Source organism: Amblyomma maculatum, chromosome 4, assembly GCF_055883805.1.
Source record: "Amblyomma maculatum isolate TAMU_Amacu chromosome 4, ASM5588380v1, whole genome shotgun sequence".
In the NCBI taxonomy this organism is placed as follows: Eukaryota; Metazoa; Arthropoda; class Arachnida; order Ixodida; family Ixodidae; genus Amblyomma; species Amblyomma maculatum.
In genome coordinates this window covers 20,365,218-20,509,396 of record NC_139347.1, presented here as the reverse complement: position 1 = coordinate 20,509,396, position 144,179 = coordinate 20,365,218, and the positions used below count along the sequence as shown (strand labels likewise).

General features: G+C 44.8%; 4 protein-coding genes and 1 pseudogene across 9 annotated transcripts in view; 2 read left to right on the top strand and 3 right to left on the bottom strand.

Moving 5' to 3' along the window:
* LOC146190464 (paired box protein Pax-6-like) overlaps nucleotides 1–27,130 on the bottom strand; it is a 36,395-nt gene extending 9,265 nt beyond the window's left edge. Inside the window, exons 1-6 of one of the 2 annotated variants that reach the window (XM_084600893.1) lie at nucleotides 26,952–27,130; nucleotides 26,712–26,892; nucleotides 22,806–23,166; nucleotides 13,322–13,327; nucleotides 2,985–3,128; nucleotides 157–239 (exon numbers count right to left, since the gene is read on the bottom strand). In XM_084600893.1, coding sequence (XP_084457019.1) covers nucleotides 157–239; nucleotides 2,985–3,128; nucleotides 13,322–13,327; nucleotides 22,806–23,166; nucleotides 26,712–26,892; nucleotides 26,952–27,130 — 954 coding nt within the window. Of the gene's footprint in view, nucleotides 1–156; nucleotides 240–2,984; nucleotides 3,132–13,321; nucleotides 13,328–22,805; nucleotides 23,167–26,711; nucleotides 26,893–26,951 lie in introns of both variants that reach the window. The other variant, XM_084600892.1, reaches the window with a different exon arrangement.
* On the bottom strand, nucleotides 17,179–17,997 carry LOC146190465 (phospholysine phosphohistidine inorganic pyrophosphate phosphatase pseudogene; annotated as a pseudogene).
* A 45,134-nt stretch (nucleotides 27,131–72,264) lies between the features above and the next one.
* LOC146190463 (peroxisomal trans-2-enoyl-CoA reductase-like) lies at nucleotides 72,265–90,818 on the top strand. 4 transcript variants are annotated; one of them, XR_014706544.1, is made up of 10 exons: nucleotides 72,265–72,479; nucleotides 72,647–72,783; nucleotides 73,249–73,414; nucleotides 78,894–78,975; nucleotides 79,065–79,161; nucleotides 80,847–80,948; nucleotides 81,835–81,949; nucleotides 82,812–82,964; nucleotides 83,052–83,234; nucleotides 89,932–90,818. XR_014706544.1 is itself a non-coding variant. In XM_084600889.1 (8 exons), exons 1-8 carry the CDS (start codon nucleotides 72,356–72,358, stop codon nucleotides 89,997–89,999), a joined length of 891 nt encoding a protein of 296 aa, XP_084457015.1. In that variant the 5' UTR covers nucleotides 72,266–72,355; the 3' UTR covers nucleotides 90,000–90,818. The 4 variants fall into 4 exon arrangements, 1 of the variants encoding a protein (XP_084457015.1); XR_014706543.1 differs by lacking the exon at nucleotides 89,932–90,818 and adding an exon at nucleotides 85,279–85,752; XR_014706542.1 differs by lacking the exon at nucleotides 89,932–90,818 and adding an exon at nucleotides 85,470–85,751.
* Nucleotides 89,839–125,635, bottom strand: Irbp (Inverted repeat-binding protein). 2 transcript variants are annotated; one of them, XM_084600887.1, is made up of 16 exons: nucleotides 125,360–125,635; nucleotides 124,418–124,490; nucleotides 124,240–124,341; nucleotides 118,932–119,006; nucleotides 116,615–116,717; nucleotides 115,545–115,635; nucleotides 114,489–114,672; nucleotides 113,343–113,419; nucleotides 109,584–109,764; nucleotides 105,215–105,329; nucleotides 104,014–104,231; nucleotides 98,718–98,919; nucleotides 97,201–97,278; nucleotides 92,768–92,886; nucleotides 91,094–91,183; nucleotides 89,839–90,215 (listed from the first exon to the last, which is right to left on the bottom strand). In XM_084600887.1, exons 2-16 carry the CDS (start codon nucleotides 124,475–124,477, stop codon nucleotides 90,102–90,104), a joined length of 1,809 nt encoding a protein of 602 aa, XP_084457013.1. In that variant the 5' UTR covers nucleotides 124,478–124,490; nucleotides 125,360–125,635; the 3' UTR covers nucleotides 89,839–90,101. The 2 variants fall into 2 exon arrangements, with proteins under 2 accessions (XP_084457013.1, XP_084457014.1); XM_084600888.1 differs by having other exon boundaries at nucleotides 125,369–125,635.
* A 175-nt stretch (nucleotides 125,636–125,810) lies between these two features.
* Nucleotides 125,811–136,654, top strand: LOC146190461 (uncharacterized). Its single transcript, XM_084600886.1, has 7 exons — nucleotides 125,811–126,159; nucleotides 126,250–126,343; nucleotides 126,475–126,683; nucleotides 126,893–127,027; nucleotides 129,412–129,552; nucleotides 130,707–130,978; nucleotides 135,558–136,654. The coding sequence occupies exons 1-7, from the start codon at nucleotides 126,078–126,080 to the stop codon at nucleotides 136,326–136,328; spliced, it is 1,704 nt and encodes a 567-aa protein (XP_084457012.1). The 5' UTR covers nucleotides 125,811–126,077; the 3' UTR covers nucleotides 136,329–136,654.
* The last annotated feature ends 7,525 nt before the right edge of the window (nucleotides 136,655–144,179 follow it).

Genomic DNA, 144,179 nt, shown 5'->3' with positions numbered 1-144,179 from the left:
AGCATACGCACGCTGAGGAAATCAAAGTATGAGCTGTTTTAAGCCGTTAGGGAAGCGAAGGGGCGCCTAAAGCGTGTACGCATCAAGTGTGCGAAAAACTGCATGCGCATGCACTCACAGACACATAGCTTGGTGCCTCCAAACGTAGACACGTACCTGGATTCGGGCCTCCGGCAGCGCGATCTTCTCGGCGAGCCTCTCGCGAGCGAACACGTCTGGGTAGTGAGTGCGCTCGAACTCTGCATGGCCCACAAAGCCTCCGTTAGGGGGCGCGGGTGTTCAAAAAGTGAGCCCCGCGGTCGCTATTTTACACGAAGCATTTTGAAACTCGAAGCAAATGTAGCCCAAACTTCATGGTTATTTGAAAAAATTTACTTGCTTGTACAAGTCATGGAGCAGATAATGATTTATCCTCTCGCTGTGTCCTCTGAATTATGCGCAGCGTGTCAATGTGCGACTTTTTTTTTTTTCTTTTTATTAAGAAATTCATTTAATCAGTTTTCAACCCCCACTATATATACGGTGCTTTTCTTTAGTTTGGTTTATATGGTTTAACGTCCCAAAGCGACTCAGGCTATGAGGGACGCCGTAGCGGAGTGCTTCGAATATTTCGACCACCTATAGGGTTCTTCAACGTGCACTGACATCGCACAGCAGACGGGCGCCTTGCTTTTCGTTTCCATCGAAAAGCGGCCGCCGCAGCCGCAGGAAGTGAAGGCAAAGGCATCGAAGCACCTTGCCACAGCGTACATAGCAAATGGAAACTGACAGAAACATGCCACCTCATGTGTGCGCAGTAGTGAAGTGTAGCATGTTGAATCAAACAGCCCAGCAGTTTGTCTTGAGGAAATCTACTATATACCATGTGAAACGAAAATTAACCAAGCTCTTAAAAAAACGGACTGTGCATCCCACTGAACCCAAGTGAAGGCTGTTGGAAATCGCGAAACCTTGTCCAAGTTTATTTCTTTCGTTCTCCAAAATGGAATAATTTTGATTTGAATAATTGAATAATAATTGAACCTTTAAATTATTCGCTGCAGGAATAAGGTGTTCTTTGAGAATTGATCACCTTCAGAAACAGTTGGCTGAAATGTTTGCAAAATGGAGCCATTTACGGAGCTCCATCTACCGGCATCAAAAGAATGCTACATGACTGCTGCCGGGGCATATCGCTCAGTGCGCACGCAAAGCACCTCCGAGCATGAAGCTCCAGAGAGAAGTGAATATAGTCCTCTGTGACGCGCCTTGATAAGCTCAAGCAGCACCGATGTCATGCGGATGCTTTGGTAATACGAAAGTTATTCTTTAAGGCCGCCACTTCTTAAGAAATTTGTTTTGACAGAAATTTGCTGTCCTGCTGTTTTTTTTTTTTTCAACTTTTCTATGGTTTCATTGTTTTCTGTTTATACTTGGCATAAAATTTCTGCCAATTGGCAGAAATTATTCGTTATACTACGTTTTCTGTCTCTTTTTTTTTACTTTTGGCCAGTTCACACGTATTTCTGCTTCAGTTAAAAGAAAATGTGTATTATGTATATTTCTCTCTTTTCATTCTGTTATTTCGCGTGTTTTTGTGCCTATAAAACATAGAAGTGATAAATATCCACTTTCTGTCATTAAACAGCATGTTTAAGGCGAAAGTCTTACGCCCATTGCGCGAAATTCTTTCTGTCGGCGTTGGCAACACGACCAATGGAATGGCGGCATGCATAACAGATCCACTGTATCAGGGATCGAGCCACTATATTTCATTATGTTATCAATGTTAATCAATGTTGTCTTGAATCACTCTCATTTCTCTTATCGACCGCTATATGCTCATAGGCACCACTAACAGGCCTCACGGCGCTATTTATCATTTTGGCATCAAAATTGTTATGCGAAATTCCGATGGGAAACTACACAGACGACATAAGTACCTCCAATTGTTTACCTTCTAACCATTGACTTTTCGGCTCAAAAACAGGAAATTACTTTTTTTTTTTTTCGTGAACGTGTTTTGGCAGAAGACGCAGATATTCTCTGTGAAGAACAGAAATTTTATTCAAAAATGCCTGTAATTTCACACACATTTCTCACAGTGTGGTAAAAAGCTACCTGACGTAAATTGTTCCTGCACAAACGTTTCAGCCACTTGTTTTTCGAGACGATTAAAGCTACCGAACAGCCATTTTATTCCTGAGGACAGTAACTAAATGTAAGCTAATTATTTTTGATTATTTACTTCGAAAAACGAAATATATTGCTGGATACGCCACGTGACTCCCTGCATCGTCACTTAGGTCAGTGTTAGGGCATAGCCTTGTTTTCTTTTTTAAGCTTGGTTATCCTTAGCTGCGGACTACTTTCGAATTAACAATATACGAAAGTATTAATTGGCACTGATTAAGAAGTCAGCCAGTTCGATGAGTCCTTTTATGCGTCCAATGGGCGCGAACCGCTCGCAGTCGGGCACAACTCGAGAAAAATGGGGTTTTTCCCGTCAAAGGACGCCCCTGCAGCCAATGGCTTCGACCGATTCTCATTGAGCCGTAAACAATACTCGTGGGCCTGCTAGCGGGGCAATGCAGGATGTGGAAGACGAAGCGTGGTTCACCACGGTTTACTCGATTTAATCGCGGCGAAAATCGGCGTACGTCACTGGCTGAATTGTGCCTCTTTTCAGGGCAATATATGCCGCTTTTTGCTCGAATTTCGCCCGAATGTAGGGCAGTGAACCATCTGCCAAATACAAGTTTTCGCAATGATAGACAACATATAGTCTGCAGTGCTCCCCGTTAAACTGCGGAGATCGTTCGAAAGTCATCACTGCCACTTTCTCTGCAGGATTATAGCGACGAGGTCTGCAGTTGTTGATCCACATATACGCTTATTTATATGCACCTCGCACTTAAGTACATCTTACGGTGGCTATATATGCAGGCAGCGACAGTGAACATGCGGGTACCATGCATGTGTCTATATGAGCAGCGCTGACATACCTTTCTCGAGCGCCTCGATCTGCTCGTTGGTGAAGGAGGTCCGGTTCCGCTGTAGCTTTCGCTTGAGCCGCAGCCGCATCTGAGAGTCCTCGTCGCACGACGAGCTGTTCTCCGAATTGCCGTCCGAGGTGCCGCCGTCGCCGCCTTCTGCGAGACATGTACGGAACGTCCCCACTCGTGCTCATCACTGCTGAACGTGATATTAGAGGGATTTAGAGTAGCGTTGCCGTGTATGTATCATTACGGCCCGTCGCCACCGGTTATATATATGCGCGAATTACTCCAAGAAGCCAAGTGCGCTCGCACTATCCACCGCAATGCGGGGGCGTCTTAATCGCATGCGATTTTGACGACTGAAGGCAGCGGTATACGAGAACGCTGAAAGCGAACCGGCTGTCACATATATCTGCACACGGCTCCAGTTTTTCGCTCATGACCAAAGCGGGTACCGAGGCCGCAACAAGTGCCATGCTTGGATCTGATTCGAATTTTTGGCACTATACAAGCCGCGGACTCGCCTCCGTGGCGGAACAGCTAACGAAGCCGGCAGGTCGAATTCGTCGGCTATACGGCACCTCTGTGCTGAGACCAGTCCCCAGAACGGCGTCCGTGCGTTCTCAATGAGCTTGTGAGTCACGTACGTGTTGGGTATCCTTCGCTGCACGAACATGTGTCATTTCCATTTGAAGAAACACACTTCTAGGAAAACTGAAGTTCACTTGGTTGTCTCGTACCATCGCGTAATTAACGACGGGCTTCTCTCCCTATCTCTCTCTTTCTCTCTATTTTTGCAGAGAAAATCGAGTTGAATAGGTGTCAACAAGAACGATAAGTGTGATGTATAGCTCTAGCAAACGGGCACTCTCGCCTAGCAATCAAGGAGTCTACGGGCACTGCATATGCTGACCACGAACGAGCCAAGTGTACCAAACCAGTGTGAAGCCCTGTCAGTAGGCGTGAGCACATGAACTTTAACTGCCCTTAGACGCTTGGTTCCTGCCACGAGCTTTTACCCGATATGACCGCGCTTTAAGGCGAATGCTTTTCAGTCTCATGGTGCGTCGGCAGAAGTGACCGCCTGACGCGTCATCAGGGAGTGTCCGCCGTATGAAGGCAGATTAAAGAAGGAAAAATGATTGATAGTGATAGTGATTAATAAAGGTTGTTTATAATGACTAACAATGACTCGTAATGAACCATATGCCTGACAACGAATTGTAATGACAATTGATTAGAATGACTAAAATGGCTACTAATGACTTGTAATGACCAATATGTCTAACGAGAACTTGTAGCGACTACATTTAATTATAAATGACTAGAATTCTTAGTAATGAGTAGCAATTACTAAAATGACTATACTAAGGACTTGTAATGACTACTAATAACTGCAAATGACCGCTATGCCTAACGATGGCTGGTAACGATTACAATCCATTAGAAATGACTAAAAATGCTTAGGAACGAGTAGTAATTACTAAATGACTACTGATGACTTGTAATGACTACTAATAACTACAAATAACCAATATTTTTAACGACAACTTGTAACGACTACAATTCATTAGAAATGACTAAATATGCTTAGTAAGGAATAGTAATGACTAAAATGAGAGGCCAAGAGAAAGAAGGAAAGAGAAATAGGTAAAGAAGAGGCAAGAGAAAAAGGCGAATGATAAGAGGGGGAAGAGTATAGGCTTTCGCCGTTCACCTCTTAAAAGATATGTTAAGAGAAAAAATATTGGGTATAGCAAAATACCTTTCGGCTGTATTTACTGGTTGCGTAATATGAAAACGTTCTTCATCGTTTTCTGGAAACGGAAGTAAAGAAAATGAAAACGTTCTTCATCGTTTTCTGGAAACGGAAGTAAAGTAAAAAAAGAATAATTCTTTATTCTTTCTTTACTTTACTTCCGTTTCCAGAAAACGATGAAGAACGTTTTCATATTACGCAACCAGTAAATACAGCCGAAATCTATTTTGTTATACCCAATATTTTCTGCGCTTAACGTTGTCACGTGAGAAACGTGTATTTAAGGCACACATGGAATGTCCTTGACATGTACGTCGGTAGCGTGTCCAAGGTCAACGCCACGGCACGCGCGTTTGTCTTACTATCGACCAAATCTGAAAAGGCGTGCGCGAATATCACTCGGCCGCTCGTACATACGCACGTATAGTTCGATGCACGATCATCATGCTCGAAACAAAAGCGACCGACTCTAGCGAGCGGCCGGAGGACTCTCGCGTGGCCCGGTCGACACGGCGTTCGTTACGCGTATTATACTTTCTCGGCTGCCGTGTTCAACGATGCGTGGCCCAGGAGCCGACCCCTCAGGCAACGTACCCACCGACATCGTCATCACCCGCGCCACACCTAGCCCTGGAAGGACCCTTTGCGCACGTGGACAGCAGCGGGAGGAGGAAAAGCAAAAAATAAATAAGTAAAACTAAGATGAGAACGAACACGGGCAGAGTAGCAGAGACGGCGCGAAACAGGTCGGCGGATCATCGGCGGGGCCGCGTAATCAAGTTTGGTCTGTGCCCCCCTCTAACGAATCCCATTAAGCGCCGGGGTGGACCCGCCAATGAGCTGTAATTGAATCATGCGTCGCCACATTCGCGCCTCCGCCTTCTCTGCTCCCCGCTGCGAGAAGGCCGGCGCTAAGGGAATGGGACAGGGGGATCAGGCTGTGGTAAAAGAGCGCGAACACGTGAAAACGCGCTTCCACATGTTTTCGCGTGCGGTTTCCGGACTATGGCTTCATAGAGACCACAACTCGTCATCGTCGCTGCTGCTGCTGCCTTAACCGTTCTGTACTATGGTACGTCGTTCAATGAAAGACAGCTGATAATTCACGGAACCACTGGGACACCGCTGACGGTCGGGAAGAACGTGGTGTAATACGCTGGACAATCCAGGCGTGTTTTTGTTTTGTTTTTGCAGTCAGATTTTCGAAAGGGAAAGGCAACCAGCGCATATGGCCATATACAGAGGCTTCTTCTTCTTCTTTTCTCACAGCATCGATCTGCAGCAGCAGGCACACTATAAATTCCAGGGGGGTGTACACACTTACAACGCTGTGGCATACCTAGGCAAACGAAATCAAGTAGCGGACTTCTCAGGCTTTGGTATCATAATAAACAGCTTGCAGGGGCTGATTGACCGGTATTAGGCTAGCAAGTGGGATTGCTGCGTTGTCTTCTGTGTCAGAAATCAAACATTACTAAGCGCATTCGAGCGCAACTTCAGCAGTCGCCCTTGCTGAAAGACGTCCTTTCAGCCAGCTTCATTCACACACCGTGTGTGATACGGAAAGCTGATCTGGTGTCTTAAGAAGAAACAAATACTGAGATCTCCTAAGATGGCGTTAGAGCCAGTTATTTTAATTTCTAAGGTCAATGACAGCTTTTCTAATTATGAGACTGCTATTGCTGGCCAACCCAACACCCTCTTTTCAAATCCATCCAAATATTGCTCCACCACAATACTTCTGCGAACTAAGGTTAAGTAGCACCATTACCGCGCATTCTCGATACCATATAGTTTCCTTGTGACGTTGACTTTTACCTTTTCTTTTACGAGATCATGCCCGACGCCTCCGCGATAAGTTTGCATTTCTTTAGTTCATCTTAATCGCACGCAGGGAGCTTCTAACAACGGCATATGAAAGCTCTATCACGCACGACAAGAGCCATTTTGCCCCTTTGAAGGTCACAATAGAAGTGGTTCCCATCATATCAATTTATAACGAAGCAGGTCGAACGCATCATGGGGCCTCGTATTATAACAGTGCCAACTTCATTGTAAACGGTAACTTTCAAGAAGTTACATGAAGTTAGCGCTTAGCGTACAAATAACTTTATCCAAGCTTCTGCAAGCAGGTTTTTCCGCATGCCTCAAATGACCCAAGCAAGGCGGCTGGCCGCGCGTTTAGTGTCACCACAACACAGGAACCACTAGCTTTAGGGCTTGATCCTCCGATATGCGTTTCACAGTTTCCATTCACACCCCCATCGCTTGTCCTGTAGTCTTCAAAGCTCGCGCACCGCCGTCCTGAACAGGTCAACATTGTTATGCGGTGAAGCATACCTGAGCGTTGTGAACCGTTCAAATACACTACCGAGTACTTTTACTCTAAGAAAAAAAAAAAAGAACATCAGGACAATGAAGTGACATATCCCATGCTCAGAGGACCGCTTCCATAGTAAGCGTGGAGTGCAACAGATGGCGTATCGAAGCAGTCCTAAATTAGTCCTAAGTTAGGGTGCCTCGACCACGATACAGTGGCTGGTACGACCTACTCTCAAGATTAAAGCAACTCAAGCTTATTCAACGGCGCCATGACCTGATAGTACAGATAGATGCACACATATCTTACACAGAGGAATGTGAGAACAGACTTCCTGACAAAACTATACGATACACCTGGAACAAGTATATGGCAAAACGCCGCATAAAACAAAAAAATTGAGAACACGGCACCGCAGCGAGAAGAGCAGATGTTGGACAAGTGGCGCCATCTCATTTCTGCGCCTAGAAGCGACCCTCACTTTAGCCAGAGTCCTTTCGGCGATTCCCTTGTTTCTGCGCTCTCTCTCCTCTCACTGGAGAGGAAGGAAGTAGTGAAGAGGTTCCCTGCGGCTTTTCACGCCTTGCGCGGCAATTAGCCGTGCTGATCGAGCAGCCGTCGTAGAAGCGCAAGGCGGAAGAACAGCGGTCGATTTCGCCAAAAGTCGATTCCAAGAAAGCGGCACTCTGCGGGCGGCTCCGATGAGCCGCGAATATAACGCACTCCGCTAAGCCACGAGCATCGACTCCTTTCATTTCATTTTTTTTTTCTCCATGCCGGCAACACATCGATTTCTCGGAAGGCTCAACGGGCCTCATACGGTAAGCATTTCGAAAGGCAGGCTAGTAAGCTGCAACAATTCTTCCGATATAGCTATCTTATGTGTTTCTTTAAGAATGCCACGCGACTTTCTGGTACACAATTTATCGCTGTTGATTCCAGTTGCACGAAGTTATAGGAAATGAACACCTATCGCAGGTGGTAATCCAGCCGAGCGACTTTTTAACTACCGTATTATTATAGTATTATGAAATAATGAAGAGAAAATTATACACCTAAGCGTCCATTACACTGGGTGTTATATACTAACGCATAAATGCACTTCCCTCGATTGTACTTGGGATTGTCGAAGCACTACCGCGCCCCTGCTCTGCTCTTATCCTCATTGTAGGAGCTCCCTTAGTAGCAATATATATAACGTACAGCTATAGTATCATCTTAACAATACCATACAAAAAGACTAGCACCACAGTTCGCCTTTATCGATTTCGTATGCGGTACATTATTCAATATATCAAGCAGCACGCTGCGCCCCTGCCATTGGTGCTTCTCCTCATTGCACTGAAAACTTTGGGCACGGGCTTTGGGGCCCGGCTGATAGTACTAGCGCTGTAAGTCCGCGCCATGTTTTAAACGTGAAGTATATGTTTGAGCAAAGCTGCTTCGAGTGGCCGTGGCTTGAGGGTGGCATCATTCGGTTTCTTGTAGTCGTTTTTCCAGGACCACCTTGCTGTGATGCGGTGAAGTCTAACCGAAGCCCGACAGCTGCTCTGCAGGGCGTGCTTCACTCGCTTAGCAGCCTAAGCGTTACAGAACAAAATTATCCCGCGAAAATGTTTAATGATACTGTTTCGCTTGTAGTGTGCTAGTAACAGTATTTGGTGTCTTAATAGACAGCGGCTGGTTACAAAGCATAATCCCCCGCGACTTCGATGAGAAACAGGTCAAGCGTAGCCACGCGTAAAGAAGAGCGATCTATTGCCGCGGAGCACACCGGCAAGCGGCACGTCGCGGCAAAAATGATGCCACGAACATGGACGCAATTTATTCTTGCTTTCTAGGTTACACAGCAGTTAATGTATTTCCATTTTTATATATATGAAATTACCGATACATGAAACTAAGAAGAGTGTAGAGTTGGGCTTAATGGTTTACAATAATTTTGGGAACAATGCTAACACAGGACGGAGCGGAACACAACACAGGCGCTGACTAGCAACATAGCGTTTATGTTAGCCTATTCCCAATGTGGTGTACCTGAGCGGAAATATATAAAGCCTACGTATTATGCGGCCATACTTTCATTCACCGCACATTTATGATGAAATCATCATCAGTGGCCAGCTACGTGCCTATTGCCTTGTCCATGTAATTTTTTTGTTCTTGATTTCGACTATGGTATCATTATCTCGCGGCTGTTTCCTGACAGGTGCTCTATTATATCGTTAAGTCACGTGACCTTAAACCCAGGTCAGTTGTGCGGGCACGAGAGTGGATCTAGAAAAATCTGACGTGGATGCTAAAAAATGTATTTGGTCATCAACAGAAAGAAAATAATTAAGTATAAAGACGAGCTCAATTAAGACACCCGTGATCTTCCGGCTGTTCGGCTTCACTTAGCAGCTCGATCTCAGTGTATACGCAGGGGGATACGGTATAGACGTCCTAGACTATGTATCCTCAAAGATTTTTGTCCCGTTTCCGCTGGCAGATCGTGACACAAAAATTAAACAGAAAAAGCCAAGCCTCTCAAATGGACGACCGCACAAGAGCCAGCAAGCACGGATCAAAACCTTCTTGCTCAAACAGCGCCTTTCCCGTAGCCAGCCTCTAGAGACCCGGGAAAAATAGCCTCAAGTACACACGCGCGCACAATACCACAACGCGAACGGTGGTGGCGTGTCCGCAACCTCGGCGTCGGCGCCCGTGGCTCGTTGCCTACAGACGCGAACAGCGCGCTCTGGGGAAAAGGCAGACGCGGGTTCTGCGTGTTCTTTGTGTGTGTATGTGTGCACTGTAAACGAAACGCGCCCGGTGGCAAACGACTCCGCCGCTCAGCCTCCCCGGCTGGTGGTCTGGGCGTGGAACGTCCCGAAGGACTTCGTCGCAATCCCTTTTCCACCCCCCTCGCAACACCACTGTGCATCACGCAGCGCAGTGCACCCGCGGCGGCGGGGGCTCTCTCGCGGCCCTTTCCCGGGCTCCTGGGCGCAAACAGGATTATCCTAATTTGGTCGTTACAAGGGCTAAAGGGTTTGGGAACCTGGTCGTTAAATCGATACAAGTTGGAGCGCCAGGGTTCCCCGCTCTTTCGTTCCCGCTGGCTTCGCTTTCTCTTCCTCAACCCCTCTCCTTTTTCCACGCCACCTCTCCCTCGTTGCCGCGGTCCGCGCCGACGCGAAGCAACGCGGCGAAAGGCAGCGCGCATCCCCTCCACACCATCCACTCGCCCGTGCCTCCGATTCCCTACTTTCCCCAGGCGCTTATAGTGTTACGACGAGAGTTTGAAATACAAGAACGGGAAATAAGCACCGGAAGCTAAAGGAGGCGTGCAAGCGAACAGAGCTCGTATAGACTGACTGTGTGATGAGGAAACCCTCGCGCGACTTGTCTCTCGAGCCCCGCTGTAGCTGATATATGCTACACTCAACTGCCCCCTTCCCTCCCTCACCCCTCCTTCTTTTTCCTAAGAGAGTAGTGGATGATGACAACTTTGCTGCAGATGCCCCCACCCCTCCACGTCTTTAGCGTGGGCCCAGATTCGGTCACCTTTGCACATGCATTCATGGCGCCAGCTATACAATATGAACCCTCTTCCCTGCTTGCCCTATACGCCTAGCTCTCCCCATCTCTCCCACTTCCGAATCCCTGAGCTCATGCATACCTTCCGCCGCGCAAATTTCTGTGTCCCACGTTTCCTGGGTCATTTGATAGGAAAGAAGCGCCGCATACTGCTCGCGCGGTCAGTGCACATGCAGCAAGTATAAAATGCGTGCACAGATGTCGTGCCGTGGGACTGATAACAATACAGCGGACAAATAAAGCACACATGGAATTACAATTAGCAAAAAGCAGACAAACATTAAGGAGATGGAAAGCGAAAGCAATACAGGGAGTCCTTCTTTCTGTTTCTTTTTTTAAGCGCTATTTCTTTCTTTCTTTCTTTCTTTCTTTCTTTCTTTCTTTCTTTCTTTCTTTCTTTCTTTCTTTCTTTCTTTCTTTCTTTCTTTCTTTCTTTCTTTCTTTCTTTCTTTCTTTCTTTCTTTCTTTCTTTCTTTCTTTCTTTGTGCGGTCTTGTCGGATGCTTGGCAAGGCACGCACGTGGAACAGTGCGAGCTGCTTGCAAGACATCTTAATCAGCACTATACCCTCTCGCGCGGATTTCGTAACGATGCGGACACACGCTCACTATGTAGGGTGTGTGCGTACGATGCCAGCACTCAGGGCATCTGTACGACACCCCGAAAACAAGAGGGAACGAAAAACAGCATGCCCTCCTACACGGTCCCTCGGCGATCGGTACGGCACAGTAACAACGAATGAGGAGACTTTGCCCTCCTGATGCGTCTATGGCAGAAATGCGTACGCATCAGAGCCGAATCTCTGTAGACAGCTCTCTAAAGAGAGCGAACCTCGTCGGAGTGTCGTCGCGAGTGGGGAATATTTGCGGCACTTTCCAGACGCCCAGTATTCGCGGCACGGCCTCGTATTCCACAGCTGACCGGCGGCTGAAATTCATCTATGGAGTCAGAGTCCTTCCATTTGAATTTCTGGAACTTCACGAAGATAGGGGCTCTGAGCGCAAAGTTCGTTGTCGGCAGAGGAAAGGTGGATGAAGTGAAGCACGAGTGGACGTTCTCTGCCATGCATCACGGACGTGCACAACCGGTGCTTAACTCGCTGGTAAACTGTCTGCGTGAAAAATGTCGCTCTGTTACTTGCTGCAGAACAGTAAAAATGCGTTGCAGTTGGGTATTCACTAAAGCAAATATATATGGCATAGCGCAAACTATATAGACATACTTTGGAAATTATAAACACCAAGCGCCACCCGCTTTCCCGATTCGCAGTTATAAAACTCATTCGCCGTCTGAAACAGCTGTTAGCATGCAGCATGCACGAGCGAAACTGTAGTGAATAACTTAAATCTCAAAATCATATCGCATACATACTCTGCTTCCCTGGATATTAGCAACTGGCGCCATCTGTTGACCGTCTATAGCGAACACTAGCCAACCACAGACAGCCATCTAAAAACGTATCCAAGCTCAATCGGCTAAAATGTGATCACATGATCTCGAAGTGACGACGTCACTGAGTCCTCTGTACTTGCCATTATATGCAGCCTTATTGACATGGAGAATCTACCTGGTAGAGTTAGGCAGTAAAAAATAATAATAAATAAGGAAGGAAATGAAGACTTCGCTGCTCACTATAATTAAGATGTCCGACAATAAATTCTCCAAGTGCATCAACAAACTGACACATGCGCGCGCAGCACTGCCGGAGGTGCACGTGAACTGGGCAGCTGTTACCAATACTTGACTTTGCAAAACGGGGATGTTTTTCTGTATAGTGGCCTTATATTGTTGGTACGTGATGCTCACAATGTGGCGCATTTGTCTTTATTTCTTATATTTGCCTCTTCTTTGTCTCGAATCCATGTTAAATCCGTCGTGCAGGCAGACATAGAATGCGCCCTGCATGCAATGCAGTTGCGAGGCACCACTTGTATCTCTGTTGTCCGTGTGAGCTGTATAAATCTAGATTCTGCTCTGCACCATGGAATTCATGAACAAAGACCGAATGTGGAATAGCATTTGACCTATGCGTCCATGTTACAGAATTCTTTAAAAAAAAAAAAAAAAAAGCTTTAAAAGCAACTCTACGCGGGTGCACGCATGACAAGGAATATAGCTCGCGCTCCTCCTCCAGAGGGACGAATATACGATCGCGTCTTCAACGCGCTCCTTCCGCCTGGCTGCGGACTCGAGCGGCATTTGCGCGCGCGCCCGCGGTGGGTTCTTTTTTTCCTCCGTGTTCGATCACTGCTGCTGCGCTCCTCTTCGCGGAATTCAGGAAGAACAAGCCACGGCGAAAGGGAACGACGGAAGGGACACGCAGCTTTGAGAAAGATGTCTATACATACCACTCCTACAGTGTTCTATGGACCACGCGCGGTCTTTCGCCGTTTCGTCTATACTTGCAGCCATCGCAGCCCTCGCAAGCGTGTGTTGCTTTATAGCAGCTAGTCTCAATCACCCACGGCTGTTTCCTTACATGCCGCGATTTCCATACGTACAAACTAATTTACATGACCCGGAACTGTACCTTAAAACGTAGAGGACACCTGAGCTCCGCCTAAAGGGTGCGACGCGATAGCGTTGATGGCTCTCTTCAGCGGTTTACAATTATCCGAAATCATTATTCAGGTTGTCCACATTATCACATTAACCTTCAATTAAGACATCACACACACATCACCCCCTTCTATATCTCTCAGCCAAGTCAACGTGCCTATACGTGGCTTATATATAGTATGGTTGTGACCCAAAGATAGTGGGTTTGAATCCCGGCTGAAACATCAAATATATCTTCATGCAAAATCGTTTACTTCATAGCGCATGGCGTAGGTTTGCTAACATAAAGCCGCCTCCGGACGAAGCCGGGTTTCTCTCTAAATCGAAGCCTTAACTAACACTGACGCATTAATAATTAAGCGGATGAGTATACATGCGAATTTTAAGCACCTTTCGTCATTACACATGAAGTTTTGACGTGCATCAAAAATGCGTTTCTTGCACCTTATATATAGAGGGCATGCGCGTGATGAACGGAAGCGTGTTGCAAACGTATTCGGCAGAAGCCAAAATGAAAATGAGCCCTTGAGGTCTTCAACAACTATCCAGTCTCAAAATCACATTCGTTTGAACTGCTTCATCATATATTGTTTACATTCACGGGCCGCGACAGCTGCATACAGCTCAGTAACTACGGCACTCCCGGCTCTTCCAACTACACCATAGCGCAGATGGAATGAAAGAGGAGAAGAAAAGACGAGGGAGGTGAAGGAGGCGGCCGATGCGAGCAGGGAGGCTTGTATATAAATGTGCTCCTCGAGAATCGATCGTATCGAAGTAAATGCCTCGCAGCGATTCGTTTAGAACACGCGGACAGCGAAGGTTGAAGCGGAGGCAGGAGAGGAGGAATGGAGGTAGTGAGGAGAGGGACGGAGATCCGACAACGACGACGACGACGCCTCCATCTATGCATGACGTCGCGCGCTATGCCCGCACCGCCCCCAAACAAAGCAGCGAGCTGCTCCAGCGTGTCTGTTTGTGCGTGCATATAGGCCTCGATAAGTATGCTAAACGCTCGCATTCACGTATATATACGCGCTCTCATGCATGCATTTGGGACTCTTTGCATATATATACCCGTATATATACAAACAAGCGAGCGCAGGCGCATTTTCCGCGCCGTGGATTTGAGCAGCGGCGAAAGGAGATCGCTGCATGCATGCGCGCGCCGCCCGCGCGTGCAACGCGCCGCCATTCTATTAAGCCTTTGAACACGAACAGCGCTGAATACGTATTACATGCAGGACGCGTGTAGGGGGGCCTGTGCGTGTGAAAGGGTGCACGGATGGAGGCATATGCCTTGCGCGAGTGCAGGCATGCGCAATGCCGGCAGCTGCAGCTTCGCAGAGAGTCTCCAGCTCGGTGGATGTGTATGCAGAAGAGGTATACAGAGAGTATGCTGTGCGCACTGGTGGAAGATGATCGAAAAGCGGTGCTCAATATGATGTGTCTTCTTTTAACAGCGCCCTCTTGAGCGGGCGGGCCTTGACGCGGTTGTTTCGCGCGTCTTCAGTAGTTATTCCTTAATCTCTTGTAAGCTGCTGCAACTTTCCGGATTGGAGTTCTAACACAAAGATGTGAAGACCACGATTATACAGCACTGTATAAGTATCGGCATTGAAGGATATAGGAGATCAAGCGTGCAAAGTGGCTCCACATTATTAAAAAGAGAGAAAAAAATACCGATATTACGCGTTGCAGGAAGCAATTTCTTTCGAAAACGTCTTATCTGAACTTACAACAAAAACAGTATGTACATCTATCTTCAGGAAATTTGCATGCGGGCTGAAATCTACATGCGGACAGATATGACAGCATTCGCAAGTCATGACTCGTGAGCGCATTGCCTCTTCCCACGAGTAAGACGTGGATAGAGACAGATGACAGAGCTAAATGAGTGGCCCTTGAAATACTTGTCATCGGTCCTGAAAACACATGCATGGCTAACAAGTCATTACACGAGTCTGCGCACAGTCCGTTTTCTTCACAAGTTACGACTGTCTTCGCCTTCATGGGGCCATAGATGGTGGCGTCAATCGACCAAAATACAGAATGGTGTAGAAATACAAAGCGCGGCGTATAAGAAGAAAATAGGCCGCGACATATGTATACTCTAGTGCATCATTTTCGTGCAGGGTTCGCGGCAAGGCAACGAGCTGAGAAAAGGATACAGTGTCAACAACACAACAGGAAAAAAAAAAAAAAATGAAGTTAACGTGCTGCGCCGCCGACCGGCTGCGCTCACCGTTCATGCAGGCGTTCGAGCGTTCAGCTAATTGGCGCACGCTTGGACTGCGCCCAATTAGGCTTGGCTGCGCGCCATCCAAATATATATACACATATACACCAGGCGCGCTCAAGCGCACGCGCTCGCCGGCATTCTCGACAAGCCGCCGCACTCTATATCGCATGCGCGATATACCAAAATGCGAGCACGCGACGAAGCTACAGTGTATGAGCGACCGTGGTGTCCGCGTCTTCGATCGCGGCTGCTCCGGTCACCTGGACGGTGGTGCACCGCTTTTGATCATTGATTGCCCAGATCGGCCGAGGTTCGATCGGCGCCATCACCTGTTCGTTGTCCCCGCGCCCGCATGCCGCGAAACACTGTGATCCGAAAGCGCGGCGTTTTAGACGCTCTGTTGCTCCTTATGAGCTTCAGGTATAGTGTTCAATAAAGGGTATTTCTGCTATATGCTTCCATGCTTTTAAGCGTTTCCGGAAGTGTGATCTCGTTACAGTGACGCGTGAATTTGTCACGGGTATTAACGTAGACATATATGACCGCAATATCAGCTTCCAGGGGTGCAAAAAACTCGAGTGCACGGAGGCTGGCGCAGAAAAAAAGTAATAATAACACGTGTTTTTTGTGCACATCTGAAACCTATATGTAACTATGTAACGACGCATGTGTGGCGGGACAAACTTCAAAGATTTCAACGCACGGAAAGAAAAAAAAAAAAAAACAAAATATTAAACGCCATGCATTCCAGCTCCGCCGAAAGATGCTCACGTTGCGCTGTTATTAGAACGCGGTGATTGCGTGAATAGCTAGCGCCTATTTTTTAATGTTAGGAATAAAAGCAGAAAGAGAACTGACGCATGCTGGGCGCATTTTGAAAAGCACATTAAAATTATCCTTGTGTACCGTGATGATAGTAGCGATGACAGTGACGCTGCAATTAGGGATGATGACAATTAGCAATGATAATTACGGTGCAATTAGTTGATAATGATATTGAGAGCAAACATACACCGTGTGCACCAGCAAAGCTTAGCCTTTAGAATTTCTACAGTGCAAATTCCACAGTGCTCTCGGAATTTTTTTCCCCTTGCACCTAATTGTTGCTACTAATTCTTTAACTATTTCATCATTCGACACCATGTACTACCACAGCGTCATGCATTGCTGATAATTTTTGCTTTATGGCACCATTTTCCAGACATGTACTTTTAAGCTAACTATACGCCATATATTTTATTGCAAGTGCACCGAACAGATAATCTATTTCACGTGCACTCTTGTTTTAAATGCTCGAGCTGTGTGTCTCGTTTCACATCCTGTCTTCACACTATCTTCAACATGATACCACACCAAGTAGCCAATACCAAGCTGTTTAATTTGTAACAAAGAAAAAAAAAAAGAAGCAAAAGAACGTTTTGTAAGAGCAAACATTGACCGCACTCGTATAAGAAATGCATTGGGGTCCCAGATTCATGGTGACTTCAGTGTATTACTGGCACTGTGCGACAGATATCCGTGCCCTGGAAAGGGCGAGTGGTGACTTTACGCAGACGATGAAAATCCCCAGGCGAACAAATTTAAAGCCATACAGACGGGCTGAATATCTGGCCTGGGCATGCTCTTGACTTTGTCAATACATGAAAGACAAGCCATGAAGCTTCCACCTGAAGCTCCATTTATATAAATCAGTGGAGAGTTGCAATATACCTAACGCAGTCGACTACATATATTTCCAGTCACTGAGGCTGAGCTGGTCTGTAAGGTCGCTCCATTGCGATAATCCGTTCGACGGCTTCTTTCAAGTTGCCCACAATGCCATCCGGCTTGATAGTGGGGTGGCTTTCGTCGGAACGTCGATATCTGCCGGTGCGCACGAGCACGCCACGCATTCCGACGCTCTGTGCCCCACCGACGTCGCCGACTATGTCGTCACCCACCATGACGACTTCGTCTGCCCGCAACTTGAGATCCTCCAGGGCCAGCCGGAAGAACTGCTCTCCCGGCTTGCCAATCACGATGGCTTGCCTCTCGGCCGCAAACTCGAGAGCAGCTGCAAAAGGCCCCACATCCATGACCATTTCGCCGCGTTCCCGATAAAACTTCCCCTTGCCGAGGCAGATGAGGACCGAATCGTTATTCTCGACGAGAACGTGGAACGCCTGGTTGAGGTTCTCGTACGTGAAGTTGCTCGCCGCATCTCCCATGACGACGCAGTTTGGCTGGCTCTGGTCGCACTCGTAGAACTCAGACTCGACGTTAGGATGGACCAGCAAGAATGGCCGATAATTGAGGTCATGGATGAACTTCTTCGCAGCTGGAACGCACATGATGATCTCCTTCTCGTAGATGTCGTATCCAAGCCGTCGGAGGAATGTGTCCAGCTGCTCCCTCGTCTTTTGCGTCTCGTTCGTGATGAAACGGAATGGAATGTCCGCAGCACGGAGTATTTTGATCGCTTCGATAGATCCCTCAATTGCCTTGCGTTCTCCGTTCTCGTAGAGGACGCCGGTGATGTCCATCAGGATACCACGTATGCGCTTCTTCAGCCAAGCCATTGTCTTCGCTTTTTAGATCATGTCAACCTCTGATGTTGTTGTTGTTGTTGTCCAAATAACTTATGGCACATACCCACAGAGGGGGATCGGCCAAGAATTGGGTAGCAAAGAATTTTTTTTTTTTTTTTTTTAATATACTTGCATAAAAAGAAATATATATATATATATTAATAATAATTTGAGGGGTAGAGGAAACGAAACAAAATGGGAAATAAGTGAAATATAATATGAAAAGTGGTAACACTCACGGGAGATTGACACTATATTTGTAGGACAAGTGATGTTTAAATATTTAGCAAGGAAAACGATTTGAGTGCAGTAAAAAATTTTGCATGGCGGTAAAAATAGACCTGTGACTGTGCCCAAGGATGGTGGCGCCAAATGATAACAATGTCGGGCTGCTTAAACTAAGGCCCAGCTGTTGCAATGGCCTTTCCATCAACTCTTTTCTCAGCGTAGTAAAGCGGCGGCAAAGCAATAAAAAGTGATCTAATGTTTCTTGTTCACCGCAAAATGCGCAGACGGGAGACAGTGCCAAACCAGACCTGTGAAGATAGAAATTTAAAGGTGGGATGCGGCATCGCAGCCTTGTTAGTGAAATCTCAAGTTGCCGTGAATGACATAATTTTCTATTCCAAGAATAATTTAGATGCAGGTAGTCCTCAGATCTTAAAAGATGTCCGTTTTTCATATTTAATAGAACGTTTCTTCGAAACCTCGCTGCGGTGATGTACGCGGTCGCCGGAAGGATAGATAATACGGGGCCATTAAGGGACTCTTTTGCTAAATTGTCAGCATATTCATTTAAATCCACATTGCTGTGGCCTGGTACCCATACCATATGTACAATTTTCAAATGTTTTGGGATCAGGGAGACAAAGGTTTTTACTATTGCAGAATCCACCGACGAAGAGAGAGATGAACACAAGGATAGAGAGTCGGAAATTACTGCCACTTTAGAAAAAGAGGAGTCTAATTTACGTAGAGCGAGTACCACCGCCAGAAACTCCGCCTCAAAAATTGGGGTGAAGTCCGGAAGCCGGACAGAAAAAGACCAGTCTAAATGTGGACAATATATACCCACTCCCGCCTTTTCATTACTTTGAGATGCGTCAGTAGCTACAACTAAACTAGCAGAAAGACTTCTTAAATGATCTTCTAATAATCCGTTTAGAATAACGGATGATAAGTTTTTAGCATTATTCGGGAATATGTCGTCAAAGACAATTTTAATAGATGAACCGATGGTTTGTATGGGTAGAATACTAGGAAGGGAAACATTTAAGGGGTCCAGCAAATTTTTGACCATAACAACCTGCGGGGTGTGAAATTTAGACCAATGGACACCGAAAAAGGAGGTCGGTTGACAGCAAAAAATAGACATAGATCGGTGAAACTCTGATTCATATATCCTTAAGTACGTCTGAACGGTTAGAATTTGTAATCTATATATCAAGGGTGGAATCCGGGCTTCAAGGTAGAGCACATTGTTGGCAACAAATTTTGGAAGTCCCATACACAAACGAAGCGCTTCTCGCTCCAAAAGAACAAGCGGTCGAATTTTATAAGCTGCTGATCCAGAAAACAAGACTGAACCGAACTCTAAAATTGGACGCACATACATAACATAAATCATTAAAAGGACATCTCTCCGCATTCCAGACCTGGGACGACTAATATGGCGCAGACCTCTGATGGGCTATTATAGACCTTCTTCTTCTTCTTCTTCTCTTCTCTGTGCATATGGCACATACCCACAGTGGGGGATTGGCCAGAGTTCAGTGGATGTTTAAGAATTTGAGTACATGATCCAACTTTAACTGATATAACTTATTAATTAGGAATTTGTGTTGCTGAAATAAATTGAAAAACAACTGAAGTGGTACGATTAGTATTCAATAAAAGAAGAATATTTAATATAAATAAATGGCTACAGGTGCGACAACGTTTTCCTTGCCCTTTACGAACTTTTATACTAAAAACTATGCATGAGAGATACGTCTCGTCTATGCAGGTGGACTTTACTGCGCAAGGGAGGAGATTAATTTACTATAATTAACTAATCAATATTTTATTATATAATTGCGAATTTGAAGGCCACCAAGATGAAAGGTGAGTTTCGTTTTAATTTCTTTTTATTCGACAGCGCGGTTTGAACGTTGAAGACCTGCGTCTGAAAGCTCTCATAGTTGGCTTTCCTGCTATGCATTAATATATATCAACGTTCTTGCACTAGGTATTGCCGGAAAAATATTTTCAATAATAATAATAATAATAACAATAATAATAATTCGGTGGCAGACTGGACCCCGCCGCAAGCTGCGTTGACCTACCAGTCCCAGCCCGGCCAGGAGCAGCCACCCTTCACAATCTCCCCTCCCTTATCTGTTGTAGGTAGGCCGTCATTGCACCCGCCACCGCTTCGGTGGTGGACGACGGCCGTTGTTGCGGCGCGCATCTTTCTCCCCCTTTTCTTTTCTTTCCTCAGTATTTTCTCTTCTGTCTGCACGAGGCAGCGGAGGTGGCTCAGCTACAGAGCCAGTAGCAGGCCCGTGCATTTTCTTTTCCTTCTTCCTACAGCCACAACAACCATTTCGCCTCCATCGAAACGCAGCAGCAGCCGGCGGTCGGGATCGAACCCGATATTATCAAATACACAAACGGCGTCTTTCTTTGATGCATAAAGAATGCGACAGACGCCGTTTTATGAATGTGAATTGTCTATTAGTCGACGCAACGAGCTTGTATACAAATGCATATAGATTTGGCTTTTGAAGTTTCTAACCACACTGGCGATTATAGATCACTTAAAAACTGGGCTCATTATAATAGTGACGGCCTTCAGCTTCTAAATGTACCCTGGCGCCTTGGACACAGGGAAAAGTGACGTGCTTTTGAACTGAATTCCAGCTCAAAAATATGTCACTCTTCCACTTTCCCTCTTTCCGCTTTCACTCCCACGTTCCTCCCTTCCCTTACGGCGCGGTTCAGGTGTCCGCAGAACAAGTGTGCCGATACTTACGAAACAAAGAAAAAATGCGCCGCCTGCCGGTAGCATGACTCAACATAGGTTTTAAAAAGCCCCCTCCTCCCCTCCCCTTTCCATACCTACTCCCTCTCCTCTCCCCCTCCTACATTCGCCACCTCCTTGCCTCACCTTTCATGGATTTATTAGCTGCATACAACAAGCTCTGCGTGTCACCACTGAAGGAGACGAGCTGGCTCGGAAATGTCAGATTTTTCTAAAATAAATAAGGGCGTCGAGCCAAAACCTATAGAGCCAATATGCTGCAGGCACTGAAACAGGATCATCCGGGAACCGAACGAAATGACGATTTCTCCGGCGCTCCAGGGTAAAGAGGTGCGGTGCACGGAACAATAGCTTCCACACCGTCCCCTATAGGGATGGCGCCACGGTTCCATACACTCAGCCTGTCACTGTGCCGCGGCGTCAATTCATGGCCTTTCCTCCTTTCGCATTCTCTCCTGCATCGCTCTACATTTCAATGCCAAGCGACCGCTTTGCGAGATACTATGCGCCACAGCAGAAGACTGCTCACCCTGCATGCCAACGACACGCTACAACCATTTCATCCTTGCAATAAGTCTATTACTCTCGATTACGGAAAGGTGGTAATTTTTTCATTGGAATGTTCATGAAGCCGAATTATTTGCTTGCTTAAGCCCGTAACTAACTCTCTATGTATTTTTTTTACTACATCTGTTCCACTGGTCGTGCACCTCGGAGTTAGTATAGCTCGAACCAGCTGATGTGATTGAACACGGGTGGTGAGGCGATCTGCTAACATCCGAATTTTTGGCCTATCAGACCGCCAAATTTGAATAGGGCCACGGGAAGTTTCGCAAATGGTGTATGCAAGATCAAGTGGCTCCAGTTTTCAGCAGGTCTGAGCTGACCCTTTGAACGCTGCAAGAAGCAAGCGATGTGGCAGCCGACTGACCTCGGAGTTCGGGAGAGATCGTTCCGGACTTGACTCGTTGCCGCATAAAGTTCTGAACTGGTATACAGATGTATGCAAAGGGTGAAACCATTGATTGACATGCTATAGAGCGGAGTGACGATAGGACGGGTTGTACGCTTGAAAACCGAAAAAAAAAAATGTTTTCTTAGAATCATTCTTTTGTATTCTGCAAATCAAGGGCAGATTAAATTTACGGGTCGTACTTGGAGGGGACGGTTGGGGACGATCCCATTTGAACCATTTATTTTTTATTTTACTTTTTTTGTTGCAAAAATGGGCTTCAGCAAAATTTTTCTATGTGCCATTTCTCGTTTCGGGGGAGGGGCGCTAAAGCGCCTCTCACCCCCCCCCCCCCCCCCCCCCCACCCTTCCAGCCGCTAAATCTGCCCTCTCCAAAGGACAGCTAGTTGTCACTGCGAAATTTAATTACAATGAAAACTTAAAGCTGGCTATATAGTAATGATGCGGTCTCGTATGTGTGTGGCGTTGATTCAGCTTAACGCAAGTCTTCGAGGCGCGTCTACGTATGCCAGCTATGGCCGCCGTATTTAGACGGAATTTCCGATCTGTAGGCCGGCGCGAATGACTGAGCGGGAGGGTGGTTAAAATCTGAGTGAAAGTCTTCGAGGCGGCTCTGCGCATGCGTTCTTGTGTCCAGACCGCAATGGTTGTGGTACGCTTACCTTGTAGTCTCGGTCTGCATGCAAGTTGTGACCGCCCGCAGAAGGATGATTCAAAAGTCATAGAATGTCACGGAGATAAAGGGTTGACATTTGCACTATTCATTTACAGCAGAAAGCTTGAACGAGAATAGGGCGGACTCACCTTTCTTGGCATCGTGCGCAGTGGGGCTTGCGGCCGCGGCCAGCGCGGAGGGCGTGAGCGCCCCTGCCAGAGGGCTCGGAGGGGCCAGGGCGGGTCCTCCGGCGGCTGCCGCGGACAGCGGGGGTGGCGGCGCTGCGCTGGCCGGGTACCAGGGCCACGGCTGCCCGTTGAGCATTCGCAGCTTGTCGTACACGGATTCCGGGCACCCACCGCCGTGCACAGCGGCTGCGGCTGCTGCGGCAGCCGCCGCCGCTGCCGCTGCCTGGTGGTGGTGGTGTTGCGTCTGCTGCTGGTGCTGGTGGTGTTGCTGCTGCTCTTTCTGGGCAGCCAGGTTGCGCAGCACCCGGTTGATGGACGACACCTGCGCACAGGTCCAGGAAGTGCACGGAGAGAGAAAGCATTCTTTCATTGCCTGCTTTTGGACGCACAACCAGTCTCTCAGAAAACAATTATTTAATGCACTGTTGCTGAGGTGTCCCGCATGATTTACTTGCTTAATTATTTAGCAGCTGGCATTATAGAACGTCGTAAGTTATGGGACAATAGGCACGGACATGCGCTGGTCCTGAATTCAATACCTCCCCGAACCACTTTAAGTCTCCATGAAATGAGGAATCCAGCAATTTTACATAACCAAATTGGAATAATGGGAGCTTTTCAAGTGTGTAGAAAATCCTGACCGTATTGAGTACCGCTTCACGTAAAACGGCCAAGCCGTCTATTGTAATAATAATAATAATAATAATAATAATAATAATAATAATAATAATAATAATAATAATAATAATAATAATAATAATAATAATAATAATAATAATAATAATCCCACAACTGTTCTTCATAGTTCTCGAACCAGAATGCAATAAACGAAGTAAATTAAAAGGCAAGAAAGCCATGTCTTTTTGTGGCAATTATAGTTGGTTTAGCTGACGTGTTGCGTGCGTCGTTTCCGCGTGCGTTTTCTTTTTCACATCTCTAGCACTATAGGGCTTCCACTCCGCCGAAAGGTCGATGCCCGATTCTGTCCGTGCGGTGAGAGGTTGACCATTATACCATGGCATACAGTTCTGGATAACAGCCCACCACTACCACGCAGTCCTTAATGACGGCCCCTGCATTTTGTTTTTTTGTTTTTTTACGATAGTTTCGGTATAGAAGCATGTGGAATTTCCAGCACAAGTCAGAAGAGAGCCACATATCAGATGGATTCGTATTTGACCTAAGCGTTCGTAAAGCGTTTTTAGATGGCTCAGCATCAAAGCGCGTTCTATTTGCCTTCCAGGTGTCCACTCATGCGGAACGTTTTCACGAGCACAGCCTCCCGAGCGCGGCTGCAGCGTTGAGTGATACTCTCCGCAATGCTGCAACGTTTTTGGGTGAAGTGATAATGCAGGCAGTCTCAGCAGGAACATGCGAACGGAACGAACCTCAAGGAGAAGAAGGAGCTCTGTGACCGCGTGGCGCTCTCTCTGTCGCAGCCGTGCACGTATACAGGATGATGCAACCATGCAATTCCGCACCATGTACGATTCGTGAACGACAAATGGGCGCGGCGTTCTTCCCGGGAGAAGGGGCCATTTCGTAACGCCATAAACGCGCTGCTGACACGGTTCCGCGGCGGCGATATACGTGCAGCTTACTACTCCGGCCTCCCCGACTCTTGCATCTTTCGCTCCTTCTCTCTCTCTCTCTGCGTAGGCATTCTTCCTGCTTTCATTGATCTGGCGCTAAGCGAGAAAGGCATGGATGAGGGGTCTCATGCATGCGTCGAGCGCTGAGAGCGTAACTGTTTCGAGCGATTCTGCGCATGTTTGCGTAATATATTCACATCGGCACTCGTTGTAATAGAATGAAACTAACACTTCATTGTTGGCACTTCTCCGCACTCTTATGAGCTTACCGAATAACCTTTCTTTTTTCTTTCTTGTGTCCAGTGGATTTAAAATTAGCTAACCAAGCTCAGTTCATGCTGTTGCGGTGGCCCCGATGTCACAAGCAAGCGTTCACTGTAACTATATGCAGTGCATACACTATACGCAGAACAATAGCGCGCTACTTGCTTTTCGCGTCCATATTTACTATTCTTGCCGAGCGACCCACAATGAGCTGCAAAACTTGTCTTTATAAATCTCGTAACTTATATGTTGCGTTTTCCAATGTGTGCAACTTAGCTTATTGTTACAGTCTTGAAGGAGCTTACATAACCCCACGCATGGAAAGGCACGGGGATATAATGAGTGAGTCACCTGACTTTTGCTTTCTCTTTAGAAGGTCGAAGGCTTTGTTCTCGGCTATGCTCTAGCTTTATCATTTTTTTTTTTCGTTCTCCTCTTTTATTCATGAGCACGCATCAGTTATACAGGCTACAGGGACTCGAAGGACGCCTCGGCGAACAACCCCGCGGCGCCGTCTCGCAGAGATGGCGAGCAGTCCTCTCAATCGGATTTGCAACGAAAAGAGTCGTCGGCCCATTGTTTTCGACAACCTCTTCCCCCTCCGTCCCCGAACCCCACCCCTCTCGAGCCGCCGTCGCCGCCCGGGAAGACACACGACCTATAAGCCGTGAACGATCGTAGAGTGCGTGCGCGTGGCTTTGGAATTTCCACGAGGGTGCGCTGAGCGCGCCAACTGCAACGCGGCGCGACATGTCCCGGAGACGACGGGGAAATCAGAGAGCAAGCACACAGGGAGCCACCGAACTCCAGAAGCGAGCAGCGGCGATGGCTGTGCGGTGGCTGTGTCCGTTGTTTCGATCGGTGTTCGCCGCAAGCAAATCTTCGCGGCGAGAGGCACGCGAGCGGTCGCTGCGAACTGGAAAGAACCCGTTCGTGCTTCTGCGTAGGCTTGCGCGCCGTCGTTCGGGGTTATGCTTGTTTGTGACCGAATAGGCATGTTTCTGTATCTATATCTGTGTGATAACGACATTGTTTGATAACGACTTGGACCAAGATTTAAAAAAAAACATATTGTTAGCCCATAGCACAGTGAAACCAATTCAGAGCTGTTCAGAGTCGCCTATATGCTAACCTCCAGTATTTTTCGTTCACGAATGCTGAATTGGGCGAGTTGGTGCATTCGCATTTTCGGAAACGTAGCCAGGACCTCTGCTAACCTCCAGTGTTTTTTCGTTCACTGAAGTTAATTAATTAGTGAGGACTAATTAGATATTTTTGTAATTATTGGCTTGAGAGAAAAAGTGTCAATGCAAAAATTGTAGATCTCGAAAAACAGGTAGCTACGTTGTTTCCATGGCGCTACGACTTACGCCGCCCTATTTATAGGGCTTAAAAAAAATGTCACGTGACCAGCTGTTATTTTAAGTGCGTACAACCATGCTTCATCGTATAGAGAGCACAACCCAGAAAAAAAGATTTTGTTCTCGGGTGCGACTAGAGGCTTCGAAGTGACGCCGCAGTCACTAGGAAGCTTTTTTTCTCTTGTTTATTTTTTATTTTTTTGGCACCAGGCGTCGTTTTCGGCTGGTAAAAATATAATTTTGTATAAACGCTAGTTTGATGTAAACAACGTAGCTACCTGTTTTTCGAGAAGATCTACAACATTTGCACTGACACTTTTTCCCTCAAGCCAATAATTACAAAAATAGCTAATTAGTCTTCACTAATTAATTACCTTTAGTGAACGAAAAAACACTGGAGGTTAGCATAGGCGACCCTGAATAGCTCTGAATTGGTTTCACTGTGCTAAACGCATTTTTTAAAATCTTGAAAATCTTGGTCCAAGTTAGCTGGGACACCATATACTATATACATTTATAGCTACTTCTTACCCTTATAAAGTCTGAAATTATTTTTGACACTACCCTACAGAGATTCGGTGAACATTTTGAACACACACGCACACAAACACGGGGGGGGGGGGGGGATATGTGCAAAAGGGTATACATACACTGGGGATGTTGTCATTGTTGCAGACCCCTTCGGAGAGGAGCCGGTCCCGTATCTCCCAGGCGAAGATGGAGGGGCACTCGCGCTTGTACTCGGCGATCTTGCCCACCACGGGGGGCGTGGCCACCCGAGGCTTGCTGCCGCCGATGGCCCTGGGCCGGATCGAGCCGGTCTCGTAATACCTGCACGCAGAGCGCGTCTCAGTAACCGGCACGCGTGCATGGAGATAAGCGGCACTCACCTTCCGAGTATCTTGGATACGCATCCGTTGGAGACCTGCAGGATGCGCGAGATGTCGCACGGCCTGGCTCCGGAGTGGGCCAGCTCGACGATCTTCTGGCGCGTCGAGTCCGGCAGCGGCCGGCCGTTGACGTACACGCCTCCCAGCTGGTTGACGCCGCTGTGCCCCTTGTGGGGCATGTGGTCCCCAGCGGAGGACAGCGCTCCCCGCACCAGCGGCTGCAGCTCCACGGTGGTCGGCCGCGCCGGCGGGCTCCTGGCCCGCGTCACCCTACAGTTGTAAAACAAAATACTATCAAGGTGACAAACTGCCTTATTATTACGCGCTATAAGCTAAACGAGGCACACTGAGCAGTGGCCCTCTAAAACACACCGCGTACAGTGCAGCTCTCGCATTTCGCAACAGTTGAACTGCCCGTGAAGACTCCGCGTCCACTGATACTGCGGAGTCAGTGAGCACATTGTATCATATGTGACTTCATTCAAGTGGGCTCGGTAAAGGCTAAACTGACCTGATATTACACAGAAACGAATAAACGAAACTTTCGCGGCCCGCAACTCCTTCCGTCAGCAAAGGCATTCTGCAAAGCATAGAATTAACAAATGGCTGAATGTGGCTATATAAAGCAGCATATATCCAAATGAAACAAGTGTCGCTCCCCATGCCGAAGAAAAGAAAGAGGAGCAAAATGCATGCAATAAAGCCATGTGCTATCTTTAGGCGCACAGCGCAAGGATATCGCCTGCGGCGTCTTTCCCGCCATCTCACTATACCCCTCAAAAAACGCGATATCTCGAGGGGCCTTGCTCTCAATTTTTTTAACAATGAGCCCGCATCATCAAGGCGCGAAGCTAATGGGGCAGAAAACTGTCCTCGCGTCATGCAGTTCATGCATCCCGACGCTTTCTGCTCTCCCTTTCTGTCGACCAGCTTTAAGCTGTCCCTTTCTTTCATTCTTTTCTTTCTTCGCTTTTTCATTTTCCTTTTACGTTCTAATTAATTGTTCCTGTCTTTTTATTTCCTTTATTCTTCATCCAGCTGGCGAGCAAAGATGAGCGTTTATGGAAGGGAACTGACGCACACCGGTGGTTCCTGCGCGACGCCGGTAGAAAGGGTAAAAATCGAAACGTCCACGCATGCGCGCCAGTTGCAGCCGGTACGTGCGTCAACCAATCAGGACGCTGTAGCCCTGCGAGCCTAAATGTGAAATTTGTTGCAACTGGTGCGATGGGAGCGGATCCATTTGTATACATGCAGTGATAATGCACGGTATGCATAGTCCTTAAACTAAAAATGAGCCAAGAAGGACTCAGCATTCCGCGAAAAATAAAGATTTGTTGCAGAACTGCACCTCACGTAAAAGTAAACAGTGCCTGGACCTGTTTGGAAGATGTAGCCACAGATGTGGACGCGCTAATCACGTGGAAGACAATGTATTGCATTCTAACCGAAATAAGGGTGTAAATGGAGCTCAAGTAATTGATCTCTTGCATTTATGAATTAAGGTAAAGGAACTAAGCTCGTCAGCCGTTTTGTGAATGAAAATACGCGGCCGTTTATAGCGATCAAGTCAGATATGACGGCGTAAAGGAAAATGCGCCGGTTTCAGAGTAGGATTAGCTCTTAAGTGGTCGAATGTTTAAAGCTTGTAGTTTAGGCACGCGAAATATTTTAGCTCAAGTATTTGAAACAGCGGCGAAATCGACAATTAAGACCGCGACAGGTTTCAGGCTTCTCCGCAGGGCACAGGCAGAGTGGACGGCGCATGATCACGCGTCGTGGACGGTACTGGTACATTTTACTCATAAAGGCTCTTGCTTTGAATGAACAAAAACAAAACTGCCAAAAAAAGAAAGCCCTCGAAGCGTTGTTTGGCGGAATCAGATGACGCACCGCATGGTGTGGGCGTAGAGTTAATGGTGAGGGTGAAGAGTGTAACTTAAAAATGTTACCATCCATGATGTCATCAAAAAGCTTTTCCGCACTTCTTGGATGCTGTGGGGCGAAGCTTAAGTTTTAATCTTGGAATATCTCACCAAATTTAATGTCAGCGCAAAATAATAATAATAATAATAATAATACGTTACATGCTTAACGTGCAGCCTATTATGCACATGTCTATAGATTTGAATCCTCAAATACTGGGAAATTTCCCAAAAAATGATGCACCTTTCCCTGTTAAACATCACCATTGCAAAGAAACCGTGCGTCGATCGCTAAGTGGGAATAGTACACCGTTAATTAGTACAAATTCCACATCAGTGAAAGGCAAAGAAGGCTTTGGGATGAAATGGAGGTAGTCATCCCGATGGTAATTCGAAGAATAAAACTTAATTTGACGCCATCCGCTAGTCATCACGTGATGTCCGCACCTTAACCTGGTTACCAGTCGAGCCTTCCTCCGCTCAGAGGACGACCTTGTATTGCGACTAGCGTGAGCTAACAATGATCGCCTTGAACCACATAGTCTCTTGGTTTGCCTAAAAAAAAACCGACAATAATGGAATCAGTTGCTCAACACAATGTATAAAGCATCGTTCTGAATCCGCCAGGAGGGCATAATCCACCGATACATGTTGAGAAATCCAAATCGGCAATTAGATTCTTCGACCATTTTTTTTTCTTCTTTTTATTCTTCAAAATATGAGCTCCAGACTGCGTGGTACAAGGCAGGACGATCTGTTTAGGAAGGAGTCGATCATGATCCACGATTAAAACCAATGTTCTGAGTCCAAATCGCCCACTGAAATCCGAAATTTTTTCCATATGACACAAGAACACGTGCTGAGCACATCGGAGCACTGATTAAAATGCGAAAATCTCCGTGCCCATTTATCGAGGAGGGCCAATGGACGTGCACACCTCTGTATATTCAGCATTAGCTATTTAGTTATGTCTTGTAAGCGCGTTGATATATATATATATATATATATATATATATATATATATATATATATATATATTTAAATCTGCCATGGCGTGCGTTTAACATGCTTTCATTTATGAAGTCATTAAGATGGATCGGGTGTTTGGATTATTGAAACTGCCGTGAAACGTGAAATTGATGTGTTCTGTAGTGAGAGCAAGTGGCCATGCATGCGCGGCTGGGATAACGAAGTGCAGGGCGCTAAAGACACTGACAAACAATGTCGAACGAAGCGGCGGCGCTGCAGTCTCCAACTCTTGAACGCGTTGTGCAGTATATACGTCTCCAAACAGAAATGGCTATTTGCGTTGCGCCGCGTTCTCGGGGAAAAAAAGACCAAATACGTTTTTCTTGCGCAGCTGGCCAGTGGGTCGAAAGTAATTTTGCTGAGAACTTTGACTGCTATAGAGAACTCTCGGAAGCCCGAAAGCCGTTGATACATGCCAGTTCCCGGGGGCTCTCCTATCGAAGACTCTTGAAAGCAGGTATCTGCATGGTGACGCCTGGGCTCATGCGGAAACCGCGCCCGCTGCACTGTATACATATTTTAGGGTGCCCCGGCTACGTAGCCACGCTACATTGGAAAGAGAAAAGCAAAGATTAAAAGAAAAGAAATAGAGAGATTGGGGGAACGACAAGGGAACGTGCAAAGAAGGGAACTCTCCGAAGCATGCCGCCGCACAAGTAGCGTCCTCTGGAATCGAAAGAGGGCTCTATATACAAGCCTTGAGGGCCACCGGTCACCGTGGTCTCAGTCCGACAATCCGCGGTGATCGAAACCGTCCAGAGCACAACGCCCGCTGTTCGCCGCCAGACACAGCAGATTTATGCACCATATGCATATGAAGCAAAGCTTCTTCTCGTCTCGGTAGGTAATCTGAATGAAAATCTGAAACATCCCTGACCGCTTTTTGGAATGAGGCTCAGGGGACTAGCGATGGTAACTGCTATTGAGTAACTGCGTAGACTGAATTGTGCAGGTCTATAGTAATAATGCATTGCGTTTTGAGCTGCTAGCGTGCACAGGTCAGAGAGCAGCTACACGCTTGGTGTTCATAAAAGTCCTCAACATCGCAACAACTTGCAGATCTCGGACAGAGACCGAATCAGGCCTTACATGAGGAATAGGCTCAGGACATTTGAAGCGCCGTATACCTTCTGCATCAAGGTTGTGCACAATTTCGGCAGCGATGGCCAAACCACTCGCAGGTCTCGTGGCCTTGGACTGGATCTTGACGTTGTGCTACAGATCAACAATTGGCTCGGGGGATGGGAAGCGCGGAGCATACGTGGCTTCGGTATAGGTATACGGTGAAGTCACGGCTGCAGTTACAGTTCCGGCACCATCAGTAATCGCATTCCAGTCCTTTACAGCGGCATGTGGAAGGGGGAGGGAGGGGAGGGGGGAAGTTCCACAAACATCTGGAGTATCCTGCAACTGCGTACCAATACATGACCTCGGTGACGATGACGACGCGTCGCACCTGTACTGACGGCCTTCGTGTGTCTCTCGTCATTAGTTTAAGCATCCCTTTTCAGCCAAACCTTTGAGGTAGCGTCATTATAGGACCACTATACACATGAAGGTATTTGGAACATTTGCCCGGGAAGTGTGAGCGTTGTGTAGCTAAGAACGCCGTGAGCACAGGAAAGGCAGACCCGTGTATACCCGCGACTACCGAGAAAGCGCACTAATTTATGCCTGCAGACAATTAACACAGGGAAATTCAGCTGCAACTTCTACATCACTGTACTTTTCATTAATAACAACTAAACACGCCTGTGTGCGGTAGTTTGCCCATCTGCCTAAACGTATACATGGTTGCAACCTGGGTCAAACTACAGTCCCCATAAGTCTAAACGAATTAGCCGCTTTCTTTTTATAACAACTAGAATTTGCATCATCAATCTGGCACCCATCTCAAGCCTACCTCACCGCCGAACTCGAAGCCATCCAAAATCGTGCAACCCGCTTCATCACTTCTAAATACTCCAAAGAAATCAGCATTGCTGCACTTAAACGCTCTATTTCCTTGCCCACTCTAAAGTCGCGCCGCATCATCTCCCGTCTTTGCCTACTGCACAGCTTCTTTTACGCACCCTGCTTCCAGACACCCCTTGCTGCAACCACCACTCAGAACATCCAATCGCCTAAGCCACAGCCTCCCCATAGCAGGTATCAGGAGCGGAACTTCAGCTATGAACAGTTCTTTTTCCCCCAACGCGATTACTCTCTGGAATGCCCTACCTAACGACATAGTTACATGCGACGATCGCAAATCATTTCGCACAAAACTCGCTAGTCATTTCCAAGATGTGTAAGGATTTCATCTGTGTTACCATCAATCATTCATTGCCTTTCAACTTTACTTGCCGCCGCACGTGCATCTGTTGCTTTTCTGCATGATCCCACGGATACCGTGATGCTCTTTATTTATTTTAGTTTTCCTGCCTTTTACAATTTGTAGTGTTTGTGTTAACTGTGCCTGCCTTCATCAAGATTGTATTTACCCCAAATGTAGCCCCTCCTTATGTAATGCCCTCGGGTCCTTAAGGATGAAATAAATGAAATGAAATGAAATATATTTGTCTTATTAATCATTACGGGGTTGTCCGCCATGTTGTACAGAAACCGATACCTTATGTTTTGTTATTTGGCGATGCACATCGTTTCTTCTAGCATGTTAACAGTGAGCGACACGGGTACCATGGAACTGAGCGACCACATGGATTGTGCAGAACGCGAGAAGGGTGTCAGATGCTCTTGTGAGCGCAGCTGTCACCCAGTCTGTTTGGAATAATCCCGAAGGTTCATGTTCTCCCCGTCGGACTTTGTGGACGGTTGCGTGCGTGATAAGCAATGTTATGCACTCCGTGGGTAACAAAGTAGGGTGAGAAACTCTCACATTCTGTTTGACGAGTTGGAAAGCACGGAACGGATGTCAGAAGGAACTCTAGTTTATCTACTTTATGTGTGGAGAGGTTGGGGATATTTTCCTATTTAAACTGCACCGCATTGCTTTGCAAGCATCGAATTTTCTTCAACTATGTGGGCAGACCTCACGTTTGTCGCAGAGCGGGTCCGCGGGGTGGCCAGAGATTCAACAAGGTTGATGACTGGGCACGTTGGTATGGGTTCATACTTAACCAGCCAAAAGACGAGACACAGAATCAAAGAGGGGACAGGAGAAGGCTGTCCTGTCCCCTCTTTGATTCTGTGTCTCGTCTTTTGGCTGGTTAAGTATGAGGCCAGAGATTTGTACACTCCAAGTCCTTGTCAATACTATGTACATATTTCATGCTTATAAATAATTTATCTCCTTGGATATCTCTCGAGTTTCCGTAAGAGCCAATATAAAGAATATAACGGGAAATAAAAATCTATCTTCCCTTCCTGATTTTATCATTTTTTTTTTTTATCCGTGGCGCACCGCACTGCTCAAGTGACGCACCAGCCTCCTTGGTCAATTTGTATGTTGCTGTTGGAGATTATGCGGCAACGATGAATAGAAAGCGTAAAGTAGGCGTATGCTCATGTAAGCACCTCAACTGCACTCCCCCCCCCCCCCCCCAAAAAAAAAAAAAAAAAAAAAAAAAAAACAGGCTCCAGCCATAAAAATGGAGAGCGTGGCTACACCCCATGCCACCGATGTACTACAACGAAGAAGACGTAGCTGGAAGAGGAGGAGAAGGCAGTAAACAGAGCATTGAGGGAAAGTATTTGGATAAGCCAAGAGCAGCGAAGAGAGAAAGAGAGAGACCTAGGTAACAAGGAGCCTACAAAATGAACTCGCGGTCAGCAGCAGTGACTCGGCTTCGGAAAGCGGCACACTTCAAAACGGCCCGTGCGCCACCGCCACAGCGAAGGCAAACAATCCTGCGAGTCGACAAGGCAGCTAGGATATGGGCCCATGCCGAGACAAACAACGAGGACAGACGTTTAAGCCACAGCGGGTGGTTCTCATACAGCTCTCAAAAGCGGATGGGGGCGTCGGGCATGAAACAACTGAGAAAGGAAGAGGGAAGGAAAGGGCGAGATCTGTGTAGGAACACGGTCGCGCGCGCGGCGCCGGCTAAGCGCATGCAGGTCGACCGCCTCCGCTCACGCCAGGATCCCTGTGACGGATTAGGCCAGAGTTCGAGCGGGCGCGCGCATTACGGTGTGTACAAGCGGGAGTTTAGCCCGAGGAGAGAGCCGAGCTATGTCAAGTGGGCACACGGGTGTGTGACGGCCACTCCCTAGAAGAGCGGAACTCTGTACCGATATATGTACAGCTCGCGTGCTCTGTCTTTGTTTCATTCTTAGCACGACCCTGAGTATATATGTGAGGCATGCCCGGAAATGGAGCTTGTTAGCCTCGCCCAGTAAATGAGTGACAAAACCAATAAGCTTGTGCATTTTGTGAGCACCACGCGGTGCAAAAAGTTAGGCGAGTTGGTGATTCATGGTTAAATGATGGTACACGGGATCAGCGATTGTCTCGTGTACCTCTTCTGTGTGTTCGTCTTCTACTTACTCTAGTGTCATGCTTGTAATCACCCGCGGCGAGTGCGGTCCAGAGAACTTGCAGCGTCACATCCGCGAACAGCCGTCGCAGATCGTCTGCCTTGCTGTACGCAATTTCGTGCACTATTACCTCTTTCCTCTGTGTTCTTGTATAAGTTTAGGTATTCCCGCGAATGGAGCTGCGAATGTAAATTACATAGCATGGGTGGTGGGCACCACCTCTCGCCTTCATGCTTGGCGTCATCTCGCAGTACATCACCATAACTAAAAAGGAACAAAAAGAGCTCGAGTACACCCATGTGACCCGTGCGCGCCTTTCGTCGCGTGCTCGGCGCGCGTATACGTCACTCTCTGCAGCGGTGCGACGTCAGACGCATATATAGAGACGCATGCATGACAGCGGCGGGGCACCCGCTCCTTCCGGTGCTGCATGCGGTTGCAAGGAGCGGCCACGGGCTGCTCTCCACGGGGTGCCAGGAGACGCTTGGCGATACACGTGTAGTAAACGTCAGACTTCGAATTGTCCGTGTGCCCACTGACAAGCTGACAGCTGCTGGAAGAGCGCCAACAACCTCTGAGTAAACGTGCGCATACAGAGTTAGCTTCCGCCCAAGCGATATACAATTAGAATTAACGCATACGCGTTAATTCTAGTTTCTGTTTCTTGTGAAGTGATGCTTCGGTCTTCGATCAACGTGCACATGCGTTAAAACCGTTAAAAAAAATGTGGGGGTATAAGCATGGCTTGAACCAAGTGATAGAGCGAAAGCTGTGAGTGTTGCAGCGAATTTTTCTGCTCACACCTGGATTTAATGTGCCGCCGTCACAACGTTCGAACGAACTTTCTGCCCTAGCAACTCGCTGTTGTCGTTCGCCTATACCAACTGTCTTCTTCTCCTTCTTCGTCTTTTTCTTTCTTCTTCTTTTCCTTTTCCTTTTTCTATTCCTTCTTCTCTTCCTTCTTCATCTTTTTTCTTCTTTCCTCCTCCAACTCTCGGCCCAGCTCTCGGTTGCTAGTCAAACGGTCACGTGGCTCGGTGTCACGGTGTAAAGCCGACGGCTTGAAAACATATAGCACAGTGTAGCTTTCGCTGGTACCATTTAACTCAAAAACCCACTTAATTCGAAGCAATTGCACTCTATTTAGGGTTCGTACTATCAGTAACCTAATGTGTGTCCTCTGACTTCAGCTAAGGCAAATCCGATCGGCGGAGAAAACGCTATGCTCATCGGTGTTGTCACATGCTCTAAATGTGACCTTAAATCGGAATAGTTCAGGACCTCATGGGCGGTTCGCGTCGTGCGTGATGCGGCCCTCCCAACATCAACCTCATCATGAGGAAAGCTTCTTGTTCTATAGGAAACGATTCGATGGGAGACAAGTCACAGAACGCCTGAAGGGCACTTCATGGGTTTCTGCATTACTAAAGAATGTGATGACTATGTTCTGTCAGCAACAGCTTGCGACGTACAAGATCGACCGGTAACTGCATGCCCCTCGATATACTGAGGAGAAGCAGTGCAGGTGGTTTTCGCTTTCTTCAGCTCTTCGCCTTGGCCGACGCCGCGTGACAGGAAAAATTCCAGTCCTGCATTGTGCATGTTTCGCATTTTTCCACGGGTCCGGGTTTGCGAACGCTATGGACACTGCACTCGTCCGTGCTGCCGCGTAACTTTGTTTCTGTTGCCGTGGGCTAATATTGCCCTTCTATTTCGCGCGCACCCCTTACAAAAGTTAGTTTTGAAACTCTATTGTTGGACTATTGACCGCCTTTTGAATTTATTGAATTTCGATAGACATTCAACCCCAGCTGAATGCAATCTTTACAGGGCCAACAGAATTTTCATTGTGTTCTACCCAATAGTCTTTTTGTGCATTTTTTTCTATGTGCTTTTTGTTGTCAGTTTGCAACGTTCACGAACAATTAGCGTGTACTGTTCATGCTGACCCATGTTTTTAAGTAGTTTTAGGCACAAATGATAAGAGCATGATGTAACAATTTCGTTATGAATTTTTGGTCTCACTTGTAATCAACTATTGGCCACATTCTGCAGTGGGAAATATAAGAGCAGCATGCAGTTGCGCGCTCGTTCATGTTATATAAAAGTACATATTAACGGTGCACACTTAGCTCAAGCTTCGCAACACAGTGAAAATATGCCCTAAAAACTTCATGATGGCAAAGCCTCCACTAATAATGCAAATACATCGTTGAATGTCAATCAGAATCCGTAATGGATCAGCTTCTGTATGTCGCAGAAGGTAACTTTAGTGGTAGGACATATTTTATATTTATCATAAAACAAGTTCAGTGAGTCATCATACTAACAAACAGGATCCTAGATTGAACCTACCATGTAGGGCAGGACAGAGCTTTTTTAAACCAGTTCCAAAGTTCACTATATATATGCTTCAGGGTCTGACATTCTGCCCAAGCATAGGTATTTTTGCCCGTAGCTTTTTGCCGCAAAATGAGGTGCAGTCTGTATTGGAATCCTCCACCGCTGTATGTCTTTGGAGAATTTTACTGTTATTTTTTTCTTTTCCTTCCTTTCTTAGTGGACACCATGCTAAAATGAAGTCACTTTAAACATTGAGGGGTTCTAATAATCACGGATTGATCCCACGCATACTATAGAGTTAACACGCATAGCAAAAACATTCGCGTATGAAAAAAAAAAGAAAAAAAAAAAACAAGATTGCATGCGTCTTCTAACGGCGACTCTTCTTTTCAAAGAAGCATTCGGCCGCCGCCTTGCCCCTGTCCGCATCCCACTTCCCCCGTGCCCCGCGAAAGGCGCCAGCATGTCCGGAGAGGTCGAGGGTCGCTTCCTGTCGGCTGGAGGGAAAAAAGGGGGAGGGAGGAGGGGTTGCTCCCGCTTGGTCTCCGCTCTCTGCCTTCACCGTGGTTTGTTTTCACGGAGATGACCTTGGCTTCAGCAGTCGCGCAGCGGGGGTGGCGGCTTTTCACCGAAGCTGTTCTTCTGCGCCCCGTTTTCTTTGCACGCAGACGCGGGTACGCTGAGTGCGGCGATGTGCCAGTTCAGTTGGCGTTTTCCCGCCACCGTGGTCGCATCTTGCACTGTGAACGAAGCACCGTATGTAGGTTTTTCGCTGGTGATTATCACGAAGATCGTTTTGTTCAAAGTGGAGCGCGAACGTACGAATTTAAGTATTCGGAGGACTACGCTCTTGGGCGGCAGCTTCTGCGCAAGGAGGACGTGTTTAAGAAGTTCAACAGTCCCAGGCGTTTTGGATTCTAGGCGAAAAGCCGGCGCGGGCGGAGGGAGCGTCTGCACTTTGGTGAGTGTTTTACTTTTTCCTATTCGTGTTTGTGCCAATCTTGTACTGTGTGTGCTACAAGGTGAAGCCCGCATGTAAATATTTCTAGCAGACAAACCAGCCTCGTCGGAAAAAAAAGGAGGGGGAGAGAGAGAGAGAGAACGAGGCTTGTCTCTACGCGGACGCTGGGGCCGATGGAACGCCAGCTGGAATGGCGACATTTTCTTTCTTTTTTTTAACCGGTGACCGTTTTTGACGGATTGTTCGGCACAGTGCTGTACTCTTTCGATACGCTACTCGCGCTGAGACGGACACATTATCGAGATCATAATATGCCTCTGTCACACATTGTGGATTATTGAATCTGTGCAGCTCCGCCATTTTTGCAGTGTTTGTTTTTGTTTCCACTCATTTTAGTGCCTATAGTTGGTAATTTTGCTTCAAGTTTTCTGGGTAGTAATGCTTGTGACCTGCGCTTTGCTATTTATATTCACAATGGGATCTTTGACGGCAGCATATATTGTTTATTAGGGAGAAATGAACGATGTGGTAGTGCTGCCGAGCTGTGGAGGCGGCGGTCGATGCCGTCTAAGCAGTGAAAGACAGTGACAACTCATTTTAGACAAGAAATTTCTTGAGCTATGACGTGGAGCAGCGCACAAATGCCTTTGCTCTATTTTTAGGTTAGTATATACCGCAACTTAATTATGATTTATATTGTTTATTTCAGCATCACATGCGAGGAGTTCCCGGACGTATCAGCGTTTTACGCAAAGAACAGCCTGGCGTCATACCTTGCACATGAATTGAAATAAAGCAAATAAACAACCCAGCTCATGTTATGGGTTCACCAAAGATGCATATTTTTTCTTTCTCATTAACGCGCATTTTTTATTCTGTGTTCCCTTTCCGCTGCGGATTAACAGAAAATGCTGCGTGATCAACGGTTAGCCAGGAGCAGGCACGAGGTGGTTTACATTAATGCAAAAGTAGCACAGCACACATCCTTGCTGCGGTCAGTCAACACATTCTATGTTCTGCTCGACCAATCAACAATTTAGTCAGTTTAGTGTAGGTTAATGAGTGAGTAAGTATAATGGGGCTTAAAAGATCAAGATCTGTTTTGTTCTTTTATGCCTCACTATGCTTATCATTAACCAGCACTGATCAGACAGGATTGTTGATTGGTCGGGCAGAACATAGAATGTGGTGACTTATCGCAGCTAGGAGATGTACTGTACTACTTTTGCATTAATGAAAATCACCCCGTGTCTGCTCCTGGCAAACCGATGGTCGTGTACTATTTTCTGTTGTTCAGGAGTGGAAAGGTAGCAGAAAATCAAAAAGCGTCACTTGCAGAGTTTCTGAAGCATTTGAGCCTGAAATCAACAGAATTTCAGTTGCGCGAATTCCAAAAGCGCTCTTAAGAAACACATGGGCCACTATTTCATAAGCGCTCAACAAGAGGTCAACACTGCATCATCCAAAATGTTGTTGATTATCGACAGACTTTCAACAGCGTGTATTGACACAACGCTTTCGAATTTCTATAGAAACCCTACATGCATTTTTGTAAGGGACACAAAACAGCATGCAGAAAAATTTAAAAAAAAAAACGAAAAAAAAATCATCGTCAAATTATACGCGCGCAGGTTCGCTTCGTTCACTATCGCGCACTGTCAGAAACGGAGGCCCAATTTTTCAAGGGACTGTAATTGCTTAATTACGACAACTGTGAATTCATTTAATACAGTTTTCCCTCGGAATGAATTGTGTTCTCTTTGTGAAGGCACATATCACGGACAAGGGTGCATACCTCCGCCGAAACGAATTGCGTGCTATATTATAGTACAGGGCCCAGAATTTGTATAGTATATATAATATAGCCATTCCAGTGTATCCTGCAGCGGCTCGCTTTATAACTCCCCTCACGCGATGACCGATGGGCAGGCCCCGTTGACATCTCCGCCGAACCGGAATGCATCCCGGCGGGAGGTGTATAATTGATCCGCGGAGTGCATGCGCGGTTCTCTTCGCCTTGCGCTGCAGGCCCTGCTTCATGCGCGTGTGCAATATTCGAAGCAGCACTCGTGCCTCGCATTTACTTGGAACAACATGAACCGTACAGGTATATGCACCTATACACAGCTGGACACTCCTATATGTCCGTATATATACGAGGCACACTCGAAACACACACACACACACACACACACACACACACACACACACACACACACACACACACACACACACACACACACACACACACACACACACACACACACACACACACACACACACACACACAAACACACACACACACACACACACACACACACACACACACACACACACACACACACACATATATATATATATGTGTGTGTGTGTGTGTGTGTGAAGGAATAGGATGGTCATAAAAAGAAGTTAAAAATTGTTTCTCATTTTACACAGACAGTTTAATGGGTCTGATGTCTTGCTGTTAGCTCTGAGCCTCTGATGGCTTGTAGCAACGTACTGTTTTTTTACAGGGCTGCAGCGGCTGTGCATGGGGCAGCACTCTCGCTGAGAGCGTTTTAAAACTTGGCCCAGTCTTGTATAGCCGCGGAAATGTTACGCTGCCTGTACGACATTGAAGCAGTATACACTATACCCATGACCACGACGGGGGATCAAGAATGTCGTTTGCGAAAAATGAGAAGCAGTTGCTATAGGGCCCAAGGAGATTTTTTCATTATAACATGTGCACGTCACTGTATACACGAGCGGAAACAGCTAGGGGATACTTTTGTGTTTGTGCCATTTCTACACTTGAACTATGTATTCACTCATAAGCGCGGGCAGTGGCGCAAGCGCTCTTGTGTCATGAACCGCAACAGGCGCAAAGCGAAGAACGCGTCGCATGTGTCCGTGTCCACCCATCTCGACAGAAGCTGTGGCGCCGTGTGACAACTGCTGCGGACGAGGGGGACCACCCCGGCTGTCAGAGCACGGGCCGTCACACAGCGAGAGGGGGACACAAAGGAAGGCCGCCGCGTCGACTTAAAAGCGCGCGGCGGACCGCGCACAACGGGACAACGAGCGGACCCCGCGGCGCGAGTTATCGCCCATCTGTCAGCGATGATCGGCGACGCATTCCGCCGCAGCGCTTCGCGGAGCTACCTGCCACCGCTGCCTCACGCCAAACACCGGAGAAAAGAAAGAAAGAAAGAAAGGAAGAAAGAAGTGAGCCATACTGGTAAGTTTGAAGTGAGATTGCGCTAGTGGATAGAACGTATAAATTGTGTGCACGCACACGGTGCGTTTGTGTGTGTACAAAAAAAAAATAAAAAAGAAAGCTTTCTTGTCAGGCTTGATGCTATGCTGCTCCAAACGACATAGCGACTTCGGAAATGGAAGTCCAAAATGGAACCGACAAAAAAATTTGGCTGCATCGTGTCTCTGGAGCAGCTGCATTGTGAAAGGCCAAGAAATACGCACTGTAACTAGCATAACCTGTCTAGGACCACCGAGAAGAGTCAGTGATGGCTCAGTACATAGTCTACATATATGCGTTCGAGGCTTATTTCAACGTACATTATACGGTGCTGCGCTCGCGAGCATATATGAAGCTTGTTCAGTATGGCGCAAGGGATATTTTGTACACAACAACGTTGAATGTACTAAGATAGCAGAACTGGCATACATGGATGACTGCCGGGTATTGGTGGAGAAGTGAAACACATTTTATAAGGATTGAACAACAACATTCAGCAACAACAAAAAGAGAGCATACATTCGTGCTTTGTACCTGTTCGAAGCGTAGGTCATGCCAGATATGCGAGAAAGCATGCATGCGGAATTTTAGGTATGGGTGTATACGATGGCAATAAATCAATAAGGTGAGCTGTATATAACTTCGTGAATAGATGGCATAGCGGAAAGAAGAGTCATAAAACGCACGGCTCCTTTTGAATTAAAAAAAAACAAAAGTTGTTTAAGTGTTTTAGGAAAAATGCTTAGGAAAAATGCTTAGGAAGAAGAAAGTGTGGAAAAGGTGCCAAGGGGGAGGGCTCCGGAATAATTTCGACCGCATGGGGATCTTTAAAGTGCACTGATATCGCACAATACACGGACGCCCTGCGTTTCGCCTCCATCGAAACACGGTCGCCGCTGTTCGAAAAAAAAATTAAAAATCTGAGTCGAAGGAGGTATTATCTTCGGTGGTTTTAACAATGAGGAATTGTTATTTATTAGTGCGAACTTAAGTAAACAATTACCACAATTAACAATTTTTAAGCCACTTCTAACACGAGAAAGGCCGGTTTCATGAGACTTTACTGCTCCGCTATGAGCAACTGACGTTACAATAAAAAAAAAAAAAGAAAAAAAAAAAAGAGCTCATATGCAGATTACCATCCAGTGCGCAACATTATATTCAGCTGCAGCAGCGGGGTATAATTTTACAATATATATAGATAAAATTTTGAGAGCGCCATGCCCACTTTATAGGCGTAAATGTATAGAGTACTCTTTTTATTTCTTGCGCTACAGGACAGCCACTACTACTTATAGTACGAAAATAGAACGACGTGAAATCCAGGGAATGCCCCCTTTAAAAACACTATCGCCGTAAACAAAAAAGTATGACACTTCTCTCTCGTTCATTGAAGGATAACCGCTAAATAAATGCTAATAAATAGTACATTTCATAATACTATAGCCTTTCTCATTTATCCAAAAAAGCGTTCAAAAGGAGGGCTGTGAGCAGAAGCGTGCACTATAGCAGACGACCACCGCTGTGACGCTGCATACATCAAATGGCTGCTGGCGATGGGGAACAAATATTTATAAAAAACTCGCCGTATAATTATTTGTAAACGCAGAAACTCTTTCACAGTGCGATGCGTGCACATTGCCAGGAGACAGGCCCAGTACGCCAGGCGTTTCCACATGGGGGAAAGAGGGGGGGCCAACGGCTGTGCTGCTCCCCAAGCACCCTCCCTGTGGCGGCGACCACGCGGGGATAAGAGCGCGATAAGCGAGAGCCGACAAACACGCTACACACGCCCACGGTGCCCGTCCGCAGCAAGGCGCAATTAGCGCATGTCATCTCCGGTGACAGGTGGACTCCCCCACCGCACCTCATCGCCCTCTCTCTCCGGCAGCGGGGACCTCTTCTTGTCGCGCTATTCGGCAGCTACTGCCTCTCTGCGACACAGAGTCTCGTGCCAAGGAGTTCCGTGCAGTGACACAGTGCAGAACAACACTCAGGTCTGGTTTCCAGCATGACTTCTATCATGTACTATTCGATCAGTGGAGAACAGTTGGCACTCGACACCGTAGCCGAAGCCCGTAGTTCAACTGGTTGCGCTGGATAACAGCACTATTTGGTGGAATACCCAGAAAAGCTCGGAGAACAGGCAAAGCCTCTTTGTCCAGCAACTACTCATTCGTTGATGATACTTGTCCTTGCATGAATGCAGAATCAGTCGTCCCGAATGATCGCCACACTGCCAGTTGAAGTAGAGCGGCTCTGGATTGCTAGTGCTCTAATACTCGTGATTCAACGTTTCTGGATAGAGCAGAACCAGGTCCGATCTTTTTGTCTGTCGTTCACATGACTACGTAGGCAATTAAAAGAACATTTGTTGAGCTGTTCGTGAATATTCACCAGCTACACCGAAATAATGCTCTGCAGGAGTATATATATATACACGACAATGAAGTTTCGGCGGCATACGAGTGATATAGCGCGCATTCGCCGCTATAGTGTATGTTAAGAATAATGATGCGGCGACGCCATGCAGTAGTCGCATTGAAGGTGACTGTCGACGCCTGGCTTGTCTATTCCCTCCATCTCTCGTCTCTGCGCAGCTGCGCGGTTCACACTTATAAGCGACTCTTCTCTGCAGCCTTAAGCGAGAAACATGAAAACATAAAGCCAGCCCTGCTGCTCTGCACTTCTGCATATCCGCCTCATAACAAGGATCCTTTGACATTAAGAGACGCGCCGCATAGGGAGTCGATATGTCTCGCTGATCGACTCGCTGCTTAGTCTGCTCCAACCTGCGAAGGCACTGCTGCACCCAACTAGAGTGCGGCGCGAGACAAAGCTCGCACACTGCCCCGAAGCATCACCCCTCTCCGCCTCCTCGTTCACTGGAGCGCTGCGATGCGGCCGTCGATAAGGGAGCGATTTCGCGGTGTCCGACCAACTGTCGCCTCCGCCGTCGGACTCCTCGGCCCGGTCGCGGAGGAAGACAAAAAGAAAAAAGAAAGAAAAATTTGGGCCGAGTCTGTATACACACGACAACTTCTCGCGTAGGGAGTGCCCTGAGAAAATAAAAGATAAAGCTTTCCGAGAAAAAGGCACGGGTGGACTCCGGAATGCCACTGAACAGGAGACCGCCGGCGAACCTCGTGGTCAGCTTCTGTATGTGTGTGACCGCGTCAGTCCAAGTTCTCATGTGCGGATTATCATCCAGAAGGTCCTTGCTTTCCTCGTGTTTTCAATAAAGTCGCGATATCCGTAGCTTCTAATGCGTAAGCATTGAATGACTGTGTAGGCGGGTTGGGTTTCACGTGGGCATGACCTTGTCGCCGCTGTAAAAGAGGAACTAGTGGGTATATCGTAAAAAGAATGGTACTATCGGATAGAGCGTCAAGGAAAGGCGTACGCAAGTGACAAAATGATTAATGTGGGTTATTTAGTTAAATAACTGCAGCCAATTAAGTCAATCAGGCGTCGAAATAGCCGGGAAGGATAATGTCGACGTCCAAATGTAGTCACGTGGTAATCGACATCCGACGACGTATGTCTAACTTCCGGTGGCGGGAAGTTTGAAATGTTTGAACGTGAACGAGCGGGAAAGACCGTCATTTTTGTGCACAAATGGGTGGGAATGGTTAGAACGTGCTTAAAGAAGGAAATCGACCAACTGCAGTCTGAAAAATTGCAAGAGCACTGCAGAATCTGCATTTGAGAAATGCGGAAGCCTGAGCGTTGCTGCTGCACGTGGTACATTGCGCGCCCCTTGTCGAACACAGCGTTCCGCACCACTGTATACATAGGCATACCTGGCGCGTTCTCGAGAATGCACCTTACCTTGACATGTCAGCCGGTTTAATCTGAGAGAGAGAGAGAGAGAGAGGGGCAACCCACGTACATATAGGTGTGACTTAAGTGCTGAATAGCAATCGCTACCTCACCTGCTTCACCGAATGGCAAAGGGGCAAGATAAAGAATGATGGTTATCAATTTGCAGTCGCTCAAGGACAACCTCAGACAGATAAGAGAGTGACGACACATGGAACTTCTGAACACTGCTGCACATGTGAAACTGATAAAAAACTGATCCAACCTCGCACCCCATTCAAACGCTCGAACCAACTCTGGTGATCTGCATGATACGGGCCGTCATTTCATATACATGTCGATGTCTAGAGCAACGTTGAATCGGTTATTTTTTGTCTCTTTTCCTGAACTGAGGTATTTCTCTTTGAGCATCTCAAATAGAACCAATCGCAATGTGTCAACATGAAACCATGCGTATATATATATGGACTTCATGGTAACAACTTCTGGGATGAGGCAACTGTTTGTAAGTGCGGTGTACACGTGTACATCCGTGGTATAAGCACAAGCACATACGTATAGTCACACTGCATAGAGTAAATACTTCACCTTGCAAGTGCGAATGGGGATAATCCCTGATCGAAGTTTACTTTAACTATGGGCCCGACGTTCCAAAGAAACTCTGGTCTCTCCCAAACACGCAGTATACGTTTGAAAACAGGTCTCGTGATATGCTGCTTTAAACGGTTTTAAAATAGAGCTGAGAGTACAAATATATGGGGAGAAAAATTGACGGGCTTCTGAGTAACAAAACAAGTCAAACATGAGGGAACAGCGAAAACTTGGGAGAATCCGCTCTCCGCATCCTTCCAACGTGTGGGCGCATGTACGAGCCTTACCCCTGTGCTCCCCTCCAAACACGCGGGAACGCATACAATCGCCCCGCGTCGCAACCAACCCCTCAGCAACCTTTCGTCCCGCATATATCCCCTCCCCTCTCCCTGCACACATCGCTTGTCGCATTCAAGCTGCACGTGAACCGAGTGAGTGCGTTCGTGCGCTGATATTCGCGCCGCGCGACCCAGCCGTGTACATGCGGATCGCACGCAGATATATATGTATGGTTTGTGAGGTTGCGGGAACGGATCCCCCGCCGCCCCATCATCACCCCTGGGATCTTTCTTTCTCACTCCTTTCCTTTGAACGCATGCATCGCGCGAAGGTCGACTGTCGTGGTTCCCAAGCCTCCCCTTTACGTCGCCATCAATCTTCGCTTTTCAGCGGTGTTCGCCGCGTGTATGGCGCATATCGCCCACGCGCCGCAAATCTATATATTCAGCATGGAGTGGTTTCGGTCGCGGTATCAATTGCAACCGCGCGGCGCGATTGTGAAAAACGGGATGTGCGGGAGGTTCGATGTTTCGCGGTTTCCTCATTGTTCCCTCCCCCCCCCCCCCCTTTCTTGATTTTAGGTGCAAGACGGTTTCGTATTATGCGCTAACGATATTCAGAATATATGCTCACGAAAATATGTGAACATAGTCGTCAATGTATGTGGTATATGATCCTTTGTCTTAATGTGTATATCTAACTTATGTATGCAGACTGTGATTCTATAACTTATCATTATCACGTACTTTTCTTTCTCATTCATGAAAGAAAAAACTGAATGCATAACTGGGTACCATATGTCGTCATACGTGACATATATATGAAAGGCAGTTACACAAAGATTTTCATTGAGTTGTAAAGCTCTCCGATGATCTCATAGCCGTAACAAACAAATGTAGTCTGATTTTACTGTAGCAGTTCTTAGAAAATTCGAGCTCATTTTCACTTGTTGGCGTACAGCGCCTGAAAGCTTCGCATGCACCAGATATGCAGCTGATGCTCTCCACTTTGCCGCCACATAGTACACTTCAGCACATTGCCCTCGGTATATATGTAGGCTCACGCAAGCACTTGACGTGAAGCGAATACCTCACCCAGCATACCATTCCCGAATCTTACTGTGAATTACATCAAATAATATAAAACATGTAGAATGCGTTTGCCTCCTGTGTTCATGCGTAAACACTGACCTTTTTTTTGCGAAGTTCTCAACACACTCAGCTCATTTAGCATATGCCAATATACGACCATTATATTTGACAATGACTGTGACAGCATACATCTGCAGCTTCACATCCTGGCACATTTATATATGTATACATGCTGTATAGTCACGAAAGTCAGTGTATACAGGAAAATAAACACAAACCCAGAATTGCGAAGCTATCGCATGCAGTGCTGCATGTGTGTACACTTCTGCACGCTGAGTCGACAGCGGTGACTTGATTACAATCATTTTAGCAGCAACAAGCTCTTGAAACTCCGATTGGATGGTCCGCGTCGGATCCGTCATGTATAACTTCTGCCAGACAGCACGAGCCTGTCCACTTAATTGGCTTACTCGTCATATATTCGACACTTCGAATAACACTCCCCAAAACGTCACCCACACACAACCGCATAATATATAACTACCACAGTTTCAGGCCGTCGCATGCAGTGAAACATAACAATAGAATGGGAATTGTGTTTTCATTTTATCAAAATTTTTTCGATATTTTCTCACAATGACATTGATATGGCGCCTATATAGCGGCTGATACCAGGCCTGTGAAGGAAAGATGTGCTGTTAAGATGACTAGACAGCCCTGCATCAGTGCTGTCTTAAGAACCATGGACTTTATAGAGCAGTATATACGGCGAAGAACCTAATGCGCCAGTCTTTTGAACCCATGCACCATGCTGTGTATAAATAAATATACATGAACGTGTTTGCATGTGGCAGTATAGGAAGGAGGAGGTATTTATTAGCAACAAAGGAAAATACAAGAACAAAACAGAAACGAACACATTTCTAAGTTGCATTGATGCAGGGAAAAGAAAAATACAAAAACAGTTGTGGGGATGGTGAGAATTTGGAGATTAATTATAATGCTGTACGTATGGTTCGGCGGGCATGAACGAGAATTTACTCATATTCACCTGACACAAACAAGGTCAAAACCTGTAAAGAAAAGAAAAACAAAAAGTAGCGGTACATATTTATATAATATATGAAAAGGAGGACTGCCTTATCGAAGAACCATCTTGCTATGCAGTTTGCGTATGTTTTGCTCGCAAGATATATGTATATGCAAGCCACATATGTGAAGACAACAGTGCCGCTTATTGCATATATAAATAAAGCAAAGCAGCAATGTGACACTGCAGAAGATGCACTATATATAGTGCACAGGTAAAAGAATATGCAAGCGCACATTTCGCCGCGAATGAGGGTCCGTGCACTGCATCGTGTAGGGGTGATTCATCAACACAGGATGAAGACATACTCGCAGGGCGCAACATGGATAGACTCATTAATGTATCTGCGACTCGGTTCTCTTTTATTTGCAATTGCACGCAGCCGCGACGCCCTTAAACGAGACATATAAAGGCACATGCATGACAGTTGCGCATTCCGAGTGGGATTAAGAGGAAACATCGGGAAGAGGAGTGGGCGCAGAAAGAGTGGAAAGGAGGGCGTGTTCAGGAGTTTATTTTGCAACCGAAAGTAATTTACTAATCTGTATATTTTGTGCACTCGTATGTGTGCTCGCATCCTATGCCGTATATACAAGCTCCCCAGACACACAAAAAATGAAAAAGTTTCAAATACGCGGGCATGAGGGCTGGCGCGAAGACAAACGGATGAGCCTTCGAACGTGTAATCGCTCTCTAGCACCTTCGCGTTCTTGCTTGCATGAGGTTGGGCAGCGACTGATGAAGCGGTCCGCAAACGGGCAGAATATATAAAGTCAGTCGCGCGCGGCGCGCTTATGCATCAGAAATGCTGGGCTCGCATGACAGCTCCGTCCCGCGGGTGTGATGGAGTGCCCGTGAAGAGGAAACAATTTGGCTCTGCGTGCAATCAGCAAATGGAACGCGTAGCCCCGTTTCACTTGGTGCGCGACCGCGGAAAGAGCTGAGTTTAAATGCGCTCGTACGCGACGACACCCTTTCACACGAATGAATGACGACGAGCCTGTCTGCATACAGAGGGAACAGTCTACAAACGTGTCTCCATTAGACCCACTATATTTGCCTGCGCTCCGCATTCATTCACCGAACATCGCGTTTTGAATCGGCGCCTATACTTGTATGCATCGAGCGCTGTAAATTTTGGTGCGGTCAAACACAAAGATTACGCGCGAATAGCGCGGAAAAGGATAATTTCTGCAGCTGTATCAACGTGATGGTCTGAGTATGACGGTGCGCTCGCTCAGTTGCTTGTCGGCCTTTGATGTGAATGGTACGGCTCACACTATTAACGCAAAGTCACGACAATTATCGCGCGCCCACGTGCGAACCGCATTGTACCAAAAAAGAAAGAAAGAAAAGAAACATGGAAACCGCAGTTATATTCAAGAACAGCTGATCGCCTCATTCGGGGTGGTATCGAAAGCGCACCACCCCACATCCAAGAGGCAAGGGTCACGCCATCGGCCGGTCGGGGGTCACGCAACCGCAGAAAAGAAGGGCCGTCGTCTGCTCACCTGGCGTACAGTAGTGGGGGCGTAGCAGACGACAGCGGGCGAGAGCCGCCACCTCGCAGCGGGGCCCGGTCGTCTCAGCCGAGCCGTGGCCGCCCCGCCGCGCCCATGGTCGTCGCTTCGGACCCCCCTTCCGGTCGGCGGCCGCGAATTTTCCGGGGCCGTGGGAAGAGCGTCGCACGCTTGGCCAGAGACAGCGGCCCGCGCCCAACGGCTTTCACGCCCGAACTCGCCGACCCGAACTCGCTGGTCGCCCCGCTCTGTCGCGCTCGGCCGCCGACGCTGTCGGCTCAGATAATCGCCGCCTCGGACCAATGGAGCGCTGCGTGCGGGCGTGACGTCAGCTCTCGCTCTCTCCACAACGTTCGGCAGACACGCCCCGCAAACGGAGCATCTCATTAACGCGGCGCGCCAATGGGAGCCGCGTGCGGTCGCCGCAAGACCGCCTTCCAAATACCGCCTCTTTGCTGAGGTGGGGGGCCGCCGCGCCTACGTTTAAAACGGTGGGGGGTTGAATTGTCGCCGAAAGGGGGGATTTTTCTGCCTCTCACCCCGAGTGGGGACTTCCCTCGCCAGCTGGGACATCGGCGCTTGACTGTGTCGCCGGGGGGGTTCCGTCGCAGGACGGGAGTCGCCGGGGCTGCGGGGGCAAAAGCGCGCCCGCTTCCCTAGCTGGCCACTTGCCTCCTGCAGCGTGGATAAACGCCGTGTTTTCCGGAGGGCTTCGGGCCAGCGCCGGTGCGACTGTGTGCGTGTGTGTGTATATATGTGTGTGTGCGTGCACGAGCGCTGCTGGGCCGCGGGCCTTTACTGCCGTCCCAACGTGCGTCGCGGGCTTGGAGTTCGCGCCCGGCGGCGAAGTGACCAGCACTGTTACTGCACCGAAGTTGGCGCCAGCTAGCAGGCTAAAGGGACCAGCTCCACAGATTTCCCACCCAGGCTACAGCACACAGGACCCTGTGGCAGCAGCCTCCGGCGACGCATAGTTTTGGCTTTTGTGCGCGAGCAAGACTGGCAACGAACGACCACCCTCGACCATGCCTACGTGCGCGATTCTGGGGGAGGCCGAGTCTGATGGCCTTCAGTAGGGCGGTCGTCGAGATGACGTAATTAGATTGTGCGTGCTCGGTGTTTGCGCATCTCTTACACAACAAATAGCAGACTTCGCATTGGCCACCACCAACTGTCGAGCTTTATCATAACAGCTGCTGAAATTCTGCGAACCGTCGTTCCGTGTACAGTCGCGGCTATTCATAGGGAAAAATGTGAGGTACTTAATATGTATGCCAGCAAATACGGCACGTGCGCTCGCATATAAAGTTAAAAAAAAAAGAACAATTTTTTTTTCGGGTCTCGTGAAAAGCATTTCAAACGCCTAAGCGCGCTCCGAATTATTTTAGCCGCGCCTGTGTATACGTGATGGATGTATAGGTTTGGCAACAAAGAACGAAAGGCGCAGAAGAGCGAGCTAAAGAACGACGTGTAACTCAATTGTGTGTCTAAATGTCAGATTCAGTATATTGTCAAGCAATAATTAGGTTTTGATAGCATAAGCATTGCCTTCGCGCCGGAAGCGCGGATAACTCATTTTCGAGAAACTTGAACTACAGGGCATGACCACAAAATGATGTGTTTTAGAGTGAAGCCAGTGTAAGCACCTCAGTGGTGCAATAGTGCATTTAAGGCTGTGTGACATAGCGGGGATCGATTACGAAGCATAACTAATGTTGCCATTCTTGACACTTCCTTGACACAGCATCGTGTAACCATTAACATAACAGTACCTTTCGAAAAAAAAAAAAAAAAGCTTATAATGCGAGATAAGCGCACACAGGCATTTTCACAACTGCCAGTTAAAAGGGGATTTTTTTTTTTTTTTTTTTACTGAAAGTGCGTGATTCAGCCGCATTTGTGCATAGCTTAGCAGGACTTGCTGCAGCTGCGCAATGCTTCAAGAGTCCAAATAGCAGGGGCCTTCTTTCCGTTTAGGTACGCTTCACGTACAGTACAACGAAGCTAAATGTTCACTTTAGGCGCATCACAATGTAAAATTTTGGCACTGAGAATTGATAAGAGAAAACAAATGAAAGGCTATCTGGCTTGGATAGACCAAACGCGAATTAGGTGCGTTAGAATTTCAGTTTCTGGTCGCTCATAGTCATTGGCATGTAGTCATAATCTACCACATTAAGTGAAAGACAAGCCGACATGGATGAAGCCCGCGTCAACCAAGTCGTATAGGACATGTTGCATGGCCTATAGGAGTAGCGTGTCTGACCTAGGATCCAAGGATCAATCCTGGTGGGTTCGACTCCCATCTCAAAAGTACTGCCCAAGTTGACAGCTCGTACTAATTCGGCTATAACACGTGCTCACGTTAACAAACCAGAAGGCTTCAGACAGCATGCACACAACGGCTTAATGGCTGAGTGGCAGCTCCAATACTTAGGCTCCAAAGCCCCCTTTAATGTAACCGTTCGGAATGCAGATAACCAGCAGGAGCAAACTGAAAGGTTGCTTCACTGCAAGCTTAAGCAACGTGTGGCAAAGCCACTTTATTTAATCAGGGGTAAATGCTTAAAAGTAGATGCGTGCGTCCCTTGTAACTGGGTGCGGTATGCAGATTGCCTGTCTGCATTAACAACGTCATTCAATCTTACATTTCTGAAATAAGAAAATTCGAGGACACAAACCAGGATAAAAATAAAATTGGCGAGAAACGTATGCTCCGCCTTTTAGGACACGATGCGCCTGCATTAATGACTCCCGTTTTCCAACACTCCTTGCGGATACTGATTCGCGCCAATTTACTTTGCTACACACTTAACCAGTGCTAGTTTATCGCGTCTATACTATCGCACACATATTGATTAGCATACAGTCAAAAAGATTCATTCGCAAATATACTGCTTTGTGTGAATGACAATCCGGCACAAATTTCTTTTTTTACCAAGCAGCTCGAAGGTTCCTGTGTGGCCTATAGGGGGCAGAGTTTCTAATTCGGGGATTCAAGGATCCTGGAAGGCTGGACTCCCGTTTCACCCACCAATCTCAAATGCGAAGCCTCTGTTAATAGCGACTGTAACTCGGCCATGTCACGTGGTCTCGTGACGTCACTCAATCTAACGAGCAGTCGGTAGAAGTCCATGCTACTAGACAGAGCCATGCCTGCTTTTTATTTTTCGCTCACGACTCATACGCCGAATTTTCTGGGTAACGAGCTTTCGCGTTAAAAACAGTCTTTGCTTCACCGCAATATGGGTCAAACTGTGGCAAAGCCAACCTTTCCTCACAGTAAGGGCAAGGACTTTTCGGAATGCTTTCAAGAAAAGTGGAATTATTTAACATCGAAAGAGGCCTTTTATCGCGACTTCTGACTGTACATACACATGCTAAATACTCAAGAATGTGTACAGTTCGGCTTTTGTGTTCGCTAGCATCTGTTGCCTCCTTTAAACAAGATTCCGTAAGCCATTTATTGTGGCAATATAATTCTCGGTATTATGAAGTAGGCAGGCAGAGCTCGTTTCACTCACTCAAAAACAGACGAACCAGAACAGGGGACCAGTGCTTTAAGTTGCCACAAGTGTCCCCCCTCCCTCTTCGAATAAAAAAAAAAAAAAAGTATCATTGACGTGGGATGGGTGAGCGGGCTTCCATGATGGCAGGGCGCAGTGGCAGCTTCCCGAATAATTGAATTAATATAGAGTTTGAGGAAGCGGCTGGCTAGTGCGGGGAAAAGGCGAAATCAGCAGAGCCAGAGCATCACACACACATTGTGATGAATGAAAATCTGCACGGGCTTTTTTTTTTTTTTTTTATTGCGCGCAGATTACAATTTTAATTGCACTTGTAATTACAATTGTAAGCAGGTTGTTAACATCCTGCTTTTTTTATATTTCCATACCTCATTTTAATGTATAACTACCTGTCGAGACTTGCTGTTCTTATTTACATATACACTCTTCTATCCATGTGTATCTTATTTCACTGCGCTGCTTGCTGTTAAACTGACAGATATTGTTATAAAAAAGTTTTGTAAACGTACTCTTACATTGGCTTGCTGCAGCACACTGCATACAATGCCAATGACATACACTAAATGTGCACTGCCTGTGCTCTAAATGCACTCTCTTGCCCCTATAATAGTCCACCGCAGGCGCCACCAAGAAGACGGCGTTAGATTGTGCTGTGCGGTACATAATCATAGCGTATACACCGGGGACTATACGAAGTCTTGAGATTTGTTCTTCTCAGTCTGTAGAGTAGTTTGAATCTCTGTTCGTGTCACACAGCGCTGCTTCAAGCGTCTGCTTCGGTTACGCCACCGTGGGATCCGTGCCCTTAACAGACACTGTGAGCACAGATGAGATGTTTAGACACACCGCGTCTTGTTGCTCATACCGTTCATGAAGACGCTATCACATTTTCCCGTTTGTATAGAGCATACGTTGGTCAGCATTCCTGGTTGTCCGACCGAGCTTCAAAATGTGTTTCCGATTGAGGGCTTTATCGTCAATACAGCGAAGCGCTCAAAATCACAAAGGACGAGGAGGGAACAGGACAATAGCGCACTACAGAACAGCTCTTGCCTGATCACAGCAAATCCGCCTTCCTTGTCAGCAGGCAGAACACAGAGACCAAGTTCCTTGAGAGACGTAGCCGCGTGCTCCAGCCGCATGTCAGATCGCTCCTGTCTGCACCTTGCAACCACCTTCAACCCTTGGGATACACAGGTTGCACTCTCATCCAACGTCGCCCTCCTTGCCCAAGGGTTGAAGGTGGTTGCAAGGTGCAGACAGGAGCGACCTGACATGCGGCTGGAGCACGCGGCTACGTCTCTCAAGGAACTTGGTCTCTGTGTTCTGCCTGCTGACAAGGAAGGCGGATTTGCTGTGCTCAGGCAAGAGCTGTTCTGTAGTGCGCTATTGTCCTGTTCCCTCCTCGTCCTTTGTGATTTTGAGCGCTTCGCTGTATTGACGATGAACCAACACGCCCAAACATTTTCCCTTCTGAAATGAGGGCTTTATATTGCCACCTGGTGGTTTCAAGTGGCGCCCGAAAGACGAAGAAGCATGATACTGGAGGTAGATATTTAAGAGGGGGAATAATGCTACCTGAAACCACCAGGTGGCATTGTACACTGTAGTGTGCTCGGAAGGTTGGTGGCTTAAAAGCAGAGAAGTGTCATAATGTTAGTAATGTAGAAACAAAAATTTGATAAATAGAATGATAGTTTAGTTAATCAATCTAAATCAATAATTAAGATATAGGGAGAAACATGAGCATGATAGCTACGTACGGCTACCACCCCGTTTCAAAGGGGACGCTACTATATTCCATCCATCCATCCATGCTCCGCTGATTCATTCATAGATTTTTATTCATAAGGATGACTTGAGGCCTAGAGGGGAAGGGGGTGGGTTAGGTGAGGTTGAGGGCGCCATATTCCGATATGAAGTCTAGCAGGGAACTTAGCTTGCACTTGGCGTCGGTATTGGGTGCTGTCCAGTCTTTCTAAGTCTGAATGTGGTGAGCAGATGTGTAGCGGCCGCGGAGGCTCGCCCTGCCAGGACAGGTCCAGATCAAGTGCTGCAGGTCAACGGAGTCAGGAGGGCAGTTGGGGCAGCCGATCCATGGTTTGGCGCCATTGACTCAGGAGGTCCGGTGTGCACGCTGCACCGGCTCGCGCCTTGTGAGTGAGAACTTGAGCAGGGCTAGAAAGGCCGCAAGGCTCCGCTCAACAGCATTATCATACCTTCGCAGCATTTGCATGTTAGGCGGAGCAGCATGTTGCTATATAGAGAGCGAAGTGCGGTAACACTGCCTGAGCTAAATGAACGCCGAGACAGGCAGCAGAAAGCGGTGTGTCTTCACCTGCATGCATGCACGCACTTAGCGGCAGCATTCCGAAGCATATACTTGTCTAAACCACTGAAAGCGTTGAAAAAAAAAAAAGAAAAAAAAAACGCCATTCCGTGCCGTGTATAGGGAATGCATAGCATGCATATTTGTACAAACTTGAGCAAGCTTTGAGCATGTACAAACCACCTTGGCACGAGAGTATGCCAGCGATTGTTAGGTGCATGGCCTTTCGGGATGCCCAGGCATGGCAGCATGGCCTTACTTTCTCCAGCAAACGTGCATCCATAGATTTGCGCGATACTTAAATGAACATGATGCACCACGCAGCAGAGAGAGAGTGAGAGAGACCTGTACATGCCAGAGGTGCTTATAAACACGTGTATTATCTCAAAACCGTGGCCATCCGCTACTGTCAGCTGATTGGGCTTTTTACCGTCTACAAAACAAAGCTCCTGTGCCCTTTCTAACACCGCGACGTGCTCTGTGCATGCAATGCATTCCGAGATAGATATAGGGTCATGCACTTGAATATTTATGCGTAGTAATGTATTTTTAAGTCCCAAATCTTCAGATGGGCTGCGGGGCACCGATGGAGGACGCCGAAATAATTAAAGGGGGCTTAAATTCATCCTCAAACATTGAAATGTCCGTAAAAAATCGTTCTTAACCATTTTGTTCCCTCAATATGCGGCTCCGTGGGATCGCGCTCACCATCTTGTTCTCCGAATGCATGTTCTCCGAATGAAGTTTTTAGAATTCATGTGTACTTACATGCGTTGCTACATATAACGAAATATGAGAGATCAACCTAAAAGCCTCTTGGCATATCTGCCTTCGCGAGATGATCATAGTTATACTAGTTGATCATACTAGCTACGGAGTGAAAGTTCGGAATGGAGTTGAGGCTCCGCCAACTTGAAAAAGAGGCACTTGCCAGTGGGTAACTTAGTAAGGTGGTACCAAATATTATTCACGCTGGTCATCAAAACAGCAAAACAAGCAGTCACACTTAGCGCCGCACATCTACGGATCATATGTCACTGCAGCAGATTTAGCTGGGCGGACCCGATGATATCGACCTGCGAATCAAATGCTGCCGAAACTTACAATGCATCCCATATAATGACAAGTCGCACTACTGACCAAAAATCAACCCCACCCCCTTCCCCAACAGGTCATTTGTCGTGTGGCACTCATCTTCCCACAGATTCCCATATCAATGGGACGAGGCAGCGGACGAGAGAGAGAGAGAGAGAAAAAAAGAAAAATCCGAACCTTTCTATGGTCAGTGAACATATGCGTCTCGACTTTCTCCATTAAGCGTAAGCCATAGCGGGACCGTTTTTCAGCAGTCCAGAGAGGAGGCGTTTCGACACGCCTGCCTCGCCCGATGGAACCCAACTATGTGCCCAAGGACGCGGGATCGAATCCCGGTCTCGGCGGCCGCTTTTCGATGGAGGTCAAAAGCTAGGCGCCCCAGTGCTGTGCGATGTCAGTGCACGTTAAAGAACCCCAGGTGGTTATATATATATATATATATATATATATATATATATATATATATATATATATATATATATATATATATATATATATATATATATATATATATATATATATATATATATATATAGAACGCATGTTGATGCAGGCCGGGCCCCGGCCGAAACGTATATATCTATATATATATATATATATATATATATATATATATATATATATATATATATATATATATATATATATATATATATATATATATATATATATATATATATATATATATATATATATATATATATATATATATATATATATATATATATATATATATATTCTTTCCTACTTTAATTTTTTTATTTTCCAATCCGGTTCTGCCGTGCAGTCAAAGCTTGTTTCACCGATGCAGGCATCAACAAACGCCATAGACGGTGTTGTCGACCGCACCACGAAATGCACGGGAGCGAGGTGCCGCTTTTGCGATGACGGAGGCGCCGCAGCGCAAGGGGGCGCCACACGCAACTGGTGTATCAACCGTCCTGGCGCCCGCGTATGCACGCTGTGCGGCGGGGCGGATACCGCGCGTACTGTACGTGCTTGTTTGAGTGTGCATCGTCTAGAACTGTTAGCGAGAACTTTTTACAAATATGCCGGCTAACAGTACTCACTACTATTAGCAACATCTAATTTATTTTCCATTTTTGTCGTCGGCAACACCTCGGGGAAGCAACACGACAGGACGCTCCGAAGAAAACAGCTTGCAGAGGGGCCTACGAATTCAGACTCGCACAGCATGCTTTAACTCGTTGTACAGCTTGCTTTAGCATTCCTACAACACCTAATTCTCGTTTTGGAAGGTACGCATCTTGAAAACAGGGCAGTGTGGAGACAGGATGTATATGAAGAAGTCAAATGTGCAACACGTACACGTTCTAGCGCTGACTAAAGCTGGTCACCAGTAACCCCGTTATCAAAACAGTTCGAATTGGTATATTCCGTTGTTTCACACGCAAACTACTACAGTGCATCCCCTGAAGCGACAAGAAAAGTCGGCATTCAGTTCGAATGAAATGTGGACCACCCCTCTGCAGGCATAGGACATAAAAACGAACGACACCTCAGGTAAACTAGCTAATGAATAACAGAACAATTAAAGTGGGCCAGGAAAAGTGGAAGAAGTAGAAGGTAAAGGTTTCACGAAAATAAGAAAAAAAAACGTATCTACTAGGGAGGGAGAAAGGGGTTGGTAAGAGGGAAGCGGCGCCGTGAAAATAGCACGCGGTGACCGTGAAGGTGAACAATTTTCGCGCGGCATGGCAAACGCACGACGGGAAAAAAAGTGGGTAGCTAAAGGCGAAGAAAAATTGAGATATGTGAAATGCAATTAAAAAAAGCGGAAGCATACAAGCTCAAGAACCAAATGAAGGCCTGGGAAGAGGGAAGCAGTGCACAAACAGGCTACAAGCGGGCCTGCAATTGAACGCGTATAAAGATATAAGTGTCAGAATTTAGAAGTCGACAACTATGTGAAACTGTACACTAGAACTAGCCTTTTTGTTTTCTTTCAGTAGCTAGAATTTCCCATAACAGCTTTAAATACCCAGAGATGCGCGCCTACTCCTCAATGCGTTATAGTTTGACGATAACTTAATTGTTCCAGGGAATGTCTTCATTCTAGATATTTATTCTGCGTGGTCAAGCGACCGGTAATATGCAAGACATCATTGCCCCAGAAAGTCGCTGTAGTCCATGGCGCACATACAAAAAAAAAAAAAAAAAAAAAAAAAGAACGACGGAAAAGAGGACGCAGATGCTATAGCACGCGCACTTCTGATCACCCACGTCAAAATGTTTAGTATACTATATGGCGGGATATGCAGCCGAAAGAAAGAAAGAAAGAAACTGCACTATAGGCTCGAAGCTATAGGTCACAAATTAGCCAACAATTTGATTCGGGTGGTCCTTCTGGACGCCTTTGCACTTCATATTTTTCAACCGGTTGTCGTGACGCTGGGGCTATGGCGACCCGGCTTTCACTTGGTAGCGTGCAGAGACTCCGGGTTGAAGAAGGACTGAATCTTCGAAGTTGGTAAAATATGTACAAGCAGGTTTACTGGCACTTTGAGAAAACGTATTTACAAGAATATTTACATGAAAAAGAAGGGTACATCAGCAAAAAGCGTTAAGAGTTCTTAGCGAGAAGCGACTGGATGAGCCGTTTACCCAGGGCCCAGAGCGACATTTCGTGCTCTGCAGCGTCCTTAAAAACCCCCTATGTCCAGCCCCTCTCTGAAGATGCTGACCAACCAAATCCAGGGCACGCCCCTCAGGTATCGGCATCCAATCGAACACATCACTGCACTGATGGTCTGAAGCACTGACTGGTCCGGCATTCATTCGTTGGGCGTGATCACTTGTTGGCGGGAAAAGCTTGGGAACGGCGAGGAGAGGAGGTACATTTCTATTCTTCAGCAAAGAAACCACAGGCTGGTTCTGTCAAGGGGTTTTACTTCTCAGAAACCCGAGTGCACGTGGCGCCGCATAGGGCTCCCAACATGGTCCCTTTTCGACAATTGCAAATCTTTCCTGCATTCCCGGGAAATCACTTAATGGCCGTATGAGTCATGCTCCTTTCTTGTCCTGCACGTCAGCGGACATGTCACTCTGTCGTCTCCTTTGGATAGGAGGCATTCATCACTGGAGGATAGCACTTCTCGACTGGAAGGGTGAACAAAAGAAAGAAAGCACTTCCTGCTATTTCCCGCAGGGGGACGTTTCTTTGTGTTTTTCCAGACGTTCTCTTGACAGGGTCAATTTGGCATTTGCAGGTTGTCCACAAAGCAAAACATGCTTACAAAACAGGATTCCTGGAAACAGGCTCACTTAGAGCCATTGGACCATCACCACATATTCACAAAACTTATCCATGCCCACAGGCGAACAATAGAGCGCGCAATTGCGGATGCTTGGTCATAACAGCCTCCTCCCCCGCCAGAAGAGACTCGGAGGGCAGCAGCCGCAGCTGCTGCATGAAGAGACGACTTAATGGCCTGCACGTGAACGCTTGAAGCTCGCTGTTGCTTGTCGCGTTGTCTTGATTGTCGTAGGCCAAATTGCTCGAGCTGTCTGAAACTCAACCACATGTCGAAGCAAGCACTCGGCTCCCGTCTGAAGAGACCAGGTTAAAAGAAAACTGCCATTGTTGTTCGAGAAAAGCCCACTCTCAAGACGTTCAGGACCCACGTATTCCTAGAAAACCAAACGTGCTGCTTTACATAGCCACACATATACAAGCGCACGAAAAAAAAAAACCTGATTATCAATTTGGATACATGGTGAGGAACATCTCGGACCGCTTAGAAAGAGCGGCTAAGCGCGTCCGCATTCCCATTTAACTTCCCCTTTTTGTATCTTATTTCAAAATTGTACTGCTGTAAAATCAAGCTCCACCTAAGAAGGCGACTGTTCTTCGATGTCGCAGTTTGCAGCCAAGCCAGGGGACAATGGTCCGTCTCTACGGTGAATTTGGCCCCTCCAAGATAGCACTGCAATTTTTGAATGGCCCATACAATGCAAGCGCATTCTTTCTCTGACGCGCAATAAGCCCTCTCTCTAGAACTCAGTTTTCTGCTCAAGTAGAGCACGGGGTGCTCATTACCGTCGTCATCTCTCTGGCAGAGAACAGCACCTAACCCTCGATCACTGGCATCACACTGGACCGTGAATTCTCGGTCATAGTCTGGAGCTCGCAATACCGGACGGCTAATCAGCACAGCCTTCAGGTTTACGAAGGAGGCTTCCTTTTGTTCGTCCCAGACTACATTTGTCGGTTCTGTCTTGCGGAGAGCGTCGGTCAGAGGGCTAGCCAAAGATGAATAGTTAGGGATGTAGTGATTGTAGTATCCCGTCAGACCCAGGAATGCTCGAATTTCCGTCTTCGTGCTCGGCCGCGGGTAGTCTGCTACCGCAGAAATCTTAATCTCGCTGGGTTTCCTGAAACCTTGACCTACATTGTGACCCAAGTAGTCCACGGTCGCCCTTGCCAGGCAACATTTCTCGGCCTTTACGGTTAGTCCAGCTTGACGCAAAAGGCTCAGTACAGCTCTTAGATGTACCATATGGTCCGCCCATGAGTCGGAAAAAACCGCAATGTCATCTAAATAAGGCACTGCGAATGTTTCACACCCCTTTAAAACCCTATCCATGAGTCGGGAAAAACAAAATGGAGCATTTTTGAGCCCGAAACTCATCATTGTTGGCTGGTAGCTGCCCGTCGGAGTGACGAAAGCCGCGTACCTGCTGGCGCGTTCAGTGAGCGGTACTTGCCAGTATCCTCGAGTAAGGTCCAGCGTAGTCACATATGCCGCTCTACTGACCTGTTCTACTCTCTCCTCAATATTCGGAATAGGATACACTTGATCCCTGGTGAGAGAATTTAGCTTTCGGTAGTCTACCACAGGCCTAGGGTCTTTACCTGGAGCTTCTACTAAGATCATAGGCGAAGCATAATCGCTTTCCGAGGGTTTTATTACTCCCAATTCCAGCATGCGAGTTACTTCCCTATCCAGAATTTCTCTTTGCCTTGGAGAAAATCGGTAGCACCTTGATCGCACTGGCACGTCTGAAGTCAGCTCAATTTCGTGCTCAGTCAAATCAGTTCTGCCTGGCCTGTCCACGAAGCAGGCCTCAAACTCTGTTATTATCTCGCCCAGATCGGACAGCTGGGATTCTCCTCTCTGCTCCGTCTTTTTGAGAAGCTCCTGAGCGTTGCTTCCTTTTCCGCTGAGGCAAATCAAGTTGTCCCCCATCTCCTCGGGAAGGTTTAACGTTAGATTTACCACGGCTTCCTTCTGCACATAGGGCTTCATAAGATTGCAATGATAAATGCGCACTGCTTTACGCCTATCGGGGATTTTCACTGCGTAGTTAGTGTCAGAAAGCTTTGCAACGACTTCAGCAGGTCCTTCCCACTGTACTTCGAGCTTATTCTTGGGATCATTGGCTTGCTCCATAGCTAAGTCCTCTCGGGTTCCACTTAAAAGTCTCGTGAGATTACTAGACACTGGCGGCAAGAGGTTACTTTCAAGAACGTCCTCATTCCGTGTCTTATCAAGCTCACTTTCATGTTGATTTATCTGAGATGCCTCGCTCTCAAAGTTTTCTGGCCCGCTATTTTCCGCATTTACCACTGTTTTAACTGCCGTTTCCTCCGCTGTTGATTTTTCTGAAATGAGCAGTGTAGCTAGTTCTCGCGCCTTTGAACGTGTTAAGGCCTGCACATCTCTGTCTCCGAAAATCAGAAGGCAAGCTTTGACCTTCTCGTAGTTGTCCGCGTCCTCCTTGTTTAGCCGCGCGACAACCTCCGCTGCCTCGCAGGGCAGAACCGTCAATAATCTCTGAGACCACGTGTCTCGCTGGAAGGACAGTTCTTCGCAAGTTCGCTCAAAGTTACCCAGATACAGACCGATATCCCCTGATATCACATATGGCTGCATGTACTTTGACATCTTGAAATCTGCCTCCTTGTTGAGAAGAGGTACCGCTAGCTGGGGACAATTGCCCGACCTCTTGCTCAACTCTACTTCTAATTTCCGGAGCTCAATTTCTAGCTCCCGCTTTTTTGCTTCTCTCTCAAGCTTCTCACGTTCGTGCTCCCTTTCCTCTTTTTCCCTCTCAAGTTCACGCTCCCTTTCCTCTTTTTCCCTCTGACGTTCGCGCTCTCTTTCCTCTTTTTCCCTCTGACGTTCGCGCTCCCTTTCCTCTTTTTCCCTCTTTTCCTCTTTTTCCCGCTCTTTCTGCTGTCTGAGCTGTTCCTCCTTTTTTTGGGCGATGAGGTTCCATGCTTCACTGAGCTCCTCATCATCGGCTCCCAAATCTGTGATTGCCTTTATAATCAAAGGTTTTCGTGCCAAACCACTTGTATCAATTCCCAATTCCTCACACAATAGCAACAGGTCCGGTTTCTGCAGCTTTTGTAGGTCCATGATCGCTCCGAGTGTCGGCTACCTCCAAAACAACAGTGCAAACTACCAAACCTAAAGGCGTTTCAACACTTTTTACCAGTTCTAAAATCTAACCCTGTTCTAGAACCTGGTCCACATCAGAAGAAAAGCCAAGCACTCACCCACACATGCGATCGATGTTCCGAGCTGCCCTCTTGTTGGCCGATTGTTGCTCCTGCTTGTTGCTTGAGATGCCACCTCCGATCACAAGATGTTGTGGCTTGTAGATTCAGATCCCCCTCCAATCACCAGATGTTGTGACTTGTAGGTTCAGATCCCACCGCTGCCACCAGTTGTCGTGACGCTGGGGCTATGGCGACCCGGCTTTCACTTGGTAGCGTGCAGAGACTCCGGGTTGAAGAAGGACTGAATCTTCGAAGTTGGTAAAATATGTACAAGCAGGTTTACTGGCACTTTGAGAAAACGTATTTACAAGAATATTTACATGAAAAAGAAGGGTACATCAGCAAAAAGCGTTAAGAGTTCTTAGCGAGAAGCGACTGGATGAGCCGTTTACCCAGGGCCCAGAGCGACATTTCGTGCTCTGCAGCGTCCTTAAAAACCCCCTATGTCCAGCCCCTCTCTGAAGATGCTGACCAACCAAATCCAGGGCACGCCCCTCAGGTATCGGCATCCAATCGAACACATCACTGCACTGATGGTCTGAAGCACTGACTGGTCCGGCATTCATTCGTTGGGCGTGATCACTTGTTGGCGGGAAAAGCTTGGGAACGGCGAGGAGAGGAGGTACATTTCTATTCTTCAGCAAAGAAACCACAGGCTGGTTCTGTCAAGGGGTTTTACTTCTCAGAAACCCGAGTGCACGTGGCGCCGCATAGGGCTCCCAACATGGTCCCTTTTCGACAATTGCAAATCTTTCCTGCATTCCCGGGAAATCACTTAATGGCCGTATGAGTCATGCTCCTTTCTTGTCCTGCACGTCAGCGGACATGTCACTCTGTCGTCTCCTTTGGATAGGAGGCATTCATCACTGGAGGATAGCACTTCTCGACTGGAAGGGTGAACAAAAGAAAGAAAGCACTTCCTGCTATTTCCCGCAGGGGGACGTTTCTTTGTGTTTTTCCAGACGTTCTCTTGACAGGGTCAATTTGGCATTTGCAGGTTGTCCACAAAGCAAAACATGCTTACAAAACAGGATTCCTGGAAACAGGCTCACTTAGAGCCATTGGACCATCACCACATATTCACAAAACTTATCCATGCCCACAGGCGAACAATAGAGCGCGCAATTGCGGATGCTTGGTCATAACACGGTTCCAAACTTTTAGCTGCTTGGAGCATCAGAAAGCTCACACTTGAAGTCACAAAATTTCATGTGCTTTTGCGGCTTCGCTTTTTGCAAAGTCAACGAGCAGCGACAATGATTTCCAAAGGAAAAAATAATTAAATTTCATTAGAAGTATTTCAGGTGTAATATATATTAACCTTGTTATAGTTTTCTTGGGGGAACAATTATAGACTGATTTTATAGTTCTGTAAGCAGTAGATTGGCAAATATATCCAGACGATTACTAATATTTCATACACTCCAAGAATAAACACGCATTAGTGTTCGCATTTGAATTCGGCCTTATAATAATTGCTTTCGTATTAGGTTCTCTTGGAATCCAGTTTGTTAGCCTAAGCGACCATCGGTTATCCTCTCTTCGCACTACATGTCCTGCCCATGCCCATGCCAAGGGAAGGAAAGCGTAGCAGGGGGCGGCAGAAAGTTAGGTGGGTGGATGAGGTTAAGAAGTTCGCAGGGGTCAAGTGGATGCAGCTAGCACAGAACCGGGTTAAGTGGAGAAATACGGGAGAAGCCTTCGCCCTGCAGTGCAGGTATAGTCAGGCTGATGATGATGATGATGATGATGATGATTAGGTTCTTGACATCTTTTTCGCATTTTCCGATTTCTCACGGTGTGCGCCAAGAACTGCATCATACTTTCCAAGGCGACGCGCAATTATAAGTGTTTTTTTCTTCTTTTTTTGCTCTGTACATCTACCATTTGATGCTAGTAAAGTATCCGCACTCAAGTGCCCACAATGAACGTATTCTCTCATATTTGACTGGTTTAAATGTTTTATCTGAAGCATTTCTCTAGCTGTATTTGACTTTATTGCGTCAGCTGGTTCACCCTTGGTAAGCGGCACGTAAGCAAATGTCCGCGATATATGTATTGGTAATCACTAACAAAGAATAAATCCTTGCGTCGCGTATGCGTTAACTTCTTTTTTGCTGTTTAACTACTGCAGCGCTTTAAATTAGTACAGTTATGAATAAATGTGTTTTTTTCGCACACTGAATTTGTCATTTATATAAGCGGCGAATAGGGCACAGAAAAAACACCGATTAAGGAGCTAAAGTGCAAATTACTGACGATTTAAGATAAATTTCCAGTCATGCACTGATAAGCGCAAGCTGAAAAACATGAGCAGGTGTTCGTAAATAAGGTTCGCAAAAAATAAAGTGTTCGTACAAAGCACTAGCTTCGATTCGCATGTATACTGCTTTTCTCCGCGTGTTAATAGCGCTCCTTGGCAGCAGCCTTTATTCCCTTACGGGAAGAACGAATGCAAAACACCACGCTTCGTTGGAACCAATGCGTGCAAATCTCTCAGTTGAGAATTTCCGGCTGTCTGCAGGAGGAAGAAAGGTTGAAAGAGTTTCAAATAGCGATTCAAACATCGCGCGCTGCCCCGAAGGAATATCCCTGCGTGCACGGCGTCTCCAGAGAGACGTAAGGGAATTGCAGGGATAAATTTAAGCACCTTGAATGAGTATCCTCTTTACTAAATATTACACCACTCGTGTAGCGTGTGAAAATAGCTCCAAAGAGAACCGCGGCTCTCCTCTGTACGCCCGCTATCCCCGCAGCCGCTACGCCGAGCGGCGAGCGTGGCACCCTTGTTGCACGTCGCGCCCTCTCGCGGAAGTCAATGGCTGTCATCGCAAAAGCGGCCAGCTCTCCGGCGCCGGTCTTCACACTGCCCAATCTCGCCCTTTGGAGCGCTTCATGTTTCCGCACTCTCCTCTCGCATTCCTCTTGCTTTGAGAACATAAGCAGTCAGTTTTAAACTTGAGTGCTTTTAACCCTGAAAAACTGTGTCTAGCCAGGTAAAAGCTGTATACCGCTCGACCTTTCCGTGTAACCGTGGTTAAACCACTGCCATTTTTACTAAGGGCGCACTGATGAAAGCGGGAAATAGAGTAAATCATGACGTGCACTCCCGAAAGAAAAAAACAACAGTGTGCACCTCAGAAAGTGATAATTTCTCGAGATGTGCTCACGTGGCGTACTGCACTGATAATGACAGTGCTTAGCCGCAAGGGGTCCTGTTGTGCAATTAAAAAATAAATAAATAAATCCTCGTTTCATGGAATGCCAATATATATGTCTCGGAGTGCCAAAATTATATATACACCATGAGGTAAGGCCATTCATTACCGTTTTGGTCAGTGCTCAGTCTCTTCAATATATATCTGCACAGGGCATAAGTACTTGTATACCTTCGAAGAGTGCAATTAAAACAGCCTGCTGATTTCAAGGGTATATGCTCATGCACGCAAGTTCGAGTGTAAAATTTCCGAAGCAGCTATAGGAGCTCTACAGTTGAATATATCTATACATACAGTCCTTTTAATTGGAATCAACAATACGTCACATGCGTTCCAAGATACGTATAGATACCACTATAGGAAAACGAAAATCTTTACACGGAATGAACTGCAAAATGCAAGTTCGTGCTGAAAGTTTCGGCTATCATTCTTAGACAAAATTAGTCCCGGGGGAGCAACAGCGCAGCAGCCTTTAGTCCCCGTGAACAGCGTTAACAGCGTTGTATATAGTACAACTCGCCTCCCGGATGCAGCAGTCTTTAGTCCCCGTGAAAAGCGTTAACAGCGTTGCATATAGTACAACTCGCCTCCCGGATGCAATTTTGAAAACAATCTCTAGGCGGCTTTCAGTAGGGCCCCTAAATTGACCGACACCGTGTTTACAAAGGAGACGCTTGTGCTAATAATGGTACGTTACGCTTCATACTTGATGGAGCATGATTTTATGCCGGCATTGTTTTCCGATGTTACATTTAAACAGGCCCAATTCGCAGAAAATCAGCTAGAACCGCTGGTTCCTCTAAGTTGCAGCATTAAAAAATTAAAATCCGATGTCGTTCCATCGGTCTTCGCTCATCGGAAGCCGCGGTACGCCTGCCAAGCGCGCGAGGTTGCGCCTATAGCATTTCAAAGGAATTAAAGTGCAGCAATGTATGCAGACTTTCTTGTAAACAAACAAAATAAAGTTAAGAATGGCGTATATGACTTGGCACGACGCAGCGTTGATTCTGCATAAGGATATGCGTATCTCTGAACATTACAGATGTATTCACTGCGTTTTATGTGTCCTGCTTGTGGTTTTGCAGCATATATGTACACGAAATAAAACGAAATGACTTTTGTTGTGTTACTTGATGTTCTGCGTCTTTTCCCTGAGTAGAAAAAGAAAGCTAACTTCATTTGCTCTATCGCCAGACAAAATGCAAGATACACTTTTATTATAGGGCGGAACAAGGACGGGTGCAATGGTCCATATGAATCCAGGTGAAATTTCGGATTCATCAAGGCACCGCTCAGACAAGCATATAACTAAGGTACGCGCTGTCGTAACATTTCGTGCAGCCTGTCATATAAGCAGTTACCGCTTGTAGTCGGATACATAAAGTCTGTAGTAACCGCCTCACACAATTCCTCCGTGATTGAAAGTAGTCCGCTGTTTATGGTTACCTAAATAAAAAGCGTAAGTAAAAGAAGATTAAGCATTTTGATGCCGACTTCATGGTATAGGTAAAATAAAAAAAAAAGATTTTGCTTACTGTGCAGCGAATTAGCACAAGCGTATACCTCGCGTACGATGACCCATAGTTAGCAAATGCTGTTTTTTTTTTTAAGTTGAACTGAATTAACGAAACGTTTCGTTTCATTCCCTGCTTGCTCAATACTAAACTTCCTGCGGAAATACTGTGCAAAATTTGCTCAATATAAACTTGAGCTTCTGGAACTCTGATATCGATCACAGAAGGCTGGAATGTGCGTACAGCTATTTGGTGCTACTTCTGACGTCCAATATCTTTAAAACCGTTTATGGTTTATGTATCTTAAAGTCCCGGCGTGACTCGAGTTATGATTAACGCCGTAACTATAGGAGCTCCGATTAATTTGACTACATAGGATTCTTTCACGTTCACTGACATCGCACAGTAGACGGGCGCCTTGCATTTCACCTCCATCGCGCAGCTGACGAGATTGGCATCGAACCCGGCTTACTCGGCTAGTAGTCCGGTATCAGGTATACCAAGCGTAACAGGGGTGCTGTATATATTGTATAACAAATATATCAAGCACATATTGGAAGAATATCAAGTAGTATGCCGAGCGCGCTATAATTCTTGCTTCTGCATGCAACACATGCAAGCGCTGGTATAATCGCTTGCATGAGCTTGCACGCAGAAGAGAACACCAGGGCTCCATGAAAGATGACTGCTGCCGCGTTTCTCAAGTTCACACGTACACACGCACGCACACGCACACGCACACGCACACGCACACGCACACACACACACACACACACACACACACACACACACACACACACACACACACACACACACACACACACACACACACACACACACACACACACACACACACACACACACACACACACACACGCACGCACACACACACACACACACACACACACAGGGATGGGTCAAGGATTGGGGTGCAGAGATATTTGTTTTATTGCGAAAGCAATACTGCTGGCACTTCGAGCCTTTGGCGTGTCGTGGCGCCTCCATACATGACCTTTCACGTGACCGTGTAACGTCACGCCAGACTGAGAGACGGGGCCCCAGCTCACGCCATCGTATGGTGGCGGCGAGTCCTTACAAGAGCCGCAGCGGTGACGTCACGACATTTTCACGTGGCCGTGTGACGTCACGCCAGACCGAGAGACGGGGCCCCAGCTCGCGCCATCGGATGGTGGCGGCGTGTCCATACACGGCGCTGTGTCGCAGCCGAGAGAGGGCGCTCGCTGTTTCTGACGTCACGCTAGGAAGATAAATGGGGCTGTGGCTCGGCTCCTCGCAGTAGTCGGGGCGCAGCCTTACGGTATGTCGGATGATGCGTATAAGACGTATAAGGCCCATTTAAATGGGCAAATAAGAAGTGAATTAGGCTACTAGAAGCAACCAACAGCAGCATCCGTGCTTTCGCATTACTCCGATGTAGATTCTGCAGTGTTCTAATTTTTTTAGATGTATAATTACATCGCCAAAAATAAAATAAAATAAAATGATTGCTAGGAACAGAGAAAGAAAGTAAAATACAAAACACTGAAATTAAAAAAAAAAGACAAATAATAACGCACGCAGGAGGTGAACACTGTGATATTTGTAGCTACTGATAAAAAACTAAAAGCATATTAGCAATGCAGATGTTTAGATTCTATTAGTTTTGAATGGAATTAGAAACAGACCTGTGTTGGTTGGTTCATAGGAAGGGAAAGGCGCAGTATCTGTCACACTTGCTCTGTGGACACCTGAACCGCGCCGTAAGGAAAGGGAGGAAGGTGGGAGTGAAGGTGGTGTCTGTACTCAAGTATGGTGGTACTAGAGAGAGAGAGAAAATAGAATAGAAAGGCAGGGAGGTTAACTAGGTGATGCCCAGTAGGCTATCAGACAATGGTGGCACTAAACAACAATTAAATCTGGCTGCTCAAATTAAGTCCCAGCTACTGCAACACCCTCTCCAAATACCGTCTTCTAAGCATGGTGAAACGACGGCAGAACAGCAAGAAATGTTTGGTCGAAATTACTCGGTAGCCCTCCACTACGGCTCTTCATTGTCTCTTTCCACTTTCACTACCACCTTCTTCGCCTACGACGCGGATCAGGTGGCACAGAAACAAGTGTGAGATACTGCGCCTTTCCCTTCCTGTGAACAAATTATTATTATTATTATTATTATTATTATTATTATTATTATTATTATTATTATTATTATTATTATTATTATTATTATTATTATTATTATTATTATTATTGAAGTTTGCTACACTGGTGTAGGCGAAATCCCTCATTATTTTCAAAGACGAAGTCTATCCGTTAGAGAGAGAGAGGGAGAGAAAGAAGACTTTATTTACACTGACATGGACGTCGGGGCAGGGGCTCAGCCAGGGGGAGGGTCTCCTTGCCGGCTCTCCTGCGCCGTGGCCGCAGAGAAGGTCTTGGACATACATGGCAAAATTACTTTTGAAAAGGAATTAAATTACATTACTAATTACTTTGCTGAATATCGCAGAAAAGTAATTAAATTACATTACTCATTACTGCTCCTAAAAAGTAATGAAATTACATTGCAATTACTTCCACTGAGTAATTCAATTACTTTTAAATTACTTTCTAGTTTTCATCCATGCAAAAACTAAGTAAAGAAAGCAAACAAAACAACAACTTGTTCTCCAGACACGAAGCACGCACATTCTTTCGTCTTCCCGCCAAATTCCGTCCCTGAGAACTATTCCTTCCCTGTTTCCTACAGCACTTGACGTTGAAAAAATAAGACAACCACAAAAAAATAACAACAACAAAAGCAGAAGTATAGTTTAACGGTCGTGAAATGAGCGGCAAACCTAGCGTCCTGCTGGCCCGGAGCTGTCTCCGCCATTTGAAGGTCCCGAAGAAGCTAGGCTATTTATTGCTTCCGTAGTCCCAAGAACCTTGCGCTCTGTAATGCTCACGCCACGGCGGCTCACGGCATGGACCCTTCTGCCTGTCTACCCCGCCCTAACCCTCCCTCGCCCCGTGGTGACGAGTGTAACCAGGCGTCACTGTGCCCTAGCCGACGCAACACGCCGCGCTTCCAACTAGTTTTCAACTCCGGCCTCCTTGCACCATCTGTCCCTTCGGCATTCCCTTGACGCCTTGTTTCCTGCTACTTGGAGAAAGGTTGCCATGGGATAGCTGCACTGTGAACTGCTATACAGGAGGTCGCAGGTGCACTGTTTTGCTCAGTTTTGTCTCGTTTTGCAGATCCGTTACGCTGGCTTCGGCTTGTGGCACGTCGTTCCTGCTTTCGCAATACTCTACTTTGTTTATTGAAGGAGTAGTGGTGCATTTAAGTAAAAGTAATGTCGAAAGGAATTAATTACTTTTGATGCGAAATTACTGCCAAAAAGTAATTGAGAAAAGTTCAGATTTGTGAGGAGAGCACGATAGTCGTCTATCTAGGGCGTAGTTTTCAACTATATACGCCGCGTCCTGCAGCCTATGCGATAATCGGCGCTGGAGCTTTCATCGGTCCAGATTGTTATATCGTCTGCATAGATGCTATGTTTGATGCCTTCTATCTTATTAAGATGGGACGAGAGATCTTTCATTGCAAAATTGAAGAGTACCGGGGAGAGTACAGATCTCTGGGGCGTTCCTCTGTCGCCGGTATTGATGGGCTCGGACCTAAGTCCCACGAAGCTAATTTCAGTTTTTCTGCAGGTGAGGAAATCTTTGACATAGTTGTCCCGGCCGGCTCAGCGCGTACAAGTGGCACCCTGCACGGTCGGCTTCGTTTACTCGCTATTGCCATACGCTTCCACGCAGTTCCATGCTGTATTGCCGAAACGTTTTGTCAGCGGCTTCGGAATGTACAATGAAAAAAAAAAAAAAAAAAAAAGGGGTCTGCACCTGATCGCATTTACAGAAGCACTTGCTTCCCACTCCAGCCGAGTTGAGGCCTTCGAGAACCGCTCTGTGCTCAACATTATCAAATGCCTTAGTGAGATCAAGTCCCAAGATGGCTCTATATGATGCATCGTCCTCGGGAGCTTCCATGATGTCGTGCTTTAATCTGAGCATGACCTTTATTTGCATGTGCAATGTTTGAAATTCCCGCGCAAGGTCAAACAGCTGTGACGCCACGATTTCATTGGCCAATCAGGATATTTTCAGTGGCAGTGGCGGCTTTTCCGCGGAACTAAAGTGCACTAGAGCGGAACGAAAAAAGTGAACTTGTCTCACACTGGCTAGACGTGAGATTTGGAAATTTTATTTGTATTTCGATTCAAATAGAGAGGAGTTTCGGGCACGCCACAAATTCTTACGAATTTTCAATGCTTTCTGACATGTGCTGATGTCACATTGCCCGTTCCTGAAGGCAAGTCCAATATTGCTTACATTTAATATAAACGTGCAAAAAAAAAAAAAAAAAAAAAAAAAAAGGTGGGGGAGCCAGGATGAGACGGCCGCCCTTCCTAATCCTTTCCTTCTTTTCTGCGGTGGCAGCCTTCCCGCTAAGACCAGCGGACTTCCGAGTGCCATATGGCAACGCAGTTAATGTAGCTAATGTAGCGAAACAATTAGAAGCTAAAAATAGGGAGGAGATAAATATATTGCTTTTAATTTTTTGGCTAGGCGGCGCAAGCTGCCGTCCGATACAAAGGGCAGAGCCACTATCATCCATCCATCCATCATCCATCCATGTGGAGCGAAATTAAAACAACAAAAAGGAAACAGCTAAGCAATTGTGGATGAAGCAATATCTACCAGCATTTTTTTTTCTTTCTTGCTAACAAGTTGTGCATGTGTGGAAGACGGTGAGATATATATTGTCAGCTTTCCACTATGGCGGCCAGCAACGCTTTTAAAACCATCTTCAGACCGAATTTGTTCAAAGGCAAAGTGGCTATCGTCACCGGTGGGGCAACGGGAATAGGAAAAGCAATCACGGAAGAACTCCTTTGCTTGGGTACGATTTCATGAATTTCAGGGTTTCGATGAGTCCGGGAGTAATTCCCCGAAAGTGGTTAGCGTGCATTCCTTCTGCTTATGCACCAAAACAGCGCCAAAACATGATTCTCTGGAGCGCACCACTCATGTTTACGCCACTGCAGGTACCGCTAATGACAATTTCAGGTTGCTCGGTGACGATTGCATCCAGAAACGAAGACAACTTGAAGAGTGCAGTCAAGGATTTTCAAGGAAGAATACTGCCGGTAGAAGAAAAGGAGCGCGTGACATTCATGTCATGCAATATCCGGAAGGAGGAACAGGCAAGTTGTTTCGTTATCGTCTTAAAGTATCATCGAAAATGATGGGTGTAAACTATCACTTTCTTCTAGAAAAGGACGAGTGCAGTAATAATCAGTGGGCCTTAGCTTACAGTGGTACTTTATAAGTTGAGAAAGATAAGCAGGCAACTACTGCTTGCCCACGGATACTGTAATGACATGATTCATGTACACAAGAGTTACTTGCATGAGACTCTTGCATACAAGATTTATAGTCTTGGTGGAATAACGGCAATCGAACAAGTATATTCCGTGGAATGTGTTTATTTATTATTTTTTTTTTTTTTGCCTCACCGAATTGCAACCATGGTGTCAGTGATTTTAACAAAAAGTTCTTGTATGCCTTATTCTCTGTAGCTGATCTCTTAGGAAGCTGTGTTTTAAGGTAACAATATCCTGCATTCAATCAAGTGCTGAGTCATTGATATGCACCTTTGTCATCCACAGGTAAAGGAACTTCTTCGTCATACACTGGACAAGCATGGCCGCCTCGACTTCTTGGTCAACAATGGTGGCGGGCAGTTCTTCTCAACAGCCGACAACATTTCACTCAAGGGTTGGAACGCTGTTGTTGAAACAAACCTAACAGGAACATTTCTCATGTGCAAGGAAGGTGAGCTGAAGACTTTTTGCATCCTACATTTCCAATAACTGTTAGCTAAGGATGGCCATCTCAGCCTCTCTGGCATCACTGTTGGTCAGACACACACGCGCACACATGGAAGGCAGATGCAGTACAGAACATGATGTCATCATTTTCAAAAGAACCACACTCACCGAGGTATGAGTCCACCTATACGTAAATCGAGGTGATGAAAAAACAATTTAGTACCACAATCCTTTTTCACATGCTTTGACACCCTCTGGTTAGTGGTTGAAGACTGGTTGAAAACAAACATACGTGAGGGACTAAGGTGTGATCAACTTCTTTGAGGTGCAACTGCGCCTTTGGAATGGCGAATGTGCATGCTTGACTGCTACTGTTAACTGTCACTCACGCCTACTGCTAACACAAACTATGCAAGCTTAGTGAGTAGAACTGGATGAGCAGAGACGCAGATGCACCCAATGGCCTTGTGAAAAAGGTGAATTATAAGGTGACCAGGCATTCACGCACTGATAGCGAAATAAAACTGTTTCAGGACAAGGCCCCTTTTTACTGGGTATCTGATAAGGACCCTTTTTATCAGCATCATTGGAATCATAGCTGACATTACTCCTGAGAAAAAAAAACAACCTGCATTTCTACTATGATCATGGCAATGCTCACAATATACTGCCTGTCAAGCTGTTCATCAGTTAACCACAAAAAGACCTGATGTTGACATTACATTCTTTGCACTGCTTGCATTGTTGTTTCAGATAAGGGGAATATAATTGCAGCAAATGATGAAAGTATTGTTGTTAATATTTATTGTGAAGATATGCATTGATGAAGTCCAAAATTTTGACATTGTACTTAACTGATGTACTTTACTTAGCTGATGCATACTTTTGAAAACTTCTTTATTCTTCAGCATATTTTGTCGAAACTTAGCATGCTAGTGCACACTAGAATGCTGATTTCGAATGTGCATTTAGGCTTAAAATATCTCGGCAGGAAGAGAAAATATGGCAAAATAACCTGTCTATTCCTTCAAGTCGTTATGGCAGTTTCTCATTAAAAAAGACCTCTTTTTGGAATATGCACACATTTCAGAAGGTCCATCACATGTGCTAAAGCTAAGGGAATTCATATAATATCATTTTCTTGGTTATAAATGAATACCAATGTCAGAAAGATGTATGTTGTAGTAATTAGTCAAAATTTAGTCTAATTGCTTATATATCATAATTAAGAAAAAAAGGAAAGCTTCGGTATGTACAGTGGAGTTTTTGGAATGTCCGCATGCTTCTAAAAGAGGGATTATTGAGAAATTGCCATAATGGCCCGTAAAAAATAACCTAATTAGGATAGTTAGTTTGACATATCTTCTCCTTGAGATAAGATATTCGAGATCTAAATGCATACTTGAAGTCAGTACTCTATTCAGCACTTGCATGCTAAGTTTCAACAAGATATGTTAAAAAACAAAACAGGAGTTTCGAAGACCCTCATTCCCCCCTTAAATACAGTGAAAAGGGTAACTAAATGGGATTCTCTGGCACATGATATTGACCGACATGTTGCAAAATAAATTCGAATCATTGTCGAATTCCCACAGCTAGGGTGCCAAAGGAACTCTGTGCATCCTTTTGTGTGCCGTGAAAGCTCAAAAGTGCAGATGATCTTTCATGTTTGCCTGTTGCAGGATTTTGTTACAGAATTCAAAGCAATAGTACTACAATGTAACCTTCCATAACTTCCTGGAAAATAGCCTGCACAGATTCTGAAAACATCTATGCAGTACCTAGTTGACAAAACTAAACTAATAAAGAAAGGCTGATCTACAATGGCATATAGATATGTTTTCTTTCAGATAGTCTTGACAAAAGACAACAGTGTACTTCCTCCTCTCACTGCTGTTTACCTCAGTGCCTGATCCATTAATAATTACAGATCCCGGAATACCTAATCATCTCTTCAACAATAAAGTTAAAAAATGAGAATGGCCCTGATGGAATTCCAAATGAATTCCTAAAGAGATTACGCTGAGTGGCGCATCAAATATCTGCAGCATATTTTTCACAAGTCACTGTCACAATTGCCAGTCAGTCTCATGACTGGAAAAAGGTTTGGTTTGGTTTTGATGTTTAACCTCCCAAAGCGATTCAGGCTATGAGAGACGTCGTAGTGGAGGACTGCAGAAATTGTGGCCACCTGAGGTTCTTTAACGTGCACTGACATCGCACAGCACGCAAACGCCTAGCTTTTTGCTTCCATCGGAAAATGGCCGCCGAGGCCAGGATTCGAACCCACGTCCTTGGGAACAGTAGTCGAGCGCCCTCACCACTGCACCACCCCGGCGGGGCCGACTGGGAAAAGGGTAAAATAAAACAATTCACAAGACAGGAGACGGAATAAGGATTGCTTACTTGAGGCCCATATTGCTCACTGACATTACTCGCGCAGTACTAGAGCACACATAATTTTTAAACACGTAACGAAGTCTAGAATGTGAAAACTTACTACTGCCTCACCAGCATTGGTTTTGAGCTGGTTTATCAACCATCAATTAACTAACAAAGGCAGTTTTTGATCTTATTATTTATTTCTTTACAGATACTTCAATCCACAAGGGATTTTAGCAGGGTGGGAATATAACATTGCGGGAAAACGATTATTCTGTGCATTAAGAGCCATTCTCAATCCCTGTCAGGCCTGTAGTTCCACAAGGCATGGTTCTTGGCCCAGTGTTGTTCCCAACCTTCAGTTATGGTACAACCATTAATACAAGGTGCAGCACTAAACTCGTCATCAATGATTGCGTCATATATATAGGGAAATTAATAGCCACAATGTTATTTCTGAGTCCCTTAACACGTTGGCCAAGTGGTGGTTCCAGTGTTAAATGTCTGTCAAGATCAGTAAATCAATGGTAATGGCAGTAACAAGAAAAAAGAAATTCTCTTATTTCATATATATATGTTAATGGCACACTGCTTGCAGAGGTTGAACAGAAATGCTTAAAAATAATTTTGACATCAAGATCTAATACGGAAACATGCATATAACTAGGTAATATTGTAGCTACTGCACTGTGAAAGCTAGGTTATCTAAAAAGACGCCTAAAGGTTGCTACAATGAATATTAAGCTTCAGGTCTATAAAACATTAGTGAAACCTATTTTAAAATGTGCTCAGACAATTTAATTTGCTTTTAGAGCAACTAAAGTAACTAAACCTGAAGGCACGCAAAGAAAAGCAGCAAAGTTAGATAATTCACACCAAATATTGTTATACTCGCGTCTTTGGGCTTGCTTAGACTTCATCACAATATTGATGAGAAGAAAACAAACCCCACTAAAATTCTATTTTGAAATACTGCAACGTGACTTTATTTCATATTTACAGCCTAGAATAACATTGCACCATCACAAGCATGTGTTAACCAAATTTTCTTTTTCTAGCGACACATTCACATTTTTTTTCTTTTATTGGGTAATCGGGCAACGGAAGAAACTAAACTTGTCAATAACGAAGACAAATTCAATACTCCAGTTTGTTTCACTGCTAGACTTCATCACAGAATATTAACAATGCTTCTTATGTTTGTTCCCGGTCCTGTTTTATGCAACACTGACAATACAGAAGTGAAATTGAATGCAACTGTTATTGTTCCATAGCATTTTAGTTTTCTTTTTTTCATGATGTGCCCGTATTGTTCAATTTATTCTGAGTTCGTTTTCTATTAAATTTTGTACACTTTATCATTTATATTTGTTGAATTGTTTTTTCTTTTCAATTCTTGTGTTACTGGCATACATGCTTAGCATGAAAAAAACAAAAAAACAAAAAAAAAAAAAACAATCCTCTTTGCCTGTCTGCTAGGTTCACTGTCGAAGTCAAAAATGAATAAAATAAAGATAGTAAGTGTATTTTGCACAAACACCTTCAGCAATATGATTGGTACCACCAGACATAAAAGGTGCAAGTGTTTCTAAAATAAAAAACAGGTTCTTAAACTGCCTTGATAAGCATCACATTCTGTGCTTCTGACCAAGCATGTGTTGCTGCTTGGGAATCAGTGTGCCACAACTGCTGCCCTTGATTCGTGCTTAGGACACTGAATTGAGAACAAAAATTGACCGTGGTCTCAGTAGCCTATTTGCAAACAGACATCTAGCACTGCTGAAAACTGTTTACAACCTGTCTACTGGGGAGTTCTGGTGTTGATGCAACGCTCATTAACATATATTACATCAGTAGTTAACTGTGGCACCTCCTTATTGGTTGCCCCCAAACCATGTGTCAAAGCTTTCATGTCATTCTTATACTATAGTACCCTGTGATTCTTCATGTCCGAGTGAGAGCAGCAGTATATCACACACAAAACAATGATTATATTTGTCTAACAAAACGCCTCGACCTAGTTTGATAGTAGTGTATGACATGGCTTAGCATTTTTATGTAGACTAATGTGCTTCTTCACCTGAAACTGCAAATGTGGAGAACGATTGTGGAGAAACCATGTGAACGTGTAGATGCTTCCATTTGTGATATCAGGTGGTAAATAATTGAAATATTACGATAAGCTAAAAAAATGATCAGTGTATAAATTTTGCTGCAGACATCTATTTATTTGTTTATTTGAAAATACTTAGGTGAGAGCAAAAAACAACAAAAAAACATTTAGGTAAAGAGAGTCCATGTCAAGGCTGCATTCATTCAGCAGTCAACCTATGCATATCATTGCTGCATATTTTAGGGTGTGAGGAACGAAATAGAACAGGACTAGTGCTTTATGAGTATGGAATGAGATATGATAAATTCGCAAGCAGAGCCAAGCAGTATAAAATAAGGGGGTGAATTGTAAGTGTTTGCCCAAGTGTGCCACCTAGTATATGTGCTTGGTTTACATCAGTTTGCCGAGGCATAAGCGAATCACGTAGGAATTATATTATGCAATGATAAAATGATAATGCTACCAAATGTCATGAGCATGATGAAGTGAATATATGTTTTTATGTGGTTATGTTCCATGAACCAAAAAGGCTTCTCATTTCCCCACACAGCAAGAAAGAGTGTCGACCCACACCACCCACAATGGTGGCGCTGCCACTGTGGCAGCCTGGTTGCAGTTGCGGTTTGATGCCACAGGAAGTTTCATATTTTTCTGGTGTACTGAAATAACCTAGCCGCATACTTTCACATCATTTCTCTCAGACTGCATAGGCGCACAACTAGATGATACAGCATTTCCTGTTCATTGTCTGCTGGTTCAGTTCTACCACTTGGCACCTTCTCTAGCACAATATGGAAAGACCCAGGATGACAGGATTAAATTCACAAAGTTTTGCTAGTGATGCTTGGTTCTTTTAAGCCATGATTCCTTCTTTAAGTTTTGCAGAACTCGGCTTTTATTTACCTCCTCCTTAAGCACATTGTCAGCGTGCTATGCTTACTTAGAAGTTTACTTAGAATGCAGACTGTCTTGTTCCCATGCTTTTCAGCTTACCAGCAATGGATGGAGGAGCATGGAGGAGCCATTGTTAACATTGTTATGGAAAACAAACGTGGATATCCTATGGCAGCGTAAGCAGTTCCTTTAAATAGTATGTCTGTATACCTATGTACACATACAGCTTGAGCATGAGTTGTGCTTATGTGTTCAATTTTCACAGACACTCGGGAGCAGCCAGGGCTGGTGTGGAAAACCTTACCCGCTCATTGTCCATCGAGTGGGCAGCAAGTGGAGTCAGAATCAATGCCGTCATGCCGGTGAGGATAAATCTATGCATACCAGAATTTTTTTCAGATAGGTTTTTGTGAATACAGAGTTGTATGATTCCTTTGTGTTGAAGGTAGCCTGATTTTGTTCCTTGAGAAGTGAAAAAAACAACAACAACAAAAACACCTCCTGTTCATTTCTGCTCAGGGAAGAAAGAAACTGTGTTTACAGCTGTTATAAGAATCAGTTGAAAGGGACAGGAAAAGAAAAAAATTCATGGCAGCAGTTATGATGTCAGGTAAACATCTGTGGCATGAGGGGCAAAATTTAACCCACATTATGAGCTTATGACTTCATGAGCACTCTTTTGACTGCCTGGCATCTCTCATAGCTCAAGTCGCTTTGGGACCCCAAAAACCAACCAACCAACCTTTTGACTGCCTGCAGACAAGCACAGGGCACATTTTTACTCTCCTTTTATGGTGTTGCCACCTTATCAACGAATAAACTATTTTTATTTTATTTTTGTAGCTTCTAGCGTCCCGTCATGGCAGAAAGATCACAGGCAGTTTGAGTACTGTTCAGAGTTTTAGCATGTGCTAGTCACTGGCTGAATACTACTGCTCTGCCTATTCTCAGACATTTCTGTTAGGTTTCTCTATTTCTCGCTTTTGAAAGCAATAAGTCTAAGCTCTAGAAAAAAAAAAAAGAAGAAATGAATGCCATTTGTTCACCGGCGTTTGTATACTGGGCTTATGCATCAGTGAGTTCTTACTAGCAGACAGGCTACGCGTTGTTTTGAATGCTGCCGGGTTGCCAACTAATTGATGGGAACACATTCAGATAACGAAAAAATGTTGAGGTATTCAGAAAGAGCAAATATTGAGCTCTACCTAGGCACTAAATGCCACCATTAATGCAGCTCTTCTCCCGGCCTCGGCGGCCGCATTTCGGTGGAGGCGAAAAGCAAGGCGCCTGTGTGCTGTGCGATGTCAGTGCGCGTTAAAGAACCCCAGGTGGTCGAAATTTCCGGAGTCCTCCACTACGGCGTCTCTCATAGCCGGAGTCGCTTTGGGACGTTAAACCCCACAAACCAAACTAATGCAGCTCTTCAAGAAAAAGGTACCACTGGTGCTCCACTTCCTGAAAGGAAGCATGTGCCAACTATGAGCGCGAAACATGCTGTGCCGCACTTTGCACGTTTTCACAATGGAAACTATTCCTTTAAATGGTCAGAGACTTAAAGTTTATTAAAGAGCACGAGCAGAACCCTGACAAAAGCATCCATTTTGTTTGGAGAAATGCTATCTCTATTTCTTCCTGAATTTCAGATTTTAAAATTTTCTGGTATCCTCATGTTTGGAGCTCTGCATAACCTAGTAATTTAGGCCTTCAGTTGTATGCTTCACTAATATGTACTGTGTGCTATTGTTTGTGGCTGCTGTACGCCCCTGCGAACGCACAACTCCCTTGGCAGGGGGAGCATCACGCAAGGTGTTCTAAGTAAAGGTAACTGGTGTTGGAGTGTATGCACTATATCTAGTTCCATTATTATTTGTTGTAAAATGTGCCACATACAATGGCTTTTTCTAGATTCATTTTTCTGATTGTTGCCAGGATTAAACTTCAGGTTGTTTTTATTGAAATTCCTACATGCACTTAGCTAATTGCTAAGTTAGCAGTATGATTCTGATGTTATAGCAGTAAATCTTTTTATTTTATCTTTTTTCAACAGGGCATTGTCTATTCTGAGACTGCTGAAAAGAACTACAATACCGACGTGTTTGCAGCAGTAAGGCCACGACTTCCTGCCAAAAGACATGGTATTCCTCAAGAGGTCTGTAGAGCACAGTTCCAGTTGTTTTTTATTAATAGATTGGCCCCGAGCTTTTAAATCAGGCTTACTGGATGCCTTATAGCTGGCGGAAAGCTAGTTTGGAGAGCCTCTGTCATGTTTTGCAACTGGATCTAGGCACTAAGAAAAAAGTAAAAGACAAATTTATATTCAGCATAAAAGTGTCTCGAAAGTAGAAGCTTGTGTTACGTGCTTTATGTGTTACAATGTAAAAGCAACTGCGCATGGAGTGAGGATATACCATTGAAAATCCTTGGTGGCATCTTGGCATTTGTCTACAATTTTTTTTCGTCTTTGAATTAGTAATAGATTGCACAGTGCTTTGTTTTATCATTTCATGATGTTTATGAACGGGTTTTTGTTGCTTTTGCTGCCAGCGGAATTACAAATTTTGATTTATGCACTATCCTTGTTTTCTTTTGTCTAATGTCTAAGAGAAGAGCCATTTGCATGAATATGTAAATACCTTCAGTTAAATCTGGATGCCTTGCGTAGTGATTTCTTTGATAGTATCAAGTTTCTCAACTCTTCAATGCTACCCACATTTAAGTGCGTATATTTGTGATAATGAAGGTGTTGTGGCGATTGACGTTGGCGTAATGAATTCACTGTACTGACTGGATAGTTCTGTTATTTTTAACTAGACTTAATCATGCAAAAAGCTCTCCAGCAAAAGTGCTTAAGCATGTCAGGGTTGCTACAAACGAGCCCTGTTGCATGGCCTAGAAGTGAAGCCAGAGACTGGCACATTTTGGCAAATGCAAGCACCATTCACTTATGAGCAACCTATAATTAAAAAGGAAATGGAAAGGGTGCGGCAATTTCATTATTATGATACTATCATCATTTTCTACATGCATTCTGGTAGGTGTCATCAGCAGTGTGCTTCCTGCTGTCTCCGGGTGCATCTTACATCTCTGGAGCTACGCTACCTGTTGATGCTGCAGGACAATTCTACCCGGCAGTCACACTTGAGATTCCAGGTTGGTGGTGCTTCCAAGTGCTTTCTCCGCAGCTTTTGTAATTGCTCCATTATACTAGCTGCCATTCAGAAAAAGGTATGCATCAGGTTGCAATTGACAGCTTGTTTTGTCATCACAACAGTAGATTGCCCATGCTTTAATCAGGCACGTTGGCTGGCCATTATGATGTGGTGTGAAATAAGAATTTTCTTCTTTCTTTAAATTGTCGTGCTCTGTGGATCTTTGAAGATGCATAGCAAGTACACACACAAGAGGCTGGGCACAAACATGAGTGCTTTTCTATTTGTATTTTGTTATGTATGATAATGGATGCTACTCAGCATGCCCAGCTTACTGTTCTTTTGCGGAAGCAAGCCGAGTTACGATAACATTTCATATAAATGCACGTCATAGCCAAAGTTGCTTTCGCGCCATAAAACCCCATATATCTAACTGTAAACAAACAAACAAAAAAAAATTCCATATTTTCAATATTTCATAAGGTCAGTACAACTGGAATTAACTTGGGTCCTTGTAGCGGTGTTAATAGCTATACTAATTAAGATCAATAGGTCATTTTAGGAAGGGCATTGATGTAGAATTAAAGTGATAACATGATTGAATTAAGGCCTGCAAGTGAGAAAATTTGAGATACTGAATATTAACAAAGTAAACCAAGGAAATGTCGGCCATGTTATGGCTTTTGCAGAAAACCAAAGGTGCGTGCCAAGTGGAAGGCAGTAGAGGTTCTAGCTATGAAGGCGAAAAGAAGCTCGATGTTGTTTTCAATGTCTGCTCGAAATGGGAGTGCCTGTCTTGTTGTGCACATACACTTCAAATAGCGGTGTATACTGCATCAAATTTTGACAATGATGCCTTGTAGGTCGTGAAGGGCACATCATGGCCATAGTGAGAGGTTTCAGGTGATCGGCCTTGTGGACTGTTGAACTGAAAAAATAAATGCAAAGAAGACCTCGTGATGCCTTGTGCAATACGCTGGAATTCATTCGTCCATGCTGCAGAGCACCTGTCAGAGGTAAGGTTCAGAAATATTTTCAGAAGAACTGCGATTACAATATTTGCTGCTTGGGTGTGTGCTTATCACATTTGTCTTCTTATAAAGCCAGGGGTATTCGCTGCTGCTATAGACTCTGCAGAAGAGGAATGAGGAAATGTATATGCCCTCGGCTAACTGAAAGGAACCCAAAATGACCTGTCAACATCCTAAAACCATTTGGCAAAGCCAACGACACTCTTCAAGGAAACAGCGTGACATCGTCCCTTGTTTTGCTGACCATCGTCACAGGTGAATGTCAAACGATTTTCGCAGTATTTTGCACAAACAAGCATGTAGATTTCCTTTTTCCTTTTCTCTTGCAACGTCACAGACTGGAACAGTTTGCCCAGGTCTAATTACACCGTCATGCAGCCAACTAGCACTTGGGGATTTTCGTATTACTGCTCAAATCTTCCAGGTTTTATTACACTGCAAACTCAGGTGTTAAGTGCCATAATATTGTGAATTGTTCTACATGTATAATTTTGCTTGATTTTTTTTTATTGCTGTGTAAAGTTCTGCCCTGCTTGGACCTAAACATGGTTTGCAGTATGCTCATGAATAAATTTAGTAAAAAATAAAAATAAAATTCCAGCAGCATTGTGCATGACACCTGCAAATATTATGCAAACACACATGCATGCACGCACACATTTTATTTTTTCAACCAGCAAAAATAGCCAAAGGGATGATGACTGGCCATTATAACCTAAAAAAGCACCTGCATTCTAGAGCCTCCTTAAACCATTGCTTTGGTTCTTCACCTGAAAATCCAAGTTGAAGCTCTTCGATCAGGCAATATGTCCTACAGATCTTAAAAGGCCCCTGAAATGCTACTTGCGGTGATATTCTAACGCTAGGTGGTCCTTTTGAGTATTCGAGTGAAATTATGAGAGCTTTGCGTGGAGTGTATAATTTACAGATAACTTTTAAAAAGTGCTCTTGGTAACAGCTCGTGACCGATTGAAGTGGCACATCACTGCGCGCGATCGTGCAAGCCTCCCATGCAATGTCACATGGGCTTGCTGGGCTAGCCCGCTCCTTGGATGTTTCCAAGTTAGCCGGGTGTAATGGGGCCTGATGGGGCACCGTCGCAATTTGTTTACTTTTTTTTTTCTTGCGCGCCAGCATCATTTTTGATTGCCCATAACTTATCTTCAGTGCTAATGAAAGTAGCTTAAAAAATTTTTGCATTGCGGTGATGATTGATGGGACACATATTGTTTGTGCACATTTTCTAGTCTGCGTAAATAGCTTCTCATGAGCCCTTTAATATTCTGCTCTGACGGTGAATACAAGGCTTATTGAAGAGGTGATACACAAGTTAAAGCAAGCTTATTCAAATCGTTAATGTATTCCAAGTGAGTGTGTTAAATTTTCGACTACTTCCTTATATTTTGCTTTAGTAAAAATATGAAGCAAGTGAAAAGCCTCACATGCGGTGTCGTATACCAATGTATTGGAGAATGATGGAGGCAAACGATGAGTTGCTAGGACAGAAGGTTCGTTCGAACGTGATGGTGGCACATTAAATCCAGGTGTCCACAGAAAAATTCGCTGTAACACTCACAGCTTTTGCTCCATCACTAGGTTCAAGCCATGCTTAAAACCCCTCAATTTTTTGAAATTCTTTTCTAACCAAAAAAGGCATTCTTAGTGTGAAATGCATAGCTAGCAAAGTGTAGCGAACAAGTTACATTCAAAGTTGAAAGTAACTAAATAGGGTAACTAGGAGCACGGTATGATGGTTGTATTCCCGATAAGAAGCACAGCACTGAGGCAGACTCTATGTAACTTTTGACCACAGAGGATTGCAGCATTAAATAACCGAGAAAAGTCACTAATTTATTAACTGAACATATTGTGCTCTGAAATAAAGGTAAAAGAAAAGTGCTGAATTTCAAAAAGAAATACATAAGTCCACCCCCTAGTTGTATGGGAGTACTTTTGAAGTGGTCTTCACTAAGCAAGGTAAAGCCAAGGTCAGCATGTGCTTCTGAAGACCTTCAAACAGCTTCGAGGTCAAGTTGGAACTTAAGCCACAGCCACTTTGGGCAGCTGTATTCCCACCAAAGGTCAAGGTCAACTGACATGGAAGTAAACGCGTGAGCAGCTGCGCGGTGACGCACATGATCGCTGGCGTCAATTTTGAGTATACAGGTATGGAGGTGCGCCACGTGCCACGGCCAGAGCTCTCGCTTCACACTAGGTTTAACCGAAGCTAAACCACAGCCAATTTTGAATGCATTCTTTCTTTCTCGGTGCATGAATTAATATGCTTTCTTGTGCGCAGATAGCAAAACGGCATCAGCCGATAAGAACCATTCATGTGGGACAGCAGCTGGAGGGCTCTTCAGCATGTACAGAAAGTCGTAGACCAACAAACATGAAAAAAATCACTATAAGAACTGGAATCATATATCTGAATGGTGATGCCTACAATGAAGATGATGCATTGATTTATTGGAGAAAAAATTCCTGCAGGTTCCCTGCACTCAGCCAGGTTGCCAAGAAGTTCTTGTAATACCAGCATCATCTGGAGACGTGGAAAGAATGCTCTCCGCAGCCGGTGCTCTCCAAAGGGCCAAGACAGCCGACATGAAAACTGACTGCATTGCAGACATTCTCCTATACAGAGGTCACAGAACCCAACAGCTCAAAGAAAAAGGAATTCAAACTGCACTGGAGAGAGAATGGACTTGATGCAACAGCAAATGTTAAATAAACCTGCTTGCTTTCAGTGAAACTGGCCATGCTTGTGGACTGCGTGTTCCTTTGGAAATGCACGCTCCCTGGTGGATGTGAGGAGTGTGCATTCTCAAATTAATTTCACCCTAAGACGTCAACTCAGTTATATGTAGCTAGTATGTTATCTGGTAAAGGAATAAATACTGGCTATGCACTTCAATTGCAGTGCAGAATGGTTAATGATTTTTCCGCTAGTCACTGTTCTTGTCAAAGAATATGCGCCTTAGCTGCCACTAATTCCCATTGTTCTCATAATAAAGCTGCCTTTAAGGGATACACTTTTGGACAAAAAACAAAAGCATTCATTATGCGAAGCAAACAGACTCCAGATATATATTGGTTTGGTTTATAGGGTTTAACGTCCCAAAGCAACTCAGGCTATGAGAGACGCCAGAGTGGAGGGCTCCGGAAATTTCGAACTCTGGGTTCTTTAACGTGCACTGACATCGCGTAGCACACGGGTGCCTTGCTTTTCACCTTCATCTAAAAGTGGCTGCTGCAGCCGGGATTCGATCTCGCATCCTTGGGCACAGTAATTTTAGATATATATGATAGCATAAAACTTAAGGAAAGGAAACAGCATAAGTCGGTATCAGAGCTTTATAAAACCAACTTCCTTTTTTTTTTCCAACCTCTTAAACAAGGCAGAGGAATTGAAATGATTTTGCTTATGATTTTATCTTGCAATTAGTTTATTGTTTCAGTGGCAGAATAAGCTTCACAAAGAAATTATTACTTTCTTGCCATGGGGAAACACTGTGTAATGGTCATGATTGTGGGCAAAGTTTTACTGAAGACTTTCGTTGTGGCCAACTAAAATACATTCAGGGGTATGTAGCTATACTTGCGGACAAGTTTTTCTGGCTATGGAGCCAAGGCTACGGGGCGTAGCTTTCGTCATGGTGTTACTGCACCATGTAGTTCTGGCATATCTGGCCTCGGGTACGATATCGATTTCAGTTCCGCTTTTGCTTGAAATAATGGTTTCCGAACCTCCGACGACGCAGAAATGTCTTTCTTTAGGCTACTTAAGGCCTAAGCGAACATATATTCATGGTTAATGAATATTACGTGCTACGTACGCTGGCGAAACAAGCGCACAGAAACCGACGGGTAGACACAGCAGCAGCAGCCAACGTACGTTTCAGGAGGCTCCCGGCAGATTGCGCGGCCATCCCGTTTGCATGGTGTCGTGCACTGATATTAAAATGCACTGCACTAACCTTATACTGGTTTATATTGTAGTACAATCTTGACGTAATAACAACATAGGCATTTCTGTAATGATATAATATTCCAGAGCGCGATTTACGTAATTTATCAAGGGACTATGTTCTGCTGGGCAGTGAGCTGATGTGTTTTGGCTCTGTAGCTTTGGCTGCATAGCCACAAACACTTGTCCGGGGGTATAGCAGCTCGCAGACATATAGCAGGAATCTGGCCATATACAACAGGCCACCATAGTAGTAAATTAATACGGTCCGAGAGGGAAAATGATCAATTTGAATGCCGAATAAATGTAGGGAAACAAGGGCCCCGCGACAAATTAATACAAAGGGAGCCAGAGGCCATTGACACCAAGGAAGGCATAGAGGATATTTTTTTGTTAGTGTAGACCAATGTGAAATAATAATGTAATCGTGGAGATGACTGATTAGAAAGTAGAAAAAAAAGCCGCAAGCCACCAGGATTGAGTTACGGCGATGGCTGTTCAACCTACCAATTTCTTAGGTATTTACGTTGAGTGTAAGCTATTCTTGAAAGTGTTCCCCAGTGTTGCCCTTGTCCATAGCACATACTAATCAAATGGGGAATTTGGGAGCTGTGTGATAACCTTCTTAATCTACCTATGACATAAAGACTGTCAGATTCCAGGCACTTGTCTGGCTAATTAGCAAACAGATAAATGAAGGGCTGATACAAGCTGTTATTCTTATTTACTAAGTGTAGAAAGCTGGGTTAGTTGGTTTCTAGTACAATTGTGAGGAATTATTCCAGTGCATGAAAAAACACACGAACAAAGGTAGAAGAGACATCACAAATGCCGGCATTTGCGGTGTCTCTTCTACTTTTGTCTGCATGTTTATTCATGCACTGGATAATGTCTCACAATTGTATCTTTATTTAGTCAGGCTGTTATAAGTTAGTGGGCCAGACAAAGATGCACTTTGTTTTTCTGTTTCACCAGTAAGCCTTATTATACGAGTCGTTCTGGCGTGCCACCATGCAGAATTTGCACTATTAAACGCTAACTGTAACGAAATTTTTCGTTTCGTAACAGAGAATTTTCCAGCAGTATGTCAGAAGAGAGCACTAAAAACAAGTGAGTGTTACAAAAATTGATCACAAAAACTGTCATTTTTAGCACCAAAACTGGAAAAAGGGCGGCCATTTCTAAGAGCTGGAAATGAAGTCTACTAGAAACGGGCAAACACGGACCCCCGGGCACTGCAGTTCTGGCATTTTGGCAGCTTGTTGCTTCTTGCGCAAACGTGAATGCCAGTTGTATGAATTTAAAGCACAGAAAATGAACGCCAACAGCTAGCCTGGACAACAATTCATTTTGCCCTATGTTTTCCGTATTTCCAAAAGGTATGCGTGCGTTCGCACTCTGGATGCCTGTACAGCGTTTCGACATGGTGATCGGGCAGAGATCATGAAATGTGCACCAATGTAACCGACATACGACAAAACGGGGAGAAAAAAGAAAAAGGCAACTTGAAACAGTCGCCATGGAGAGGCGTTATGTTGAAAAAGACGGCCCAATGTATGCACAGGCCATTTTGATCTATTAATTTAGGCTCGGAATTTGAATAGCATGTTCCAAAATCTATGAACTCATTTTTTTCAGTTTGCACTTTTTGCAAGAGCACAACTGTTAGGAAAACCATTTTCAAACACTGCTTTCAAGGTAGTTTCTGGACTAAACAAGATAAGGTACTTTTGAATTCCTAATTTTTCTCCAAGAAAAAAAAAAAGAAGTATGGGATATGTGACATATAATAATGAAAAATATTATATAATATAATGAAAAATGTCATAAAGGACTCAAATTGGCCATATCCTGCATAATGAACATAATTAACTACCTGAAGTTATCTAAGCTCAAATGGTTAGTACATCATGATTTTTGAAATGATAGTTTTCCTAAGTTGACCAACTTAATTACTCATTACGACAGCTACAACTTTTTGTCTATTTGCGTTAAGGTGACAAAACTTAAATATATTCTCATAAGAGGAAGAAAAGCCATCCCTGAAAATTTTAAGTGAAATTGTTGCAGTTGCCCCTTTAGCCTCGCATCCCCCCTTAAGGCCAAGCACCCAACTTCAAGCCAGCACATTGAGGTTGAGGTGAGGCCGAAGTTTTTGAGATCATATGTTGACCACTCGCAATATGTGAAGTACTTGGTTAATGTTTTCTTGTTCTTTTTGCGAAGTTTCCAGAGGGTGACGTCCCTGCTTTCCTATACTCAAAACAATTCATACTTGAATGCATACCCTAGTTCACCATAGCTGGCCAAGACAGTACTGAAAAATGATGTAGGTCCGGCAATTATGCAGGTGCACTATTTGTGAATTTCATGAATTTTGAAAAATTAGGGGGAGACTTAAGCTCAATTTTAAGTGTGTAACGCAACAACGACCTATGGCCTTCCGAGGTGCTGCATTGAGAAATAAATGTAGACCTGCGGTTTGCACTGTGAAAGATGCTTCCAAACTTAAAACCTGGAGACGCCATCTGTCTTTGCCATGATGTATCAGGTCTCGATGACGTTCCAGTGTCTGCTGCCTGCCAACGCCTTAGAATTTTCACGAACATGTTTACCCCGAACTGGATTATGGTGATGACTTTTCTACCGAACAAGCTGCATACGCTATCGCGTAAAAAAATGTGAGGCATTACTTTCCAAACAACACTTGTACATTTTGCAAGCACAGATATGCATAGAGCAAGTCATATTTAATGTTATTCTTCTGAAGCACACTCCATATAATTAAAAAAAAAAAAAAAAAAAAAAGTCTGGCCTCTTAAAGTTTGAATTAATGAATCTACTAGGGTACAGGAATGAAAAAAGTTTCAGTCAAGCAAACGAAAGCTTGAGTTGCATAATGTATTTTTTTAATGCATAAAATGGTATGAAGAAAAAAAAAATGTTACACAGTCCCCAATGACTCTCTTCCTCTCCCTTTTGCAGACCACGACCGCTGGCCCAAGCATGACAGCTGTTCAGACAGTGCCACTAAAGCATCATCAAAGCTCTAGCATTCTGTATCACTCGAGTTTGAGGATGCCACTCCCAGCCTTCAAAGCAGACACTCCTCTTCCTATCAAGCCAAGTTGACACGACCGCTGGAATGATGGAGACTAGAGTTTAAGGTGGTTCTTGATGCAGTCAACAATGTCAGCCTTCTTGGATGGGCAGCGGATGCCCTCCTGCTTGCAAAAGTCTCTCAACACACTGACGGTCAGGCTGGCCAGCTGTGAAAGAAGAAAGCTAGAAGTGTAGCCCATGAAACTGCAGAAGGAATATTTTTGTCGAATGCTAATTACGTAGAATTACAGAGGACTATCAAACAAGTCTTGAGACTCTTTTTTTCACTTGACAGTTTTGGTTAGAGAATCCTGCTGAAAGCAAACCCACAAGTTTTACTGACTGTTCTCCTTTTTCTACTTAACAGTCTTGGTCAGCAGATCTTGTTAAGTACCAACACTAGTCTGACATTAGATCACACTGCACAGCATATGCTTAAAAGGTGGAGGAATGTGTTATGCTTTCCAACAATAGGGTGCTCGAGACAATGGCAGTTAGACGTGCATAGCTCCTGATCTGATGACCAAGACATGCATATTTTTGTTCGCTGTGAAATGTGCATGTATGTAATGCTTGCACGGAACCTTCAGAGCCAAAACGATTTGAAATAACTTCGAAAATATAAACTCACAAAGAATTGTGCCTTTGATGCACTGGGAGGCTCACACGTATTTGGTGACAGTGCATACGAAAATAGAAAATGCTTATATTCACAAGGCAACATGCAATGCTATGGTTAGAGAAAATAAAGAAGCATATTTTTACACTGACACTCTGATGTTATTGCGGTTCAAAAGCCTCAGACATTGAGGCTGGCTTTGTACACTCCTACAAGACCTGCGCTGAGCTTTGCTACATCATCACTATATATGACACTGGAAGAAGCTGTTTTTGTAATGAAAATACATATGTGGCCACAGCTGTCACTTTTCTTTTGACTTATGGATTGTGCGAACATTTCTTCATAACCAGTGACAAAAAAACAAACAAACACACAACAAAAAAGCTAAGAGTAAACAACTGCAAACCAAAAGCATTTCTTTACCTTGCCACGCTTTGCCTCTTCGTGAACATCCACTGTACTGCTTTGATTTTCAGATCGAGCCTTTTTGGCTGAGCTGCCATCTCCAGCTTGCTGTAAAAAACAAAGGTCTAAACAAGTTAATAATAGCGAATGGACCTTTATGTGCTGAAACCACATAATGAGGCAAGCTGTTGCAAGGATTTGGGCCAACCTGAACAACTTAACTAAAATCTCAACACATGGATGTTTTTAGCACTCCATTTTCATTGAAGTTCACGCCTTCAATAACAGCCAGGTTTGTCAATCAGCAAAGCTGTTTACGAATGACCATTACGTCAAGACTCGCATCAGCATCAATTCAGTCATCACGCATAAATATGAAAGTGTATGCACTTCTCACAGAACAGTGCAGCAAATATATAATGAGCACTCTAAACTACAGAGTGCTGCGCAGTTCACCATCTCATTTGAGAAACTGAATTAGACCTTACCAGTTTTGTTCTGCTTAAGACAACGGTCCAATTTTTTGTGTGCTTTTCCAAGTTTGTGTTGTCAATGCAACTGATAACACATTACGAAGGGACTCTGCAACCACATGTGACATCCAGCACCCTTCATTGACTTTTTATTCATCTCTGAGGCTTTTCATTTCCTTTTCAATGACTCACAAAGACTGTTCCAGTACTAATGTGTGACAATGATGGGGAGGTATTGAAGGAAACATGGCTGTGTGGACCTGTCAGGTCACCCTTTTAACCCTTTCACTGTCACGAACGTACCGGTACGTATTCGCGTTTCCTCCCCGCAGTGTCAATAACGTACCCGTACGTATTCTATCTTGCGTTCAAATCTTCGCGCCTCACCGTGAAGCTACCGCGCTTGGACTTGCTCCGCCATCTGTTGAATCTTTCTACAAGCTGATATGCTCGCTCCGCGCCGATATGACACATATATGGAAGAGTATGGTGCGACCGCGCCCGCCCGTTCTTTGCTCGTGGGAGGGGGCGTGGTCGCTCCGTGACACTACTCTCTCGAGCGGCGTGCGCGTGCGGTTATGGGTTCAAAGTTTGCTCTGCTATCTGCGGCAGGTTTGGAGGTTTTTATTTTTATTCCTTGTCGCGCTTCCGCTACGGCGTGGCAAGTTCAGGGCCACACGCGGTTGCCTCTCTCCGACTGACATATGACTCGATTGCTGCATTCGCTCTCTCCATGCGCCCTCGCTTGAGGACAGCTTGCCGTTAGCAGGAGCAGCACACGAGTGTTTTAGCCTCTTTCCATCTTTTTCTCTTTCGACTTCATAAATCCTTATGCTCGTTCCCTGATATGCTCGTTCTCTGAAACCAAGCCGACACTGGGGGTGCGTCCCGGTCAGAAACAGCCGACAGTGAAAGGGTTAAATTTCAATGCTGCAAACTGATATTAATATGCAAAAAGCATTGTTCCCCATGTCCATAGGCTTATCACACTTGTGATGTCAGCCTTCTAGTCTTCCAGCCCCCCTCCGCACTAATGGGAAGAGCAACTAGGGAAAATCTGTTGCATTATCCAGCACACTCTTTTGAGACGTACAAAAGGCAGCTAGCAATGTGTGAGCATGATGTAAGCACATTTACAACTGGCTACAAGCAAAGGACATTTTTTTTTTTCTGTAGCTGAACACATGCATCTTACTTAAGCAAAATGCCTGACACTAACCGTCCTTTTTTTGGATCCCGTGCTGGTGGTGGTTGAGCTGCAGCCATCCGGGAACGCTGCTTCGAAGAAGGCCTCCATCTCTTCTCCTGCCTGGGTCTTCATCTTCCCGTGATTGGGACCTTGAAAATAATAAAGGCTAATGTAGGCTGACAGCTATGAATTATAAAATGGCTTATTAATTGCACAAGTTTCTTAACACTAACAACATATTTAATTCACTTTCATTAGCCATACCTCATGTGAAATTAGACATTCCCACAATGACAATCTTAATTTGCCAAATTTATTTAACATGTATGGCCAAATAACATTTAGTGGGAACACAAATATGGAATGAAAAAATTAGAGAGGGATACTTATGCTCCACCTTTAAGGGTATGATGTGATAGCATTACACACACACACGGTCAATATTTTCCCATTTTTAATTTTTTAAAAGTTTTTTTTTTCTACAGCAAGTATTGGCTTTCTATTCTGAGCTGACACCTACGAATGCGTTTTTATTTTTTAATTATTTTTTTATTTATCAATTACACACACTGAATTTTTTTAATTAGCATCATCAAGCAATGGCTTCTCATTCTGGGCATTTCGACATTTGAGCCCCTCTTTTCCAATTTGTCATTTTTTTTCATTTCTTTCATTTATCAATAATCTATTAATCACAATGATTTCATATCACAAGTCATCACCGAGTATCACACATCAATGAATCGTCAATCACCAGAATCACAAATTACCATGATAAGATTTTTTTACGCAGACCTCGATTATTTCCTATAAGCAGTGCCAACAACTGCTACCACTACGACAGTGATGGCTTTTCGACCGAACAAGCTGTGTAAGCCATCACTTTAAGGAGTATAGACACGCACATTTTCTGTTGCCGTATTTTTGCTTTAATCGATTCACAATGGTCCAAAACAGATGGACTACGACCCAAAATGTCCCAGCACAGCTCAAATAATTAATTATCGGGGCAATTATCAAGGCCAGTTTCGATTTCTACCTCTCGGAGCACGACCGTGCGATGATGTCAAAGATGCATGAATGGGATGGATGGATGGAATATAGGAGCGTCCCCTTTGAAAAGGGGTGGTAGCAGTTGCTATCATGCTTGTTTTATGTTGACAGATTTCTGTCCGCGACCGTGTCCGCAGGCCGCGCCCGCAAAATTGTGTCCGCAGCAGTTGCGAGTAATTGAGAAGTGGTAGAGGTTAATGAATGGTGTCAATCGATAGAGGCTGACGTAATGTTACTGCAGAAGAAATAATTAGGTCAATAAATTAATTAGGTAATTAATTACAGGCAAGGAATGTAAAAGTTGTCCACAGCAGTTGTGAGTAATTGAAAAGTGGTAGAGTTAATGAGTGGTGTCAATCGATAGAGGGTGACGTAATGTTTGCGAAAAAATAATTAGGCCAATAAGTTAATCAGGTAATTAATTAGAGGCAAACAATGAAAATAAAGGCGAAAATGGTTTCATTAGCGAATGGCTTGGCACCACAGTTGAATGTATCAAATACAAAAAGGGTTAATTAAATCAGTCAATTAGGGTGACGTCAAAGATATGACGTCACGCAACCTGAAGCCTAGCCAAAACGGCACAGGAAGGAATTGGCGCGCAATTTGAAAGTACCAAAGACTAAAGTAGTTAATTAAGATAATCAATTAGGGTGAAGTCAAGGACGTGACATCACGCAACCGGAAGTAGAGTCGAAAAAGGGCATAGGAAGGGATTGGTGTGCAATTTGAAAGTACTGAAGATTAAAATAGGCAAACAAGAAGTGAATTAATGTGACATCAAGGATGTGATGTCACGCAACCGGAAGTAGAGCCGAAAAAAGGCATAAGAAGGGATTGGTGTGCCATTTCAAAGTACCAAAGACTAAAATGTATGAACAAGAAGTGAATTAGTGTGACGCAGAGGATGTGACGTCACGCCACCAGAAGTAGAGCCGAAAAAGGGCATAGGAAGGGATTGGGGCGCAATTTGAAAGTACCAAAGACTAAAACGGGTAAACAAGAAGTGAATTAAGCAGCTAGAAGCAACCAACAGCAGCATCCGTGCTTTCGAATTACTCCAATGCAGATTCTGCAGTGCTCTTTAATTTTTTTCCCCCTATGTCTTAAAGGAAAGCTGCACCGGTTTTAGAATTCGATGAGTTTCGAGCAGTTGAATGATTATAGCTTGCACTTAAAGCATGCAAAGTATCTTAACGCTAGCATTTAAAACAACGTCGCAATTGGCAATTAAAACCGCGATGGCTAGCAGGCTTCACCGCACTACATAGCGACAGATGGAGGACGCATGATGACATCATTGACAGTACCGGAACTTTTCCTGCATAGACACTCTTGGCTTGAAGAAATAAAAACAAGGTTGCCGAAAACAACCTAGAAATGTTGATTAGCACCGTCCGAAAAGGCGCAGCAGGACGTGGGAGAAGGCAACGAACATCAGATATATTACCGTCCGTGACGTCATCACCAAGCTTCTTCGCAGAACTTCAGTGCTGTGAGAAGCTTGAGGTTTAATTGTCAACTACGCCACCAGTATGAATGCTAGTGCAAAAACAGATTGCATGCATTATCTACAGCCTATGTAGGTTTGAATCCATTAATATCGCGAAATTCTCGAAAAATGATGCAGCTGCTCTTTAATTATTGTTTTAGATCAGTTAACTATACCATCATTCTATTTGTTGAATTTTTATTTCTACATTACTAACATTATGTTACTTTTCTGGTTGGTTGGTTGGTTTGTGGGGTTTAACGTCCCAAAGCAACTCAGGCTATGAGAGACGCCGTAGTGGAGGACTCCGGAAATTTCGACCACCTGGGGTTCGAAATTTCCGGAGTCCTCCACTACGGCGTCTCTCATAGCCTGAGTTGCTTTGGGACGTTAAACCCCACAAACCAACCAACCAACCAGAAAAGTAACATAATGTTAGTAATGTAGAAATAAAAATTCAACAAATAGAATGATGGTATAGTTAACTGATCTAAAACAATAATTAAAGAGCAGCTGCATCATTTTTCGAGAATTTCGCGATATTAATGGATTCAAACCTACATAGGCTGTAGATAATGCATGCAATCTGTTTTTGCACTAGCATTCATACTGGTGGCGTAGTTTTCTGCTTTTAAGCCACCAATCTTCCAATTGTTTTTTGCTAGCTTCCACCGCAGGTTCATTCACCCGGCTACTGGTATCTCTAAACCCCAGGGCCTCAGGAAGAGTGACTCCTAATTCATGCCATTTTCCGGTTCATGCATTCTGAAACGTGGGCAATAAATAGGTCGCAAAAAGTTACATATTTCGTTTTTTACACCACAATTTTCTAGTAACTATGTGTGAATGTTTGACAACTTTGGCCGCATACTATGGTTAGTGACCGACAGCCGATGTAGAAACATAAAAGCATGCTGAACATGGGGGCATGTTACATTAAAAGCGTAGCTATGACAGATTACCAGAGTGGCTTCTCTGTACTGCCTCTGAGTACAAGAAAGGGGAAGCATTTGAAAATGACAACTGCTTGCATCGGTTGTGCTGGGTCTGGGCAATGTGGCATGGACAGCAAGAACACTGTGGCAGTCAAAGGCTGCTGCGGAGATTGTCCATAGCGTATCAGTGCAAGGAACTGAAGCATATAAAGACAATGATCAGTGCAAGGAACTGAAGCATATAAAGACAATGAGGAGGCGATCCCGGCTGCTTCTGGCATTGTCATCAATGTAAGGGATGTACTATTGCTAAGTTTCTTCTGCACTAAGGACAAAACGGATGCAGACTAAATTTCATGAGCGGAAGAAAAAGGGTTACTGAGAGAAGTGACACTTCCTGAAGTTAAAGCATCGAGAAATACCTTTGCACTTTATTCAACAGCCATACTTTTTTAAAGGATTTAGGCAGTTTGCATTCCCTCGCCATCCCATTTTTTTTTAACATATCAACAAGGTTCTGCTGTAGTGTATACTGTACAGAGGGTTGCATTATGTAACTTATAGATTTAATTCACAGTCAACCTGAAGATCCAGGTTCATTTTTCACTACTTCTCTTGTACCCGATTTCTTTTTCTCTTTATTAAATAAACATTCTCCTAGGCTCATGAAGAGCATTAGGGCTGGAGTGCAATACAGAGGCTCCTGTGCCACACCGTAATTGTGCAACTGCATCACAGCAGTGAGTCAGAGCCACTATGGGGCGCATATTCCAGCCTCGCTGATGAGGACCTCTGCACTACAAACTCCAGCTGAGGTAGAAACGATAAGGAGAACTCAAACTAAATCTGAGTCTGGCTTGTATTCTGTGTGGATGACTTCGTGTGCCTGCAAAGACAAGTTAACAAACAGCACAGGCTTTTAAGGAAAGCGGCAGCGTGCGCTGCTGCAGCTGCCCACAGGCAAAAGCAGCAAGAAGACTCACGAGTGTAGTCGTGGGGACGCTCCACGTCATCTCGGTCTAGGGCCAGAGCCTCCAAACAACTCCAGAAGCTCTGCAGTTCTGATGGAAAAAAAGAAAGCGTTCATGTCATATCACAGGTCGAAAAAGTGTGCAAAAATTCCTTTGAATGAATTCAGTCCTAAAAAAAAAATATGGGACACACACACTCTCGCACCATCAACAATATGACGTGGCAGCATTTGTGTACATGCACTCTGGAACTAGCTTAATCACTTACTTATCCCTTAATTTATGCCTCTATTGTCCCACACATACTCATTGGCATGCAGTTGTAAGCTACTAGAATATGCGAAAGATTGCCCGATATAGATGTAAAACCCTGCTTTAATCAAGCCGTATGAAACTGCCTGTGTTGCTTAGGGGTAACACGCCTGATTCAGGATCCAAATCTCTGGCTTCGATTACCATCTCACCCTCCATTTAACTCCTGCCAACTCAACATTATCGTATGGTCTCATCATACAGAACGCCGGCCAATTTGCCCGGTCATGTCACCTGCTACCAGCATAATTTTTCATTTAAGATGCCAACGACAACACCGCTGCCAGGTTCTTTGCTGAACAGGAACCATGTGCAAACTGATTTCATTGTCTGTAAGACTGCCTTAAAAATGAAAGGACTTCCTTCAGCAAGCATCCAGGGAGAGTGTTGCATGGAAGTGGGCACATGAAATACTAGCCAGCATGTCCAACACCCGCACAAGCAAATATAAATCGCGTGAAAAAGCTTATCGTGAAAAAGGTTTACCCATGACACATAGGCGAAATTATAGCAAAAGGTGGCATGCAAAAATGGCGAGAGTCACAAGTGCAAATAAAGCCTTGATATAAAGAAAGGTTGATTGCACTGCCATTTTCTTAGGCCTACCATTTTCCAAGCTCCACAGAAATTCATGTGCTACGGTTGTCTAGCCAAGGTCTTCTTTGTCACTTAACCAATAACCTGGCGAAGGAGAGAATAATGCTGAAGGATAATATGTACAAAAATGATATCACGCCAAGCTTTCATCTATCTAAATGCCACAAGACTGCACCACTGTTCATTAGGATGTCATAATATGAGTGGAAAATTTGGTGTGCTTCGAAATGCAATTATAAAACAGGCATCAGTTGCACCACTCTTCCTGCATACCAGTAGTGGAGTTTCACAATAGGAATGTCACAAAACATTATAAAGTCTGTAGGAGAGTCACATGATCATCATGTTGTAGTCAAAGAAAGGTCATGTGAGGTATGCTAGAAATGAAACAAAACTAGATGCACAGGCATCAATCATAAAGTACCAACGGTGCAAAAGAAGCAAAAAAATAATGAACTGTTTGAAAGTCCAGTTTACAGTACCACGAACGGCCACATTTGAAACGCCAAGAGAAGGCCAGCAGTAGCACAAACAACCATCGCTGTGCAATAGACTCTCTTTAATCCGTCAGCTGCAATGACCTTGAATGCACTTGCACGCGTGTTGGCATATAATAGTACCTGGATTCTCAAACTTGTCTGGATGATAAGTGAAACGCAGCTTTTCTATCATTTCCTTGGCCAAGGCCACCAGAGCTGGGGATGCCTTGGCCTTGCCTTCCTCAAGCGCTTGCAGCCGGCGACGGTCATCACTAAATGGCAGCTGCACCACATGGAAACCCGGAGGGACCATCTGCAGGCCTTGGGTGTTACGCTCCTCCTTCTGTGCGAAAGAAGCATACGCCATTAAAGGTAGTCTCACAGTGTGCCCAAGAGGTGATCGAAGATGGAACAAGTAGTGCTAAAGGGCTGTTACACTGCCTCGGCTTTGCCCCAATGCACAATGATAGGAATCAGTTTTATAATATGATGCCACCACTGCTGAGCCTCTGTGCAAGTGGTGCTTGCGGACAGGCCATGTCACCAAGGTTGAGAAATGTCACCATTGCTCTACCCTTCTTCGCTCTTCCGCGATGCTCCTCATTGCTTCTGCTCTGGTTACGTAGAGGCCGACACCGCTCTACCCAGAAACTGCTGTGTAAAAGCTGTGCTTTAAAAATTTGCTGGATGTTTGCACTCATGGTAATGCAAATTCAGTGACAGCTTGGTGGCGCAAAATGTGAATGTCATTACAAGTATTTATTAACTCTGGCTAATAAACAGGCATGATCGCTGACCTATCCATATGCAACACAATGCATCCAAAGTAACAGTGTGCACAAACAAATTAGTGAATGGCATTCTGGCCACTCAGTGTGGCGCATTGTCGTGACTCATGACGCCATGCTGGCATCACCTAGTTTGGCCACATTGATGCCACATAGATGGGAAACATGGCCTTAACAGTTGCTGCTGTAAACCACTCTTTTCTTTTTTAATATTGTGGCTTCTGTCTCTGGAGTTCCTGAACAAAGCTGCCTGTCAGGAGTCGTCAGTTTACATCCGACTGCTGCCATAAGTAGCTGCAGAGGCACCGAATGATTCCTTGTCCTTCTCCCTTTTCCTGAGATCCTCTGATGCACCACCATGACGTCCAATGGTGAATTTCAGTGGTTGACCTGGAGTAGCTTTCCTGGCTCAGCAGTGGCGAATGCAAATTCTGCTGGTCGATATTGGTTGGGTTCGTGAGTTCCACTGTTTGCTTCGGAGCAACCTGATCAACTGAGAAGTGGCGGATGTAACCAGAACTCCAAGCATGCAAGGCCGTCATTGTACTAACGGCTTACGTTTACCTGTTCTTAGTGCGGTTAGAGACTATGTTGGTTAACCTTAGCTGTTTCTTTCCATTTTTAATGGCAGTGTTCGATTGAAAAGCATGCTTTTTGCCCAAGTTAATTTGGAAAGTAGTTGAAGGAGTTCAGAGTCCAGGGCCGATAACAATGGCAAAATGTATGCTCCCTCACAGGCATTTATTAACATGATGTATGTCCTGATGAAGCGGTATGAATGCATATGCAGGGCATGCACTTATTCCCACATTCAGGCCTATTGCCTTTCACCAGTGACATGACAAAATGCAGCACAGCTCAAAAGCTAAATGCAAGATATGACTGACCTAATTTAACTCTGTCATCATAGCTGGCCATCCAGCGAAAGAATTCCAGGCCCAACCTCTGGAACCGATTGCACATGAGTTTCAGCTGGCACCCTTCTGGAACGCATTCATGTTTCGGTGGTCAATCAGGACTGAGTCACCGGTGGCACATTTGATTGCTCTGGCACGGACTGAAGAACCTACTCTACATTAAAACCATAAGTTCCCAAAAACCAATGTTAGTCAGAACTCTGAAGCGGGTTGTGCGAATGTACGATACTTTAAACAGCTTGCAAATAGTATTCCCTATTCGATTTGATGCATACCGCACTTTCATTATTTGAACTAAACCCGGATATATTGAACTGAAAGGGGATCATGAAACAGTTTGATATATTGATAAGAAAAATGTGGCAGTAGATGAGCTCCTCTGTAACCCAGAAGCATGAATATGCCTGCACTGACGTGCTGCTCACTAGTATACGAAGAGTACACCACTCGTCGTGAGTGCGCTGACCCGTGAGGCACACGCTCATTTCTGTGTGCACCCATGCGCCAGGCATCGAAAAAGGGCGGCGCTTTGTGCTGCTTATGTGCCACTTGGTGGGCCAGACTGAAACACCGGAGCTCGCGCTGCCATGTGGCGGAAGTGCCATTAGAGTTGGGGCTGGCTTGCATCAAAACTGCAGCAGACAGTGCTTTGGCAAAAGCCACAGCTGGTCATAAGAGGTCTAATTCTGCTACTGGCACACTATGACCGCAACAACAACTCAATTAAAACTGTGCACAGCTAATTTCTGCATCGCCTTCAGCAGAGAAGCAGGTCATGCAAAAGTCGCCACAATACTTCAGTGTGCTAGACTGGCTTCACCACACAGCAGCAATGTCATGTTCAAAACAAGCATGCCAAACCAAAGGCGATTCTGAAGCTGACTCGACGTTCAGCTCATCATGTGGTTTCACAGTGTTAGCGCTGCCAGCAGCAGTAGCATGTGCCCAAAGTCGCTCAGGCAACACAGTTCCACGTGGGCAATTATTACGGGAGCGCCACTGGGAGAAGCGCCTCTTGCAAGGACACAGTGCACAGTTCAATAGATTGAACATTCCGTTACCGGGAGTTCGATCAAACAAAAATGACATTGCTATGTACTTCTGCATATTCCATGGGAATATTCAGGCAGTTCGATGTAAGCAATAATTCAATATACCTGGGTTTAACTGTACTGAAACTTCATAAGCATTCAGAAATTACAAACCTTTATTCATCTAAACTTGTTGCAAAACATCACATTTTCAAACCGAAGTTATCTTGATGTCAAATAAATCACTTTGCTTTTTTCTGGTCACACAGCAGGGTGTGAGCATGCAGCATAAGGTTTTGCACAAGAACAGTACATTGAGAACCATTTATGGTTGCCACAGCATAGCAGCTGCATTGCTCGTAGGTGAAAAAAATGAAATTCACACACGAAATAGCATCAGTGTCATGCCATGATGCACTCCATAATACAGTCGAACCTCGATATATCGAACACGGATATATTGAATTATTGATTATATCGAACACTTTCTATATCACGCGGAAAATCGCATGCATTTTTAATTTTTTATTTCGAACGGCGTTGGTTGCCAAATGGATAAATCGAACTCCGCCACCCCAAACCATGTACACTCTGTTGACAGGAGGCGAGCTTTCCCTCAACGTCCTCGAAGATAGCGGCGGCGCGATGGGCGTTCCCAACTGCTGCGCACGATCGCTGCATACATCGGTCGCGCCGAGGGCGCCATTTGAACGTAGCGGCGTATGCACGCGGCGGCTTGGCCGGGCTAGGGTGGCTAGCCTGATTTAGTTTGTCAACGACTAACCGCGTCTCGGCGCCGCCACTTGTGCTGCGCCAGTCGTTATCGTGTGTGGCCTAGGCAGCCTAGGTGGCCTAGGCCTGTCACGGCGTGGTCGGTGTTGTGATGGCTGCAAACGCGAAGAAGCGGACGACCCTGACATTTGCTGCGAAATTGGAAGTGATCCGCCGCGTTGAAAATGGTGAAAAAAAGTCAAGCGTTGCCGAAGCTTTCAGCATACCGAGGAGCACTTTGAGCACTCTGCTGAAAATCAAGAGTGACATAAAGGCCAAGGCGGAACAAAACCAGCACAGAGGAAGAATGCCAGCTCGAAGAAACCTGGAGCCAGTTGGAGCGCTTTGTCGGTGCTGAGCCACACAGCATGTGCATTGATGACTTCGTTGGCGGTGATGACAGCACCGGAACAGTGGCGGAGTTGACAGATGTAGAGATTGCGGCGGAAGTTACTGCTGAGCGGCCAAACGAAGACGCTGCCAAGGTTGATCCCGTAAGCGCTGCCCCGCTCCCGACTGCAACTGAGGCTGTAGCTGCTTTGGACCTTGTACGCCGCTACTGCGACGCAATAGAAGGCGCTGGACTATCGCTTGTGGACCGTTTAAACTACGTTGAGGACGCCGTGGTTAAGCACGCGGTTGCTAATTTGAAGCAAGCTACGCTGCTACAGTACTTTAAGCCAAAGGAATAAATACTTTGCTTGAAACTTCAAGTGAGTATTTATTGCGCCACTGTGCCACGATTGGTTCATTGATTGATTTGTACTAGTTTTTGACGCGTTTTCTACGTGATTTTGTATATCGAATTCCGGCTATATCGAATTATTTTGCAATCACCGCGCTGTTCGATATATCGAGGTTAACTCGCTGTGAACCTGATTCTAAATTGCTATGACAACAAATGTGGTGCATGTGAAAGTGGCCCGGTTTGCACAGGACAGTGAAAGGACCACAGTTGTGGCCCATGCATGCTGCCGTAGCTGTTTCATGGCTCTCTCTGATTATTCTCAAATATTGTCAGAATCCAGAATGAAGAAAAAAAAAAAGTCACTGGTCCCAAAGTCAGTCCACGCAAATGCACTGCGTACAGCGTAGCTGGTGCACAAAGGCATTTAACAATGCGGTTTCATTTTCTCGCTTCTTTGATTTTTGGCAGCGTTCGGACTTATCATGGTGCCCGGACTTGACTGATACACGATGGATAAGTGAGCCAAATGGCATCATGAACGGTGTGCTTTCAGCACCATTCTGCTGCAGATGCTTTGTTTTCTTTTCAGAAAGTGTGAAGGAGCTTAGAACGGATAGTTTTTACTTGCATTGCTACTCACGTTTCTGCTTCTGTGTCTGTTTCGCGAGCAGTCTTGTCACATTTCGCCAGCAGTACCTTTCGCGTTGACCCCGCTAAAAATTAATTGTTAGTATCACTCCTCCAGCAAAAAGTTATTTACTTGGCCACCTTACAGTGCCTCACAACAGCATTCAGTAAGCTCCTCTGCCATGTGATCATTAAACTAAGCTGTGAAATTATTATTCTTTTTTTTTTTTCAACGAACACAGCTGTTACCCAAAGAAATGTAAACAAAGGATGTTAGACTACAAAATAAGGTTTATTACTGATATTACTACCACACGGTTCCACTTCTCTTATTAATTCCAGGTAGGCCTTACAGGTATATAAAGGCATACTATTATAATGTATACTATGCCGATGATGGGTGAAAATTAAATTTATTTGCCATATGATGCGTTTCCTTTCAAAGCATTGTTTTGTGGCGTGAACCTTTAGTTCAAACTATCTGTACTGATATTAAAATTCTTCGATCCATTTCACAGTCAATTTTTGTCAATTGTACTCACCTTGCAGCGAATTCTGATACTATATGTACGTCTCTACCAGGCAGACAATGCGGGACTTTGTAAAATCTCTGACCTGTGCCAGGAGGTAGACCAGCTTGGGAGCCTGGGCGGTGCGTGAGACCCAATAGCACACGGGGGCCACACGGTGGTGCAGGCAACTGTGCAGCAGAGCGGCAAACAGGCGCGTGCTGCCCTTCACGCTGCCCTCGTCTGGGTACACAAAGTGGCATGGCCTCACGTGTGGCTGCTTCTCCAGGTAGCTCAGGGGCTTGAAGCCCAATAGTCGCAAGCCTGCCACAGGAGGGGGAAAAAAAATGAACACCGCAGATGCTTTGTGCATGAAATGTCACTAGGTACTTGCAAAAAAATTTTTGGCGACAGGAACATGAAAAATGCTGAAATCACACATGCAGACCATGTTTTTGCACCTTTAGAATATCCTGAATTAAATGGATTAATAATTCATCTACTTGCGGTTTCAGTTAAAAAGTATGCATGTATATAAGACACATCTTTGTATAAGATGCACCTCAATTTATCCACTTAGAGCAATGGGACTTGATCACATGATGCTTGCGTGACCCTTGCGAATGCTCTATGCCAGTGAGAATACTCTTCACAAAGCATAAAATGATAGAAAAGGAGAGGCAATGCTCACGCCTAAAGAACCCTTGCACAGGCAGAGCAGCAACAGTATTTTTACTCAAAGGCTTCAAAAGGTTCACCCTCCAATGCTCTACCAAAAAGTTAATCGATTACTGGTGGCAGCACTGCAGAGACATCCTCTTAGCATTCAGAATTGCTGCTCTGATCGTCACTGCTCGGGCTCTTGGGAGTTGGGCACAGTACACGCAGTGAGTAGACAACACACCACATGCGGTAGCCACTGAACACAATGGCAAATGGCAACTGGAAAAGTAGTTGGCTAGTCCTGCCTTGTCTTAGCAATATAGGCAGGTGAGGAGTGCAAATGTCACCATATTGTGGCAGTTCATATTAATAATGCTTGCGGCCTGCTTCGACCATAGGTTTCATAGGCGTGAAAGTCGTTACGGCCATAGTTTTACGACAAATTTCACTTTAAAGTGTTCCGCAACACGAAAAAAAAAAAGAAAGAAAGAAGCACCATTGTATAAGACACATCAGCGAAATTTTTGTTAAAGAACTTTTTGCGCACTGGAAAATACGGTACAAAAAGCAAAAAAAAAAACTGCTCAAATACTTTTAACGCAGTGAGACAGAAACATCTTTACAGCCCACACAGGGCATCTCACCAGGAGGAGCCATTGCCTTGATCTGCTTCACTTCAGAGATGTCAAAGTGTGCCTTCCTGCCCCCATACTCCTGGGTCTTGGCAATGTCTCCAGGCATGAGGGTCTCTGCAGTGTCCTGCAACACCAACCACCATTCACATCCCTTTCTCTGTTTTATCAGACCGCTGGCAGAACACACCCATTTGAAAGACAAGTCTGGGGACTGCTCTAGGCTCGACAAAAAGAGCAATGAGCCTAAGGTAATAAGAATCCTGCCTAAGCTGGTCTGAATAGAAAAGTAGGTATGGAAGGTTCTCATCAATCTGTCCCTAGTTATCCTTGCTGCCAGGTATAAAAGCAGTATGCCATACGAAATGTTTAGATAATCATTTTTTTCTTTCTCTTACATATTCCATTGAAATTGAAGAGCCCGCAAAGTCCAAATGAAGCTTACATATTAAAGAAGGATTATTTAATTATATGCGGTGACATTTACATTTGATCCTTGGATAATCAAACAATTTGCACTTAAGAACATCCAAAACCATTTTCTAGCCCATTCACAACATTCAAATATCTTCTCAACGTAACAGTAAATGCTCCCTCAAGATGAACTTGAAAGGATCATATAATCTGTCTTATTAGAAGTGCTTCTAAAAAAGACATGAGAGCAAGTTCAAATATCTTCTGCAAGAACACAATGAATAAAATGACTTGGAAATGAGAGGGTAATTGTGAATGGGACATATACGGTAGTATTATGCATGAAGTGAAATGAACAATGCGAGCATGAAATGGTCACGTTACCTTACTTAAAAATGGGACTGGTGCTTTCACCAATGTGTTTCTCAACGGTTTCCAATCTTTTTTTTCTCCACCATCTCTTTTTTGCTCCCTCTCCTTTGCAGTGACAGCTACTAGGTTTTTGAAACTCCAAGACCTCTGAACGCTCCTAGCTGGTTACCCATGAGCCTCTGTCTTATCTTGCTCCTCCTGCAGCATTGTGATTATGAGCTCAACAGGCAGTTGCATCACGTCTCTCTGCCAAGCAATGCCCATGTGGAACTGATAACCGGCCATCTCTATGCCACAGTAGTCTGCACTGCGATGCCTCCCAACAGTTTAAGGCCAAGGTCAGGTGGGTGCACTCCATGTGTATGAACGCCTTTCAGTCTGCCGGCGGTAATGCCGGGCATGTGACAAGCAGATGGTGTCGACACCTGGCATCTCTGAAGCAGGGGGTAGAGTGCCCTGCTCTTTCTGCACTGGCACCTCTACAAGGAAGCATGACTCCGTAAGAATGCAGTTAAACGAACAATTGTGAATAGTTGCACAGAGGCTATCTTGTCGCCGGAGGTAGAATTTCTTTTGTTTCCTGAAGTGTTTATATATACAGTCATTACCACTTATAACAGTACAGCTTTGAACAATATATCGAATTAACAGTGAAAAACCATGGAACTGTTAGCTTTATCATGAATTCTATGGTAAAATAAACCGCATATAGCAATGTTCTCATGGTAGATTATTGGTTATAACAATTAAATCAGGTCACTGAGCACCAGTGCTAACAAAAAAAAAAAAAGACTCACAAATACAGTAAAATCTCAATAACTTGAACTTGCCAAATTCGGTATTTCAGATAATTAACAGAATTTCTGCAGCTCCGCAATTTCTAACATAAATTTAGCCGCACTCAGGCCGCTGAAAACTTTGGGTAAAAAAAAAATGCTGGCGCGGCACGTTTCTCTGTTCCGCGCCGCCGTCACAACTGTTCGCAGCGCATTTTTTGGCAGGGCGATGACAGACGATCAGAGCATGTCTATCTTTTAGCGTTAGCCCCTGCCGTGCGCGTGAATGGAGAAGGGGGGGGGGGGGGGGGGACTTGGCTGAGTGCCAGCGCCCCTGACAGGAGGGCCGGCAGCGCTTTGCTCTGCTCATCTGTCTACACAAGCCTGTTGGTTTTCAGTAGGTTCGCTTTATAAGCCGCAACTGGGGCGGGTGTGTCTATTGCCAAAAAATCACTGGAATGCGTGGAAGAAGAAACGCCTTCTTCAGCAATGACGCTAAAAAAGCAGCGTCATGATCACGGCTGACCGCGTGCTTGTGGATGGAAGGATGATGGGGGTATGCCCAGCGTGCTCTTGCAATTAAATTTTTCGCCTGGGTCAGATTTTTTTGCGGTGTTCGGTTGATTTGAAAACCAGGTTAATTCAAACTTTTTTCTCGGTTCCAATGACTTCGAATTGACAAGATTTTACTGTACTGCGACCGCGCCGGCCAAACCACATCAGGAAACACCAAGAATGATCACGTCCATACTGAAACTTCATTCGTGCTAAAATATTTCACTCTGATACTTGCAACGGTTGGACGCCTTGCAGAGAGCTGTCAACAAGAGTGCCGTGAGGCAGTTAAAGCTCAGCGATTACGGGTTTCTGCCTGGGAATAAGTAAAAGGTGTGAGCCGCTTTTCCCTCAATGTTTTTCAAGTTTGTGATGTTTTCTTTGTTTTTTCCGGCTTAATTACCGGTTATAACAATGGTATTTTCATGGACTTCAATATTGTTATAAGTGGGTTTGACAGTATATATATGTTTACTTTGCTGGACAGTGCCACAGAGAGAGGCTCAGTTCGAGTGCAATAGCTTGGATTCAACAGGTTTCAAAGTCGTTATGAAAGCTTGCCCTCAGCATTTCTTTTTACAATTTCTGTGGCGAACCAACCATATAGTGAAACAATGCTCATTTTATCTGAGAACTCGTCTTAACCAAGTTTATCTTAAGAGTCAACCGATTCCAAGGTTGGGGTACATGCAAGGAATTTGGAACTTAAATTACCTGAATTGTGGGCAGACCTCTTAATGTAATGTAAAGAATTATGACACACACGATGTGACCATAAGCTCAATGTGAAAGAATGCAGTCCGTTCAGAGCAAATCGTGCATAACTATCGTTTTACATGAATGTAAGTCAACCTATTTTTTAAATTTTAAAATCTGAAGTGTATGTGCGTGTGTGTGTGTGCATAGGAGGAGGAGGGGGGGGGGGGAAGACTTACAACTGAAAACAAAGCATGGCATTACCAATAAAGATGAGACAAATCACGGATGCTACAGCGTGGTTATAATTTTATGTTCGCTCGACAGTTCTTGCCATAGCATTCGGAGATTCTGTGCACTTGATCAGGAGAGTTTTTCAATTAATTTTTGACATTTGCTGTACACATGAAACTCAAACCAGTGTCAATAGTTGATGGAAGGGCTGCTGCTCCAGCAGCGGTGGAGTATCGATAGTTGACGAAAAAGCCGATACCGCTAGCGCATTTCTTGGCTTTGCTTGAGTAGCAACCAGTATGAGCAGCAATTTGTTTAGCGTACTGGACCAGGAGTTCGACTTCTCATTCTCTGTCAATTTTTTTAAGTGCGTTGCGTCCGGTGGACATTCGGCCCTCGTTCATGGAAACATTCAAGAGGGCTGTCATTCTTTATACACCGAAGAAACAAGCAACTGCATCGGCTGTAAGTTCAATGTTTTGGAATAACATTTCGTCCGCATGAGCAAGCCTTTCAAGGACCTGCCATGGACCTGCTCCACCGTGAGGGGCTGGCAGTGGGAGGGCATGCACCAACCAGGCGCGTGAAAAGAGCCTCCTTGATGGCTCTGTGTGGCTGGGTGCTTTCGGCATGGGGGATGTTCCACGCAGCGTTAGAGGGTGACCGTTTACAAAGTGTAGGGTTTCACTGAAAGATGTGCTGTGAGACTGCAGCAGTGGCGACGACAATGTCATTAATATAGGACGATATGGCACAAGTCCGGTCAAAAACTCCAGCACGCAGAGCGTGTCTACAAGTATGCCCCCCCCCCCTCGCACACACACCTCGTTTTCTGTCATGCGACATGGGGCTGTCGGCTTACATTTGAGTCAACTTATCACTGTGTAAACACTAAACAGCATTTCTTGTACTTATACTTTCTAGTTTTCCAGAAAACACTGTTCCAACCTCTTAAGTAAACACAGATGGCATTCATCTTGCAACTTTCCCAAGCACACTTATTTCGTGTTGTGACTGCAAACAGAACACTCAGCACCGCAATACACTTTGTTTGAACAAAAGCACCCTGTGAATCAAACTGAAGACGTGAGGTGGAGCAAAAAGTTAGGTGTTTACTTTTCTAGAAAGGAGAATGTCAAGCTACTTATTCTTGAAAGTTGTCCTTAGGCTCTCCTCTTTCCTGGCCAATAAAGCAACCCATAATCTACTGAAGGACTAAGAGTATCCCTTCACAGTAGTCAGCTCGACATGTAGACAATCAAGAGGCTGCCGGCTACAGCAGCAGCTACTCGGATTTTCCAGCCATCAAGTGACATGGGGGGACAACACTGTACCACTGCGTAGGTGATTCGACGGGAGAGGAGCTCCTCGTTCGTGTCGCTTGCGAGGCGCACAGTGGGTGGCTTGCCCGTGGGCCGCACCAGGTTGTACAGGGAGAGGGACAGTTTCAACCCTGGTCCCAGCCACATGGGCAGCGACATGAGGCGCCGCTTCTTGTGGTCCTTGAGCCGCACCCTGACAGATTCAAGTGCAGAAGACACGCCACCAGTCAGTGTTGCTGCACTCCAAGGCTTTCAAAAGCTAAGAAATGACTACTATATTTATTCTCACAATTTATTTGTCTGCAAAAGAGACGCATGGCACAACTTGGCAGAATAATAAGAAGCTCAGCTTTGCCATATCCAATATCAATGCTGCATTCCTGCTAAGGTTCTTGCAGCTGTGTTCCAACTGCTAATCTACACTCATAGTCTGCAGGCCACAAGCCCAATATCGGCACTGCAACATAGCTGTGAACGACTATTTGAGCCCTGTCACGAGACACATTTTGCAGTTAAAGCTACATTAGGCTAGTAGAAGCATATTTCGCAGAACTGGGCTGAGGCTACCACTGTGCATGCGCCGTTATCATTGCAACCAGCTGCGCCGTTCCAAGGGTGCTCTGCCGCTGCGTTCTTGATAGAGAGGAGGAGGAGGGTAGTGACATCCCAGCAGATGTGCGTACCAGCGCGGAGAAGAGAAGGGTAGTTTCCGCACTGCGCATGCACGCACCACCATGGAGAGCTGACCAAATGGAGCAGGAAAGCGTCTGCCGGCATCCCGTGCGCAGGGTACGAAAGTGGATTCTGCCTAGAATACTGGTGAACTTTGATGCGTTCAACGGAATCCTGGTTGTGTTTGATGCAACACTCGGTCGCCTGCAGTCAAAGCTTTCGCTCTACATTCTGTTCAGCAGCGTTGAACCTCTCTCTCTCTCTCTCTCTCTTTTTTTTTTTCAGGTTTAAGAAAATATGCTTTTTGGAAGCTGCAGGACAAGTATAACACGTGCGAAATTGAAAAATGATTTTGTCACAGGCTCAAGAAAAGTAATTGCAAAGGTAATTCTGCACAACTAGCAGTGCTTGGTGTCTTCTAACGTCTTCCAAGATCACTCACTGAGCGACAACATGAAATCTACAAATTGGTGCACAGCCAACAGCCATGAGTCACCACGAACGGGACGAAAAAGTTAGTTGTGGTTTAGCTCTGGTTAACCCTAGTTGAATTGCAAAAGCAACGGCGGAAGCTTCTTTTGCCTACTACATTATTCCCCTATCACGCCCTATCAATGTAAGGCGCTACATTATTGGGGACACTTAAGCTCGTCCTTTAAGGGCATGACGCGAGAGCGTAAGCTACCAGCCCACATATAAAGTCACGCTTCAACCAAGCCGTATGGACGTGCCTGCGTGTCATAGGGGTAACGAGAATGCAAACGGTTCTGGCAGGCTGATTCTGATAGTATCACCCTTCCATATGAAAGGAGCGACTGGAGTTGGCAGCTCCTGCCCGTGGCATAGGGGTAATGTGAATTCAAATGTCATGGTAGGCTGACTTTTTATGAGGAGACTGTAGCTATGCCTCTTCACGGCGTACCTAAAGGCCACCCGAGGTCTTGTTTTGGCTGTCGGAGTGTTGCTTTTGCAACAAAACACGATGGGTAGCAAAACACTTAACAGTGGCTTAAAATTATCATTTAATTATCCGAAGATCGAGTTACCAAGTATGCCACTAACATGGAAAGGGAAAGAGCAAAGCTGCCTTGTGACGAGGTTCCAACATATAGAAAGTGTAATGCCCATCAGAAGCACACAACTGTTTGCTGGAGGAACAGGGGAACAAAAGGAACGATAGGACTGAACCTAACAATAAATATAAATGGTTAGCAATGTGCCTGTTATCATCCAAAAGTGGCACGCAGTTGGTTTCTGGCATTTGGCAAATGCGAGACTGATATCCACTGTTGAAATGGGCTAGCAGCGAAAACTCGGAACTGAAATTGTGTGGCCAGGCTACTTTTCTTCCCCAGAGACAGGGGCCCTCCTACAGTTGCCTCACCTACAGTTGACGTGCATGTCAGAAATGCATGGGCTACAACATACCATGCAATGGGCAGAATTTTTACATAATCACTTGCCCTGCCCTGAACATTGTGGGTTGGCGCCGCTCTGGGAGCCCCACATGAAATTCCACAAATGGGCTTTTCGTGCGCATCGCAGTTCTCCGAAACAGAGTGGCGCTCATGCTAGAAGGGTTGCGAAGGAGGACGAGGGCCATGGGCGTGCAATTTAAGTAAGAAACGCACCTTTAAAAGATGGCAGAAAAAATTGCACAACCTTCATGCTCCGATTGTTTGAAGTAGGTGGTCAGCAATCTTGTTTTCATGTATGCAACACGAGAAAGCCTACTTGTCCAAACCTAAAAGCATCTAAATGTGACCGGCACAAGCAATAAACAATGAGGACAGAAAAAAAAAGACACTTTCATATTGTTTTTCTCACGTTCAAAATTCAAACCATTAAATAACCTGTCAAAAATATTGTGGCTTTTATAAAAGGGCTGTATTCAGTCTGTTAGCAGTTGATTATTGCATCGAAAATTCCCACCCGGGTGGCAGTCGTAAGCATCTTGAATCATACGTGGAGCGTCCAGGGAGTGAGTCTTGGATTGCATCGGGTAGCATGCCCGTGCTGTCTGTGTTTATCTTCTTTGGTTTGTGATGTTTTAGTTTTGGATGGACTTAGTGCGCAGCCAATACAGCGTCCTGTTTAATGGGAGTGAGTGCGATCACGGGACTCCGAACAGCAGTGCGCAGTGCGTCGTCAACGGGAGCAGAAGAAATGAGCGAAAGTGCGTAACGAAGGAAAAGTGTGTAACCCAGTAATTTTTTTAATATAACCTTTGTATTTATATTGTAATTGTGCGTGAAGTCTTTTCTTTCCATTTTTACCTTTCTTTTGTTTTCTAACAAGTCGCTGCTAAACATACAGATATGTTTAAATATTCTACTATTTTTAAATATCCAATTCTCGAACTGCACGTAAATCAAGCATGTTTTCTAACAAGTCGCTGCTAAACATTCAGATATGTTTAAATATCCTATTATTTTTGAATATCTCATTCTCAAACTGCGCGTAAATCAAGCAACAAACATTTTCGATTCAAATTTGAAATATGAAATATCTGCACACCCCTATTTTAGTGCTATTTTGTCGTTCTAAGGCACGGCACACAAGACTCCCTTCCTAGTAAAACTTCCTTTTTTCAAGCACTCACTCGCAAGAAAATTTTTTTATCTAGAAAGGTAGAGCAAAGGCTTCAATGTACCATTTAAAGCAGCAGAATTCTCTTCCCTGCGTGCTCCTGTCAGGTGGCTACTCTCTACACGGATAACAGAGCAGACGGGCCTGCTTCAGAAGGGCATTTATAGCACATCACAGTGTCCATGTCACTTCTCTTCTCATTTTTACTGAGTGACCCACCAGCATTTCCAAAAAAAAAAAGCAGTTTCATGGGCTGCCCATCTGTCAACTCGAAGAGCTCCCATATAAAGTTTTTGCAACATGGGAAGCATGCTTCAAGTAAACAAGCAATGCACTGTGTACAGTGGTGATTTGGGTAAACCTCCAACACACTTCTGCTTTCAAGTCCTTCGAGGCTCGAAAGTAGGGTTTTCCCATAGACAAGGGCTCACATTCCAACCAATAACCATTCAACCATTCAATAAACATTCATGCAAGTGAAAGGCACCTTAGCAGCGAGACAGTAAGTACCTCAGCAATAGTTCCTCCAGTTTTTCTGATGCATCTGGAAATCCGTCCTCATAGTCTTCCTTGTTGGTCACTAAGTTCTGAACAGAAAGAAAAATAAATATGATAACATTTCAATGATTTGCCTGTTAGTACTATGCAATCCAAGCTTTCTATAAAAACTGTCCCATATGCTTAACACATTAAACAAAAGCTATGAATGACCAAATAGCTGCGCAACTCAATACACAAAACATTAGCAGAAATATTAGCTAAAAAATAAGAAACATTTAAAACAGCTGCATTAAATGCTACAGCAATCTGAAAAACAATTTTATATGGCTTTCTATGATGCCAATAAACACTGAAAGTGTTAAAGGTACATTCACATAACTTGAACATACTATATCAAAGAAAACCAATACATTTTGCAAACATGACCTTTATATCACTTAAGGTACAGTATTTTTTTTTTATTTCTCATCAAACTAACTAATCAATTACAGGTACTACTACAGCTGCTAGAGATACATAGAAAGTAGCAGGTTGTAATAACTAATCTCCAATCCTGCAAACATAAAAAAAAAAAAAAAAAGCATTCATAAGAAAGACCCTTCACTTTCTTCTTACTGTGAATAAAGTACACAGAGCTACAACCACTCAGACATGCCTGCACTGCAGCACACACACCAACTTGCATGCATCATCGGTCAGGCCAGTAGGCAATCATTGCCAAATGAAAAAATAAAATTTTGAAACTTCGAAAATTCTCCCAACATTTTAGGGATTTTAAAATTTATGTACACATCTGTGATCATCAACATGAAACTTCCCCACAGTGTACCATTGCATTCAGGGTGAAGAAGTGATGAGATAACTGGGGAAGTGTGAAAGAAGAAAAAGAAATCCATGCAAGTGTAAAGTTGAGCAACCTGAAGCACAAAGTAAACAATTGTGACCTCCCTAAGTCACTTCCTCTTTCTCAAAATGAGGTTTAAGCCATTCTTCCCAAAAGCAGCAATCCTTACTGACGCAACTCATGAGAACACGCTTCAATACTGCAACTTTAATGTTCACCCAATTGGTTGGTAGTAAGCTTGCGGAGTACACTTCTACAGCTTTTGCTGCCTAAGCGTGGTGTCCTCCCCCATAGCCTCCTGCAGTACGCACCTGGTAGAGGATCTGTGGCCGGAAGGCCTTGTCTCCAGGCGGCTTCAGGTGAACTAGGTCAAGTTCAATGCCTGACTGTGCAAGATCTTTGGCCTTGACAACAGCCTTGTCGTCGAGGTCAGCTGAGCCCTTGTGAGGGTCATCCTGATTGGTCAACACCAGGACCCTCTTCTGGCCTGCACGACTGCAAAACAGCCACGAAAATCACATGCCTGGGCTTGAATGCATGAGAGGAAGCATGCTTAAGAAAAAAAGAACAGAAAAAAACTTCACATTCTTATCATGCATCCTGCACAGAAATGACACCAGAGCCTTTAAATACTGCACAATTATCTACTAAATCAACTGCTGAAGTCAGTAATCCTGACATGTTTAAGGAATTGGGAATTGTCCACACGACAAACACAATGAACTGCAATGCCATGCACTTACTGCCGCATCTGTGTATAAGTTGTGTTCATCTTTATATTTCTATTCATCATATTTTCTCTTATTATTAGAAAGTATATGAAACAATTAAAAAATATTTGATTTTCAACCAATAATTGGACATTCGAGCACCTATAATGAAAAAAGAATAAAGACACTACCAGAAACTACCAGAAATTTGATAATTTTAACACTTACATTTAAAATCAACCATACATAAATAACAACCACTTTAACAACCTTGACCAATGAAAAAAGCAGTGACATAATCCATACCTCTTTTGTGTGTATCAGGAGTTCACCAGTGTGTGTGGTGGATGTTCAAAGTGTTTTTAAGTGCGTAGTGAGCTTAGTAAATGGCCACTATGGCACCTGAAAATAGGTGCTGATTTTGTCCTGCAACTCAAATTCATACATTTACACACACACACACACACACACACGCACGCACGCACGCACGCACGCACGCACACACACACACACACACACACACACACACACACACACACACAAAAATGCTTGATTCTTGCGTTTATGCCTCCTTCACGGTGGCCCTATGATAGAATTCTAAAAAAGGCACCTGGCTTACACGACAGTTTTAGGCAACATGGCGTCAAAATCACTCACGGCTTGGAGAACATGAGAGCACAGGTCCACAGGACATCAGCCATGCAGACACTGCCATGCCCGTACTCCTGCTTGAATTTCTTCGGCCCATCTAGGGAGGAAGGGGAGGAAAGAAAGTCATTAGAGAGCAACCCACTCAAAATTACAGTGCAACTATAAGATATTGTGAGCAGGTATTGCTGCAATTCAGCATGGCTGTTTTTAGACTTTAGATGTAGTCAAGCATACATCCTAAAAAAAAAAACAAAAAAACAACAACAACAACAACACTACTCAACATTAGTGAGGAGTCCAAGTTATATTGAGATAGTACACACCAAATGTATGCTGCCTTCAATTTGCAATTTGAGATTACACCAAAACACCCACTAAACGAATAATTTGCTCAGGTAATTAAAATAAATGCAATCAAATAATGAAGGCCACTTTTCAAGTTCCATTTAATAAAAATTTAGCATTACCAGAATTTGCTTTCATGAGGAGCGATTTCAAATTTTTATGAATAAATCTCGATTTTCTGTTCACTACCATCAATACAGCTCTGAAGATGTGCATAACTACATAAATAAACAACTGTACATGTAACAAAAAATGCGAACAAACACTGACAACTTTTGACAGGGCACAGAATGTTTTCCATATTATCACCTTGAACAATTTGTGTACTAACACGGAAAATTTCTCTGCTGAGAGTCGTTCAACAATGGCCATCTGATTCAACAATGATCACTAAGCACAATATGTATTTGTGAAATATGACACCAGTGAAAATAGCAGTTCAAAAGCCACTTCCTTAACCCAGCTTTTTAATCCTCAGGTAGTGCATGGTAGTCTTAGCTACTTATGCACCATAAAACTTCCCTAAGCACGCACAGCTTTTTTTATTGTGCTCATGCGTATAGAATGCAATATTTACTTATACTTGCCCTAGCCATGTCCTTATGCTTAATTCTAAGCCAAACTGCCCACATGCCTTTTTCATACAACCGTGACGTCGCCTCTCAGTGTTTCGGCACACACAGAGACATTAAAAAAGAATGAAAGGAGAGAAACCCTGCCATTCTTTGCACCTGAAATCAATTTCTCCAGCTTGAGGACAGTTTCTGCTCCGGGACTCTCGAGTTCTTGAAGAACAAATACATTCTTGAAGCGATTGGGATTGCTGTCTTTGTCCTGTCAGCACCAAAGAAAAAGAGAAGAATTACAACAACCACCTAGACTCAGGGTGCAGCAAGTGATCAGCACTGGCTAGTTGTCAAAATGATTAGCACAATGATAAACCCGCATCATTACCGCCTCCACTGCACAAACACAAAGAGCCACAGTAGCCTGGTGGATTCGAGGCTGAAGGGAAATAAAAGCTCGTTGTAGTACAGAAAAATAACAAAAATAGTTTCATACCGTTCAAATTTGCTCAATTTTTCTCAAAAACATGTGTAAGAGAAGTGCATATTGATGTCCAAAGAGGCAGCAACTCAGGAGATGCTTAATAAATAAATGGGTACTTTTTATGAAGCTTTAGCTCCATTTCGAAGCGGCTCGTGCCAGCTTGCGAGACCGCAAAAAGACAAAACTAAACGAGTATCAGCTAGGTTGGCTTCCCTGTATAGCATCACTAGCTCTCAATGGAAGTGGTCCAATTGTCACATAGGGTGGCTTCCCTGCATTACAGTTCCACCATGTGAAAAAAATGGTACATTTGAGTGAAAGCTATTTTCACTACGTCCATGACAACCGACATCCGACATGAGTGCTAGATAGTTACTGCAAGGCTACAACTTCCCACGCCACTCTATATTCGGTGGCGGTGTTTACGAGTGTCAGATGAGCAATAAATGTTTGTTGCACAATCAATCATCAGTCTCCTGTGTAGCGCAGTGAAGTCTGCCACTTGGCATCCAAGTGGGCACCACGAAACGCTCGGGAGATCAATACATCAGGGCCAACAGCGTTTGATACACAAAGTGCAAATTAAATGTGTTTATCATGTAGTGATGTGATTTAGCCAATTTCTACAGCAATGGGCTTTAATGAAATGTTGCTGTTTCCAAGGTTAGCAGTCAACCTGAGAGCGAGCCCAAGCTTTGTTAGATTCATTTTTTTTCTTAGAGGGTCTTCTGCACTGGCTGCTGGACCTCCAAGTACCAATCACCCATCTTACAACCAAGAATACTTATCAAGAGTTCCAAATAGCCAGCAATTCGTAATACATATGTACATTTATTATATTGAGGCTTCACTTATGCTCTACCACATCATGATCCAAGTTAGCGCATCTGGTTCAAATTTCGCTGCCAAGTTGGCTTTTGTCAAAGGGTGAAAATTAGGTTAGAGTGGGGCTTGCACACAAAATAGAACAAAACTGGGGGAACTAGGCTAATACACTTGCTGCTGCAATAAAAAGAAGTGAAAGGAGTTTATGTGACTACTGTCCTACTGCACGCAACTAAAGTAGATAACAACCTAGGAGTGCGTTGTTAAATATGCCCAAATAGTTGCGCCGATGTGGCAGTGATTCGTTCCGCCATCGGACAACCATAAGTCCGCCTTGCGCGGCAACAGCCCATTATGTGGCCCCCCTTTTTTTTTTTTTTTTGGTTGTTCGAAACTAAGCTCCCGAGGGAGCACAACAGCAGGGTCAGCAGAGCCTCTTCCAAACGCACACCCCTGAAAGAGCCGGGCGCCAGGCCGGGAGACACTTGTACCCAATTTTACTGGTGGGTGTCCGGCGGCGGGTTTCGAAATGACCACCTCCCGCAGCCGAGACGGGCGCCCAAACCACTCGGCCACGACTGCGGTTATCCACTAGCAGACCAGAAAATACAGCAACCAAAATCCTTGCGTGACTGTGACCTATTTCTTTTGGCTATCACTGCAGAGCTCTACGAAGATCCTTCTGCTCTTCGTTTCAAGAGCGCAAGCGAACATGCACCAAGAAGTACCGCACTGCTGCCACATCTATTTTCTGCAACTGAGACCTGCCACCTAGAGCAAAAACATGGCATGAAGCAGACGGGGCTAAAATCACAAGTGGCATATGATAAGATGCAGGCTCCATCCTTACTGAATTGTCTGCTGTCCGATGATACCAGTGCACTCATGGTCATGCCAGGCTCAGATTTAAGTTCTATATCTTGCTAACTTCTTTATCAAACTGATAGCGATGGACTATGCTCTGTATTCCAAAAATTACTTGCAAAGTCACCCTCGATTTAGCCGGGCCTACTTTGACACTTTCCCACTCTTCTATACATGCTCTAAACTGCGGGCATAATGAATGATGATGGCCACATAATGGAACACCAGAAGGCACTACAGGACTTCTACAAAAAGAAAACTCTCTGTACAAAAAAGGGTACTAATAAAAAGGTACTGGCAGATACCCACCGTGCCAAAAAGTATTATACCAACAAGGTCTTTTGGACTGCTTGTGATCTTGTTCAGCATTGTGCTCTTTGCAGCCTGGGACAAAACAAAATGACATTAAAAAAAGAACAACACTAAAAACAACATGGAAAAATATGGCCAAAGATATAAACATTACTGCTAATATAAAGTTGTTCAAAATATTATGTAAATATGCACAACTCCTGGTAGGTTAGAATACTGCAAAAGAGGGGGCACAGATACCATTACCCCACAAATCAAAGTTTCCCAGCCACCTTTACACAATTAGAAATGGTTGCCCATGAAGATGCACTGTGCATTTCTTCCTTTGTTTGAAATCCCTGTCACTTTAAGTATTGCTCAAAACCAAGGCAATGCTAGCCATCTAGTATTATCAGCCATGAAGTATCAAGTTCTACACTAGAACAAAACACTAGAAACAGAGGTAACATTATGAGTGTTGAAATAATATGAAAGTGTGATATCTATACATGAAGTTGTTTGGTTATGGGTTCACAGCCCAAAATTTTTGCAGATAGCATTCTTAGCCAAGTGTCCTCACTGCAGGAAAAAGTTATTTTTTAAATGAGTGTAGACACAAAAATTTGGTTGCATCTTTTGTTCTCTGTAATGACGCGTAAGGCATTTCTATAGATGTGTCATCAGGTGGTATTTGCCTGCAGCTGCTAAATAATGAACAGTAGTTCAATTTCTTCTCCCACTTGTTTAGGTTTAGGTTTCAATAGCCAAGCTGTGATTATGACACCGGTTGTCAGTATAGGCTGTATGAGGCTTGAAAAAACTGAATAACTGCTGCTTCTTCACTCATGATTCCTGCTCTTCAAGCAGGATGGCTTTAGCACTGAGTGAACTTAATTGATGAAATAGTAATTTTATCATGGTATCTGAATACTTTACATGACTTACTGACCACAGACATCATAGCCATCACTTGTTTGGGGAAAATAACACTCAAACAATCAAGGTAAAGAACTAAGTTATAAACTCTCTAGTGGTCATAGGTGAACACCATGCAGTGATCCATGCGCTAACATCTTGCACATCACTACAAAGAAGAGAACGTGCAACTGAAAATATAGTGCCTTCAAGGACCTCAAACTATCCCACCATAGCAGCTGCCACAGCAGCCGCGTAATTCACTCGAGTTGCCTGAGCATGTTTCTGCATACACCTGTATGTTGCCCTTAATAGCAATTTTCTGCACACTTCAATAGAGCAAATGTCAGCTCTATATATCACTACCCTTGCCATAGTTTAATCGCTCTACTCAATTTCAAGTAGAACATTGTTGGCTCACATTTGCTAGATAGTCCACACTGTTCTTCTTTTATACTTCAGCATTACACCAATTATTTTTTTCGTCTCTTCCTGCGCTATCCCCAGCTTGACTTATAAACTTTTTTGCAAGCTTCTAAGTTTATGAACAATACTGGAATAGGATACAAAGTTTGCACACTTTTCTTTAGAAAGATTTTGATAAGTTGCTCTTCACCACTTAGGGGCAACTGCCAAATGCAATCCAGCCCTTCTTACTATCCTGTTGCAAATATTTGGCCTAGTAAGATGTGCATCATAACTGGCATTTTCAGTTACTCTCTGCTAAACGCAAACAGTTGCCCCCACACTCAACTGCTGATCATTACTTTTGAGCCATTCTTGAGCTTGCCGTTGCACTTAAGTTGCATATGTTCTTAGTCATTGTATTGTTGGTAGCAAAAGAATACTGTGCAGCCGCTGGCAGAGCCAGGCAACTGCATTACCATGCCATCTCTCGACAGTGCCTGGGATCGAGACAGCCAACGGAATACCTTTTTTATTTGCATGCCTTGTTTTGATGCACTGTGCTCCTCTCCAGCCAAACGGCCAGCGCAGCGTGAAGAATTCCATAGGCTTTCTCTTAATTTGGCTGTTGTTTTATAGTTAAGTGTTCGACAGAATCCTGTATGACGAAGCGCAGACATAGTGGCTGAAGAAAACGTACACTCGCCAAGTACAGAAAAAATGGTTTAAAGCATGACGTTTCAGAACCCCCTACGGGTCCTTTGATCACAATGAAGAATGTGTGAAACCCCTAGGGATCCCGAAACGTAAATTTTTAAACCATTTTTTCAATACTTGGCGAGTGTATCTTTTCTTCAGTCACCATGGTTGTTGTTTTCATTGCGATGTCACGATATGACGAGAGCCAGAGCTAGCCATGTGCGCAGAACCATTACGTTAGCAATTTTGCACTGCTGGCAGCTCCAGCTCTTATAATATCTCCATCATACATGAATCTCTGGTGGCTGCCGTGTGGTATACTGCTACTTTTGCTCTCGACAGTACATATCGCAGTAATTCATCCCACTCTATGCTAAGCAGCTTCGAACTGTTAGAGAGGCTGAGGCTCTCTTGTATTCTGCATTTATCTTTGCATCTAACTGTTACCAACGTAACAGACCGCATAGTTTCTGTAGATATGCACACAAAACAACAAACAAATTTTATCCGTCTACTACAAACGCCTTTCGATTTGCATTTTTAGTGCTTTTGGGAAACTAGGATGAATGGCTCTTGCAAATGCTGTGCAAAACTTGTGACCATAAATATGCTGAAAAATACCAGTAGCCATAGCTGGCACAAAGCTCGATAAATCAAAGGTCGCTGGGACAGTTTTCTGCACTGCAGTAGGTTGAAGGTTGAAGGTTTATTTCCGCAACTGGTGTTGCGAGGACAGCCAGGGAAAAAGCTGTATAAACAGCTTGAGAGGTCCTGGCTTCCTCTTACAGAGCAGCATTGACGGCGGCGGAGTACAATACATCAAACAAGATGTGAGGAAAAAAAAAAATATCGTCGGCACAAAGAAAGAGACGTACTTTTAGTATGCAGTGCATTGTACTTGTACTGTACAATACTACATGAACATTTGGGGCAATTCTTTCAAAGAAATATTGAATAAATCTATATTTTCGGAGCAGTACAACTGGTTCAGAAGGGTCGGTAAGGTATGCTGCAACATTTGTTTGCCATAGTTTGTGCGGCATTTCTTAACATGCCAAGGTTCTGCTGCCACTCAACTTAGCTGATTATTATTATTATTATTATTATTTATGTCCACTTCTCTGGCATCTTGGATATGAAAAGCCTTTATGGCTGCAGTTGTTTCCTCCGAATATTTTTTTTTTTGCAGCCTCTGAAAGGCCCATATTAACGCAAGTTGTGTTGTGCGGGTTTTTCTATATCCTGTTTGATGACATAAATATGATCTACTATTCAGTACCCCAACCAAAAAATTCTAGAGTGCAATTTGGACCCCTAAAGTGCAATGAAGCGAAAGCCATTATAGCGCGGTGGATCATAGCCTACCACTACGACACCTCTATCTCCCTTTCTTTTTTCACTCCCACCTTCCTTCCTTCCTTCTTCTGTCTGCCGTGTGGTGCGGCATTCTAGGAAGCGGCAAATGAAAGGCGCCGCACGGACGCTTGAATCGGATGCCCGGCGGGGTCAGCTTCGTATATGCATGAATTGCCTGGTGACGCCATGAACTGTCATGACGGTACATCGCGCGCCCCTTGTCCAACACAACCAGCATTTCATTGAATACATCAAAGTTTACTGGCATTCTATAATTCGTTTACAGGAAAGGAAAGGCGCAGTATCAGTCACTCACGGAATCCCGCTATCATCCCCACGTTAGACAAGGGGAATTATGAAGACCATTTCACAATCCAGGGCGTGGTGCAGTTGGTAAAGCGCTGGGCTGAGGATTCAAGGAATGGAGGTTCGATTCCCGCTGGAGACAAGGTTTATTAATTTATTTTTAACCCTCGCTCTCGAAAGCATGACACCTCTGCTGACATCCTTCTGTCCACAACGATGAGGCATTAAAGGCTTTCGCCTTAAAACTGCCCGTTTCCCAGTATGGTTTAAGTCATTCCATACATACAACATACAATAAGCTGAACAGTGTACCAGGTGATTTCTGAAATCTTATATTAAAACTTACGAGAAATATGTTGGTGCAGTCTGTGCAAGTAGAGTGGACAGCAAAGCAGACAATATGCCTGTGATAAAGCATAATGATTACACAAAACCAACTTCTAATTTCCAATTTTAAGAGGAATTATGATACTGCACGATTAGAGGCCACCAACAACAAAGGTGGACTCAGTTTTTAAATTTTCTATTTGGCGGCATAGTTTGATATATCAAATGCCTAAAATGCGTATCTGAAGGCTCACTGAGTGGGATTACATAGTACTGTCTCCAAAATCATGCTAGCTTCTCCAAAGTCATCAGATACATATAAACAACACCTGTATTTGATACACAAGAAATAAGAGCGATGCTATTTAAAAATATGCAAAGTGGAAAAGCCAACTCAATGAGCTTCGAAGTGTGCATTTCTGAAGTACAATATTTCGAACCAAACTACCGATAAGAAAATTTAAAAAGGGTGCTCACATTTGATATTGATGGCCTTCAATTCTGCAATAACACTGCCATTTGAATAAAAAATAGAAAAGTTGGTACCTTTATTTTATTATTCATAATGTTGAACTTCTATTATACCTACATAATATCTATCTTACTGTACAATCCACCTGCAGAGACCACAATGACGTATTACTCAGTTTTTAAAACACAAATCTGTAAAAGTAGAAAAAAAAAAAAAAAGAACACCCCGCCCGTGTAAGTTGACGTACAATCACATTTTAGAGCAGGCATTTATGTGTACATCATAAAATAGATGTAACATACAAAAAGGAACAATGATGGACTACCATCATTTTTCTGTCTCCAGCAGCGACTCAATAAAAGAGATTTCTAAAGAGGTCATAAAAATAGGTAAAATAAAATGACTCAAAAGGTTTGGTTATGCAGAGGCACACAGCTGGTATTAAACAAACATCTTCTTCTTCTACCATGATAAATGGCCCATACCCACAAAGGGGAATTGGCCAGGGTTCAGTGTGGACTGGCAAATGTACTACAGATACTGAATTAGTGTAATAAATCAATCATTGACTAAACGAAAACCTGAGATTTAAGATCACAGAATCGAATAAGAGGAAAGAAAATATGCAGCAAAGTTATATGGAAAGTTATAAAAATAAGGAACAAAACTCTATGGGCTCCCACACCTGCTGCATACTTTCATTTTCAATTGTTGAGTGCCAAAATTAAAGGAGGCATGGTGATGCAAAGCACGTTAAGTGCATGAATGTTAAAATCGCCATTTGCTTCCAGTACTAGTTTGCATTAATGTGTAAGAGACAATGCTGAGGACAGAAGCTCTTCCCACCTGAAGGCACTGCATGAAGGCAGTATCGCCATCTGCATCTTCAAACATGTTCTCGGTTGCATCGATAAGGAACAAAATGCCATCCACAGCTTGTCCATAGTCCTGTCAAAAAGTTTTTAATGGTCAGAATGATGGAAATCTAGGGCCCACTCGCACTCATTAATAAAGGGGACAGTACCACACTACTGCTCTCATCTTCACTCTCTTCATCGTCCTGGCGCATCCACGGTTGATCCATGTCAGATAAAGTCCTGCAAATACAAACATTGTCAATGTCAATAGTTATCAGGTTTTAAGGTGTTTAACCAACACTACGAATAATGAAGCACGTGGTAGTGTGGAGATGTGAAATATTGACGATGGGATACGCAGCAAAATAGCCCCGCCGGGGTGGCGCAGTGGTTGCGGCGCTCGACTACTGTTCCTAAGGGTGCGGGATCGAATCCCGGCCTCGGCGGCCGCCTTTCGGTGGAGGCGGAAAGCAAGGCGCCCGTGTGCTGTGCGATGTCAGTGCACGTCAAAGAACCCCGGTGGTCGAAATTTCCGGAGTCCTCCACTACGGCGTCTCTCATAGCCTGAGTCGCTTTAGGACGTTAAACCCCACAAACCAACCAACCAACCAGCAGCAAAATATCTCGGTGCACGCACGTTTGCGCAGCTTGCAGCGTGAGTAACGGGACAAGGAATTAGAACTCTTTTTTGGTGAGTTAGTGCACCTTGAAATTCTAGCCTTACGTATAAGAGCTGTCTGTCTCCCAGAAATAATTAAAATTCAGATGAAGTCAGCGCTTGTGTCATGCCGTGTTATCTTGTGTCCAGCGCGGTTGCATGCATCTGCGTTATTACGTTTCCTAAATTCAAGGGACAGGGAATTGTTTGAAACAAACCAACTGCAAAGGATAAAAAAGTGCAGTGGGTGCAAAGGGAGATTTCTGGCAAGCGATGACAAAATTCACCGCAAGCCGGTGCGCGAAACCGGGAAACCAGCCAGGTTAGATTTCATAACGCCAGGCAATACATACATACGTTCCATTCACCCGATTCACTTCAGTCAAACAGAAATTCACTGGTGTCAATGTGACGCAGCTTTGCTAAAAAGGGGCATTTTTCGAGAGCTCACCTGGCTCACCTGCGTTACATCAAAAACACTCCGCACGCTCTTCGCGCCGATTCACTGACCGTGCTTACGCAAAGCGGCAAACAGGGACGGCGCAGTGATTTTGTTGCTAGTTTGAATCTCTAGGGAACAAGGAGTCGTGACCGGCCTTGATTATGAAAAGTGTAGTGTGTTGTTGCATCTAATAAAACCTAACACGGAAACACTCGCTAAACTAGCAACAAAAGTTAACCGCCAACTGAACGCAGCCCGTAGCCGCCTTTCACGCATGCGTTTCGAGCCACGTGACTAAATCACTATTCTCTTGTTACGATCCTTGTGTTTATGCACTTAAGAAAAAGTTAAATAAATTACCCTTATGTTTATTTTCAACAAATAACTTGCTGTTTCAGAAGTTACCAAAAACGTATTTTTGTGCTGTGTATGATTATTTCGACTGCTACTCTAAACAAAGCTGCTTCCGTGCTTTCCTGTTTTGGCAGAATCGAGAAGCGAAGCTGTTGGCAACACGATAATGTTTATACTTTGAGTGTTGCGTGTGTTTTGTTGTAGTCGTATAACGCTATTAAGTTTACTCCCACCTAATTGCGTAGAAGATTAAGATCTTTACGCCGCTTTGCGGATGCCAAAGAGCAGAACAAGGGTCCTTCTGCGTGCTCGGAGTTGGAGTAATCGCCTAGCCGAGCGTCCCTGTGAATGCTGCCTTAATGCGTTTATATAAATGGATATCCTCCCTAGTTTTCGCCAATTGCTTGCAGTTGTGGTTCTTTTTGCTGCAATACACGGGTCCTCCGAGTCTGATGGTAAGTGCTCGACCCTCGACCTCTGTCCCTATGGTAGCTTGATCTGTAGTCTTCGTTTCTTCGGCAGTAACACGATTTGTTTCGTTTCAGATACAGAACTTGTCATAACCGTCCCGTCTGGCAAAGTAGCGCGGCGAGTCGAGGATGACCTGAACCTCACCTGTAGAGTCGCTTCTAAAGAAAGGTAAGCGCCACTAAATACTTGTCATTAATCCTTCGGTTTGTCGACTATCTTCCAAGTCGCTAATTGCTGTCCAAACTCGCAATGGCTAGCAGACGTTTAACTTGAAGAGCGCTGTTTGCTTCGGTTTCTAGGTATCGTATAACATGGGTGATCCCGCAAGACAAGATGCGCCAAGCGAATCGAATCAAGATCGAAGAGGCGCACTTTAATGAAAAGACTGTAACCATTTATCACTTGGAAGAGTCCGACTCTGGCTGGTACACATGCGTTGCCCGCCATCACGATCTCTCCGTCAACCGAGTGTTCAACAGGACAGTCCACGTGTTGGTTTCAGCTCACGGTGAGTGTTGTGTTTGTATTCTGTGAATGTCGACTCGTGCTATTGTCGCTTGTTTGGAGGCTTTGTTCCAGTAAAGCAAAATGCACTCTTGATACCAACTCCTCATAACAAGAAGAGTTAGCTGATAGTCTCACTCTGGTGGTATACCATTGTTTGGCTTGTTTTCCTGCCATAACATGTGACTGTTGCTGCTATGCTTTCTTCTGCAGGATTGTCTGCCAGGCGACCACCATGTTACAACCAGTCCTTCGTGTGTGGAAATGGCTACTGCATCCCAAAGCGGTATGCATGTGATGGCCATGTCGATTGCCCTGATAGCTCTGATGAGGCACCAAAACACTGCGGTAGGTTTGAAGCATCCTTCCAGAAGTTTCCTTTTATAATTAAGAGAAACACTATGATTTGTTGCTATCGTTAAACTGTTAAAGCAGCCTCTCACAGACAAGGTTACGAGTTCCCTTTCTGGGCATGCGTTTAAATAGAGCTAAACTGCTAGAAAGCCTCATACTGGACCGTTTTGTATGCATTAAGTAATAGTTGGTAGTTTCGCTTTGAGCACTGCACTGGAATGCCACTTTCACTCCCAGCTCACATTTGGAGCGCACCAGGGTTTTTATTTTCTGATAACAATTTGGGAATACAGCTTCAGCCCTGGACATTTTCTTCAGCAAAGGTTGATCTTGTAGGTCATTGACCTTTTTAAGGTCACGATCACGGAGTAAAATAAGACAGGAGCGCCAACTCTGGTGTGCTGCAATGCATTCGGCGTAGGCTGATTTTGCTACACGAATGCCGAGCCCTCATCAGACGCTCAGCTTCGTACTGTACTCTCCATCTGCTCCCTTTTTCTCGCCGACTCGGCTTTGGTCATGATTTTCACCTCCTCTATCCTCCTTGCAGCAAGAGACAAATTGGTGCGGCACCTCTCGACAGAGTTGCCAAACGAAATGCCCCCGAGCTCGATCCAGGTGACCGCGTGCGTGTGCGGTTTGTGCAATTGTGGTCATCATTGCGCATACGCTAACCTGCATCTTTTTTTTTAAAATAAATAAGATAAAGCTCTGCCAGCGTCGTTTCTATTTTGTCTGCGCATTCCCTTGAGAATGAGTCGATTGTGGCGTGTAGACGATAAACCACGCAGCGAGATCACCAGTACGCAGACGGTACGGCACACAGCACGGCAGACGTGGGAGGAGCGTATACTGTACACTGTTTTTTTTTAAAATATGTAAATAGATGGGGGGGGGGGGGATGAAACGCACTGTCTGCATGGGAATCTGCATATAGGAAAGAGTCAGCGCGACGCGGCAGGTGAGCTGTATGAAGTAGGTGAGTGCAATGCGACTGAAAGAGATATATGCCAGAGATGAGGCAGACAACAGACGACATTTTAGTGCAGCTCGAAGATGCAGAAAACGCAATTTCAAGGGATATATCCCGCGATGATGCAGGCTATACGCAAGTGAAGCGACAGAAAGCAGACGACAGGCGTGGCGGCAGCACGGAACCACCATAGCGGTGGCCCGGCGGCGACACGCTTCAACAGCGTCGGTGATAAATCCTAGTGCCATTTATCGGATCCGCCACCAAGCTTTCTTCGAAGTAGCAAAATTTCGCCTTTCCCAAGGGCAGAGTCGGTGCTCCTGTATATCTTACTCCGCGGTCATGATATATTTTAGTGAGAAAAATAAAATTACCTAGATATATGTTCGTTTTTGCCATCATTTCTGTTCTCTACAACTGTGTGCATGTTCTTTATCATACATTTATTTTTGCTAGGCGCAACAGTTATTCATCACCAGTAGAAAGAGGCTCTTTTGAGCGACAGCAAACTTGATTATTTAACTTCGTATAATAATTCCTTGAGCTGCAAGCATGTACTGTGAATGTGCAGACTGTACCATTTTTATGGTTCAAGTTTTGTGCTGGAGATTCAGTGTGTATTAGTATTTGTGAAGGTTAGTTTACTATCGCGAGAGTACATGGGGAAGCGCTATCTCGGGATGGCTTATATTGGTTGTGATATTTATTTATTCAAATAACTCACAGGCTCTTTGTTAGGAGCATTGTGTGAGTGGGGCATACAAAATGTAAGAGCATTAATAGTATATTAATCACTAAATAAATGGAGGAAGAAATGTTGTAAAACAATGACAAATAGCAAATGAGATCATTTGCATGCTTCTTGTAAGAATTATTGTAAAACAATGACAAATAGCAAATGGGACCATTTACATGCTTCTTTTAAGAATTACATGGGATTCCAGAAGTGTGCAACGTCGTACGGCTGTGTGAAGCTATGCCACTTTGTAGCTGCTGTGCCATTTTTCTATGTTTTTCACATTTATTGTTGTGCAATTGTTTTCTAATAATTACTTTATTTATCATATCATTCTGGTTTACTTGTGGAGTATTTCCTGAGAATACATGGCAGAAAAACCAGCCTGCTTAGCTGTGCTGCTTTGGGTGTAGCAGTATCTGGAATCAAGTTTTGCACTGAAAGAACAGTGCCTGTTTTGAGAGTACTTGTGGTCTACCGTTACCTGAAAAAGTAACTTTGAGATATAATGGGTATCTGCTTGAAAAATTGAGATGTTTATGGCATTGCTGAAGTGTCAACATAAGTGACGAGCTGCCGTGAGGGGACACAAGACATAGGTCTGTGATGACTCCTGACTGCATATTGAGGAGGCTAAGTCATTCTGTAACTATTGGTCTTTCTTTCCAGGGCCTGACCCTTGTGAGGACAAGGTCCTCTGTGAAGATGGTCGCTGTCTTCCCCGCTCGCTGTGCTGTGACCCGGCGATGCAGCCAGACTGCAGGGTTACTTATCTGCTTCCTTGCTGCAAGAAGTACCTGGCCAGCATAGGTAAGGTTCCTTGTGAAGTGCAAAATGCTCACTTTTAGTGAGTGACTGATCACAGGTGTGTTTTACTACATGGCAAATTGAGAGAACTTTGTCACATAATGTTTGTTAAAAGGGGGTTAGCAAAAAATCCTTTTTCCTAGCATTTCACACCTGATAAGCTGAGCTGGGGGACAGCTGTAGTACCCATTGGGAAATAGGGAGTGCCCAGTGGTGAAAAGAATTGGATTTCGCACCTTCCTCTCTTGAGGCACTCTGTCAATTCATTAGGCCACTGCTGCGGTAAAGTCCCACACGCAAGCCCAGCACTCGCTGTACCTTTGAACACCCATTGGTAGAAGCCAGAAATGCAGCCTTGACATACGTGCCCTGTGCATCCTGAATATGAGAATGATGAGGTAATCACGACGGCTACTGCTGCAAATTAGAGCATCTACGTTATTAAATTAACCCTCATATGTCCCATTTCTTTGCAATCACAGGCCAGCTGAAGCCAGATTGTTCCCGTCAAAAGCAAAGGAGACATGCCTCTGGTAGAGTGGTAGAGTGACCCATTTCTGCAATTAATAATATTGTTAGCAGCAGTTGGTGCAAAAAGGAGTAAACTACGTCACTGACTAGTTTATTAAACAGAATAACTAAAGAGGAGGGATGCAAAAGATGGGGCCATTCATTTGGAAGCACTCACTAACGTTCAATGTTCATCCTGCTGTTTCATTTGTTCCTGCTGATGGAAGTACCCTCTGCTTAGTCGGCAGTGTTTCACGCTTGAAGACATTGTGCCTACTTAGTATATAAAGAATGTCATCTTACCACTTCGCCATGTGGTTTATTTGCTCATTAAGTATGTGTTGCTAAGGGAGGGGGCGTTTTCACGGATTGTTTGTTGATGTACATTCGAGGGAAACTTAATGCAACCAGACTGACCATAGTTGGAGCCCTTCCTACTCTCGCCATCTTAGCTTGGCTGCTGCACTGCCTACAGTTTATGAAAGTCGCCAATACTTGTGCATGGGATTTTCCAGGGGATTTTCTGGTGGTTTGATATAAACAATAATTCAGTATATCTGGGACTGACTGTACCTCATTGTGAACATGCTTTCGCCACTATATAGTTTGCTCGGTTGCATTTTCTTAACACCATGCGACACTTACAGCCAACACATCAACCTCGCTGGTGGGTGTGCTGACAGGTGCCCCGCACCAGCGGCTCGGCGCCAGCGTAGAATACCTGCAGTCGTCGGTGTACACAGTGGTGAGCTGTGCGGTGGTCTTCATCCTGGTTGCCACAGTCATGGTGGCTGCCATCTGTCGCATACACATGCGACGAGCTGTCATGGCAAGCCCATTTCCTTTCGTCAGTGGCCGCACTGACCACCGCTGCCTGCCGTGGTGCCGCCCACTGCATCACCCCATCACTGCAGCAGGAGTGAGTCACTTTTGTTTCAGGGGCAGAGCGGGTACCTGTGCTGCACCTCACGATTTGTTGTCACTGCTGTCAATGAGGTGCCGCTTTTGCCAAGTGCCCATGGTTGCGATAGCTTCACGGACATGAACAATCACATATACTGCAAAGCTTCAATAATTTGATCCTTCTTAATCTGAAATCCTGAATGACATGATTTTTTTTTTGTGATCCTCTAACTTTATGGGATGATTTTTTATTAGAAAAATTCGAACCTTGTGAACAGTCTGACAAGCTTTACAGTGATAAGGTTGTACCATATAATTCTTTCATAGGCCATCCATCACAAATATTAGATGAGTTTGCTTGCTGCGAAATTTGAAAAAGGTACTAAATGCAGACAAGTGGAGTCTTCTATCAAGTTGTTGAAGAGCTAAATTTTTGTTTCGAATATGTTCTTGAATTTTTATTACACGGCGCTTTATTAAAGGCAAATCTTCAGTCTGCTTATGCGGCTTTTGTAAAGTAACATGGCTTCTTGTTCATGCATCGGAATGAAGCAAAAAGCTTGAACTTTGAAGGAGTTCGCTGGTGCTTCGACAGAATTTTTGGATGTAAATGGCAGCAGAAGGTCTAGTGATGATTCAGGGTGCCCTGACTTTGATTTGGACTATGAGTCTTCGCTAAGTTAATGAGGTCCTTCATCAGGAGCTTGCAGGTGAACCTCGTTTCTGTAGTCAGTGTAATTTTTGGATGTTATGATTATTTCATACATATTCAGTGTTCTTTGTTCTTGTTCTTCTGGGTTTCAGCCATGAACAGACAGATATTTATTTAGAGACATGTTGGGTTGACCATTGAGACTGGTACCAAGAACTGATCAAGCAAACAGAAGAGAATTTCACTTTGATGGCTGACTGTTGAGAACAGATATCAAAGTTTGAGGCCACAACAGAAGCACTTATTGCTGGAACTATAATTTTTTTTATTGTAATAGCTCACAGTTTGAGCAGCAATTAGTTTATTTGGAGATTTTTTTATTTGTTTACTTTCACATATTTCACCGTGCTTTTGGCTCCTTATCTCTTCTTTTGAAAAAACCTGAATGTAAGAATTATTTCTGAAACCTTGTTTAATTTTTTAGCCTAATTTTTATATCACATGAAAACGGAAAAACATAACTATCGTGACACATTTTGATATACCTTGAGTGAGGCATGTCAGTGACTTGTGCAAACAAGCATATTTTTCCAAATAATAGTCTAGCCTGGTTGTAATGAAGTTGGTGGGAATTGGAAATCACTTCACTATATATCTGCTGTTTTGTTACATACCCAGACTCTGGAAGAAAATGGACACAAATATGGGCAAATTTATTTATCACTGCTGGAAGAGGTGGTCTAGTGTTTCCGGAACATGTTTCATGAGTCTGTACTTAGTTTTGCTGCCTCCACGTCGTTCAAGTGCGAGCCGAAATTCTGCTCTGAAATTTCAAGCAGCATTCTTAGAGCGTCATCTGCTGCAGCAGGCCAATGCAGTGTTCACTGGCTCAGGTGCACAACCAGTGTCGTCGCAACCGCTATCAGAGATGCTGTCCACAGTGATAACTTCCATGACGCTCCGGGCAACTTTGTCAGTGGTGAAATCCTTCATCGAAACAAGGTCGTCATCGGCGAAAGCGAAGTCTGTGTAGCCCAGACCTGGAGGCACAAGGTCCAACCTGCTAGCCGACCCCCAGGGCTTGCTCCAAGCTGGCTGTTGTGGCGGCACCATCTGCTGCAGCGATGTCAACTGCGGCAACTCCGCCCTCGGCAGTCAACGGGCCTGTTCTGCAGCTTTGGGAGAACCTGGCTTTCTTGATGTAATAGGCAATGGCCAGGCACTTCACGTCCCTCCAGGCTCCACTTGCAAACAAGATCGCAGTGACCAAAAGGACCTTCATGTTGGCCACGTTGTCGGTAGTGCAAACGAGAAGCGCTTCATCAGCCGGCATAGGTAGTGGACCATAAAGTTGGCGATAACTCCCTGGTCCATGGGCTGCAGCTTTACTGTAGTTGTTGAATCTCGAGCTACCCATTCTCTGGCTAAGAGTCTTCATGATTGGGAATGAAGTTCAAGTTCTTGGCCTTCACCAGTATGATGGGTCTTTTGAGCGGGACGTTTTTAGATCGTGAATCCATGAACCACTTATAAAGTGCAGCTTCTATGTCGCCGTATGTGCCACGTTGGATCCTCTTTTGGTCCCCGCTGCCTGTGTTATCTTCGAAAAGAGCATTAATCTTGCTATCATTCTTGATTATTGTTGAAAGTATCTGTGCAGTTTTATACTTCCGTGGGATGTCACACTTCATGTTTCAGCGCACTCTGTTCACAAAGGCATATTTCATCTTCAAAGACATTTTTCTCTTTCCCGTAAGGGTGCTGAGGCTTGCAAAAATCTGCAGAACCGAGAAATTGAGGATCAACGGGAGGCTGTCATGGTCGGTGTCATAAAAGGGGGTAACTCAGTAGGTTCTTCTCTAAATATTGTCCCGGTAAACTTAAGGGTCACGTTATATCAAAGGTAAGAAGTGGAACAAGACGGGAAGGTGTGATGGCGTCAGTGCAGGCATACGAGAGAATCATCATCATCATCAGAAGCAGCAGAAGCAGCAGCAGCAGCCTGACTATACCCACTGCAGGGCGAAGGCCTCTCTCATATTTCTCCAATTAACCCGGTTCTGTGCTAGCTGCATCCACTTGACCTCTGCAAACTTCTTAACCTCATCCGCCCACCTAACTTTCTGCCGCCCCCTGCTACGCTTTCCTTCCCTTGGAATCCAGTTTGTTACCCTAAGCGACCATTGGTTGTCCTCTCTTCACACTACGTGTCCTGCCCATGCCCATTTCTTTTACTTAATTTCTACTAGAATGTCAGTAACTTGAGTTATTTCTCTGACCCACTCTGCACGCTTCCTATCTCTTAATGTTACCCCTACCATTTTTCGTTACATAACCCTCTGGGTTGTCCTCAACTTAAGTAGAACCCTCTTGGTTAGCCTCCACGTTTCAGCCCCATAGGTAAGTGCAGGTAAGATGCAACTGTTGTTTACTTTCCTCTTGAGCGATACCGGTAAACTGCTAGTCATAATCTGCGAGTGCTTGCCGAATGCGCTCCATCCCAATCTTATTCTTCTTGTTATTTCCTTTTCATGGTCCGGATCTGCGATTACTACCTGTCCTAAGTAGACATATTCGCCTACTACTTCCAGTGCTTCGCTACCTAACGTAAACTGCTGTTCCTTCCCGAGGCTGTTGAACATTACCTTAGTCTTCTGCATATTGATTTTCAAGCCTACCTTTCTACTTTTCCTGTCTAGGTCATCAGTCATTATTTGCAGTTCATCCCCCGAGTTACTTAGCAAGGCAATGTCATCAGCAAATCGCAGATTACTGAGGTATTCTCCATCTACCCTTATCCCTAACTGCTTCCATTCCAAGTCTTTGAATACTTCCTCTAAGCAAGCTGTGAATAGTACTGGAAAGATTGTGTCTCCTTGCCTAACACCTTTCTTTATGGGAATTTTGTTACTGAAGAGAATGAATACATACAAAGATCCATGCAAGCAGAGGAAACAGTCAACACTTCCGAGCAGCACAGCACACCTGTGATTTCTTCCTGCACCGAGGACTGAGAGGCAACAATTTCAAGAACTGCGATTGGCCAAGTCGACCGCTCTCCATGATGTCAAAAAAAAAAAAAAAAAAAAAAAAAATATATATATATATATATATATATATACATATATATATATATATATATATATTTTTTTTTTGCTCTCTCGCACAGTTTGCTTGACTCTGTTCGGATGGTGCAACACGAGGGCGGTGAACCAAGCTGTGCTGTGAAGCAATCTTTTGCTTTGCGGGAGGGCAGACAGTGCTGTGCTTGTGGCTGTCAGCCAAATTTGTTCAAAAATTTGCCTGAAAGGCGTAAAAATGTTCCGATTGGTAAATTATTTTTCATTTTGTACAAGATTTTTCTGCTATATGTGCTAACGTCCTTTTATTTAATTCCTTGAAACCGAACCTAAATTATGTATATTGAGAAGGCAAAAATGGGAGTGGGAGATTGAAATTTCGTCATTATAACAGTTATTTCGCTATAAGTGGCTTCGCTATAACCGGGTTCGACTGAACTATTGAAATAGTCAATTTTGCCCATGGTAAGAAAGAAGCTAAACAGTATGAACGAAACAAAAGGCTGAAAATGTCTAAAAATGATAGCCTGCTGCATAGTTTAAGTTCTGTGCTGTATAATTAGAGGAAGGGCCAATCGACCTCATTGCTCCTGCCATTAGATCTGACTGACAAAGAAGAGTGCTACAATGCACTGCCACTACCTCCCTGTATGCTTGCGTCTTACGTTCAGTATTTGCTGTGCTCTCTACTTACTTTCCTTGGTGGGAGGCTCTTCAGAGCTTATCACCAGAACTGTGCTCTCTTCCATGGCTTGCCCACTTTGAAGCTTGCCACATCGGTCTGCTTGTCTGTATGTTTAACATGTATAATCAGGCACCGACATTCTCTTCTCTTTCCTCTTCCCTTGTCTTTTTGTGGACAGGTGGGCTTTGGAGAAGGGGGTCCCGCATCTTGCGCACATCTGGCAGGTGCCGACCTACGGACGGTGACATGTGCCCATGGCAGCTATGTGGTGGCCACATATAGCAGCAGTAGCACCCCAGGCGGCCGGCCCAAGCTTCACTTTATCCAGCAGCTTCCTAAGCCACCCGAATACTCGCCACTCGCCCAGGACCTGCCCCCGCCCTACCAGAGCACCGAACAGCTTGCCACCAACAGCAAGGAGCACCACTTGGGCTCTGCTCCGTCTTTCACGGAGAACACTGCTGCGACAGCGGCATCACGTGGCTCTGGTGTTGCTGCTAGCCACCCGTCCTGGCCATGCCAGCTGTGGCCACGGGGTGAATCGCCACCACCGCGCTTTTCTTCCGTGCAGGACTTGAGCGAGTGCGAAGCGCAATGCCTCTTGCCAGCCTTTGACGAGGCGGCTAGGATCACTGACAACCACTGCTCTGCAGAAGAAGTGGCCTTCTGCGGCACACCTTTCTATGATGTGCCAGCATACGCTGGCATAGAGGAGCGGGGGGGGGCACCATTGAGGCCTCCCGAATACCCGCTCAGTCAGAGTGACAGGCTCCCTACCGACTCTGAGGGGAGCGTCAGCACTGGTGGTGGTGCACTGTCACGCCATGCTGCAGCACCTACAAGGGCAGAGGATTCTGCATTTTTTGACCGTCCCATGGCTTTTGGCAATGTAAACAGCGGCAGTACATCCCAGGAGGCTGGTTGCGTCGAGCGGAGGGCATCCACCTGATCCAACTCTGTTTGGAAGGAGATACCGGTACTGCAGCATGCTGCAATGCTGCTTTAGTGGTACGACAGCTTTATGCATGCCTTTTTAACTAAAATGGCCTGCTTTTGCCTCTAGACATTGGTCTGCTGGTCCTCAGCTTGAAATTTCAGGCATGCAGTTGTTAGTTCGTAATGAACATCGAGCAGACTCAATGACTGGGGACGTTTGTTGACAGACAGGTGATGCTGGACTGATTTTGCTCATGTTATAAGAAGAAGCCATGTTAAAGCAAGCTTTCTTTTGTTTACAAAGAGCAGGCAGTTAAGTATGTTGGACAGTAATGTAAATTGCGCAAAAAGACGAGACAAAGAGGAGAAGTGGACAACGACGGTCTGCGCCGTCGTTGTCCACTTCTCCTCTTTGTCTCGTCTTTTTGCGCAATTTACATTACTGTCCATCATGGTTCACCAACTCGCCCAATCAGCCGTTCTTCTACAGTTAAGTATGTGAAGGTTCCTAAGGTACCTAAAAGTTGAATCCACTGCTGTAAGCAAGATTTGAATTCTCTGAGCTCTCCTCGAGGTTTTTAGTTTAGCTTGTTTGCAAAGCATAGCTTGCTCAAGACAGCAGCCTGCAACTTGAGCATAGCATGGAAATATTTTTCTCTTGGTCAGGGTATGTACCATAATATGCTGCATTGCATTCACGCATTTTTCTTCAATATTTTGATGTTGTATGGCAGAAGGGAATTTTTTTGCCGGACACAGGCTGCCTGCATTCGTTTAAAGTAGCTGGAGGCAGTGAACATTTAAAAGCATTTTTTTTTTTTTTTATTTATCCAGCTTGCTATGGAAGAACTGGCACTGAAGTGCATGACGAAGATATGAAGAGGCTATAGGTGTGTTAAGGCTTTCTAATGAGTTGTTGTTGCCACCATTTATTGCTGTCTCGATGGAGCACATAGTCGCACAATATTTTTGACTAGTGCAGAAATTAGGGGAAGAGAAATTTTAGCAATATTGTTATTATTATTGCTTGGGTTGCACTTTTTAGTATTTTAACTATACTTCCCTTCTTCACTGGATTGCTGCTTCAAAGGCCCACATTTTCAGTATTCAAACATAGAAATGGCTAGAAGTGTGCGACGAATTGAATGCTTTGTGGAAGATTTATTCAATTATGTGACCTGAGAAACATGAGTGGGGCAGTTTTCAGTTATGAAACTTTCCATTATTCTGTTTTATTTTACGCAGCATCATGAATCTTAATATGCATTTTCTAGTTTTGTGTGGCATTGCTGTATAGATTTGTGTCCTGCTTATTTCTGTGTAATAATAGTAAGTGTGCCAACATGGACATTCCAGATGTTTCTGGTGTAGAATTAAGGTGAACGTGCATTTTATTAACAGCTGCGTGTATGATTGCAATGCTGTGTCTACCATTCTGTTTATGGAATTTTTAGTTTTGTACTTTAGTAACGTGGTATACTGATTCACGTGCTGGTCGATGCTTGTGGTTTTAGTTTTCTTGCTTAGCTATTGCTTTCCTTGTCCTACATTGCTACTGAAGACGTCACACAAGCTTAAAGCACTAGAAAAGGAAACATGCCACTGGTGAAGATATACTAGTCTTTGCGACAGCTTGTTAGGCTCACTTAACTGGAGAAGCAAGATTGAGTTGAGGACAAGGTGCGTCAGAGCATTTCTGAGGTGGCTGTCTCAATACATGTGCAGTTGGGGCAGCACCTTTACAGTAAGCTTTACACCAGTAAGCTGCTATTTGGAGTATACTACATTGCATTAGTCTTTGTAAATACTTCATAACAGTTTGTTCTGTTGCCTGGAAGAGAGAAGCCGGACCTTGTGAGAGAAAACTCTCTGCTCAGCGGCCATCGAAAAAAGGCTGTAGCCTACCTCTTCTTTTAAGCGGGAAGCTACATCCTTGCTGACAGTTTTCATCAAAAGTGTATAAGGTGCCGTAGCAAACGTCCTGACAAAAAAGTATGTTATTGGAGTATATGTTGCAATGAATATGTTCATGGGGTAAGATGGATTTTCTTTGATTGTTTATCACTTCGGTAGTTGACCTTGGGACGCATGGATGCGATCTCTTGCAAATGTTTATGCATAGCACTACAAGGTGCATTCAGACTCCAGAACTGCATTGAGATCCTGATGTCTTGTATGCCACCGAGTGCTAGATTGACATGGCTGTGAGCAGTGCATTTTGTTGCATGTTTTCAAGCTGTTTGCAGGGCTTTTGTCTGCGACACGTCGTCTCCAGTCTTGCATCAAAGTGGACTCTTTTGTGCCGCAACATATCAGCAACTGGCGTACAAAACTCTTTGAGAGTGGCTAGTCTTCGAAGGGCACAGGGAGTTGAAAGAAGGGATGGGGATAAAAGGGTAGGAGCAAAAGCAAATGGGCAGAGCTGGATGGAGAAAGCATTGGGGGATAGAGGGACAGGAAAGTAGCACCGTTGTTGAGTATGGAGGAGGAGAACACATCTCTCCAGCTCACTGCTTACTCTTGCTCACATGTTTTTCACCAGGTAGCCTAAAGCAGCAATATGTTTCTCTTGTGGGGGATGCTTTGTGCCAAAATGCTAGGGAGTGCTGCTGCTGCTTGTTTTTTGTCCTCTGCCCGTCCATCACATAAGAAAGCATGATTTGGGACAATGGCACTGAGTGCGTGCTTTGCTGAGCATACCTGTGCTGTATGCCACTGGTTTAGGAGGCTCTCCCTCTGAAGTGGTTCTTCTTTACAAGTTTGCAGAATAGCTGGAAAATCAGTGCTTTCGAGTTGAGCATTAAGGAAAGTACATCGCGTTGCATTAGCAGACCTCACTAACATGATGTATTGCTCATGTCGCTGCTTCTGTGTGTTGAGAGATAAAGTTAGTAGCAGGGGACAAAATTTGTTCCAGAGAGCTCATCTTCAGAGGAGAGCTTCCTTGGGCTGCTGCCTCCCCCACTACTTCTGGTTGTGCTTCAAAACAAAGTTCAAAGTGAACAAAGGTTCGTAATTCCCTTATGTGGTGGTACTGTGCATTTATTGTGCTACCTCCTTTCACCCTCTTATGAAAGAAAGAAACGAGAGATACACTGTAACATTATTTTTTATGCCAGAGCACATTCAAGTGGAGCCATGGTTGTGTCCTTGTTTCCCGGTCAGAGCTGTGTTGTCTGTTGCTTGCTGCACATGGTGTTGCTCTACATGGAGTGGAGGGCTTATTTGTGTACATCATTAAGCAGGCATATCCTTTTGAACCAGCATATCAAGCGTTGCACGTGTGCAAGCATTATCACTGCTAAAAGCTCAGAGTGAATTCCTGCCAAATAGCCTGCTTTACGGGGGCTTGTGCTTCCTGCTTTGCTTGGGATCTATGACGTAACATTGCATTTCTCTTCAGCTTTTGAGGGACCATAAAGCAGCTGCAACACTGCGAATTACATTGCAAATTACATTTTCTGTCATTTTGTCCTGGCCACCTGTGAGTGGGCATTAAGCTGGTTGCTTGTAGTGCTGTGTGATGTAGTTGCAATACAGGGTACCTTGCTACATGCCTGCTAGCCAAACAAGAAACTAGGCATGAGGGTGGTTTGGGTGGGCTAGTTAGTTATGCTGAGTCATAAAAAGCTGCAGTGCAAACAAAAGGACAACCAAAAAAATGCAAAAGATGAAAGGAAAAAATACAGAACAAAAGAAAAGCAGTGCCTTTCCTTGTTGCTCTTGTTCTTTTGTTCCATGCTTTTATTTGCCTCATAGTTCATATAGTGGCTATGTACAATGGCACGTTAGCAGTAGAACATACAGTACTAACGTATTTCCCTCAACAAACACTGAAGACTGAAAAATGCATTGGCTTGTGTGGTCATTCGTGTTCTGGACATCACTTTTCATAGCATGCACAGGAACAATGAATTAAGAAAAGGAAGAGAACAAGTTTGTGTTTATTAACTGATAAAGAACAGCTATTGTAAAAAACTGTCATGATATCTTTGTGTTGGCTTTGGCTCAAGGGCTGTCACCTGTCTTTATGAAAGTCTTACTGAAGCCCTGAATTTTAAACTGCAACTGATAGTAGTTTGGACAGTCTTTTTGCATCATTAGCCATATGGCCTTAGTTATTTCTGCTTAATGCTACATATTAAAGCTTGCAATATGAATCACATGGTTCAGTAGTTATGGTAGCCCTGGAGGCACGTACGCATGGCCAACATTACTGAAACGGCCTTTGGCTGTAATGCAGTTGCTTTATGGTCCCTATAGGTACTTAAGTGTGGTGTAAATGAGCTTTCATCCATGGACCACTCCTGCTGAATTGTCTTCTCCCAAAATTGACTCTAGCTTTGTTCACAAGCTTGTACTGTGTAAGCGTTTAATATGGCTGCAGCTGAGGTTTGGTTCATTGAGTAGACTGCACAAGCAATTGTCAAGATGATATTGCTTAAAAACCTCAATGACACCCATCGGCTTCCAGTTCTTCACCCTACTACTGGGTGTAATCAGAACCCTGGTTCTGTACAAAGTGCATCGATATCACATCTCTGGTCAAACTTCAGTTATGTGGCTTACTCGTGCCTTGCTGTTGTTGCAAGCATCTTTTTCTGTCAAGATTATGCAGCAGCTCCCAAGCTCAGCTTTCAAGCACAGATCCTTGTGATGTGGGCTGCCTCACAATTATGCAATGTACATGCACCTTTCCCTCGCAGTGTACTTTTTGTCTCATTACCAGTATTGTATTTTCACTGGTGTTCCAGTTATTTCTATGGAGGTATCGACTATGTAGCCGTGCTTGTGCCAGACTTCAAATGATGCCCCATTCAGTGCCAAAGCGTTTACCCACATTGCAGCTGTTCTCAGAGTTGCACTGTAGCACTTGTTCATTGTAATCTAGCTTAGTGATGCACTTGGCTGTGCAGGCACACTGCTTGCTGCTAAGTGTTTCAGCAGGCAGAAATGTTGACCACTTGGTGCAAAGGTCATTGCCTCTTGAAAAAAAAAAAAAAGAAAGGGGGAGGGTGACGTCTACACCTAATATTGCTTATAGCTGCGCATGGAGAGATTGAATAGGATTTCTTATTCCATTATTTTTAAAGCCTCAACATGAGTAGCAGTGTCATTTAGAGAAAGAGTAACAATTCAGCTTCAACAAGGTGGGGCAGCTTTAAAACATTGCCATGCAGCCTATAGTGGAAAGAATAAAAAAAAAATGGCAGAATAGAATTGCATGCACACATTGTAACCAGTATGACTTCAGGAAAAAAGGCTGTAGTGCAATAAATCAAATTGCATGAAATCATAAAAAATTGAAGTGCTACTAAACTTCTATCTCTCTTGCAAGTGAACCATTAGGTTGTCTCCTCATGACCATGTTTGTTGGAGCTGTCTGTTCTCCCCTATGAGGCTTGATTTCTATTTCACTAGCCTGCCTGCTGCTTCAAGGTTGTGCACTGCAGTTTGGAGACCTGCCTCCGACCAGTGAAGTCTCCCTGACTGCATTGGTTTCTTTTTTTATGTTCTGTCTAGTTTTCTTTTACCTTGTCCTCTGCGCTTGGGCAGTTCACAGCAAAGAGTTTTACAGTTCCTTCTAGTGCCTCAGAGCCAAGCACCCATTGGTGCAGCAACTTTGCAGCGATCGAGCCATCCTGCTGTCAAGTGCTCAAAACTGTCATCACTGAATGTTGTCCCCTCCTGCTTTGTTGTAATGTGACACAGTGCAGCCGTCATCTTTCAAGAGGTGTCAATTTGTTGTTGAATCCCGCCATTGTAAGAAAATGTACATTTCCAGACAGCCTATTGTCAACCATGACGTGCATATTGTTAGTGCATGGTTTTTTTAAACGTATCTGTGCTTCACTGTATATGGAAGCAGCGTCGCAGTCGTCCACCCTGGTAAACAAGTTGTTTGGAGTGTTGCTTTGGCTTTGCCCTGAACTCTTACAAAGCATATCTTATTGAATCTAGTTCCCTTGTGGATTAGAGGTGACGGCTGCACTTGCATAATGTGTTGACTGAATTAACCACTTGTTACTCCCGCAACATCCCTGTGCTGTCTGGCAGAGTCCAGTAGGGGCGTTGTAACAGTTTTTATGGTGACCTTACCTCTTTTTGAAAATGATGTGCCCCTTTGCTGATATTGCATGGTATGTTGCAGACTTGGATCTGCGAGTTCCTCTTCCACGTGCATGCATACAACACATTTATCACAGAGCTTTTGCTGTTTCCGACATTGGCTGATGTGATATGTCACCTGTTAGATGTGCTGGCTTGAGCTCCTTCACCTCCTGTTGTGCTGTGTGACTTGCCTGTTTGAAAATGGCTGCCTTTTTTTGTTTGAATGGCTTGGAACGTGTGTATCAAGCATGTCAACTTGAACACGAGAGCACGCTGCCAACGTTCCATGGAATGCCACAGGCGGTCGCCTTGCAAACTAATGCCTCTTTGCAGAGTGGCAGTTGTGCATGAGTGCATCATCTGTTATTGGAGCGTTCTTAGGTTGTGACTAAGCAGGTGCAACTCTTTCCTCAGGTGGAACACTATCTGGGTTCTCACTCCAGAGCAGATTGTCAGAATATGAAGTTCTCTCAGAATTACAAAGCAGTGCTTGATGCACATTGCACTCCAGGAAAGCTTCCTCCATTCTGCGCACCTGTGCGTTAGTTTCCAAGGCATCCACGTCTGTTGGTCCAAGGAGGGTGGGCAATGCGGTCTTACTTTTGCTCTAACAATAGACCGGTCTGTATTTCAGAAAATAAGAAAAATGATCTGTTGCAGTAGCCCATTGTGGCATTATGTCATAGTAACTGGCTGTTTATGTGCACTCACCTGCGATAAGAAGGTACTGTCGCATGAGCTTTAGCGCTATGGGTTTTTCCTAAACATCGAATGCTAGCACAAAGAAATCTGCTTCAGCCGTAGTGCGCACAGCAGCCTCTGAGCCGAAATCTAATCTGTTCTCCTGAAAAACGCATCTTAGAACCCATGTTCTCAAGAACGGCTGCACTCTACTCTTGTGCATCCATGCTATGCTAAAATGTAGGGAGGTTTAGCATAGCAAAGATATATACTTAGATGCACAGCTGGCATCTCAGTAACCTGGTATACGATTCCGCTACTTGCTAAGCATCAGATACTGGAAACTTTATGTGACCGTGTCTGATTTAACCATTGTGTGACACAGTGCATTAACTGAATATCTTCTCTGCTGCCATGTAGTGATGACAGCCATGTGCTTTGCACTGAGCAAGCAGTGCCGGTGGCAGAGTATGCTACGCTCACTGGTTGAATCAAAGTATTTGGAGGTGATGCTGGGGTGGGGGGGCGCGGTAAAAGGGTGTGTCTTTACCCTCCCTGTCACTTTGCATGGTTCACCTAGTGATCGAACCTCAAGCTCTTATCAACCGTTGGCGCTAGCATCACACCTTCAGCGTAGCTGATGAGTACCTGTTACAAAGCTACGTACAGCTGCACCTATTTGCTCACGTGTTGTACATTGTATACACTGAAGCTTACTTTAGGTTGTGTGTCTTTGTTCCTGTGCGTGATATAGTCACTCGGAACTGTTTCTTCCGAATAAGTGTTGTCAGCCTCGCAGAAAAAAATGTGCAGTGTAAAACTTTAGAGGCTGTGCAAATACTTCGTGCGAAGGCTGCATTTATTAATGACACTCATGCAGTGCTTGTGCACGGTAATGCACAAGTTGTCGCAAACAACTGCACACATCAGCACAGGGCACACGTTAGTTTAATTTTGCACTGTTCCCTCTTGAACTTAACCTACAAGCAATTCAGATAAGTTTGACAAACTATGCTGTACCTGTCTTGGAAAGTGTTTGCACCCGTTGTTGCATGCATTCGCATTGATGTTT

Bases quoted from the DNA above. Each gene is read 5' to 3' on its own strand.
- LOC146190461 (XM_084600886.1), top strand. From the start codon at position 126,078: ATGGATATCCTCCCTAGTTTTCGCCAATTGCTTGCAGTTGTGGTTCTT. The intron at 129,553-130,706 runs GTAAGGTTCCTT...CGACACTTACAG, and splicing joins GAAGTACCTGGCCAGCATAG to CCAACACATCAACCTCGCTG. The intron at 130,979-135,557 runs GTGAGTCACTTT...TTTTGTGGACAG, and splicing joins ACCCCATCACTGCAGCAGGA to GTGGGCTTTGGAGAAGGGGG.
- LOC146190463 (XM_084600889.1), top strand. From the start codon at position 72,356: ATGGCGGCCAGCAACGCTTTTAAAACCATCTTCAGACCGAATTTGTTC. The intron at 73,415-78,893 runs GTGAGCTGAAGA...CATGCTTTTCAG, and splicing joins ATTTCTCATGTGCAAGGAAG to CTTACCAGCAATGGATGGAG. The intron at 80,949-81,834 runs GTCTGTAGAGCA...GCATTCTGGTAG, and splicing joins GACATGGTATTCCTCAAGAG to GTGTCATCAGCAGTGTGCTT.
- Irbp (XM_084600887.1), bottom strand. From the start codon at position 124,477: ATGGATCAACCGTGGATGCGCCAGGACGATGAAGAGAGTGAAGATGAG. The intron at 98,920-104,013 runs GTCAGAGATTTT...TCTTTCGCACAG, and splicing joins TGGTCTACCTCCTGGCACAG to AAGGAGGAGCGTAACACCCA. The intron at 90,216-91,093 runs GTAAAGAAATGC...CTTCTTTCACAG, and splicing joins AAGAGGCAAAGCGTGGCAAG to CTGGCCAGCCTGACCGTCAG.